Source organism: Schistocerca nitens, chromosome 3 (assembly GCF_023898315.1).
Source record: "Schistocerca nitens isolate TAMUIC-IGC-003100 chromosome 3, iqSchNite1.1, whole genome shotgun sequence".
Classification (NCBI taxonomy): domain Eukaryota; kingdom Metazoa; phylum Arthropoda; class Insecta; order Orthoptera; family Acrididae; genus Schistocerca; species Schistocerca nitens.
Window position 1 is genome coordinate 49,323,875 of NC_064616.1, and position 142,139 is coordinate 49,466,013.

Consider the following 142,139-nt stretch of genomic DNA (forward strand, 5'->3'; position numbering starts at 1 on the left):
GCAACATGCCTCTCAGAAGACCACTAATTAGTAAAAAGCATTCGAAATCGCTAAAGAATTATATGTCATGAGTTTGATACATGCAGAAGCTGGCTTTATAAGGAACAGACTCATCATCTCTTTCCGAAACGTCTGCGGCGAATCGGTTTCAGTCGGCGAAAACACTGTCGAGGATGGCAAAAAAGAAACTTAGTAGGTCTATCAGCGAAAATTATGAAGAAAGAAACGTGTTTAACTGAGACGACACTGCTCTTTTCTTCAAAGGTTTATTCAATAAGCTACCGCTCTTAAAAGATGAAAAGTGTTACGGAAGAAAAATTTCGAATGTGCGCCAGTATGATAGATGAATAGGATAAGTCGCTATAGGCAAGGATGCTAGAGCTACATGCTTTAAGGGGATCGACTTCAGTAAATCGAACATGAAGTGCTATTTTAACCGTCGTTCCTGGATGACAAGGGCGGTCGGTAATGACTGAACGGTTGCTGGAATTCGATCGAAAAATGAGAAGCCAAAATAGCAAAGCGGTCTTGTTTTTCGACAGTGCAATGTCACTCTAAGGAATGTGAAACTTGGCTATTTGCCGCTGGTCACTTCTCCACGCGACCAGCCCCAGAATCAGGGCATCATTCACAGTTTTTATGTTTTGTAGGGGGAAAAAAAGCTGAAACGTATTTTGTCTCGAATGGACAATCTTGAAACTGTAAACGAACATGCGAAATCTAAGTGTGTTGGACGCAACTCTGAGGACATCATCTGCCTTTACCCAAGTCTCTTAAAGTCAGCAGCTACTTCAGAGACGCTGTATTTATTTGAAATAATGGTCTAGCTCCAGACATCAATGACAGTGCTCCGGAATATGTCAACGAATGTGATTTCTTGATTTACTACGAGTGACAGATGGATCTGAGGATTATGTCCCAGCAGGCCCCTCTTTCCCACTGAGCAGTCTGGGCATGTGGCCAGGGCCCCGTGATCGGTTGGGGCCCCCTAGTTGCTGCCAGATCGCCAAATTATAGCCGATATTTATTATCAAAAAAACAAATTTCTTTCGAAAAATCGAATGATAGTGACTGAGTGCAATACCTACTTGATTATTACACTACTGGCCATTTAAATTTGCTACACCAAGAAGAAATACAGATGATAAACGGGTATTCATTGGACAAATATATTATTCTAGAACTGACATGTGATTACATTTTCACGCAATTTGGGTGTATAGATCCTGATAAATCAGTACACAGAACAACCACCTATGGCCGCAATAACGGCCTTCATACGCCTGGGCATTGAGTCAAACAGAGTGTGGATGGTGTGTACGGGTACAGCTGCCCATGCGGCTTCAACACGATACCACAGTTCATCAACAGTAGTTAATGGCGTATTGAGACGAGCCAGTTGCACGGCCACGATTGACCAGAAGTTTTCAGTTGGTGAGAGATCTGGAGAATGTGCTGGACAGGGCAGCAGTCGAACATTTTCTGTATCCAGAAAGGCCCGTACAGGACCTGCAACATGCGGTCGTAAATTATCCTGCTGAAATGTAGGGTTTCGCAGGGATCGAATGAAGGGTAGAGCCACGGGTCTTAATACGACTGAATATAACGTCCACTGTTCAAAGTGCTGTCAATGCGAACAGGAGGTGACCGAGACGTGTAACCAATGGCACCCCATACCATGACGCCGGGTGATACGCCAGTATGGCGATTACGAATACACGCTTCCAATGTGCGGTCACCGCGATTTCGCCAAACACGGATGCGACCATCATGATGCTGTAAACAGAACCTGGATTCATCCGTAAAAATGACGTTTTGCCAGTTGTGCACACAGGTTCGTCGTTGAGTACAGCATCGCAGGTGCCCTGTCTGTGATGCAGCGTCAAGGGTAACCGCAGCCATGGTCTCCGAGCTGATATTCCATGCTGCTGCAAACGTCGTCGAACTGTTCGTGCAGATGGTTGTTGTCTTGCAAACGTCCCCATCTGTTGACTCATGGATCGAGACGTGGCAGCACGATCCGTTACAGCCATGCGGATAAGATGCCTGTCATCTCGACTGCTAGTGATACGAGGCCGTTGGGATCCAGCACGGCGTTCCGGATTACCCTCCTGAACCCACCGATTCCATATTCTGCTAACAGTCATTGGATCTCGACCAACGCGAACAGCAATGTCGTGATACGATAAACCGCAATCGCGATAGGCTACAATCCGACCTTTATCAAAGTCGGAAACGTGATGGTACGCATTTCTCCTCCTTACACGAGGCATCACAACAACGTTTCACCAGGCAACGCCGGTCAACTGCTGTTTGTGTATGAGAAATCGGTTGGAAACTTTCCTCATGTCAACACGTTATAGGTGTCGCCACCAGCGCCAACCTTGTGTGAATGCTCTGTAAAGCTAATCATTTGCTTACCACAGCATCTTCTTCCTGTCGGTTAAATTTCGCGTCTGTAGCACGTCATCTTCGTGGTGTAGCAATTTTAATGGCCAGTAGTGTAGCTTTGCGAAGTACACAGTTCTGCACGGAACGAATAGCGACGTAAAATTAAACGTGACCGACCGACTAAAATTAACCGACTCGACGATCGGGAATTCCCCTGTAGTTGTCTGCGGTGCTGTGACGTTTGTTTTGTTTTCAGTTGTTACTCACCGTTATCTGAGGTATTCTTTGATTAAATCGCCCTTTGCCTGTTTAGTTTTTTTGTTAGCGACTGTATTCGGTGTAAAAATAAATACTGAATTATAATATAAAATATCGAAACGGTCATATCCTAGCGGAACTGCAAAAAAGCAGCACAACAGAGGGAAGTAATTGAAAAGTTACCAAAATTTGCAGCATATTTTATTACTACTACCGGAGCAACTTCTGCAAGTAGCAATCAAATAATAAATCTTTCCCATTATGAGTCGTGTCGATCACAAATTCCGGGAATTTCTGAATTTTCGAATTTTCATGTTCTATACCAGTTTCAGATTTCTACCAATTTAAGGAAAGAGATTGAATCAAAAAGCGGCCGTTCCTGTGACAAAAATGCAAAAGCTTCGGTGGCTACACCGACACCAACAACTGTGTCAATTGGACCCAGAAGAAATATCACACGATCCCGTTGATTATTTTCATGAAAATTTTGTAGAAAGAGATCGTGAAATTTTGATTCGTAAGGGAGCTGCACATATTCAAATTAAAATACTGACTTTTCCAAGGCATCCAGAACCTACAAAGATGGTAATAAATCAGTAACTAGGTATTTCAACAAAGCATTATTTATTCGCAAATTAAAGAATAATTAAAGCGTCGAGAGAAAATGGTTGCTGTACTCGCCTTCCAAAAACTCTGTATTTGGTGTTTCATGCTGCTTATTTAACCCTTGTGATGTAAATCTATGCTCTCCGAGTGGATGTAATGATTGGAAGCACATTAATCACATAATGTTAACACATGAAAATAGCCCACCACATAGGCAGTCCATGATGATTTATCTGGCACAAAGTACAGCAAATGGTAGAATAGGTGAAGACTATCTCAACATCAAGAAGAAGTTGATTACTGGAGAAATGTACTTCAACAGATTGTAGCTGTTGTAAAATTTTTGGCATCAATAGGGCTCCCATTTCGCTGTGACAATGAAATCCTAGGATCTCCCAACAATGGAAATTGTTTGTGATGTATGGAATTATTGAGTGAACTCGATCCGTTTCTTGCATGTCACTCACAAAAATTTGAGAATCCTGGAAAAGGTAACACTTCTTATTAATCAGCAAATATCTGTAATGAGTTTATTTACGTAATGGAAAAACAGGTCCTAAAAAAATTATAAATGAAGTTAAATTAGCAAACTATTTTTCCGTTAGCGTTGACAGTACACCCGATCTGTCTCATGTTGACCAGCTAACATTTCTAATTCGATACGTGATAGACCATGTTCCTGTTGAAAGGTACCTGAGATTTGTACCTATTAAATACCATAAATTTAAGTATTTAGTGGAGACCATCTTGAATTTTTTAGAGAATCATGATATTCCCATAAAAGATTGCAGAGAACAAAGTTACGACAACGATTCAAATATCTCGGGGAAGTATACTGGTCTACAAGCAAGAATCAAGGAGAAATGTGAATTTGCCGAATTTGTAGCATGTGCGGGACATTCACTAAACTTGGTATGTGTCCAAACTGCTGGGTGTGTATCAGAGGCAACAAAGTTTTTTAAAATGGTTCAGAAAGCGTACAACTTTTTGTCTAGCTCTACCCACCGATGGAATATATTGACAGAAAATTTAGGTTAAAAAAAAAGTTGTTAAGACTCTTTCACAAACCAGATGGGCAGCCCAAGCTGGTGCAGTAAGCGCCTTGCGTGAAGGTCCTAAACAAATTATATAAAATTTGATGTCCATCGCAGAAGATAAAGAACAGGCAAGAGAAACTAGAGATGAAGCCTTTAGTCTGTCCAGAAAAATGGGAAAGCTAGAATTTATTATACTAACGGAAATTTAGAACTTCATGTTGGAAGTAATTTGTTCTCCTCACTTTATGATTTTATCATGAACCTCAGGAATAAATCTGATGAATTCGAATTTCCCTCCAAAGAAAGAAACCGGGAATCTGATAACAAGGCCCTGCCTCAAAGAACAAAACGTAGAAGATCACGCCATTTTTTTTTTTATGGCCCTGCACCGTCAGTCCAACTGAATGGAAAAGAGAAATTAAAAGTAGAAATCTTTCTTTCCATATTGATACCCTGAGCGTTCGTCTATAACAGAGGTTAAGTTCGTATGAGAACATTACTTAACGTTTTGGTTTATTTTTTCGCCTGAAAACTCTGAATTCCGAAGAGCTGAGACAAAGTTATAAAGAATTTGCTGAAATTCATTTTTAAGACGTTAACAAGCAAGAGCTGAAAATGGAATGTCTGCATTTAACAGAATACTTGAAAACTGTTTACAGTAAAAATGGGGGAACTAATAGTGTATTGGAAATATATCACCTTTTGAAAGAAAACAAAGTTGAAGACACATTTCCGAATGTAGAAATCGCATTGAGAATCTTTTGAAAGATGATGGTAACCAACTGCAGAACGGAACGCTCGTTCTCCAAATTGAAAAGAATAAAAAATGGATTAAGAAGTACAATGCTTGAAGAGAGATTAACCAGTTTATCGCAGATGTCCATAGAATGTGATCTGCTCAAAACTATAGATTTTGAAGAAGTGATTAACGATTGTGTCCATCTCAAATCTAGAAAGGTAGGCTACCTCTTCAATCAACATAGGTTTTTAAGCACTAACCTGTGAATGCTAAAAGATTTACTTTTGTCGATTATATTATCTATTCATTTAATATGACTTTAAAGAAATGAAAATATCTAGAACCTCGCTTATGTACTTTTTTTTGTCTATTCTAACAAAATAGTGCTCTGTCAAGGTCATAGGTGCCCCATTCTAGTAATATGTCCAAGGCCTCCAATAGGTTGAAGACGGTCCCGTGTCACAATCGTCGACGGACTGTTCACTGTACAGAGATGATGTGTCAACACATATGAGTGAATTCGATCATCTTCGGACAAAATGATCATGGTAATGACAAAAGCGCTAAATAGCAGTACCTTCGCTTAAAAGTAAAATAGCTACTGAAGAGGCGAGGAAGCTATAGCATTGCTTTTTAAGAAAGACAGATGAAAATCGATCAGTTTAGCGTCTGAACTTGAAACACACATTGAAAAGACAATTATAAAAAACTTCAAGATTCAGAAAAAAGATAGGTGATTACTTTGAACAGTCGGGGTCTGGTCACCTTCTGAAATTGATACTGCATTTTTAATCTAGCAATTTAATAAAAAAAATACCTTGCTACATGCAATGAACATTCTTTTTTTGAACTATGTGTTTAAGGATACTTTCGGATATTCGAAAGCATTCACCAAATGTGTTTGGTTCCCTGAATGTTGAAAAAATACGCTGCATTAAAATAAAATAAAATTATGTTCCGAAGGTACTGCAGCATGTCGATCCTGTTGTGTAACATCCAACAGATTTTTTTCTGGTTAAAGGACACTTCTTATAATGGAGATTAATTTTTGTCTTTGAGGCACCCGTAATTGGGACGTTTTACTGAATTTGTAAATCACACCTCTGTACGTTCGGTCAGTTATTTCTTTCACGGGGTTTCTTCATAAACGGCAATAAAAACTGAAGATATGTACTTAACGCCGAGAGATATTTGCGAGACCTTATCAACAACTGAAGTGTTTTGCCGATGTTAGATGAGAATGAAGTGCTATTAAGCAGGTACTGTTTGAAATAACAGTGGGCTGCTTGGATTTCTCCCACTACACGAGATATCCTTGTTTCTTGGTTTCAAGTAGCTGGAAGGAAGGTCGACGTCAGCAGTTAATATTTAAACTACAGGATGGCAATGTGTTCAGTCATTCGTTCGCCGTTGGCGCCGCGTTTGATCCCGAAGATTTTCGGACAGCTGATCGGCAGGGTCGACAACTTTGACGTAGTGCAGTGAGTGGACTAAATACACTACAATTATTTACGAAAACTGAGATAGAATACTTCCTGTAAAACTTTGAAAGATGAATTATTGTTAGACATTTCATTGTTTTAAACGCGGAGAGAAGAAACATATTTTAAAGATTGCTTAATATTTTACGGAGTCACTAAGGTTTTCATTGTGGGCCGACTTGTACAAGTGTGTTGTCTGCAGAATGAGAAGTAAGCCCGTATTCTTGCGTTGTGTTTACGAAGCGTCTGTGCTTGAATCCTTGAAATTTAATTTATGAAGAATCGATGCTCCGACACGACAGCTTCGTCGGGCTAATTTTAACACATGGATGCCAGGGTGAATCTGGTACATAACGCTTGTAATTTTGTGTATATATAATAATGAGAAATGTGCATGAAACGATCGAGCCAGATACAGTCCATTGACTGTTCTGTGCGAGTATAAAATAGCAGTACAGAGTTCAGTTATAAAAAAAGGTAGTCGCAGAAAGAACCTTTCCATTCTCGGGTGGTATTAACCAGACAAGCGCTATCGCCTCGAGTGACTTACTGTTTCAACAGTTCCTTAAAATCGAAATAAATATACGTACGTGCCTCACATTTGGCTGCATGTATGCCATAGAAGTATTAGTTGCACGTACTTGCAAATGTACAGGAACAGTAACAGTCGCAGCATGCATCATAAGTAGCTTTTTTAACTGCCGGTATCAGACATTCAGTGCGAAGTCGCAATAAACTCCAAAACACAAAATATTATTGAAAATATAGGTGGAAGAATATAATATACTATAATATAATATCAAGTATCTAGTTCGAGGTATATTTCACCGAGTTGTACACTCATTTCCACAGCCCAGTTTGCATATGTATGCAGTGCTTTAGTAAATAATATTAGTGCTTTAAAAATTTGTAGATTTCAGATTGTTTATATAACTATAAGTAACTCGTAGTAATTTGGAGCAGCGTTCATTTACAAAAAGTTTATTTCAGGCTGTACGAAAAACAAATTGGGATGGTGTGCTGTAAATATTAGTATTAATAGTGACGCCTTCCACAGAATTACAGTATTAGATTGCACAAAATGATAAGTGAAACTATTCGCCGTATTTTCGAATGCAGATTATTGATTTAGTCTTCACACTTCAGTGAAAATGCTTCAGAAATTTGGATAGCTTCAAATCCCTTTTTCAGTAAGATTTTGTAGTAAGAATAATGAACATTAAATAGTAGTTAGTACATCCTGGAACCAGAAGTGTCTGTTTCGTAGCAAAATTAAATTAATATTTCCATGGCGTACCACACCAACCTGTCTCTCCATAAAAGTTGAACCTGTACATTTATCATTTCATTATTAGCCTACATAAATTTGCATTAGTTGACATTTATTTCATGTTGATATTTGAGTGGCAGTAGCGTATGAAATAAGCTGGGATAGTCTCGAGCACTGAATTTATATGTTCTGAATTAGTTACACATTTAGTGCAGTTGTTTCATGCAGGATAATTGTAAACACTGACATACTGCTATTGACAGGATGAACAGCTTCATTGTAGAACATCCTGCATACCCCTGATTTATTTATAAAAATAACTCCTTATTGTAAAGGATACAAGTTGGTAACATTTTGGACTGTATTAAAATAGCTAACGTTTTTTAGCCTGCTGATAAGTAGTGTTTTTTCGTCCTTTCAGAGGCTATAGAAAGAACTTCGAATTCAGTGTGATTCCAAATCTTTCATTCTGAGGTACATGTTGTTCTCTCTGTTAGCTGGACTGATTTTCATTTTTTATTCTTTCACAAGTTGTTACTGTAAAATAGAGCTTCTGTAAAGTTTGGAAGGTACTGGCAGAAGTAAAGCTGTGAGGACGGGTTGTGAGTCGTGCTTGGGTAGCTCAGTTGGTAGAGCACTTGCCCGCGAAAGGCAAAGGTCCCGAGTTCGAGTCTCGGTCCGGCACACAGTTTTAATCTGCCAGGAAGTTTCAGTATAAAATGCGGTTTTGGCTGTTTTCTGCATTGCCTTAAGGAAAGCAGTATTACATAATTGATTATGATATTTAGAAATGAGGCTACTATGAAAAAAATACATCCTATTACAGGGTCAAAATTAATGGGATCTGTCAAGCACATATGGGAAAACATACATTTTTTCTCTAACACAAGGGACAGTTAAAACCAGAGATCCTGTAACCCTCATATGGTGCAATCCACTGCTTGGGTGGCCACATTCTGTATGGAACAAACATATAAATTCAAAAGACAGCCAAACAATGCTTACAATTTTGGCAGCATACCCACTTCGCTCTCATATGAAGATGCAGCCAATCAGTCAGGAAATGAGGATGCTATAACCAAAACCAACACTAAGGAATAAGTCAGTCTATTTCATTTTGGATGAAACTCCATTCACAGCATAGAGGAAGGCCTGGAAGAAGTTCACAAAAGATTACAGGCACATGTGAGTGTTATCCTCCCAGCTAGATAGTATCATTTGCAAATGAAGAAAAGGTTAGTGAGGAAGATGAGCACATGCGCACTGTTGAAAATTGTCTGCAAGAATATCCATCAAGTTAGGGCAGTTGTTCTCATTAATGTTGTCTTGTGAGACTCCGTGGAAAATTAAAACTGTGCTGGACTGGGACGCTAACACAGAACCTTTGCCGATTGCAGGCAATTGGTTGCAAGAGGCAAGGGTTCCAGTTTTAATGTGGCAGGAAGTTTCATGCCACTCCACTGCAGAGGGAAAATTCTAAAGTTTTGTCTAGTGTTGATGTAAGGAATCATAGTACTGGTCATAATTGTGCCCAAGGAATTTAGTTCTCAGTATCTGTTACATGTTGTTCTTTCAGGACTATTGTGCTATTTTTTATTATTTTTTTCTCTCCACAGGATGCAAAACTTATTAGGTTTTTCAGGATGGTTTGAAGATTGCTAAACTAATTCCTACTGGTCATTAGTGAGTCTGACCCAGACACTCAGCTTTTACAGTTTATTTTCCACGATGTAACTGATAAGAGGTCATTTTATCTGTTTAATAACTATGAGATAAAGATGAATATTAGATTGGCTTTGACCAGTGTCCTAGAAAACAGGCAACAAACAGTATAAACAATATGGTAACTATAATGCGACATCAGTAGTGTGTTTTTTGGCTAAACTGCAGATCAGACAGTCACCTTTCAGTCTAACTAGGACTCAGACAAAGCTGCACGCCACTCTGTCACCACAACCAGATTTTTATTTTTTTTTTATTTTACTTTCACATTCATTGGCTTCACCAAGTAAGAATGAAAATGTAAACATGCACACCAAAATGTGATGTGACAGCAGCCATTAACATTACATCTCTTATCAAAGCCAATGACTCGTATCAAATATACCTCTTGACCCTAACTATATATCAGCACGTGTGTTGATTGTCTTGTTCTGTATTCTGTGTAATGGTTGAATTTCCAAAAATTATTACATATAAGTGAATCTTGTGTATGTTTATAGTAACACAAGCAGAGAGGTACATTCCTAAAGCTTCATTTTTTTTATCATATCCTTTTGAGAGTGTATGGTAATGAGTGGTGTAGCAATGATTTTCTTTCTTGGAGTTTGATCTTTTGTAATTGTTTGTAGGTCTTTGTATTGACTTGGTCACAAAACTATTAAATAATATCCATATTCAAGAAAACTTGTGGATTGCCTCAATATTAAGAGTAACAAAAAGACAATTTGATTATGCATTGATAGTTTCATTTACACAGTCATTAGTGTTCAGATGTGGAATGTACGTATCTGAATAGCAGTGGTGGTAGGTCTCAAAACTACAGTTATTGTCATTTTGTATTTTTATCAGGAGCACTGGCATTTAAATATCCATCAGGATATCCTGATTCAGTCTTTCTGTGGTGTCCCCAAATCTTTTCTCAAAACTCTTCTTGAATGCCAGATCTAATTTCTTGCTTCATTATTGTCAAACTGAACCACTGCTTCATCTCTGTTAGTAGGTTGTTAAAACTGTGTGCATTTTCTTGTGTTGTATAAGTTGAAGGTGGTTGGGGAGAAAAGAAAGGAAAGGGAAGGCACTACTGGTGTCAGCTACATCGGGACTATATGCAGAATAATCTTGGCACGCTACCCAGACAACCCAAATTCCCGCATAGCGCCACCTGCCCGCGATTCCTGTCTGTGTCCTCTATGCTCGCTAATTTTAGATTCCTACAGGAGGTTGAACGTAATTGTGCATCTGCACTGAAGGTGGTGGATTCATTGTCCATTGAAACGAATCAATTGTATGAATGTGTGAGGTCTGTTCTTTAGGACATGTCTGAAAGAACAGAAACCGTGCACAATCCGCAGCTGTGATACATATTATGTAAATTAAAGGCAGAAGGGGAGAAAGGAAAGAAAAGAGAGTAAACTACTGACATCAGCTGCATGGTAACTGCATGCAGAATCAGTGGCAACAAGTGAAAATGTGTGCCATGATTCGAATCTGGGGTCTCCTGCTTATTAGGCAGTTGCATTAACCTCTGCATCACCCAGACACAGACACAGAGTTTATCGCAATAGCATGGGTTATCTCAGCATGCCACCTGGCTGACCCACATTCCCACCTAGTGCCATAGTTCTACTATGTATGCAGGAGAGCTTCTTTGAAGTTTAAATGGTAGGAGGGAGATACTGGCAGAAGTAAACTTATTTTGAATAAAAGAATGATTGACTACAGAGAGATCAGGTTTATAGAGAATACCAGTTATCCATGCAAAATGAATGATGTTACCTTTAAAATAGATTTGGGGGAGAATGTGCACCTTATGTTCTTCTTAAAAAAGAATTATGTGCCTAGTTTCGTTTTATTGGTATTGCCATTCAACCTGTAGAAGCTATCTATCAAAATGTGTAAGTGATTTTGCTGCACTCTGTGCATATATTTCTATAATTATGACAGATTTTGGTTCCATCAAACCACCTTATGAGTATGTCGGCTACAAGAGTAACCCATCAAATTCTATACAAATTTCCATGTTACATCATAGAACCTAAAAATGATCATAATTATAGAAATATGCAGACTCTAGATGGACAAAAAAAAATTGAAATATATTGAGAAAACGTAATAATATGGTGTCATAGATACACCGAAACACCCATTTATTTAAAACACATACTGGAGAAATTTATTATGTAAGAACTTCGCTTACGTAAGTGTCAAAAATCTTTGTTAAATATCTTTCCATTTCTCACATTTGTGTTGATGTTACCATAGAATGTCACAATAGATGCAGATTAGTGTCAGTGATACTGATAACATGGATGTCTGACATTGTAGGTTCTAATCATTGACGTATTGTATTCATTACAGTCAAAATACTGTGTTTATTGAATCGCCCTAAGGGACTCGGCATTCATTTTCTGAGTTCAGGCTTATCGATCCCAGGGTTCCTGAGCTGGGAACTGGTAAGCGCCACTAGTCCTCTATCACTGTAAGCTCCAGGCATGCTTCAGCAAGCACTGTGTATCAGAGGGAGCAGGGACCTTGGCTTGACCGTCAGGATCACAAGGATGGTAAAAACCTCTATTAAAAAAAAAAAAAAAACCTCAATCTCAGCATGAGCTGTGAGCTGATGAGATGCATGGCTGCTGAGGTGGATCAGTTGTTAGTGGGCAACCTTTGCTGCACTTCAGTTGTGTAAGGCTTCCTGAGGCACTCGGGGCTCTGTCTGAAGGGTCCCTTATTTCCCTAGCTGCTCATGGGACTGATATGGAACCAGCCATTAGTAGGTAGTAATACCCAAACAAATAAGAGAGCTCATGTAGCCAGTCCTCCAGGAGTAAAATCTAAAACTTTTGCGTCTTTTAACAGAACACACGCTGCCAGTCAGAATGTATTTTTAATTGTAAAAAGCAAAGAGGGCAGCTTCGAGAAAGTTTTGCCTTTCTACATTCAAAAAGGGTTAAAAGGCATGGCTGGCAGTTTAGAATCCATTAAATGAATGTGTAATGGGATACTATTGGTGGAAACATCTAGTTCTCAACAAGTTAAGAACCTACAGAAAGCACAATGGCCGGCCGGGGTGGCCGAGCGGTTCTAGCCGCTATAGTCTGGAACCATGCGACCGCTATGGTCACAGGTTTGAATCCTGCCTCGGGCATGGATGTGTGTGATGTCCTTAGGTTAGTTAGGTTTAAGTAGTTCTAAGTTCTAGGGGACTGATGACCTCAGAAGTTAAGTCCCATAGTGCTCAGAGCCATTTGAACCCAAAGCGCAATGCCTTGGGGAATATCCCATCAGTACTGAGCTGCACATCAAGTTGAGTTACAGCAAAGTTGCTGTGATGTGCAGGAACCTAGTGGGCATTCGGAAGGAGGAATTGAAAGGTGACTGGGCCCCCACAGGTATAGTTGATGAGCAAAATATCATGAAGAGGGTGGATGGGAAGAGCACATTAGGTTGGGGACATAAGGCCTCATGCTTAGGCGAATCTAATGGAAGATACAAGAGCTTAAGACCACACGAAGTGAACCCCTATATAATGAGGCCAAAAAAATGTGTAAAGCCATGTTGCCACCAACATTCGCTACCTCCTTTGCTTCAGTTGTTAAACAGCCAGCGCAGAAAGGTGATGCTGCTACACAAATGGAGGTTGCTAGTTTCAGCTCTAGTACCTGTGTTTGTCCACAAACTTGTGCTGCTGCAGTCATTTTGAAGCCTGTCCGACTGCCCAGAACTTCAGAAAAAGTCATGGTTACCAACATTGTGAGCTCCCTGCCCCTCCAAAAGTTCAGTCCGGTACATCATCTAGTGCTGCCACAACTACAGCACTGTTGTGGCTCCAAAGCCTACCTAGGGCAAAAAATCAAAGGCAAAACATCCACCACAGATGAAATTGGGGAAAAAAAACAGCCCAATGATGTCGACTTCATCCTCTCTGGCGTTTCTCTTGATTTTTCTGTAGAGGCGATAGGCCTTAATGTTGGACTGGGGCAGTCATCTCACCTCAAGTCTGAGCCTCCACCAATTGTGAGCTCCTCTCCGCAGCAGAAAGTCAGGATGAAAGTAGTATGCGTGTGATACATGGTTCCCATCATACAGTGAGTGGAATGTTAATGGGTTCAGGACCATGTGGAGGAACTGAAACTGCTTGCACAGGAATGCCCCCATGCTTGTGTTTGCAGAAAACACTTCCTAAAGTGCCTGATGCTCCCATCCTAAGTGGCTATACACTCTGTTGCGAGGTTGACCTGTGCGGGGAAAGGGCCAACGGAGAGGTCACTTTGTTTGTCAATAATGTGCACCACTCCACTGCTCTCCCCGTAGGTACTGACCTGCAAGCTGTTGCAGTTGCAGTTTATGTCTGTCAGAGGATCACAGTTTGTTCACTGTGTTTACATCCACATGATGTGATTGACTCTGAGGCTCTAACTGGTCTTACGGAACAACTCCGCTGATCATTTTCTCCTACTGGGAGATGTCAATGCCCATCATATACTGTGGGGTTTAATCTCTGCTTGCCCTTGGGGTCAGGTTTGGAGAGCATCATGACATCTCGTGAGCTGTGCATTCTCAACACAAGCACTCCCACTCATTTCTGTGCTGCTACTGGGTCATTCTCTGACATCGGTATCTCTTTCTGCTCTCCAGCCCTCGCAGACTCTGTTCAGTGAGAAGTCATTGACGACCTTCATTCCATTGACCACTTCCCACTCTGCATTCACTTACTGGATGGAGGACTGCTCGAATGGAAGCCACCAAAATTGATGGTCAGCAGGGCTAACTGGACACTTTTCACTAAGCTGGCTGTGTTTGAGCCCCACAATAGCGTCCAGGAACGGGTGGCTCACATCACATGAGTGATCCATTTTGCCAGTGACTTGTCTACCCCAAACTCCTCAGATCATCTTGGGAGACAACCTGCACCTTGGTGGACAGGTGAGTGCCATTCAGCAATCCAGCATACTGATATGACTCATCGACAATTTAAATACTGCCTGACAGGAGACAACCTCAACAGCCTTTTGAGTTACGAGGGCCAAGGCTTTATGTGTAATTAAGGAGAGCAAGAAAAGGTCGTGGCAAGCGTTCTTGGACTCTAGCAACCATTCCGCTTGTTCTGCAAAAGTTTGGAAAGCCTTCTGGAGGATTTCTGGTAGACACAGCCGTTTGCCAGTGGCAGCAGTACTGAAGCAAGGGTGTGTCCAAACACCACCTGGAGGCATCACACAGATGCTGGCAGAGCCTTTTGTGAAAACTACTGCCAATGCAAGCCAGGATCTGGCATTTAGTCACCACTGTGTGACTGTAGAGACAGGAAAGTTGAACTTCCGATCCAATAATTCTGAGTCTTACTATTACCGTTTCCCCATGTGGAGCTGGAATCGACTCTGTCTGAGACTCATGATACTGCACCCGCTCACTACCAAACCCGGTACTGCATGCTTCAACATTTGCCAGCAGTGTCAAAGGAAATCCTCCTTGAATGTTTTAATTTGATATGGAGGTCAGGTCACTTCCCCAACTCATGGAGAGAAGAGATTTCGATATCTCTCCTCAAACCAGGACAGGATCGAACATATCCCAGTAGTTATTGGAGTATCGCCTTAACAATCTGTGTAAGAAAGACCCTGGAGCGAATGGTTAACCATTGTCTGGTCTGGTTGCCAGGCAGCTCCTTATCCGTGTGTGTGTGTGTTTGTTTTTTCATTTTCATCATTCTCATTGTATTTTTAATTTACCTGCCTTGTGTATGAGGGACACTGTTCTACATTCTAGAACCTGTACATTTTTGGGTCTCATTTTGGACTCCAAATTGCTGTGGCTGCCACACCTGAGAGACCTGAAAGCCAGAAACCTGAAGGCACTGAACGTCATAAAGTGCCTTAACCACAGGTCTTGGGGAGTGGACAAGGTGTGTCTGCCCCAGTTTTATAGGACTTTCATGCATTCATGGCTAGACTATGGATGCACAGTGTATGGATTGCCAAAGCCTTCTTATTTGAGGATCATGCTGTCCACCATGATGGAATGCTCATACGACCAGCTCCGTACCTAGTCCCTGTGCTGAGGATTGTGAACCACCACTTACAATTCAGTGGCACTTCCTCATTCCCCCCCCCCCCCCCCCCCGCCCTCTGGACAGCATGTGAGCATGTGCTGGAGTCACTTGAAGTGGAGCAAGTACAACTTAAAATCCAGGGTTTTAACTGTCTGCCATCCTGGTTGCTGCAGAGGCCCAGAGCTGTTTTAGATTTAGTGCAGTACAGGAGAGATTGCACTCCTACTTCTCTTTTTAGTGTGACATTTTCTGACATTTTATATGAGTGCCACAGCTATGTAGCTGTCTTTATGGATGGGTCTAAACAGGGGGACTATGTTGGTCGCTCTGTTGTTTTGCTGGATTGTGTCCTCAAGGTCCGACTGCCTCAAGACTTAACTGTCTTCGGCACAGAATTATATGTGATCTTGTGGGCACTGGAACAGGTGAGACGTTCTTCCAGCGCTGAATTTCTTGTCTGTTCTGATTCTATGAGTGCCCTACACTCTCTACATTATTTGTACTCAGCAGATAAAGTCATCCAGGTTGCCTTCCTCCAACTACTATGACTTGGGAAGGAGGTGTCTTTCTGCTGGGTACCAGGGCACATTGGTATTGTGGGGAAGAACAGGACAGATCTAGCAGCCAAGGAGGCTTGTCGTGGTCTCAGTTATTTCAGTGTGCTATCCCCCCTGCATGCTGTAGCCTCATTGAGATCCAGAGCCTTTTGTTGGTGGGAGGATGAGCAGAGCAAGTGACAGACTCCATCTAGTAAAACCCACAATGTTACCATGGCCCATGGCATACCTCCTTCCAGCCACATCAGTGTGACAAGGTCCTCCTTACCCATCTTCGCATAGGCCGCAGCCCTATGACGCATGGCTTCATACAGATCAGTGAGCACCACAGTTTTTTGGACCATGGTGGATTTGCCGACGGATCTGCCGTCTATTTCAAGTAATGTACAAATGAGTTTGGTTTGAGTTTTAAAGTTTTATGAGTTGTCCAACATTTTTCCCAAGATTTTAGGGAGATGGTTTTAAGTGTTAACAGGGTGATTGGCTAACCCATGTTTTTTGTAAGTGGTCAGCGACTGACATTTCCCTGTGCCTTCCTTTTAGCTCCTTTGTCATTTTACTAATGTTTTAATCTCATGTAAAGCTACTTTTACTCTTTCTCCATTGTTTTAGCACACGTGAGGTAGAGTGACTGTGTGGTCAATTTGAGAGCATAAGTGTGCAACAATTTTAGAGATTTTGTCCGTATTTATTTGTTTTAAGGAGTGTAGGGGCACTGATACCTTGCCGTTGAGTGGCCATAAGCTCCAAAAAAAAAAAAAAAAAAAAAAAAAAAACCACACACACACACACACACACACACACACACACACACACACACTGAAACTGAGTCTGCCTCTGAAGTTATCTGGATGTGCATGTAGGTGAACTCAAGTTAGTTATTATCGGTTGTTTTTACTGGCCACGTGCTTTTGGTGTGACAGTTTGAGTCATTCAAAGAAAGTCTGCTCTCAGCAGTTGGAGCCAATTTTAACCTGATGAGTATAGACTGGGTCATCTGTGGATTTGTTGCAGGTGGTACTGACAAGCAGTCTTGTGAAGTACTTTGAAAAACAGTTTTCCAAAAACTGTCTTGAGCAGCTAGTATGACAGCCCATACACACTGTAAATATTTTAGACCTTGCCACTTCAGGCAGGCCTGACCTTATTGATGGTGTCAGTATAGAGAATGGGATTAGTGATCCTGATATCATAGCGATGATGGTTACTAAAGTTAATAAGCATCCCACTTAGAAAAGTAATGGACACGATGTAGTTCCAGTATGATGGACATACAGGAATTATGAGCAAAGTTTAAACAGATTGTAAATAGTGCCCTGGAGAAGTATGTCCTGTGGATTAAGGACAGAAAAGACCCACTGCAGTTTAATGACAAAATTTGGAAATTGCTGGGTAAGCAGAGACTGTTGCACTCTTGGTTAAAAAAAAACACACACGAATGATAGGCCAAAGTTAGTAGAAATTCATGTGGCTGTAAATAGATCAATGGGAGGAGCATACAACAATACCACCATCATACCATAGCAAAAGATTTTTCCAGATAACCCGAGGAAATTCTTGTTGTAGATAAATCGCAAAGTTGGTTGAAGGCTTCTATTCAGTTACTTGTTGACCAGTCTGGTGGGCACGGGAAGACAGAGAAAGGAAAGTCTAAGCTTGAAATCTCTCATATAAGAAGTCACTCGTGTGGGATGACCATACAAACGTACCATCATTTGATCGTTATACAAACTATCATATGGAGGAAATAGTAATATGCTTCTGTGATGTAAAGAAGCAACTGAAAAAGTTGAAAACAAATAAATCACCAGGTTTTGGCTGGAATCCCAGTTTGGTTTTACAGAGTGTACCCTACAGCATTGGCCCTTTACTTAACTTTATTGTGAATCTCTCATGCAGTGCAAAGTCCCAAGCAACTCTAAATTAGCACAGGTAACTTCTTTGTATAAGAAGGGTAGAAGAACGGACCTGAAAAATTACAAATCAATATTCTTAACATCCTTTTGCTGTAGAATTCTTGAGCATATTCTGAGTCTGAATATTGTCCGCGAATCGGCACAGATTTAGAAAGCGTCACGTGTACGAAACTTAGCTTGCCCTTTTCTCACATGTTATCCTTTGAACTATGGATGAAGGGCAACAGGCAGATTCCATACTCTTAGATTCATGGAAACCATTTGACACAGTGCCCCTCTGCAGACAGTTACCAAAGGTACGACAATACAGAATAGAGTACCAGATATTTGAGTGGCTCAAAGACTTCTTAAACAATAGAACACATTATGTTGCCTTGACAGCAAGTAGTTCATCAGAGAGAAGGGTTTTGTCAGGTGTGTCCTATGTAAGTGTGATAGGACCACTCTTATTCTCTAAATACATAAATGATCTGACAGTCAGAATGAGCAGCACTCTTCTGCAGTTGGCTGATGATGCTGTGGTGTATGCAAAGTTGTCATCATTGAGTGACTGTAGGAGGATACAAGATGACTTAGACAAAATTTGTGGCTGGTGTGATGAATGGCAGTTTGCTCTAAATGTAGAAGTTAATGTAATGACTAGGAAAAGCATTGCCATCTTGTTAGAATACAGCATTAGAAGTGTACCGCCTAACACAGTCGCATCAATTAATTATCTAGGTGTAATGTTGCAATGGTATATGAATTGGAATGACCACATAAAGACGCTAGTAGGGAAGGCTAATGGTTGACTTTGTTTTATTGGGGGATTTTAGGGAAGCATGGTTCATCTATAGATAATACCACAGGTAGAACACTAGTGTGACCTATTCTTGAGTACTGCTCGAGTGTTTGGGATCCCCACCGGGTCAGATTAAAGAAAGACATTAAAGCTGTTCAGAGGTGGGCTGCTAGATTAGTTACCTGTGGGTTGGATCAACATGTGAGTATTACGGTTGCTTCATGAAATCAAGTGGAAATCCCTGGAGGGAAGACTACGTCCTTTTCACAGAACACTTATGTGAAAATTTAGAGAACTGACATCTGAAGCTGACTGCATAACAATTCTACAGCTGCCGATGCATTTTGTGTAAGGACTGTGAAGGTAAGATAAGAGAAATTAGGGTTCTTACAGGGACATATAGATAGTTTTTTTCCCTCTCTCTCCTTGCTAGTGGAACAGGAAAGGAAATGACTAGTAGTTGTACAAGGTACCCACCACCACACACCATAGGGGGCTTGTGGAATATGTATGTATGAGATTCATTCAAATGAAACCTGGTCAGTGCATCTACCTTTGCCTTACACATAAGGTGGCACCACATAACTGTGGGTACATGGCACCATCAATTGATAGAGAGATTGATGCATGCACACCATTTGATGTTGCATAGTGCCAATGTGGTTTCACGCCAAAGGAAAGGTGGTCACACAAGTTATTGTCCACCACTGAACATACAGGCGAGTAAGCAGGAACAACGAGGAGTGATTCGATTTTTGGCGGCGGGGGGAGTTGGAGGCCGTGAAGTGTATTGACGGATGAAGGCTGCGTACAGTGAGTACAGACTGAGTTGTTCAAGTGTTGTGGAATGGCGCAAATGATTCCTTGAGGGGCACTAGTCACTGGAAGATGATGCTTGTCCTGGACTGGCTCATCTTGTCATCACACCAGAAATGGTTGCGGAAGTGAATGCTTTAGTCTTGGATAACCGCAGAATTACTGTGGATGAGATCCATCGGTTACTGGGTATTAGTGTCAGCACTGCCCACACCATAATGCATCAACACTTGAACTTTCGAAAAATCTGTGCGCAGTGAGTTCTCCACCGACTGACTGCCGAACAGCAAAATAAAATGGTGCTGTCTTTGAGTCATCTGCAATTTTATCATGAGGAGGAATAAATCTTTCTGTCACCATTTTGAACCGGAAAGCAAGCATCAGAGCAAGTAGTGGAAACGTGACTTCACCCCTCCAAAGAAATCAAAGGCCGTGCACACCAGTTCTGATAAGGACATGATGTCCTTTTTTTTTTTTTTTACCACAAGACCCACTGCTTTTCAAGTTCCTCGACTGGGGAACCACCATCAATGCCCAGCGTTATCAAGCCACATTACAGAACCTTAGATGAGCCATCGACTCAAAATGCCAAGGCATGTTTTCCAATGGCGTTATCCTCCTGCATAGGACGACATTGCAGCGGTTTCGGTGGGAAACACTGGAACATCCACCGTACAGTCCCAACCTTTCACTGTGTGACTTTCGTGTGTTTGGATGGCTAAAAAAAAAGCTATTTGCGGACATGGAGTCACAACAGATAACAAAGTGTGTGACTGGCTCCGGGCCTGGATCCGACAGCAGCCTACTAACTTCTTCAAGGATGGAGTTGACCGGCTAGTGTTGCAATGGGATAAATGTGCCAACAGTTTTGGTGACTATTTTTGAGTATGTGTACTGTGTATAACTACATTTTTGAGTTAATAAAATCATTACAGCTGCTTTACACTAGGGACTGGGTTTCATTTAAATGCCCCTTATAGATGTAAGTTATTATGTCCAAGTGCAGAGGTTTTCTGTTGCAAATAAATGACAGATAATGTTGGGTTGTTAAAAATGGAATTATGAAACAAGTAAGTGGAATGTTGTAAAAAGTAAAAATAGACCTTAGAAACTAGAATTGTTAGGGAACTGATGTTGTATTGAATGTGAGAACTATTTTAAGAAAAGATACTGCTCTGTATTAGGTTGAAAAGAAATAAGCAATCTTTGAGATTTCTGGTCTCACATTTATTACAAACAGTGTCTTCTTGTCTTTTCTTTGTATTTTATGTTCTTTACTGAATATTATGTGGTAACTAAATATTTCTTCTTCCTCCTCCTCATCCTCTTTTACTGCTGCTGCTGCTGCTGCTGCTACTACTACTACTACTACTACTACTACTACTACTACTAATGATGATGATGATGATGATGATGATGATATTTTTGCTATAATTATAATTGGTGTTCTTTTACAGTTAGCTGACAGCATGCATGGGCCTGGACAGAATGAAGACAACAGTAAATATCCAAAGAGAAGTAATTCATCTGGTTCCAGTAGCCGAAGCTTGCCTCCACAAAATGCTACAGAGACTACAACATTGTCACCAGGAACTCAGCAGACATACTTCTCAGAAGAAAAAATTACAATACCAGATATAGATGGTGTAAGTTACTTTTGTTGAAGATGGCATATATATTACCCTTTTCCTTTATTTACATATGAATAATACTTTTACAAAATAATACAGTTGAGTGTGTTAAATTTAATTTAGTTTTTTTTTTTTTTTTAAGTTAAAATATTTGTACAGATTCTTAAGTGGACTCCTGATATTAGTAAATGCAAATGTAAACACCACTCATGGATTAGGCTGTAAGTGTGTTCCAGCCAGCCAACTGCTGTCTACAGGGCAGAATGACGAGTGATCTAGTACTTGTATTTATTTGACTGTATAATAATATGTACTGTGAAGTACAAAAATAAAATTTAGCCACGTATTCATTGAAACATTGGACTTGCATTCAATGTATTATTATTATTATTATTTTACTGTTAGGCCATTACAGTGATAGTCATAGTTAATTTTGTATTTTATATTACAATTAGTGCTGAAAACCAGCAGACAGTATATGGAAATATGATGTGCTTGGTACAAGTGGAAAGAAAGAAAATTGTAGCTGTTTGTGAACTGATACATTAAAGTAATTACATACTGCCTGTTGACTTCTGTCTCAGGTTCTTCAGTTGACATTTGTTTGACAATTTTTCTGACACTTCGTCAGCCATCCGTGCTGGTGAAACATCAGAAAAATTGAAACTTCCTGGCAGATTAAAACTGTGTGGTTTCACACAGTTTTAATCTGCCAGGAAGTTTCATATCAGCGCACACTCCGCTGCAGAGTGAAAATCTCATTCTGGAATCAGAAAAATTGTTGAACTAACTTTGGCCAAAGAACCTGAGACAAGAGCCAATAGGTAACATGTCAACAAGTAGGTACAAAAGCCAGAACAATTTTGTACGTTCATGTAATGTCACTCCGACTTCTTTTCAGGTTAATTTTTTATTTATTTGTGCAGTGTTTCACAGAAGCCTCTTGTTCGGATGGCACAAATATTTGATATGTAAAATTCAGAGACAAATAAAGTTCATTGTTTGTTATACTTTCTGTGTGAGGGAATAGTGAGGAGTTCACAGGCTTGCAGTGAAATGCTCCTTTTTTTTAGGTAAAAATTTACTTTCCAATGTAGTTCAGTCTAGGTTAGTGCATGTTATCCAACCTTCTTCCAGTGAATAGATTCCACCTCAGAAATGCGTTCATTTAAGATCTTAAAAATACCCAGCTGTGGCTGCCATAACCTTTGACTATCACAAATTTCTTTAGATGTCTGAATAGGTGGCAGCATGAGGGTACCAAATCTGGTTAACAGGACGAATGTTCTAAAATTATGTAGTTCACATTCTTTGGTTTTCATGCTGCGAAGGCACTTTTACATGCCATATTTGTATCTTCTGAAACTTTAATTTTTCATCTAGTCTGTCCAGAAGATTTTCATCGTATTCATTATCTATTGTTTTACAGTTTTTGGTGTAAACAATAGGAAGAGTCTCTTTGCATCCCAGAAAAAACGAACTGCCTGTAACCTTTACAGCAGACCAAATGAAATTTGTCTTCTTTGGTGTGGGGCCACCAGCTTTCATCCACTGCTTTGATCACTATTTTGTTTATGGTGCAAAGTGGGTAACCAGTGTCGCAGCCACAATATCAAACCTGCACACAAAATCAGTTTGATTCTTTTTAAAACAGTTCAGACATTGGCCGGCCGAAGTGGCCGTGCGGTTAAAGGCGCTGCAGTCTGGAACCGCAAGACCGCTACGGTCGCAGGTTCGAATCCTGCCTCGGGCATGGATGTTTGTGATGTCCTTAGGTTAGTTGGGTTTAACTAGTTCTAAGTTCTAGGGGACTAATGACCTCAGCAGTTGAGTCCCATAGTGCTCAGAGCCATTTGAACCAAGTTCAGACATTGCTGACATATTTGTTTTCACATTTTCTTTTAGTTAGCTTTCAAACTATGAGGCACCTATCTGGTGTAAAGCTTTCTCATAGTTAATTGTTAATGTAATAAAAACTGTGCTCTTTCTGATATGCTTAGTGTGTCTGCTATTTCATACAGATTCATTTGCCAGTTTTCCAATACCAAGTTGTGTCTATTCTCAGTGTTGGAAATATGTGGTTGCAATTCACGAATGCCTTTCACATGATCATCTTCAGGAGAAGTACAGCCATATTTTAACCAAGCTCCCCACTACATCACTATTGAAAATGAAAGAACATACTCTTCATAGGCGTTAAACAATTCTGTATGAATTATTATATGTGATAAATCATCCAAAACAAAGAATTGTATAATGAAAAACACATGGTATTCCAGTTTATCAATTTGAACAAAATCTACCGTATATGACTACTTCAAACAATTATATAAGCAAAACTATTCTGTAGATAAAGTTGACACATAACTAAAGTTATTGTGCTACATTTTGCCAATGTTAATAAAGAAATATTAACATGCCAACTTCTCCTTGTCCTCATAAATATGCTAAGATGAACTTGGAACAATTCCAATTTTCTGTTGTGTGGTTGAACTTGGGTGTAGCTGTCGGTATACATTTTTTTCCTTCTGTGGTGTCCATTAAAAATAAAAGCCAAGTATTTACTTCTGTGAGAAGGTTTTGTAAATGGAAGGATTGATTTAAAAAGTTCAGAAATGTGAATTTATCTCCAGTGCTCCAATATATTTTCAAGTCATATGATGCTCCTGTGGGTAACACTTGCCAATTTATCATTCGCATTATTAAGTCTTTAGTGTATTTTCAGTGAAAGTGTTGAGAGAGCTTTATCAGAAGATCACCCATGATGATATTATCACTTAAGAAAATTAAGTTTTGATAGTGCAGAAATGGTGTAGACTCGAAAATTGCAGAAGACACCTGTGTGTGTATGAGCAGAGAAACATAATCTCATAACTCGATCTGTTTATTATTTTTGTATTTAATACTTAAAAGAAAATAGTTCATTTTGTGTTTCCATAGTCGCATCAGCTCAACGGTAGCAGTAATGTTTTGATTTTATTCTGTAGCACTTTTGAGATCTTCGATGTCTTAAGAACTTCAGTGATGAGAAATATTCGTATCCTACTTTTCAGGGTTCCTGGTTTAGTTTCAGAAAACTATGGGCTTGTACTGGCCCTGGATTTCTCATGAGCATTGCATATTTGGATCCTGGAAATATTGAATCGGACTTGCAATCTGGAAGTGTTGCACAGTATAAAGTAAGGATGGATCATCTTATCATTCTTCATTATCAATTGTTGTCTACATTTGCACTCTGAAAATCACTACACTTTATGGGGTAGATAGATAATATCATACCAGTATTGGTTTCAACTTTTCCTATTTTTTATATTTGCACATTTCAAAAACACATAAATTTTAGTGCAGGGTCATTCATAAGGACCTATAGGAATTCAGAAGACAAGTGCACAAAAACTGCAAGAAATACAGAAAATTGGACATATCAGTTGATAGAGCATCGTTTCAACTTTTGATCCATAATACATGCTGTGGCTTAGTTGTTGCACTAGTAGGCAGATGTGACGGAACATGTAGATAAATCATTCACTCTGTATTGTTGCATTGAATTAGTTAACGGCTGCAGATATCTACATCTACATCCATACTCCGCAAGTCACCTGACGATGTGTGGCGGAGGGCACCATGAGTACCTCTGTCGGTTTTCCCTTCTATTCCAGTCTCGTAGTGTTCGTGGAAAGAAAGATTGTCGGTATGCCTCTGTGTGGGCTCTAATCTGTCTGATTTTATCCTCATGGTTTCTTCGTGAGATATACGTAGGAGGGAGCAATATACTGCTTGACTCCTAGGTGAAAGTATGTTCTCGAAACTTCAACAAAAGCCCGTACCGAGCTACTGAGCATCTCTCTTGCAGAGTCTTCCACTGGAATTTATCTTTCATCTCCATAACGCATTCGCGATTACTACATGATCCTGTAACAAAGCATGCTGCTCTCCGTTGGATCTTTTCTATCTCTTCTATGAACCCTATCTGGTACGGATCCCACACTGGTGAGCAGTATTCAAGCAGTGGGCGAACAAGTGTACTGTAATCTACTTCCTTTGTTTTCGGAATACATTTCCTCAGGATGCTTCCATATGAATCTCGGTCTGGCATCTGCTTTACCGATGATTAATTTTATATGGTTGTTCCATTTTAAATCACTCCTAATGCCTACTCCCAGATAATTTATGGAATTAACTGCTTCCAGTTACTGACCTGCTATATTGTAGCTAAATGATACAGGATCTTTCTTTCTATGTATTCGTAGCACATTATACTTGTCTACATTGAGATTCAATTGCCATTCCCTGCACCGTGAGTCAATTCGCTGCAGATCCTCCTGCATTTCAGTACAATTTTCCATTGTTACAACATTTCTATATACTACAGCATCATCTGCAAAAAGATAGGCAACCTGATAAACTGTTTTCCTACGTGGGATACATTGCGCCTTCCTGCAGCAGCAACTTTAATGAATTTCACACATGTATTAACAGTGCCATGTCACTAATGGTGCCCATATTGAGTACTTGTAATGCGAGTTAAAATCTTGGAGAGATGCTCTATATACTGATATGTGTTCATTCTCTGTAGTTTTTTTGGCAGTTGCCTTCTGAAACTCCAGAAGTACTCATGAATAATCCTGTATATTGTTCATAACAACAATGGAAATTCCTGGGTGGAAGGGAAGGCAACCACTCACCTATAGCTGGCTCATGTGTGGCACATAGAAACTTGCAATAGGAAACTATGTATACCAGCTTCCAAGCTCTTGCTCTAGTAGAAGCATGTCACATACACAACCGCACAAGCACCCAAATGCACATACCCATGGCCACATTGAATCTCACTGTGGAAACAGGCATGTTCATTTGGGTGCCTGTGTTGTGTGCATGAATGTTTGTGCTTCTACTAGAGAAAGAACAAGAGCTCTAGAACAAGTATAAACAGTTTTGTGTTGCATGTTTCTATGTGCCACACATCAGTGGGCTGTAGGTTGTTGTTTGCCTTTCCTTTATTTCCTGTACTTTATTCTATTGTCGAGGTCCACGTAACTTTGGCATGACAGTATAATAAGCTACAATTATACTTTTAGAGATGAAATGTGAAGCATTCATATCATGGGAATTGATATGAATTACTAAAGCAAGCTAAAGTACAAGCTTATACCTGACAAGTATTGATCCTTATGTGGACTTCTTTTCATTACTGTTAGCCATGTCCAGTTGTTTTATGAATTATTTGGAGATAAGCATTAATTTAATGTAATATTTAGAATATTTGTTATTTATTTTATTTTAGTAAAAGAAATAAAATTAGTGATTAATATGTGACCATTTTTAAGTGAAATGAGAGCAAGTTGAGTGTAATATAATCAGTTAATTATTACAATTAGGGGCAAATTAGTTATGTGGGCTTAGATCTGTATAATTATACAGGATGGTCAGAAACAGTCTGAAAAGCCTGTAAGGGTGTTGCAGGGCAAGTTTTTCTGAGAAATAATTGTTAAGAAAAAAAATTGATACATTGTGCCATTTCTGAGTTAAAAGCTGCCATCCAGATATAGTTAGTGTCAGTTGTTCTTAAAGCATAAATGATGTCTGGAACCGCGAGACCGCTACGGTCGCAGGTTCGAATCCTGCCTCGGGCATGGATGTGTGTGATGTCCTTAGGTTAGTTAGGTTTAACTAGTTCTAAGTTCTAGGGGACTAATGACCTCAGCAGTTGAGTCCCATAGTGCTCAGAGCCATTTGAACCATTTGCATAAATGATAGCGCACAAAACTGCTCAGCCTTTGACTCGGGTTCAATCCTTATTACCATGCCAAGTCCAATATTTGTATCAATCTCTTCTTTGGTTTTAGGAAACCAAATGAAGAATACATTTGGTGACACTCTCTAACATGACACTTGAATTTGCATGAGTAACAGTTTGATTGGCTAACTTCAATGCTAATTAACTTGGAAACAGTGCAACATAGTGAACTTTTTCCTTAACAATTATTTCTCAGCACAACATGACCTGCAACATCCTTACAAGCTTTTCAGTCTGTTTCTGACCACCCTGTATATTATGATTACAAATAAAGAAAAAGGTCATACCTTTTGTCAGTGAGCACTTGAAATTAATTGTGATGTGATGTTACCTTTTGTCAGTGGGTGCCTGAAATTAATTGTGATGTTATGTTAGGCAAGAAACGGTGCAATATACAAAAATAATATTGATTATACAATATGGAGAAAAGCTGGAAATTGTAGAGCAACAACAGATGATCCCAACTTTGTCCAATGTAGATTAGCTTCCAGGAAAGTATATATGTAACACGTACCATCTTTCCACAGTTCCTACCAGCTTTATTCTATATATTATTTCAGAAGAGATGGAAACAAGACATCGCTTGTCAAAATGCTCTAGCTGCACTTACACTTTTAATGTTAAAATGTGCAACTGTTTGAACACTATAAAATTTCAATACTGGTTATAATAATATGTTGACTTATCAAGTTGGAAAGAACCCCCTATGCAAACTGAGCATAACTCAGAAGCTTCCAGTTCAGAATTAGATGTATTCATAGATGAGCTACATTGGCAGCCACAGATACAAAAACTTATGATTTTAAACATATTTTGATGTTTATGCAAAAGGTGTCAGGAATATGTTCACAATGAATGAAGAGGACACTTATCGGATATTACTGTGATATACCTGACTAAGAGAAAAATATACTCCTCATTTTTGAAAACTTTGAAAATTCTTATATGTTTTTCATGAATTTGCACCTAAAATAACAGAACTAACTTGTCTCCCTGATATTTCAGTATGGAGAAGACAAATTAAAAAGTAAATGTAAAGATTTGTATTCATGGAACATATATTGTGTTCACATATTATTGCTGTTTTGGAGACAGAACAGTTCCTCTGTAGAACTCAACACAGATTTTAAAAGCACTAGTTTTATAAAATGCAGCATGCTCGTTTTATTTACAATATTGAGAAACCTGTAGATAATGGAATCCAAATTGATGCTGTATTCCTTGACTTTGGAAAAGCCAGAGATACAGTTCCATGCAGTTGCCAAGTAAACAAAATATTTTAACTTAGAATATGTTCAAGAATACTGCAACAAGCTGTTGTTAATGGCATTGGTCTGTAATTTTGTGGGTCCATTCTTTTACCGTTCTTATATACAGGAGTCTTTTTCAATACTTTTATTGAAACAAATGTATAGCTAGATTGGAGGCTCCCTATCCAATAGAACCCAGTATGGTGTTCTTAATGGGGAAACCATGTGAGAATCAAAAGTAGCATGTGATATATCTAAAGGAACTGTGCTAGGAAATTGGTATTAAATGTTGGACAACTTGCTTGCTGATAGTGCCTAATGCCAAGACTGGCAACTGATCATCAGTAGAAACACTTTCTTTACAGACACATATTAATAGATGATAGTATTTAATATCACTAATGTAACATCAAAATTATCTGACTGAACAGTTGTTTTAATTAGAATAAACTATTTCTGGGATTGTAACATGAGGGAGGCTATTGAAATAGAAAATGACAACACTCTACACAGGAACAGTGGTATGCAGCACCAGTATGGTGGAGTAAAGCAGTTATGGGCCAAGTTTAAGCTGATCGTAAACTGCGCTCTGGAGAAGAATGTACTGAATAAGTGGATTAAGGACAGAAAGACTCACCATGATTTAATAACAAAATTCAGAAAATAGTGAAAAAGTAGGGACTCTTGCACTCTTGGTTCTGGTTCAAAAAAGAATGTGAAAATGGCAAGAAGCAAAAATTAGTAGGAACTGGTGTGTATGCAAAAAGATCAGTGTGTGAAAAATAGAACTCCCAGCATCATACCATAGCAGAACATCCTGCTGAGAACCTGTGAAAATTCTAATGTGCCAGTAGAAGGAACTGAAAGAAAGTTGAAATTTTAAATTTCGTTTTTAAGAACTCATTTACACGGGAGGATTGTACAAACATACCGTTGCTTGCCCATTGCATAGACTCCCTTATAGAGGACATAGTAATACACATCCCTGGAAAAGAGTTGAAAACAATTAAGATGCCAGGTTGGGATGGAATCCCAATTCGGGTTTACAGAGAGTACTCTGTCATTAGCCCCTTACTTAGCGTGCATTTATCATGAATCTCGCACCCAGTGCAAAGTCCCAAGTGACTGGAAACTAGCATAGGTGACTCCTGTATATAAGAACGGTAAAAGAATGGACCCACAAAATTACAGACCAATGCCATTAACAACAGCTTGTTGCAGTATTCTTGAACATATTCTAAGTTAAAATATAATAAATTTCCTTGAGCCAGAAAAGCTTCTGTCAAAAAATTGATATGGATTTAGAACTCAGTTTACCCTTTTCTCTCATGATATCCTGCAAAGCATTTATGAAGGACAACAGGCAGATTCTGTGTTCCTCAATATCCAGAAAGCAGTTGACACAGTGTCACACTGCAGACTATTAACACATTGTGTGTGGACATGAGGTTACTCATGGTTTGCATGCCCTCCATTACAAATGGATCTCGAGATAACTTGTGTATTGTACACACTGTCTGTAGGTGCATTCTGTTGTGATATATTTTAACTGCATTGTCTATTTAGGTGTTTATATCAGTAGTCAGTGTAGCAAACTTGATTGCCTTCCTGTACCTTAAGCTTAGTTAGCGTTTTGATTATATTTTGATATTTCAAATAGTTGCTGGTTTCTTCTTGAAGTTCCTCCTGCTTTTAGAGATGGCCCTGTTCAGAAGGCTGAAGAAAATGAATGAATCTGAAATACTTTCAGAGATTTTGATGATGATTATTCAGGTGAAGGAAAATCCATATGATTGGGAAGGATTTGCGTTTGTTGACAGTAACCTTGTGTGTGAATAGTGGGAAGTAAGATGCCAGGGTGACCAATTAACCAGTAGTAGCTTGAATTATACAATTGTTTCAAGAAGTGTGTTTCCTTTCTGCTCTGAAGATAAAGTCCTGAAAGCTTCGCAGCTACTATTAGTTTTTATATGCCCATCTGTCATTCAAATGCCTGGTCTTAAAGACAGGGGGTGACCTGACCTCTTTCATACCTAAAAATACCTATTATGACTGCAGAATATGCATTTTTTTAAAAATGATGATAGGGGACAGTGGTCACTGATCATATGAAAAAGGCACTTGGAGGGTGGTTCATGTTGTTTCTTAGCTGTCAGTGTTATTTCCCCTCTGGGTGCAAGATAACTGTAACAAAAATCACATTATTTTCAAAGCCTGAAGACCTGTAACCCATTAAATATTTTTCAAATGCATATTTCTTTTTCAGTACTTCACATGTCTTCAATATTTACAAAGTTTACTCTTGTTACAGCTATTATGGGTGTTAATGTCAGCTACTGTGCTTGGTCTGGTAATGCAGAGGCTCTCAGCACGTCTTGGTGTTGTCACTGGCCTTCACCTAGCAGAAATGTGCTATCGCCAGTATAGAAAATTGCCTCGAATATTTTTGTGGATAATGGTAGAAGTTGCCATTATTGGTTCAGATATGCAAGAAGTTATTGGTACAGCCATAGCCATATATCTTTTGTCAAATAGGGTGTAAGTATAAAAAGTTAAACACATAAACATGTTAAACTCAAATACTATGGTCTTTATTTTACTTTTTAGATACATGTTAGCGAACTGATATAATCATTGTTTGTGTGTAATTTGTTCAATGGTCACTCTCATTAAATCATTTATTTCATTCTAAATCCAATATTAAAATGAATAGTATAATTTCTTGAGCCATTGTCATCGCTAGATGGGGTTGTAATGACTTATAATTAGACAGTGAGAGTATATTATGATTTGTGGTATCTCAGCTTAGTTAAGGATTACAAGGGAGCTCTAGGAGGAGCCATAAAGTTGTATTAAGGCAAGATCAAAATGGAATCGGGATGCTATTGTATTCCACTGTCGAAGTATTCAGGCAACTGGATGTAACAATATCCGTGTGCACTATAGACAAAATTATTGAACTATCAGTGATAATGCGTGTGGCTATTAATTAGTTTTGACATGTACTGTTTTGTATTAACATTGTTAGCTGTCCATTATTTTCTTAGTACTCAAGGAAACTTAGTCAGTGCTCGTATTGTTCCTAAAGTGAATCCAGTAGTTCCATTACTTTTAAGTGGAAAAGACATTTTCCTGCCATGTGTTGCTTATCTATAATTTAAGGCAGTGCTTGCATAAATGCAGCTATGATATGCACATGATGGTGATGGTGATTTATGATGGCGTCTTTCAAAGTAAGTAAAACATATATGGCAAGGTTAAACAAAGGCAAGATAATAAGAATAAAAAATCTGAATAGAGTTGAGAGATGGCAATAAAAGAATTGGTGGTACCAAGGTCTCGTTCTGTAATTTTGAACAGATTATTCATGTTTAAGGCCTTTAATTCTTTTCTGTACTTTGTTAGTTATATTTATTGGTAACAGATTAGTAGTGGCTGTATGATTCTGTACAGATGTAGAGGGACTAGGCCCTGTTTGCCAATGCCTAAAAGCAACTTTGAATACAACTGACAAGCTACAGACTGCTTCACGGAGTTGAGGAAGCCTGGGATGTCAGGTGTGACACTTCATATGCATCGGTCCTGTTTCCTTTGAAGTGCATAAACTTGCCTGCTCGAGTGCACAGTGACTGTGTCTAGCTCATGGGTCTTTGTGTAGATGGTACATTTGAATACACACCTGTCTCTGTATAACTTAGAGTATGAGGTGTCTGTTGCTGAAGAGATGTTTGAGCCAGCTTGAGTCACCTCATATAATGTGACAGGTTTATATTTTTGGGAACTCATAGCAAGTGCAGAGGGAAGAATTATTGTTGGTTATTGGGAACACCATTCTTAGATATGTAATGGAAGTCCCTCAGGAGCACAGCAGTCATGAAGTGTGTTTTATTGGGAGGAAGGTTTCCACCAGAGTTGGAGAAGAGGCTATATTGGCCACTATACAGTGCACAAGGTATGGTCATTTGCGAGTCATGGTTTATGTCAGCCCTGGTGACTCCTCTAACTTTGGTTCAGATGCCATCTTCAGTTCCTTTTGTTGGCTGACTGAAATGGTGGAAGCACAACGTGCCATTTGTAGCGTTGTTCCCAGAACTGACTGGAGTCCTGTGATTTGGTGTACAGTGAGATGTTGAAACCAGAAGTACTGCTAATTCAGTAATACATCTGGATGTAGACTCACTGACATGTGCTGTCAGGCAGAAAACTAATGGGTTCCCCTGAACATGTCAGATGTGTACTACATACAGACAGGTAGCATATATGTTTGATCTGTAAAGATATCCTTGCAGATCAGACTGAGAAAATGTAAACCTGGTATTGGTTATCTGTTTGAGTATTCATCCATTTTCATTTATAGTAATAGCAATAATTTCTACAAATTGCTTGGAAGGCCAAGCTGGATGAATCAAAGAATTATTAGCAACAAAATCTTTCAAAAAGACTGTATGATGAAGATGAATTTATTCTCACAAGAAACTGTCACACGTAATGAGCTAAATACCAGTTTAAAACATGAGATAGTCTGGCTAGAGATGTGCATGCAAGGTGATCCAAAAATAACTTGTTTTATTGGCTACCAGTGTCAAAAATCAAAGTAGCATTTCTGGGTAAGTTTGGAGAAAGCAATTTTAATTTCTTTATCATGTTATACTAATAGGATGAGATCTCGGCAGCAATTACCTGTTAACTAAGCATCTAGATCAGATCAGTGTGGTTATCAGTATCACATCAAAATAACCTGTGTTTTGTGCCAGCTGTTTGGTCCCTTTAATCAGAAACTTTATTTGTGACTGCTTGCCACATCTAACTCAAATTTATTGCTTACTAAAGTTATTTTATATTGAGATATTCTGTGTGTCAAACAGAGCATATCAATTCAATGGAAGGTGACAACAGATATATAGAAAACTTTGTTGGAGTAGTGCTGCAAGGTGGCACAGAGGTGCAGTGTGACCACACCAGATGAGGCTGGTAATATGTGTGTGTAAGGAAGGCACATACAGGAAGATGTGGACTGACAAATATAGAGAGAAAAAAAAACAGATTTAGAAGATGAGACGGTGATAAAGAATAGACAGCATGAGGCATAGTATGGAAGGGAATCAAGTGATATTATAAATACGGTAATGGAAAATCCTTCCTGGTATATAAATAACTTGAGGAGTAAAGGTAAACATTAACCAAATAGTTGAGATGCCGAGTCATTAGTGGGGACATAGATGAGACAGAGAATGTTGCTACCTGTTGGAGGAATCCTCCTTCAGAGCAATAGAGTACACACACACACACACGTATGTGTTTGGATTTCGTTTGTGACCAAAACAGAGCTCACTGGTGTAGTATTCCTATCTGGTGTACCTGCTGCTTGTCCCTCCCAGCTGTCAGCCTTTATTTCCTAACCAACCCACTCACTCCCTGCCAACTGTCTGCTGTTGCCCACGTCACGACACAATCCCTGACCGCAATGCAGCTGCTGTGCCAGCGCAATATAGTTAGTACATTGCATCCGAACTGGTGTGTTTTGTACTCTATAGCTATGAAGAAAGCTTCATCCAAAAGCTAGCATCATTATCAGTCTTGTGTATCTGATTAGTTGTTGTCTGTACTCCTTAAATTATTTATATTCCACAAAGGACTATCCATTATCGTATGTAAGCTAGGCTACAGTAATGATACCTTATTTCATCAGACCTGTTTCTTTTTGTTGCATTCACTTAGTTTATTTCGGTTGGAAAATCATTTTGCTATTACTTATTTTTTATTTGTACATCAGCACCCCTTATAGTCTACTCCAGAATGGAATTTACACACTGGTTTGCTCTATTACTTTTTCAGAAACAACTTTCCTGCTTTCACTGTGTTAGAAACTGAAAAAGCTATATTGTTTCTTCAATCACTTTTAGTTTTTGCCATTTACTGAATTCAGCTACTTAGTAGAGTACCTATTTATTTTTGCTTTTCTTGTGCTAAACAGAGCAAACTTTTTTATTTTACTTTATTTTATTTGCAGAGTCCCACTTTATGTGGGTGTTCTAATAACAGTTGTTGACACATTTACTTTTTTGCTGCTCGACAAGTATGGACTTCGCAAACTAGAGATGCTCTTTGGTTTTTTAATTTCTGTTATGGCTGTTACCTTTGGTTATGAGGTAAGATACCAAATTCATTTGTTTTATGCTTGTGCACAACATGTTTGTAAATATTTTTTTGTCTTTACTGTCTTTTTTTATGTTGTGGAAAGAGCAACAACAGAAGTATTTTGGTATTTGTTATGAATGGCAATGAAATGTGGATCTTGAAGTTGTCTTCTCCACTGTAACTCCATCTCCCCCCCCTCCCCCCCCCCCTTACACTCTCTTAATACTCTTTCAAAACCTTCCACTGATCGAAAGTCCTCACTACACTCACACTCTAAAATCAGTCACTAATATTGCTGTTTCATGTTGTCTATTTCTGGTGGATACCACAATCTTGATAAATTTGAAAAATGACGCAGTGAAAATGATGATGTTCTTTACAATAATTGTATGTGCCATCAATTTGAAACTTTATCGGTATCACTGAATACAGTTATACAGACAACAAGCAATGAAGTGTGTATTATAATTATGTTCGTAATATCTCCCTACTGGTCCCACATAAGCCACAAATTACCAAAAACTTGCATTTTTGCTGACCTGTAATAGCCTAGTTGACATACTTGATATTTATAACAGAAAAATCTCCACTGTTATCAAATTGCATTACATTCTTTTATTTACATTTCTTATTGAATCATGGATCATGTACAATCTCTTTGTTTAACTCGAACTAACTATATATTCAAAATAAAGTCATCTTTAATGAAAAAGGGAAAGAAGGCGGTGTGTATCCTGTGAAAGCTGCAGGAATGTTCAAATTTGTTGAACATTGGTCTTGTAACTGGAATCTGTATGGTCAGGTAGTGCCTTTGATGTATATTTCATTGTTCTAGTGCAAGGAAGTGCCCACTTCTATCAAATCGGAGAAAAGTTTTGCGATAGCAAATTCCAAGCGATTTCTCCCTGTGTTACAGTCAACAATTCCTAGTCTGTTTTGTATATGAAGTGATAGTACAGAGTTACTTTAATTATACCTCACAAGTATTTGTATTCTCTTCCACATAAGTTTGTTTTATTGAGTAGGCAATTAAAACAATATTACAAATATCTGTCTCACATATAAGCAGTGATTGAGGATTTATTGCAAAGACATGACCAACAGGTTCTGGAAAAGTAAAGATGACTTCTTTGTTAAATTTTGACTTTTGAACTTTTTCTCTCGGCACTTTGTATTAAATATGAATTGTATGCTGCCCTCTTAATCAGTGTTTTCATCTCTTTCCTGTATCATAATAATTAATTAATAATATGATCCTGGAAAGTCTTCACTGGAATACAAACTCTGGGAGGAGTAAAGGTAACCACTCACCATATGTTTCAGGTATGGAGTGGCAGAAAAGCACATAAATAAGAGTGAATTCATAGTTAAGCTTTCTGACAATGTTCTTCTTCAGACCTATCAGGCAACAACAACAACAAACACACACACACACACACACACACACACACACACACACACACTACAAATTCATTGAAACATTTTCTTGGTGCTCTGAGGTACCACTTTCTCAGGCTTACGTGAGCAGCCAAAAGTTAAATCATTGCATTACACTGCCTGACAAAAAAAGTGATGCACCTAAAAGACACAGTCAGATGTCAGTGTAACTTTGTATGCATACATACCGTGAGCAGGTGGAATGGCCAGTGGCAGCAGGTGATCATGTGCTAATGTGCTACAGCACACTGGGAGTATCACACTAAAATTATACCAGTCCTCTTTGAATGTGAGCTGCAAATTGTACTAAAATAATGCCACTTCTCTCTGAATGTGTGATGGTATGCAAACGAAATTGATGAAAACATGTTTTGTAGCACTCTCTCCACGATAACTAGAAACCAGTAACCAGTGTCAGCTGGTGACATGACGGTCAGCCATGCTATGATCAACTCTGAGAAGGCACACAGCTGTAATGCTTTTATCTTAATGCGAGTTGTGTAAAGTGTTATTTATACCTGGCAGTGTATGCAGACAATGTAGTGCTTTTCCATGTTAGTTTTACAGGTACTTGACAATGACAAGTAGTTGAAATTAGCTAATCACATGATTAACTACAAATCACATTACAGCCTACTACGAACCATGTTTTAACACCATCTTTCCCTTTCGACTTACAAGGGTACTAATTTTATATAATTTGATAAATGTATATCAAAAGTATATAAAATTAGTATCCTTGGAAGTCGAAAGGGGAAGATGGTGTTAAAACAGTGAATATATAAGGAAATGTAATATGAAACTGTTCTCTGTAGATGATCTGCTAAAGACTCCATTTTCTGGTATATCTATGGAGGATAAACTGTGACTTAAAGAGTTATTAGATCTTCTACAAATGTATACAGGGTGTCCCATTTATCTTGACCACCCTAAATAACTGTTTGTCCAGATGCAAATTACAAAATGTTTCAAGCTAATGTTCTTTAGCCATCAGGGGGATCAGCATGATTGCCTTTGTTGTAGCTTTGTTTTTTACAAAGATATGAACAGCGGTATGACTTTTTCAAATGGCACCCTATATTTTTTATTTGGTAATTCATTTCCTCTCCTAAAGACCTATTCAAAAATGTATCACTGTGTACCCTTCACTGAAACACAACGTTATTAATTACATAACACAACATTGACGTGATGATCCCAGCACTTAGTGCAGGGACTCGGGGTAATGGAAGACATCCAAGTGCTGACATTGACAGAGGACAAATGTAAACATAAGTAGAATGCACACCTGTCATTCTGTCACATCAACCATCGTCAGTTGAAGAGTTGTGCGAGTAGAATGTACACCAACGAAGAGAAGGTAGAAATACTACTCATCTATGGGGAATATAAGTTAGCAGAACAGTAATTGCAATACTGTTTTCTTATGTACGGGTACATTTAGTACAGTAGTTTAGTCCTTTTAAATACTGTTGTGTAGAGTAGGCAGTTGTTGAAGGTAGGCGAAATGCTACGCAGGCAGCGGAACTGTACGGAGAGCGATATCCTGACAAGAACCCACCTTCTCGACAGATGTTTTCTCATCTTGTTGTGACGCTTCAGGAAACAGGAAGTTTCAGCCCACGAGAATGCAGTCATCATAGCACTCACACAGACGAAGCTGCCGAAGGTACTGTTCTCGCTTCCGTTGCTATGAATCCACATGCGAGCACACAACAGTTTGAACACAAGATTGGCATTCCTAATACCATTGTAAATCGTATTCTTACACATCACCGGTTCCATCCTTACCATGTACACCTACATCAAGAATTGAATGGGAATGATTTACAGAATCGTGTACAGTTCTGTCAGTGGGCACAGCAGCAAATCCTCACCAACCCGAACTACTTCTCCAATGTTCTATTTACTGATGAATGTTCCTTCTCGAACAAAGGACAGGTAAATACAAGGAACATGCATTATTGGTCCAGTGACAAACCACGATGGCTTAGACATGTCAATGGAAAGTTAACGTCTGGTGTGGGATGCTTGGCACTACAATTATTGGCCCTTATTTCATCAATAGTAGTCTAAATGGCACAACGTATGCCAACTTCCTCAGACGAATTCTTCTTCCTCTCCTGGATGAAGTGCTGCTAAGAACCAGAATGCTTATGTGATATCAACATGATGGATGTCCAGCACATAATGCCGTGCGTGCGTGTCATGTTCTGAACCAGAGGTATCCTGCCAGATGGATTGGTCGCGGAGGAACAGTTACTTGACCTGCTAGGTCTCCTGATTTAAATCCTCTGGACTTTTTTCTTTGGGGATGCATTAAAGACGTTGTCCATCACGATATTCCGACAACTCCACAGGACATGCAGGAACATATCATGGTTGCTTTTGATTCTCTCCAGCAGGCAACACTGGAAGCAGTAAATAATTCTTTCATTCAATGAGTGCACCAGTGTATCGGTGTCCAGGGTCACCACTTGGAGCACCTTTGAATGTTCTACTCCTGAGCAATGGTACAGGAGAGTCAAAGTCAATTTTGTGTTATGTTTTTACTTGGTTTTTGTTTGTTTTCTGGCAGCTTCATCAAATGGACGAGTTTGTGATCCTGGACTCAAAGTCAGTGTTGTGTTATGTAATTAATAATGTCGTGTTTCAGTGAATGGTAGTCCGCCCCCGGTAGCTGAGTGGTCAGCACGACAGAATGTCAATCCTAAGGGCCCGGGTTTGATTCCCGGCTGGGTCGGAGATTTTCTACGCTCAGGGACTGGGTGTTGTGTTGTCCTAATCATCATCATTTCATCCCCATCAACGCACAAGTCGCCAAAGTGGTGTCAAATAGAAAGACTTGCACCCGGCAAACGGTCTACCCAGCAGGAGGCCCTAGTCACACGACATTTATTAGTGAATGGTACACTGTGATACATTTTGAATAGGACTTTAGGAGAGGAAATGAATTACCAAATAAAAAATACAGTGTGCCATTTAAAAAAGTCATACCGATGTTCATGTCTTTATAAAAAAACAAAGATACAACGAAGGCAATCATGCTAATTGATGTCCCCCTGATGGCTAAAGAACATTTGTTTGAAACATTTTGCAATTTGCATCTGGACAAACAGTTATTTAGGGTGGTCAAGATAAATGGGACACCCTGTATATGGCAACAGGAGGGCTAGAATATTTCATCTGAGGGGAAAAGGTAAAATGCACTCTAAAGATCTGTATGAGGGATATTTGAGTAGCAGTCCACGTATTGTTGTGGTAGCCCCATGGTCAAGCACACAGACTTGCAATTCATCAGCTCAGGTCCAATTCCCACTGTTAAGTCACTTTTTATTCTGTTCCTAACAATGTTAAACAATTGATTATAAAATTTATATATTTGTAAATAGTTCAGTTCATATAGCTATATTTAGTTACAATTATTACCCTTGTAAATCTGAATGTTATAGGTGGTGGTAAAAAAGTGCTTTTCATGTTTGTTTTTCGGGAACAGTGATGCATGGGCACAGGGGCAGTGAGAGATCTAGGTCATATAAATGCATTACTAAAAAAACCATAGCTGAAATCTGAAACATGTAAACAGCATATTGAATCTTAGTGCATTAGGTAAAGCTAATGTCACAACGGTATTAAGTGTCACCCACCGTGACAACGTAGTGAAACACAATCTATTTATTTTTGTAATATTGTACCCCAATTGTAAAATTCTACGTGAGCCGTCACTGGGAATGGCAACCAGGGAGCATTAGTGTTGTTACCAGGCCTGGTAGAGTATATGAGGGGCATGAATTGTTGAGTGATCACTTTGAAGGATACTGAGAAGCCATGTTCTCTTGTGAGACAGAGCTATCATCACCTGACAGACTTTGGAAGGGGCCTCATTGTGTGTCTCCATTTAGCCAGCTGGTCGAATCGTGCAATATCCAGATTTGTGGGGCATTTGGATGTGACAGTGACCTGATGTTGGACTACATGGGAATGTGAGGGCAGGCATACTTGTCACTTGTCATAACCCCTTCCAACTTGCATTTGCCATCCGAGAAAAAGTAATGGACTCCCTGCAACATTCTGTGTTATTCCATACCATAGGTCGGAGACTAGTAGCTGTCAGACTAGAGATTACCATCCCATGTGTAGGCAGCTGTTAACACAAACAGCTGCATTTGAAATGGTGCTGTGACTGGGAAACATGGACTGCTGTTGACTGGTGTCACATTCTGTTCAGCGATGAATCGCAGTTCTGCACTACCTCGCGTAACCATCACTGGCAAGTATGGTGGTAACCATGGCAGAGGTCCCATTCCTCTAATTTTTTGGAGAGACACAGTGTTGTTACTCTTGGTGACTTGATGTGGGGAGCCGTTGGGTATGACTTCAGGTCACAGCTGGTAGTGATTGAGGGAACTCCAATGGTACCATGGACATGTACTCATGCGCTACCTCTCATGCAAGTGTCATGCTGCCATTTTTCCCATCTCTGTCTCTATAGAACATGTTTGGGACAATCTTGAATGTTAACACCAGCCGATTGCTAGTATCCAGGATATTAAGGACCAGTTACAACAGTTGTGGATCAGCTCTTCTCAAGAGAGCATACAACAGTTTCTTCCCCTTATTGGAAGCTTTCCATATTGTCTTAATGCTTTTCAGGTCAAGTTTCTGGATCCAAACACATTTACTGATATCACATCATTACCTCATCCTCTAAAACAGAGGAAAGAAATCACCATAATCCAGCACATATCATGAAATTCAGTGTCTTAACATTTGTTTGTAATCACTATTTTCTGAACAAAGATAAATGCTTTCACGTTCTCATCACAGCTCACTACAGTTTAAACTCTTTTTTTTTAGCTGATTGTGTACTTGTGATATATCTCATATAGTTTTTTGTAACTGATTATGTAGTTTAACTGTGCTGCCTCTTAGAACTACATATATATATTGCTAAGCACAGTACAGTGCCTGGCGGAAATACTTCTTACCGATATGGGCGATTTTCTGCCATGTCTGATTCATGTTTGGAGTGAAGAGAGAATTACTAACTATATGTACACTCCTGAGTTTCTTTCCTCTTATTCTCATGATCTCTATGTGAGATATGTGATGGAGGCAGCAGGTATCACACATTAAACTTTGTTTCCATATAATTGACTTACAAAGTTGACTTACAGATCAGGGTAAGACGAGGACATAATACCTCCAGTAAGGGTAAGCCTAGTTAATCACACTCTTCCTCAAAACAAACATCAGGTTGAAGATTAATTTATTTTACTTTTTATGCATTTAAAACAAATATAGACTATCACTGCAGCATTCGTGAACAGGTAGCATTTATTGCTTTGGAAAACGATAAATATGATTATGTTATGTTTGTAAATTAGTAAAAATTTGAATGTATTCTGAGTACCAATATTTTGTATAGATGCTTTTAATTGTTTCATAATTCCTGTATGCTTAGGCAACTGTATGAAGATGATGAAATTCAGCAGGTGTATCATTATATGATTTGACAGAATGTTGAAAAACTTTTGTTCAACTAGAACACACATTTATTGTTTTACTATGTATGTAGGAAAACAGTATTGATTTATGTGTTGTTGTTGATATCCCTTTGTGCTTGTAATGGTGGCTTTTTGTTTTAGTATGTTGTTGTGGCACCTGATCAAGGGGAAGTTGTGAAAGGTCTGTTTTTTCCATGGTGCTCAAACTGTGACAGCACAGCATTACTCCAAGCAGTTGGGATTGTTGGAGCAGTCATTATGCCACATAACCTGTACCTGCATTCAGCATTAGTCAAGGTTTGTTTGAATTGTGTATAACACTTGATAGTGCACTTTTAAAATGACTGATTTGTTATTTCTATAAATGTTACTTAAAATGACTGTATAATTAAGTAGTGTTTTTAAACATTTAAGTAGCAGAAATAGTATTTTCATTGTTGTTCATTTTTTAGTCTCGAGAAGTCGACCGAAGGAAGCCAGAGAAAGTCCGTGAAGCAAATAAATACTTCTTCATCGAAGCTTGCATTGCATTGTTTGTGAGTTTCATCATCAACATTTTTGTGGTTTCAGTATTTGCAAAAGGATTGTATATGAAAACGAATGAAGCTGTGGTAAGTTATGTAGTTACAAGTGCATGAATTGAACTTAGTGTTTAAATATACCTGCAAGAGAGTATTATACATAAATATTGTGTGTGTGTGTGTATGTACACTCCTGGAAATGGAAAAAAGAACACATTGACACCGGTGTGTCAGACCCACCATACTTGCTCCGGACACTGCGAGAGGGCTGTACAAGCAATGATCACACGCACGGCACAGCGGACACACCAGGAACCGCGGTGTTGGCCGTCGAATGGCGCTAGCTGCGCAGCATTTGTGCACCGCCGCCGTCAGTGTCAGCCAGTTTGCCGTGGCATACGGAGCTCCATCGCAGTCTTTAACACTGGTAGCATGCCGCGACAGCGTGGACGTGAACCGTATGTGCAGTTGATGGACTTTGAGCGAGGGCGTATAGTGGGCATCCGGGAGGCCGGGTGGACGTACCGCCGAATTGCTCAGCACGTGGGGCGTGAGGTCTCCACAGTACATCGATGTTGTCGCCAGTGGTCGGCGGAAGGTGCACGTGCCCGTCGACCTGGGACCGGACCGCAGCGACGCACGGATGCACGCCAAGACCGTAGCATCCTACGCAGTGCCGTAGGGGACCGCACCGCCACTTCCCAGCAAATTAGGGACACTGTTGCTCCTGGGGTATCGGCGAGGACCATTCGCAACCGTCTCCATGAAGCTGGGCTATGGTCCCGCACACCGTTAGGCCGTCTTCCGCTCACGCCCCAACATCGTGCAGCCCGCCTCCAGTGGTGAATGGAGGGACGAATGGAGACGTGTCGTCTTCAGCGATGAGAGTCGCTTCTGCCTTGGTGCCAATGATGGTCGTGTGTGTGTTTGGCGCCGTGCAGGTGAGCGCCACAATCAGGACTGCATACGACCGAGGCACACAGGGCCAATACCCGGCATCATGGTGTGGGGAGCGATCTCCTACACTGGCCGTACACCACTGGTGACCGTCGAGGGGACACTGAATAGTGCACGGTACATCCAAACCGTCATCGAACCCATCGTTCTACCATTCCTAGACCGGCAAGGGAACTTGCTGTTCCAACAGGACAATGCACGTCCGCATGTATCCCGTGCCACCCAACGTGCTCTAGAAGGTGTAAGTCAACTACCCTGGCCAGCAAGATCTCCGGATCTGTCCCCCATTGAGCATGTTTGGGACTGGATGAAGCGTCGTCTCACGCGGTCTGCACGTCCAGCACGAACGCTGGTCCAACTGAGGCGCCAGGTGGAAATGGCATGGCAAGCCGTTCCACAGGACTACATCCAGCATCTCTACGATCGTCTCCATGGGAGAATAGCAGCCTGCATTGCTGCGAAAGGTGGATATACACTGTACTAGTGCTGACATTGTGCATGCTCTGTTGCCTGTGTCTATGTGCCTGTGGTTCTGTCAGTGTGATCATGTGATGTATCTGACCCCAGGAATGTGTCAATAAAGTTTCCCCTTCCTGGGACAATGAATTCACGGTGTTCTTATTTCAATTTCCAGGAGTGTATATTTTGAGCTATTTAATAACTTTGGATCATGATGAAAAATCAGATATCAGTAAGAAATAGTCCCTAAATGAATAAATAAATCAAATAAAATCATTGTTTTGTGCCTTCATCAATTTCTTCTGCTGGACTGTGAGAATTCTGGTTTGCGTAGAAAATGACAGCCTGTTACATGCTCATAGGATCTGTGTAGTATTGCCTTGAAAGATTCACACTTACAAATATTTTGTGTTGTTATGCCCTGTGTTCTAAAGGTTGTGTGTGTGTGTGTGTGTGTGTGTGTGTGTGTCCACTAGTAAATAAACACCCATGAGTCGTTTGCAGGAGCTACTTCTGCAAGTTCTTTCATGAGGAAATACCCCTAAAAAGTCAGCTTTTACAAGTTTCATCAACTTGCTCAAGTAGCCACTACAGGTTAGTGGAAACAGTTTCTTGCATCTTGCTGCAAAAACTTACTGAACTTGCCAGTTGCTGGAAGTTATTAGCAACTTTGCAGAAGTTTTTTTATGTTTAATACTGGTACGAAAATGTCAGGGTCGAAAAGGAGAATGTGCAGAGAGGGATGGGTCAAAACAAATGTTCCATTGGGACCCCTAAACATATTTAATTGGCCACCACAGTCAAGGAAGCACAAAATGAATTAACCTATTACTTTATAAATACTTTGGGGGTAAAGGGGACCACACACCTAAAAGCATAGGTATTGAGTCACAAAAAAGACCGAAATCTTGCTAGCTTTCAGAATAAATCCCTTCTTGAGCTAGAGTAAAAATACTCACACACAAACACAACCCCCCCCCCCCTCTCCACACACACCAGCATGCATGCCTGCCTGTATCCCCAGTGCTGACTGGGTGCACAGTGCCAAGAATGCAGTTTGGCATTGGACTGGGGTGGATGGGTAGAGGGAGAGAGAGGCAGCAAGAGTGGTTGGGTGGCGTGAGTAGCTGGAGGCTCAGAGGGAGGCAGCAAGTTTGCTCACTCGGAATGTAGGAGGGAGAGGTGACAGGTGAATGGGCTTGGCACGTGTAGCATGGGTGCCAGAGCTTGATGGAAAGCAGCACATGATTAAGGTGACATAGATAAGTGAATTGTGAGGGGGTAATAGGACAGAGGAAGGGGATGCTGTTGTCTGGAGGTTGTGGGGTCAGTCAGTTAATGGAAATTGAGGCCAGGATTGTTCCAGGAGTAAAGGATGTGTTGCAGGATAACTCCCATTTGCGTACTTCAGAAAAACTAGTGGTGGAGAGAGGAATCCAGATGGTCTGGGTTGTGAAGCAGCCATTGAAATCAAGCATGTTGGGCTTAGCTGCATGATCTTCCACTAAGTAGTCTGTTTTGCTGTGTCCACAGTTTGGTGGTGGCTGTTCATTTTGGTTGCCACATCGACATAAAAAAGCCGTGCAGCGATTGCAGCAGAGTTGGTGTATGACATGGCTGATTTCGCAGGTGGATATCCTCTGATGGGGGTAGGATAAGCCTGCGATAGGACTGGAGTAAGAAGTTCTGGGTGGGTGGATTGGGCAGGACTTACATCTATGTCTTCCACAGGTATATGATCCCTGCAACCAAGCATTGGGAGGAAGAGTGGTATAGGGATGGACTAGTATGTTGTGTAGGTTGGATGGGCAATGGAACACCACTTCAGGAGGGGTGGGAAGAATCTTGTGTAGGATGCCCTCATTTCAGGGCATGATGATAGTCTTCGTGAAGGATATGGTTCAGTTTTCCAGTCCAGATGATACTGGTTGATCAGGTGGCACTCCTTTGTAGTTGATTCTTGGGGGTGGTGGGTGGATTAGGGGTGTGTGAGGATATGGCATAGGAAGTCTGTTTGTGGACTAGGTTTGGGGGGGGGGGGGGGGGGGGGAAGGAGTGTGTCTTTGAAGACCCTAATGAGACTTCCTGCGTACTGGGCAAAGGAGGAGTTCTCATCACTGTCAAAATGCAGGTATTGTTGGTGGTAAGTGAGTTTAAGGGTGTTCCATTACCTACACAACATCCTTGTTCATTGCTATGCCATTCCCACTCACAACCCCTTGTTTCAGGGATCATATCCTTGTGGAAGACGCAGATGTAAGACTTGCCAAATACACCCACCCAGCACTTCCTACCCCAGTCCTGTCACAGGCGTATCCTATCTCATCAGAGGCCAGACCACCTGTGAAACAAGCCATGTCATATACATTACTCTATTGCAATAACTGCACTGTTGAAAATCTGGGATGGAATAATGACAATATTATGACAAGGATAGATGGCTACTCACCGTATAGCGAAGATGCTGAGTCACAGATAAGGACAACAGAAAGACTGTCAAACTAGTAAGCTTTCAGCCAACCCCAAATATATATTGTGTTAAATTGGTGCAGGTACCCAGAATAATCTCTGACAACCCTCAGAATACAACAGTTTTCATGACTTTTCCACAGTGGAAAACGCAGCAAAAACTTGCACACACTGCACAATGCAATTAAACGGTCACTTTTTCGAAACCTTTTTTAATGTTCTCTCATTGTAATGAAGATTGAAATTTGGCTCAAAGGTGCCTATGACCTTCCTTTATAATGGTGCAAAAGTGTGGCACCTTTCATCACCATTAGGTATGGCATTGCTTTGAACAGAAAAGTGTTGACACGTGCGAAAGAAAACTGGAGCCCAGAATTTGATGTGAGGTGTAAGGTGAGTTAACGATGCCACAATGGCACCAAATGTCATAATTCTGCTCATTTCCAGTGGCAGCTGTGGGTGTGTCACACAATGGGAAGGACATCACACTCCCCTCCCTTTTACCCACATTTCACCCTCTCTCTTGATCCCCCTGTGATGGAGGTCAGAACTGCAATGCCCAATGTTGAAATCACAGGATTTTACATGGCCGAAGAAGACATTTCAGATAGACTGCTGCTCACAATTGACATGAAAAGTTCTCAGGGGGTGGCATAGAGTGTGTCAATGAAACCACCACTTTCTTTAGGGACTTGATACCCACACATTTTGCAGTCAAAAATGACAGTCCACTGTGCGATGAGCAACAGGATGACATTCTTGACAACATTTGATACTGCTGACACCCCCCCCACTATGCGCTCTCTTTTGACATACTCATGGGGTGGAGGGTACATGTGTAACATTGCCCGTTGCCACGTATGTTAATGAAACAGCAAAGGGTCCCTCTGAGATCCCCACCCCCACCAGCCCTGTTTGGCAACAGCCTTGGTGCCACCAATGCACCTTTGTTGATCTTAGAAAACGGCCCTGTACAGTGAGAGTCAGTCACTGATTCCCAGGTGGCAGTGTGATAGGCAATCATTTCAACACATCTTAGCTGAGCTGCAATACATTACTAAACTAGTGCCTGCTGGTCACATGCAAAATCTGATGGTGTCAAAAGGGATGCCTGCCATGCCAGTGCATAGGAATCAGTGAATGGCTCTTCTATATAGGGACATTTTAAAGTGCCCAATAAAGGTGCACAGGTAGCACCGAGGGTGTTGCCATACTGGGGGATCCTAGAGTGACCCTTTGCCATTTTATTCTTGCATGTATCAGTATCACACTCCTCTTTGATCATGCCACAAGAGGGCTTGGAACAGGAGGGTTAAAAAAAGCATAAACAGCCTTTGCTGCTTTGGATCAAATTCAAATTTTGTGAAATCATTTTGAACGGTCCCTAGTGCTTCCACTCTATACACCAGAGCAAAAATTTTGTCGTCATGCTAGACTCCCAAGGGGGCCGATCACATTCAGTAGTGTTGCAGGCCCACAATGTCCTTAGATGAGGATTGTATCATCCAGGGTATGTCAGCAGTGTTAAAGGTTGCCAAGGATATCGCCCTATTGCTTATCTCACTGTGGAATGTGTGGGAATCGATCCCCTAAGGGAAGGGGTGGTTTCACTATACCCTTTTTGCCAACCTCTGAGGCCTTTTTGTATTGATTCTGAGCGACAGTGTGTGAAATGTTTATCTCGGCCACCTGTAAGGAAACTGTGTGGTTTCAACACTGAGTGTTACAGTTGTGAGCTCCATCACAGAGGCCTCAAGATAAGTGTTGAAATATGGGAAAGAGGGGTTTAATGACTTTCCCGTTGTCTGATACGTCCACGGTGGCCTCAAGCAGAATTGTCACGAAATTTGGTACCAATGTGACATCGTTAACCCACCTCACACATCACAGGGTTCGAAGCATCTCCAAACATAAGTGTTATGTCACATGGTGCCACACTTTTTCACCATTACAGAGGAAGCGTGTAGGCAACTTAAGAGCTGAATTTCAAACGCCTCCATCTCAGTGGGAGATAATTACAGGGTTTCGAAAAAGTGACCTTCAGTTACATTGAATGGTGTATATAGTTCACTTAGTTGATTCTGTGCTGCTGTGTTCCACTTATGATGTTTTCTTTCTGTTTTATTGTTACTCAGTGGAATCCTATGTTTATTATTGTTTCTTGATTTCAGTTATAGTAGGTTAATTTAGATAATTAGCTTAATAACGTCCTCTGTTATGTAGTTGAAAATGTAACAAGAACCTGGTTGTTGGCAGGTTCTCAGTCTATTTAGTTGCTGTAGGGACTGTAGAGAATCTGTTTATGCTGAGAGGATCGTTGTGGTTTATTCACAGTAGAAAACAGTGTAACATGAGAAGAGATTCAGATTTCTAATTTCGGTTGCAAAAGCTGTGAAGAAAATGGTGTGACAGATGAAACACTGCTGATGCAACATTTTCCACCCATAAACACTGATGCTGATGATGACCTTCCAGATCAGAGACTGAGTGTCTCTTTAATCTGTAAGTGGTGTTCAAATCGTGGGTCATTTTATTCAAATCAGAAGGTGAATGTGGAGTTTGTCACCAGGCCAATTCCAGACACTTTAGACAAATAAAATCTATTCTTTGAAATTTTCCTCTTCTGTTGTATAATGAGCATGCAATAGAGTTGGCCATAGCTCTAGGCACTGTTTACATAGCTGACTGGTTTGTAGGGCACTTAGGATGAAACTAGCATGCAGATATATAAGTGGTACATTATTAATAGTAAGCAACAGAGGCACTCAGTGTACTCCGGATGATACGTTACAGGAAAATAGTGTCTGTCAGCTACTTTAATAATCCTGAGAGCCCTTCCAAAAACATATTACTTCTTTGAACACACACATCCTTTTCAGAGATTGTGAAATTTTTTGAGCAATTGTTCTCCCTGAGTAGCATCTATGAATTGTCTAGAAAGGGGAATATCAGAGAGCTGTAAGTCATGCAGAGACTGTAACTTAGCTCCCAGTGTAAGTAGCAGTTGCTGAACATAAACCAGTGAGTGCAGTGGAGCAACATTCTGCATTACTGAGTCTGTAACAGATACCAAACAGGAATTTATTGAGTGCAGGTACAATGCATCGACACACAGTCCGATTCATGCTGAATTCTCATGAGCAGTCAAAGGAAAAGGACTATTTGGAAACAAATTCATGACCAAAACAAAGAGCCAAAGCTGATAAATAACAATCTGATAATTACCCTGCTATTGCCCAACTTGCTTTTGTTGTCACTGTAGTGGACTGTCAAGGCAGCCAGTCCACAGTGAAGCAGCCGAAAGGGCACGCGTCAACCCACGCCGTCCGGCGCTAAGTCTGGAACAGGATACGTGATGAATGTGATAAAGAAAAGAACGTAGCTACTAGAACACTTAACTTTTATATCGTCCTTTGGTATACAGCATTCTTGACGATACAAGTGAGACTCTTTAGATTCATGAAGTAACTAATGGCGCCTTGCTAGGTCGCAGCCATTAACCCAGCTGAAGGCTATTCTATCTGCTCGGCAAATGAGCGAAAGGCTTCGTCAGTGTAGTCGCTAGCAAAGTCGTCGTACAACTGGGGCGAGTGCTAGTCAGTCTCTCGAGACCTGCCGTGTGGTGGCGCTCGATCTGCGATCCTGACAGTGGCGACACGCGGGTCCGACATGTACTAATGGACCGCGGCCGATTTAAGCTACCACCTAGCAAGTGTGGTGTCTGGCGGTGACACCACAGTCACCAGTAGACAGTTGATGGCATGTTACTGTTGGCATCATGACTGTCTATAGCTCACTGTGTTGCTGACATTGTAGAATGTAGCAGACCACAAACTCTGCTCATAAAACTTACTTAAGGCAGTTACTAGAAGCACAAGGTGTTACAACTGCTTGTCTCAATCTTCCAATATAATTTATGGACTCCATATTGATGTCACTGTCTGACTGAAATTCTTTTGTGAACCCTCATTGCCAGTTTTGTAAAGCCCTCATCGCTACTGCTGTGGAGGCCAAGTTGCCACTGATGTTGCGGTAGGCTGAGTCTGTGAAACGTCTTCTGGTGCAGTACACCACTAAGACAATTTCTCCCTACCACTACTATACAGCTATGTGCAGGGTCAGGTAACAGGATAGGAGAACAAAGGTACCCACAACACTCCAACAAATTAGTAACAAAGTCACACAAATGAGTTGAAAAGGTTTACTTATCTTTGTGACTAGTTGAATGATTAAGTCTGCAACACTGCATATAATATAACACAAAAAGGCCCTGAATGGCTAAGTGCAAATAATCGTAGGCAAACTTCATGGTACTCAGCAAATGCAGTTTACAACAACTGTCTGTTCACTTCTAAGAGTTCACTAAACAATGTTCCGTGTCTAAGCTGGCACTGGATGATGATCTATAACCAAGTGGGTGAGAACTGCTCTTCTATCTTCCGAGTAGGTTTCTGTCCGTTGTTGTCCGGTCATTGGCGGATTGTACTTAACTTGCAATTGGCTGAGGCGAAGTCGATATCTTCATCCTCAGTGCTGCCCGTGGTGATGGTGGAACTCGTGCAAATAGCGAGTCTCTATGGCAGGCACCAGCTTGTATCTTTGCGCCTGTGGTGCTTTTGTCCTGGCTGTGTCTTGTTCAGATGACACAGTAAATTCAGATATCTGTGTTTCTGATTAGTGGAAATTTGAAAGAAAGAAATTTACAAAATGTTAGAAATATTTAAATGAGACTGTACAGTATTTCTGTATTTACTTTGTGTTCAATACTGACCTTTAGTATTTTTTCACACTATCAGCAATAATGTTAGTATATTTTGTAACCTTGACTCCAAGTTTTTATATACCAAAATTGTTCATATATTGTGCCACTTTCTCAACTACTTAACAGTTGCCTCTTTTACATTTTACTGTCTGCAGAAGTCATTCCATCTGGGTGCTCCTTCAGTTTTAAAAACTTGTGAAAGTCATATGGAATATCATCCGGCATTTGTTTTGATAGCACAATGAAGTTTTTGTAAGTCCTGTGCTAGATATTGGTATTAATGTTGTGTCCTTAAGCGAAAACTTTAATGAGACATTTTATCCCACAAAGCAAGGCCATGATCATCTATATATAGTTAAAGCTTTAAAGTATCCTCCTCCTAAATGGGGTGCATATTCTGCCAGAGATTCATTTGTATTTCTGTAATTCTATCAGTGCAAAATCATCTTTGTCAAAGGTATTGGTCAATTGAAACATTTTTTAAGTGAATATCTAAGACTGTGGGCCAACGGATAAGCTTTTCTTGTTACCACATTTCTTTTAGAACTTAATGCGGTTTAAGTTTGTAAAAATTATTTTATTTATCACAATTTTTCTGACATTTATCTTGTGGCTTGTGCTCCTAATCACTGATAGACATGGAAACACACATCATCATTGTCTAAATTTCTTATTTAATTTGCTGCTAGTATAACAACAATAAACTTTTTTCCTCCAGTGCTTTGCTTTATAAATACTCATTTTGATTATTCCATTAACTGCCATTTTCTTTTCTTTACAGTATGATCAGTGTGTGTCGAGCAACAATATACATTACGATGTTTTTCCGGTAAGTTGACTTAAATTATTTCTTATTTGCAATTTATATACCAAAGTTAACAGTAAATGTAACCTGTTTTTAAGACCTAAACTGTTGATTTGTATAAAATGCCTATATCTCATGATAAAAATTCATTTCTTGTAACAAATAAGAACAAACTGTGAGTTTTCAAGCATTTATATATCATCAGTTCAATATACAGGGTGGAACACGGTACATTACAGATTTGGGAATGAAATTAAAAAAAATGAACACTTATAAACTTATTTTTATTTTCCCCATATTGGACAATAATGGAAGTTTCTAATTACATGGTTTAAACAGTAGATCTGGCAAATGTCTGCCTTCACAATCTGCACACTGCGCCAGTTTTGTTTTCTGAAATTCTCATGCACTCTTTCAAGCATGTCTTCTGGTATTCTTTCAATTTCAGCCTTTGACTTCAGGTAAACCCAAAGAAAAAAATCGCACAGGGCTCAGTCCGTGATTGTGCGGCCCAGTTGAGATCCCCCATCCGAGAGATAAGCCTTCCAGAAAACGTTTGCAGTGGAGGGGTATCTGGTGAATTTGCCTGGGGTTTCTGTTACTCCAGTACTGCATATTCTGTTTGTTTACACACCCACTGAGGTGAAAATGTGCCTCATCAGAAGAGAACACATTTGCGTCATGGGGTATGGTTGCAAGCACATCTTCATAAGATGTTCGTCGTGTTACATAATCCATTACAGACAATTTCTGGATCGCGCACATTTTATACGGGTGAAAATTCAGTTCATTATGAAGAATCCGGAGAGAACACAACTGAACAACAATTGAATACAAACCTCCCGTCAGTCACTATAAGCCATGTCCACCCTCCCCCTATTCAGCCAACAGTGTCACCAAAATGTGAATTCTAAAAAAGCAATTTACCGCTCCGCCCTGTACTTTGTAAAATTTCCACGTATGCCATAGAAACATGGCCTACGCAAAAGCAAACAGGACTCATATTTTATTTGTCATTTATCTTGTCAGCCATTTAATGTTTAATGATTGGTGGAGCATATATAACATTGCTAAGCCATCCTGTTGTGCTAGTTGCTATGGCTTGTACTTTAGCCAGTTAGAATTCACATATTGGGTGGGATCTGTTGACTTGATAAACAGAAGGGCTCCTCCATAAGATGTAGTACGTAGGTATTCAGCTTGTTGCTTACTGAACTGTCACTTACATTGTTTTCACTGTCTTGATCATCACATGTATCATTATAAGAATAAAGGGAAGGTCCTAACAGTAAAAGCATACAAGTTTCTCAACTGTGTAGTCTCATAGGGTAATATTCTGTGGCTGTTCTTGTTTCTTATATGTATTAATGACCTAACATAGCCACTAAACTCAGTCAGTGAACTCCGCTGAGGATATATTACCTACTACCTGGGAATGTGTTGAACAATAAGGAGAACATTGGCCTGATCATTTAATGTCTTATAATTAATAAATTTTCATTAAATAAGGATGAGATGGTAGTGATAAGTTCTTTGTAAACTATAACCACCCTCAGATGGACATAAACCTAGAACCACTGTCTAAATACGGGTGGGGTCTCTGAGACCCGCTCCAGATTTTTATCCAGAATGTCCTGTTGCTCCGTACTTTCCATGTCCTAGTTGGTGCCTTCAGTAGTTCCCCCCCCCCCCCCCCCCCCCCCCCATATCCAGGAGAACGGGGTCCCGCAGGGCACTGTATTAAGTGTATCACTATTTTTAGTGGCCATTAACGGTCTAGCAGCAGCTATAGGGCCGTCCTTCTCACGCTCTCTGTATGCAGATGACTTCTGCATTTGGTACTGCTCCACTAGTACAGGTGTTGCTGAGCGGCGCCTACAGGGAGCCATCCACTAGGCGCAGTCATGGGCTCTCGGCCACGACTTCCAGTTGTCGGCTGCTAAGTCATGTGTCATGCACTTCTGTCAGCGTTGTACCATTCATCTGGAACCAGAACTTTACCTTCACGATGATCCACTCACTGTAGTTGAGACATATCGATTCTTAGGACTGGTTTTTGACACCCGACTGACTTGGCTACGTCACCTTCGTCAGCTTAAGCAGAAGTGCTGGCAGCACATCGATGCCCTCTGCTGCCTCGGCAACACCAACTGGGATGCAGATCACTCTACTCTGCTGCAGCTCTACAAAGCCCTTGTTCAATCCTGCCTTGACTATGGGAGTCTGGTTCATAGTTCGGCGGCACCCTCAGTGTTGCGTATACTCGGCCCAGTGCACCACTGTGGCGTTCGCTTGGTGACGGGAGCTTTTATAACCAGTCCGGTGACCAGTGTCCTGGTGGGGGCTGGAGTCCCTCCATTGCAGATCCGATGTGCAAAACTGCTTGCCAGTTACATTGCACGTTCTCCTGAGCATCCAAATTACCGCCTTCTTTTTCCACCCGCAACAGTTCATCTCCCACATCAGCGGCCCATATCAGGGCTCACGATTGTGGTTTGCATGCAGTCGCTTCTGTCTGAACTGGAGTCCTTCCCTTTACCACCTCCCATCCAGGTCCGTCCACATACACCTCCATAGTGTACACCTAGGCCGCAGATTCATCTGGATGTTTCGCATGACCCTAAGGAGTCAGTTACTCCTGCCACTCTCCGCTGTCACTTCCTCTCGATTCTTGACATGTTCCGGGGTTCTGAAGTGGTTTACACTGATGGCTCGATGGCTGATGGTCATGTTGACTTCACCTACGTCCACAGAGGCCATTTTGAACAGCATTCCTTGCCTGATGGCTGCAGTGTATTCACTGCAGAGCTGATGGGCATCTCTCTCGCACTTCATGCCCTGGGGAATTGTTTCTTTTGTATACTGGCTCCTTGAGCAGCTTACAAGATATCCACCAGTGCTACCCTCGCCATCATTTGGTAACGTCCATCCAGGAATCCATCCATGCCTTGGAATGGTCCGGTCATTCAGTGGTGTTAGTGTGGACCCCCAGGACATGTCGGCATCCCAAACAGGCTACGCGGAAACCGCTTCTGGAATTGGGCATCTCTGAACCTGACTAGGGTTCTGACTTATGCCGTAGGGTTTTTAGGCTTTGGGAGTCGGAATGGCATAACAGTACACACAACAAACTGCGTGTCATTAAGGAGACTACGAATGTGTGGAAGACTTCCATGTGGGCTTCTCGCAGGGAATCAGTTGTCCTCTGCCAGCTCCGCATTGGCCACACTTGGGTGGCCCACGGTTACCTCCTGCACTGTGAAGACCCGTCTGAGTGTCGGTGCGGTGCCCGATTGACAGTGGCCCATATTCTGGTGCACTGTCTCACTTTGACGGCCCAGTGATGAAATCTTGGGTTACCGGACTTGTTTCCGCTAATTTTACCTGACGACACTTCATCGGCTGATTTACTTTTAAGTTTTATTCGTGAGGGTGGGTTTTATCATTTGATCTAAGTTTTACCACATGTCCTTTGTCCCTCTGTGTCCTCCAACCTAGTGCTTCTAGGCTGCAGGTTTTAATGTGTTGCAGAGTGGCTGGCTTCTTCTTTTTATTCTCATGGTCAGCCAGCCATGGTAATCTTCTTTGTTGTTTTAATCTCTTCATCCCATTTTTTCCATTTCTATGGTTTTCTTGTCCCCTTTTGTCCATTTACATGTTTGTCGCCCTTCATCATTCTTGTGATTTTTCCTTTCATTCCGTTTTGAGTTGTCAGTCTTGTTTGTTTTATTCTCACACTTGTGGCATTGTTTTATTCAGAACAAGGAACTGATGACCTCGTAGTTTGGTCCCTTTCTCCCTCTTTTAATCCAACCAACCACTGTCTAAATTTGAAACATCTGATAAAAATAAATATCTAGGCATTGTGATTGATGAACATCTTACGTGGCAGTGTGTACCAGCTACATCTGGAAAAAGATTAGTTGCAACAGTTACTTGTTATAACCCCTCCTCCTGTCCTATAAAAATCTACTATGGACTAATCCATACAAATTATCAATTATGGGATTGAAATTTGGGATGCGGCACAGTCTACATAGATAGGATATTCAGGCTTCAAAACAGAGTTGTTAAAATAACTGCTGATATAAGTAGATGTCAATCCAGTAGGGACTGTTTCATCAAGTATAATTTACTGTGTGTGTACTCTTTGTATGTTCTTAAAGCAATTAGTATGGTAAAAGAGAATGTAGAAAGAGCATAATGTATACACACATCCATTATTACAATACACATACTGGAGAAGATTGAATAATAAGAGATACAATGCTACAGCTCACAGCCCACTTGCTTGTGGAAGACAATTCTGTATCAATTCTGCTGGAAGACAGTTCTATAACATGTTGCCAATTGGTATAAAGGAACTCCAAGTAAACTTCTTTATGGGCATTTTCAAACAGTAGTTCATTAATAGATGTTTATACTCACTTAAAGCTTTCTGAACTCCATTATCTCTGTTACTATTTTTCTGTATTTTCAGTTGCAGTATATCAGTGGTGATAAATATTTATACAAAGTATCTAATGTGCTGATTTTTGTAGATCTTACTTGTATTTATGATGTGATATCATTAATGAAAGTGTATGAAAAATGACGATATTCAAGACCGTAAAGTTATTATCGACAAATAAAGATTATCATCACTTTCTTAAAAAAAAAAAAAGACGGGGTAAATTCTGTCAGCTTATACTTTTGTATGTACAGTCTATAACTGATTAGATAATATTTGCACTTGTGGGCTTCATTTCACAAACTTGCATACAGTGTCATCTACCTGTGCAAGTACAGTGCTGGTATGAAGACCGATAGTAAAACAGTGAGCTACAAAAGAGCTCTGTTATGGGATTATAATACTACTATATGCATCATAGTGTGACAGCAAACAAAACTGTGGTCAAATGGCTAAAAGGGTGGGTAAGAAGTTTTGGTCCTTTTATCAATTGCCATCTCTTTAATTTGCCACATAATGATCCTTATGTCTTGCATCACTATGTTGCAGCATAATTTACTTCCCTGTTTTAATCTGTTTTGCTGTTTAAATTTGACATTTTGTTTTATTGATAAGTTTTTTTGCTTTTTTTTCAGTAGAACAACACTCAATTGGTAGATGCTGATATTTATAAAGCTGGAGTCTTCTTGGGGTGTTATTTTGGCATAGCAACAATGTATATATGGGCAGTTGGCATTTTAGCAGCTGGGCAGTCGAGTACTATGACTGGAACATATGCAGGACAGTTTGCAATGGAGGTATATCTTGCTACATTTTTATAAATTTAATATTTTTGTTTAACACAGCTGCATTAACTTTAATAATTTTCTTCAGGTTTTATTGTGTTCACAGTGACATCATAATGAAACACTTTTAAAATGTATGAGGTGCAAAATTGGAATCTGATTTACATGTAGCAAATAATTTTCATTCGACTGGTACTGAACATAGAACTGAATTACTTTGCTATTGCTGCAATCTCATTATCAAAATTTAGCAAAAAAGTGACAGACTGAAAAGAATATATGTGCAAAATCATCCAACAATTTGAATATGTAATATACACTTTTAATCACCTGTTTAGGTAAATAATGCACTGGACTTCCAGTTTACCTAAATACAATGTTACACTCAGGACAAAAACAAAACAATGTCTCCACCTTTTGGACAAATGACTTGTAAGTTTATTCCCTAGTGTAAGAAAAAGATAGTGGTGTAATATCAGGTGGGGCATAAAATGCACAAGGGAATACTGAAAAGTAATGCCTCTGAATTTTTACGTGAAAAATCTTAAAGCTTTTTAAGTAAAAAAAAAAGTCAATGATATTCTGCTCCATGCATGGACAAACTGTTTGAAGATGAAACTAGATTACAGCACGGTATTTCTTACGCATCGACATAGTTAAGTTGCACACTGCCCTGTTATATGCTACATATTGGAGCCCTCTTGTGGAAGAGGGCTAAAAAATATGTAGACATTATGAATAAAGACATAGATGTTAATAATGTTCATCTTATTTGAAAAGCTTTAAGAGTTTTCACATACAAAACTTGGAGGCATTACTTTTCATCATGCCCTCGTAGAAACCACTATCACTGTTCATGAAGATCAGAAATGGCACTGCCCAAACCCTAAGAGGGATATGTGTAGTAGGAGAAGTAGCTCACTACTGTACTTATGTTGTTACTATCTCATTAGTGTGTGTGTGTGTGTGTGTGTGTGTGTGTGTGTGTGTGTGTGTGTGTGTGTGTGTGAAGTTCAGTTATTGAAAATGATTCATAGAACTTACAGAAAATAAGTATGATTTTCTTTCACAGTTTATTTGTTTTTGAAGGGAAACTGCAGGAACTGCACAATCACCAGGAAATGCACAAATAGGAGTGTACCTTGGTGGAATAACAAACTGGAAATGCAAAGAAAACAGGTATAGAGACTGTTTAATATTGCAAGACATAAAGGACAATGGGCTAAATATCGTGAGGCCCTTGTCAATTACAATCTTGCAATCAGACAAGAAAAGGAGGCATCCTAGAAGGCATTCTGTGAGGAAGTGGAGGGCACAGCTGCACAAGCCAGACTTCACAAGATTCTCACTAGAATACCAACCAATCCAGGAGGGATGTTGAGGAAAGAGGATTGGGAATATACAAAGACAGCACATGAGACACTGGAATTTTTCCTCAAAACTCACTTTCCTCAGTATGCTCTGCCAGACAACACAGACCAGAATGTGACCCCAAAGAGACAACGGTTCACAGGCACTCTAAGAGAGGACTGGGAATCGGCCAAGGACTGTGTGAACTTCAACAAAATCCAGTGGGCGGTGGGAACATTCCAACTGTTAAAGTCACCTGGCCCAGATGGAATTTTTCCAGCCCTCCTGCAACAGGCAGGAGGAAAGCTCATAAAAGTCCTATGCAGGCTATTCAGGGTTAACCTAGCAGTAGGAATCATTCCCAATGCTTGGAGGGCAATGAAGATTGTCTTCATTCCAAATGGCTCTGAGCACTATGGGACTTAACTTCTAGGTCATCAGTCTGTCTTCATTCCAAAGCCAGGGAGACTTGAACATACCATGGCCAAGGATATGAGACCAATAAGTCTGTTCTCCTTCATTCTCAAAACATTGGAAAAACTGGTTAATGTATATGTTGGGGAGAGGAGGCTAAGTAGGGTCCCTCTACACTCGAACCAACATACATACCCACCAGGTAAATCATGTGAGACAGCTCTCCACCAACTCGTTGGGAAGGTGGAAAAAGCACTTCACTTCCAAGAAATAGCTTTCTGATGCATCTTTCTGGATATCAAGGGGGTCTTTAGTAACACGACCTTCAATTCCATAGTATGGGCAGCATACGTGCATGACCTGGGGACCACTATATGTAGGTGGTCCAGGGCCATGCTTAGTGGAAGGAAGGTAGAGGCTATCATGATGAACGAAAAGGTGGTAATTAAGACCACTAGAGGCTGCCCACAAAGAGGAGTTTTGTCTCCTCTATTGTGGAATCTAGCGGTGAACGAACTCATTGAGGAACTAAGTTCTAGGCAATGCTTCTGCCAAGGATACACAGATGACCTTGTCATAGTAATACTTGGCAAATTCACTGACACAGTTAGGAATATGGCACAAGGAGGATTGGACATTGTGCAAAAATGGTGCATTAAAAAGGACCTGAGAGTTTGTCCTAAGAAGACTGTTGTGGCGCCATTTATGAAGAGACATATTCAACACTCAAGTTGGAATCTAAAGCTCTTGGATGAAACTCTACCTGTGAAGGGGATAGTGAAATATCTAGGGGTAACCCGGGATGAGAAGCTAGGAGGGCTTTTGGCAAAAACTAGGACCTAAGCCCCAGGAGTATGCACTGGATATACACCACAGTCGTCAGACCTAGGATTTGCTACAGGGCCGTAGTGTGTTGGAAGAAGGTAGAACAGCAGGTTGCTGCTAAGGAGTTTGCTAAGATGCAGAGTGTGGCCTGCTTAGCCATAACAGGCGGAATTAGCAGAACACCAACTGCTGGAATGGAAGCCATGCTGGATATGCTTCCACTTCACCTTTAGGTCAAGATGGAGGCAGCAACTGGGGCACACAGACTTAAAACTGGGTCTCATTCGGATATCCAAAATCACACACAAACGTAGTGAGTGAGGTAAATATAGGAATGGCTGGGGAAATGCCTGCTGCTATATAATAACTCCCAACTGCTTCGACAAGCCTTACAACATAATAATTGGAAGTAGGGAGCAGTGGGGAAAAAACAGTTTGACACCGTACGGGGGACATAGTTTGGTTCACCAATTGGTCGAAAACAGACCAAGATCCTGGGGCAGGGGTGTACGAGGTTCAGCCAAGACGAGAGGATCATCTCGCTAGGAAAACTGGCCTCTGTATTCCAAGCTGAAATTACTGCAATCAGGGCATGTGTGGAGGAGAATAAGTGTAGGTGCTACAATGACCGTAGCATCTACATCTATTCCGACAGCCAGGCAGCCCTGAAATCATTGGCAGCTCCTGCAACAAGATCTAAGGTTGTTGCAGATTGCCACAGGGCTCTGGTGGAGCTAGGGGGAAGCAATAGGGTAAATCTAGTGTGGGTCCCCTGCCACTCGGGGAACTGTGGCAATGAACAAGCTGATAGATTGGCTAGGATGGGGGCAACAACTCCATTTATTGGACCGGAAACTGTCCTGACAATCACCAAGGCTATGATCAAATTAGAACTACGGAACTGGATTAGGAAACATCACGTAGGATATTGGACCAAGGTCCATAAACAAAAACATGGTAAGGTAATGATTCCCAAGCCATGTTTTAAAAGAAGCTCTGTAATCATGGGCTTGAACAGGAAAGAGGACTGGACTGATGACCGGCCATGAGAATTTCAAAAAACACCTACACACAGTGGGTATAATGGCAGAGGACCCTAAATGTAGGATCTGTGGTGAGGGTGAAGAAACTGCATCACACCTAATCTTCGAATGCATGGCATTGGAGAGTGAAAGATACAGAATCTTCGGGACAACTAGACCTGAAGAAATTGTGTCTAACAAAAAACTGGTAGAGGGACTCCTTGCACTATTTAAGGGCACTGGTTGGCTTTACTAGATATACAGGGAGCGATACTGCACAATAAACCTAGTTTCAGTGGCGGGTCAGACCTAAGCTGTTTTAGCTTCCCTGTTAAAATCAATCAATCGTACTCGGTTTAGATAGAACAGAGTTTGTGATCACTTACCGTATTTACTCGAATCTAAGCCACACCTGAAAAATGAGACTCGAAAACAAGGAAAAAAATTTTTACTGAATCTAAGCCGCACCTGAAATTTGAGACTTGAAATTCAGGGGGGGAGAAAAGTTTTAGACTGCACCTCCAAAACGAAACAAAGGTCTTCCATTGTAACATGAGACACAATTTAGGTCGAATGGATGAAGATACAGCAACAGTAGTTTGGTTCGAGTCGTAAGCTTAACAGTTAAGCTTTACCAAGTAGCCATTGCTATGTGTCAGGCACTCCATCCATATTTATACGGGTACCCTTCCTTTTCCACGTGCTTCATCTGGTTTGAATCGATTGCGTATTTTGCTTTTATCTGATAAGTGCCGTTCTCTTTGTTGTAGGAGTTATATGTCACTCTAAGCTGAAAATGCATTATTGTACTGTGTCGTGCATTGTTTGCCGCATTCTGATAATGAGCACTTACGACCTGTCGCCGCTCATGGCATGGCTTGCTTTTGTGCGCGCTACCGCCGCTTACAATAAAAACAAAGAACGAGAACCAAATAATAGACTGTGTATGATAGATGATGTTCTGAATGAGAGTTTACCAAAAATTTTTCTCCGTTTGAAAATCTTTGCAGGCGCCTCTTCAGTAAATTACATTCTGCACAGAAATTAGTCATCTTGGATTTAAAAATCTTGTCAGTTGCCGTGCTTCATTTCTGACTGTATCACTATTCAGCATAAGTCTACCTTTTCTATTAATTTATTTACTGACGCAGAGGTTTTGGTGCCAGTATTTATCTTTGTGCCTCCACAGCATGCCTGTGTAGCGATACATATATTCGGCGGCAGAAGTTAGTTGTGCCAGCACGTACCAACATTTTTCAGAACTTCCGCTTACTTTGCACTCGATTCTAAGCCGCAGGCAGATTTTTGGATTACAAAAACCAGAAAAAAAGTGCAGCTTAGATTTGAGTAAATATGGTACACTGGCTGTGACACAGGAACTGGGAACCAACAAGTAGTTCCTGTGTTCTGCAACAACGGAGTTCAAAAAGTGAACAGCTAGCCAGAAACAAAGTCCAGAGCATACTGAAAGTTATTGCGAGAAAAAGCAAATATTTCAGGCAGCATTCTGAATCGAAAAATGTAAACCCAGGCAGGGTAAATCACACGTGTATTAAAGGCTTCAGATAATAGCTAGAACTATCAGATGAGTGTGGGGCAACTGTATTTACAGTCCACTTGATTTGTCCGTGGCTGATGCAGTGCCCTCTGCAGGAGCAAACTGCAGCAGTGGCACGAGCCCTGAGTATCTCTGTCCTTTCCTCTGTATCGATACTTGGGCTGTGTAGGGAGTCCGAATCACTGTCCGATACTAAACCCCCTTTCTCTTTAATTGCCACATAGTGATGTAAACGATTCGGCCTGTGTCGATTTAGTTGAGGAAGGGGGCAGACAGAGGCCGGAGTTCCCACCAAAGTCTCCCACGGTGTTTCGTCATATGATCCAGGTTGGATGTCAGCGCTGTCTGTGGAATTGCTGGCTAATTAATGCTTTCTGTTATGCTACTTGGTCCTACCTGCAGGGGAGTAGTGTCAGCCGTGGTTGGGATAGGGTCAACACTTCAGCCTCCGTGGGTAAATCAGTTTTGCCCAGGTTGAATGTCACTGAAAAATGGGCCGAACTAAGTTACTTTTTTAAATTGCAAGAAAGCTATCTTGTAGGCCTCTGACCACATGAATTTAGCTCCTTTTTTAAACAATTGATTAAGCAGTTATGACAGCTGGACAATGTTGGGAATGAATTTCACATAAAAATTAACTTTGCCCAGGAAGAGCTATAGGTTTTTGAGGTTCTTATGAGGTGGTATGCTACTTACTGATTGTGCCCACATGACACTGCATAGTTGTGAGCCCTTGTTTACTTGATATATGTCCTAGATACTTTCCTTTTAGTTCAAAGAAACTACATTTATTAGGGCTACAATGCAGACCGTGGGTTTAAAACCACCCAAACGTCATCTGTAGATTTTGCAGGCTCTGCTTCCATGTTATCCTGGTAATTAGAAGTTCATCTAAATAATTAACACAATTGGAGTACCTTGGATGAGTTGCTCAAGATACCTCTGAAATATTGCTGGAGCTTTTGCAACACAAAATGGCAGTCTGTTATAACAGCACATGCTGAATGACATATTACTGACTAAAAACTGTTTTGTCTGATCATTTGTAGCCAACTGAAAGTAGAAACAGCAAGATCTATCTTGGAAAAATAGTGGCCTCCAGTCAATTTTGCCTACAGTTTCTCAGGCCTGGGAATGGTATACAGATCTACATTAGCCTGAGCATTAATGGTAAACTTAAAATCTATTCCATGAAGTTTCAGGATTACAACCAGGCAATGTCAACTTCCTATCATATCATCTTGGCTGACAAGGCGAGTGTTTTGCACTGGAGGTTGCAAGTTCATGTCACTACCTTTTTACCAAAAATAGGTGGGAAGACTCATGTGCAAAGGCAGTCGCTACATGAGCGATCTCTGTTGAGTTATGCATGCTCTTAAAATACTGCTCCATCTGTGATGTGCAGGCACCTGCATAATGTGGTAAAACGTGCACTTTCTGTCAGAATGCACACTTGCGGAGTTAAAATTCAGATGTCAAAATTAATAAAATAGAATGTCACTAGATGTGTCGTTGGACATAAAATGTCTCCTTTCTGAAGAAATTAAAGAAATCACCCTGTCCCACACCTTATCCAGTTGAAAACCACCATCACGATTAATGAGATTTTGCACTAAACATATTTCTGCTGATTCCTTAATAATTGGATCTCAGAAGGATCTTGTCTAGGCAAAGGTTTCTGTGGCAGATCAATTCGTAGTGTTTTCTGGAGATTCAATGCTCAGTTGTGCATGACCTACTGGGCTGCGAATGCTGAGTGTGGCACTCACGTTCAACGCATCTTTCACACACTGTGCATGTCATCTGACCAATGTAGGCTTTGCCACACTGGTAAGGTATTCTGTAGATTCCAGCCTTCCACAATCCCAGAACATTCTTTGCTGAACTGAGAAGAGCACAAGTCTTTGTATGTGGGTGAAAGATTACTTTTACATGATTTTTTCTTAAGATTCTGCCTTTGACAAAATATTGCTGATGTAAGGGAGGAACACCCTGGACTTAAATCATTCTTTCTTCTCTTGCTCTTGTGGGTGGTCATGTTTCTTCTTCCTTGAAGCTGTGCTGATGTGATGTGGAGACTATCCATTATCTTTGATCTTCAATACTGATTGTAAGTGTTCCAGCTCATATGCAAGTCTGTCTCCATCAGACACAACATGTGCCTAGTGCACCAACATGTGAGGGACCCCCATAGTTTGTGATAGGTAGTGGCAGCTAGACATCTGCAAATACAGGGCTGTATGTGTGGGTGTATGGCAAGCAAATCCAGTAAATCAACCGTAGTGGAGCATAGTATCTCCACAGGCACTCCATGGATTACTCTGCAATGGAAATCTTGGCCTCGATGAAATCCTTGTGTGATTCAATTAATAAGGAATTGATGGAAATTTAAGTTTAGCACAAAATGTCATTAATCATGATGATGGCTTTCGGCTGGATAAGGTGTGGGGCCTGGTGATTTCTTTAATTTCTTCAGAAAGGAAACATTTTATGACCAATGACACATCTGGTGACATTTAATTTTGTCAATTTTGGCACCTGAATTTTAACTCTGCACGTAGGCATTCCAACAGAGAGCACGCATATAATATCACACTACGCATGTGCCTGTACCCCACAGATGGAACAGTATTCGAAGAGGGTGCATAACTCAACAAAGGTTGCTCATGTAGCGGACTGCCTTTGTGCTTGTGTCTTTGCACCTATTTTTGATATAAAGGTAGCGACATGAACTATCAGTCTCCAGTGCAAAACACACATCTGAAGATGGAGTACCCTTTACACCTGGAAAATTATATCAGATTTAAAATCGTCACAAATTGTAACTAATCCATTTGGCTTCTTAACAACCGCCATTGGTGAGATACTGGAAATATTACTCCATTACTTTACAATCTATCTAGTTCTGCTTTCCCTTGATCATGCATGGCAAAAGGCACTGGATATGTTCCATGAAACTTATGCGCTACTGATTGCTTTAAAGATACGTGGACTTGAACCCTGTTGCACAACTTAATGTAAATTCAGACATGTGCTTATATTGCACACATAATATATCAAGTTCTTTGAATGGAATTGTGGTTGAAACTAAGTTCACTTGCTCTTGAATTTGCAAACCAAAAAGCACACAGAGTTTGCTACTAGCAGGGTTAGTCGCTGAGCAACATTTTTATACTTTGTTTAGATGACCATCTGACCACGCAGCAGGATCGACTGTTCATTGTACATCACCACTATGTGCTGAGGGTACTGCAGCTGCGAGGAGTTAATGTATGGGTATATGTCCACATTAATCAGAGACACAGCTACACCTGTGTTGAACTGGTATTTGCCATTGCCCAATTGATTTACAGCTGCAGCATGAGCATGACCTTCTGCATCCTGTCTGCTGCTGCTATTGGCATTAGCAAGATACTGTGGAGCATGCTGCTGTGGGTGGTAGTGGTTGTTGTTGTTGTTGTTGTTGCTTGCTGCCCAAGGCACACATTTGTTAGATGCTCTGGCTTGCAGCATGCAAAACTGGTGATGTCGCGGAATGGGCAGTGATGTTGTCAATGCCTTAAGCTGCAATCTGGACATGGTTTCATCGCATTAACTTTTCTGGGTCTCTGTGATGATGATGTGGAGGAAGCTTTTGTATGAGTTTCTGCTTGCCGTGGGAGACACCAGCAGTGAACAAAGTGTTTCTCTTGATGTGCAACTGCCGACAATGAGGGCAGTGGATCACTTAACTACTGAATACCACTTCACCGCGCTACTGGACAATCAGTGCTCAGTAAATTGGATGTTGACATTAATTGGTTGTAATCAGTTGATCGTAAAACAACTACTAATACCAGAAGTATTGTGAAATGTAGCTTGCATTGATGCTGTTACTTCGTGAACTTTGGCAATTTTTAGTGCGTCACTCTAAAGCTGTTGCACTAACTTCACTGTGAGAAGGTAGATGTATAACATACTCGTGGATTAATTACAATGTGTCCCATTGTTTACAAGAAGAATCACATATGCATGCTAAGCCTTGGAAGTAAACAGCCCATGTTGCATATGATTGCTTACATTACTTAACGCAATGATTAAATATAAGTCTAGTTGCAACTGTGTGGGGTTGGTGATCATAATAGTCAGTCAGTAAACCTCAAACATCAGAAAAGCTCAAACTACTGGGGTTGGAGAGTGAGCATAGTTTTTGCACCATTTCATACAGTTTATTACTAGAGAACAGTAAGAGTGCACTCCCACATTCAGGGTCAGTTATTTGACTTGCCTTGTAGTGAAGAATGAAATGACATAAGCAGACCTCCCAACTCTCATTCGCCTCATTGAAGCAAGTGGAAGGGAGAGGTGGTGGTGATGCTGCTGCATCTGCATCTGCAGACTGTTGTAGACTTTGCAGTAGTTGTAGTAGCAGTTTCTGCTGTTACTGTTGGAATTCCCATTGCTGTTCTTGCTGTTGCTGCTGCATCTGCTGCTCACACAACTTTAGAAATTTGGGCTCTTTGTCTCACACTGAATAGTTACACAGTCAGAAAGTCCTCGTTACCACTTTTCTATCCTACTCTACATAGGCAGAACAGAGTTTACGACCCTTCCCGCTTGTGGTGAGAGAGAGGACGGTGGAACAAACAGGGGGTCGGTGCAGTTGATGATGCTCGAGTTGATGAAGGGAACGGCTATCCAGGAGCGAGATCCGTCAGAGTGTAGCAAAAGCCATCATCAGCATGCACAAACAGTCCAGGGAGTGATCTGAATTGAGAAACGCAAACATGGGCAAGCTCAATCATTCTCCTGTCAATAATGCTTATCAAAGGCTTCAGAGAATAGTGAGAACTGTGGTCAAGTGCGAGGCCACAATATTTATATGCCTCTCACATCAGTGGACAGGGCCACATGACCCACCCACAGTTGCAGAAGCAAGCTGTAGCCATGATATGAACTAGATCTGATTTCCTACATATCGATACTCAGGTTAGGTGGTGAATATGAATTATTGTCAGATATTGAACAATTCTAAAGTCAGTCTGTTTGCTAATTATTCTGTGGTAATCATCTGCGTTATGTTTATTGTTGGGTACTGTGTGGCCTTCAGTGAACATAATTTCTTTTAGAATGTACTTGTGGTATTTAGTATCAGATACCTGATAAAGTATCCTAAACAAGACTGATTTATGCCAAGGTTTGCATTTTTACAAATTACTGTCTCCTGAAACAAAATAAATAAATAAGTAAATAAATAAACAATGAAGTGAAAAGGAGGAGGAGCAGGTTAGTGTTTAACATCCCATTGACAATGAGGCCATTAGAGACGGAGCACAAGCTCGCATTGGGGAAGGACAGGAAAGGAAATCAACCGTTCCCTTTTGAAGGGACCATCCTGATGTTTGCCTTAAGCTATTTAGGGAAATTGTGAAAAACCTGAATCAGGATGGCCGGATGCGGGTTTGAACTGTCGTCCTTCCAAATGCGAGTTCAGTGTGCTAACTACACCTCACTCGGTAATAAAGGGAAAACAAATCTATTAATTACTAATGCATTCCTTGCGATCTCATTCCTATATTGCAGCCGTGGCCAGATTAATTCGCAATGTACTTGCTTTGTGATGCAGGGATTTATTGTGATGAAAGTTACATTTTTGTACTTATTCTTTATGATGTCCTTAATATGTATGGTTTCAGTGATGATCTATGCTCAGAAATTGCTGTTTTATCATTCACTTGTTAATGGTAGTGACTTACTTTCTTTACCAGTCTGATGTGGCTTGTCAGGTTAGAAAAAACTAAATAACTTTGCCTTATGGTGCGTTCTTGAGGTACTCCTGATGTACGTTTCATATAGAATAATTTAACTGAAACCAATCTTCTGTCTTGGAGATGAGAGTCAAACTTTGTGTCATTCATCATAAATTTTAATTGAAAGAAATGAGGATCAAATCTCCCATCGGTTATCCAGATTTAGTTTTTTTAATTTCCTGAAATCACTTCAGAAGATTAGTCATTGGAAAAAATCCACAGTTTATTTATTACCCTGTCGTTGTCCAATCTAAGCTTGTACCCCATCCCTCCAGAATTTGTCATTGGCAGTAAGTTAAAAATTATTAATTGTTCATAAAAGTTGTGAATTTGACCAAAAGATCACTTTGGTTTAGTGTCCTTCATTGTGATTGGGAATTGGTTGGATAATTTAGCTATAAAAATCTGTGAATTATTACTTTTTTACCTAAAGTTTCTTTGGGCAGTCATCAAATTATACACAATAGCGTTTTTAGGGAAAAACTGCAGTTCTTTTATATTTCTTTGTAAGCCCTTGTTCCCAGTTTTATAAAGGCCTTGTTGCTACTGCTGGGGAGGCTGAGTTGCCATTGTTGTTACAGTAGGCCGAGTTGGTCAGTGCGTGAAATGGCTTCTGGTGCAGTACGGCACTAAGACAGTTTCTCCCTGTCCCTATTACACAGCTATGCCCCAGGGCCAGGTAACAGGACAGGAGAACGAAAGTACTACATCGCTCCAACAAATTAGTAACAATGTCACACAAATGAGTCAAAAGCTTTGCTTATCTGTGTGACTAGGCGAATAGAGAAGTCTGCAACACTGCATGTAATATAACACAAAAAAGGCCCTCAATGGCTAAGTGCAAATAATCATAGATAAACTTCACTGTACATAGCAAATGCAATTTCTAAGAGTTCACTAAACGACGTTCCCTAAGTTAGCCCTGGATGACGATCTATAACCAAGTGAGCGAGAGCTGCTCTTCTATCTTCCGAATAGGCTTCAGTCAATTGTCCGGTCATTGCCTTGGCCAATTGCCAGCTGAGTACAGTCCGTCAAAGTTGATATCTTCATCCTCAGCACTGCTCATGGCGCTGATGGAACTCGTGTAAGTGACGAACCTCTGTGGCACTGTCACCAGCTCGCGTCTTTGTGCCTGTGGTGCTTTTGCCTTGGTTGTGTTGTGTTTGGATGACACAGCACTCCTTCCCCCAAACCACCACACGATCTTCACATATGGCCAAGCACAATACCGGCAGTGAGGGGGAAGTGTGGGTGGTGGAACCAGTGTTGGAGTGGTGACTGTTGCTTTAGCCAATGCCAAGTCGCTGCTCACACCCTACATCAGATCTTCAAACTGCGAGGGAATTCCAGCTGAAAAACGACGCAGAAGGTGTGTCTCAGCATCCATTAACAGGGTATCTTCTTGATGGCGTGAATCCGCAGTCGTATGTTACTGACTGGAGGCCCCTCGGTAGACATCTGCCACACCCAGCCCTGGTGGTGTGGCAGGTGACACCGGACATATGCTAATGGATGGTTGTGGTGTCGCATTGGTGTCCATCAGCTCGAGGTCCAGAAACAGCGTCACATGGCCCCACTCTGATGGATGGCGCTCGGGTTGCGTCGACTGGGAAGGCCGTTAATATACGAGAATCGGCAGAACTTTGCAAGTGACAAGGGTGAATTTGATTTAGATGCCACGTCTGCAACCCATCAGGACCTCGAATCTGAAAACATGCGAACCAATTGAATTAGTAATGACGCTGCACTCCCATGACTTCTTTCTGCTATAGCTTCCGTAAAACATGGATTGGCTAATCCAATATGTTGGCTGACTGGAGTCGGTAGGCGCTGCCAGCAGTGGGAATGGAGCAAATGCAAGAGTGTGCAGTGGCGTTGCCCATGCAGCAATTCTGTGGGCGGAGGGCCGTTGCAGGGCTGGGAGTGATAAGTGAACAAGAAGTGAAGCAAGGCTTGTTTGTGTGGATGACGCAAGCAGAGTTTGTCCCTTTGCTGTTTGAACATGTGAACAAAGCATTTAGGGTGGAATGGTGCTGAGGTGAGATGGCATATGCCGTTCACTGTACAGAAATCTTCAAAATTTGCAGAGACAAATTTTGGTCCGTTGTCCATGATTAACCTTCGATGCAGAATGTGGACCGAAGTACTTGAAAAGTGGAGTGAGATATTGTCGATGACAAGGGAATAACAAAGGTGAATTTACTATGTGCATCAACAACTACTATGTGTTCCAATAAGGGCCACCAAAGTCTACATGCACACTCTGCCAAAGCGCCTCTGCCTTGGGCCACAAAAAAGCATTGTGGAGGGGCAGCCTGATGTTTCGCACACACTTGACACCGTTGAGACATCCTTTCTATTTGCGCGTCCATGCCTAACCATGTGCAATGTCTCCAAGCTAATTGTTTTGTGTGGACAACACCCCAACGAACTTGATTCAGTAAGCTGAGTACTTGTCTTTGAAGCACTTTCAATATCACCACACGTGAATGCCCTCACTCTGTGTGAAGCAAAATGACACCATGAACAACAGAAGCATCATGTCAGATGTGCAAAGTATCGATGAACAATGTGGCTAACAATGTGCTTGATAGAAGATGGCCATCCGGTATGAATGTAGCGGAGCAAAATTTGCAAATCGGGATTGGAAGAAGTGGCTTGTGCTACTTTGCGATAATCCAAGGGAAACTGCTTGACATTGTCAGTTTCTTGTGCATCAGTTTGAAAACATGCTGCTTCGGAAGTGTTGAAGTCAGCATCAGATACCGTAGGTAGATGTGAGAGAGCATCTGCATTCACATGCTTAGAAGTGGCCCAATAAATGATCTTGTACTGGTAGTGGGAGAAAAGAAGAGCCCAACATTACAATTTCTGAGCAGTACAAATAGGAATCAGTTTGGCTGGATTGAAGAGTGACAGAAAAGGCTTATGGTCCGTGACCGAATAGAATTTCCGACCATATAAGTCCTGGTGAAATTTAGTCACTCCAAAAATGATGGCAAGAGCTTCCTTTTCTATTTGGGAATAATTCTGCTGAGCTTTGTTCAGAAGCTTGGAAGTGAAGGCAATAGGTCTGTCTGACTAACCAGTCTGGTGTGACAAAACAGCAGCAATTCCATAGGTTGATGCGTCCATGGCCAAAATGAAAGCAGCATTGCTCAGTGATCGATGCTTGGTTCAATTTCTGAAAGCCTGTGTCACAATCTTTGGACCAAACGAAAGGAACATTTTTGCATTGAAGGCGATGCAAGGGAGCTGCTATATGAGCTGCGTTGGGGATGAGGTGAATGTAGTAACTGAGCTTCCCTAAGACAGATTGCAATTATTTGACATTCTGAGGTGGTCTGAGATCACACATTGCTTGAAAATGTGCCTGTGTCAGATGAACACCTTGAGAACTGATAACATGACCTAAATATTCTGCACAGTGGTTAGACACTGGACTCGCATTCGGGAGGGCGACGGTTCAATCCCGCGTCCGGCCATCCTGATTTAGGTTTTCTGCGATTTCCCTAAATCACTCCAGGCAAATGCCGGGATGGTTCCTCTGAAAGGGCACGGCCGACTTCCTTCCCCATCCTTCCCTAATCCTATGAGACCAATGACCACGCTGTCTGGTCTCCTTCCCCAACCAACCAACCTAAATATTCTATTTCTGTCTGGAAAAAGACACACTTTCCTTTATTACACTTAAGTCCAGCCTCACACAAAACTTGAAATAAAGTGTGCAAGTTGGCAAGACGTTCTTCTGCTGTGCCGCCAGCAACTACTACATTATCCAGGTAATTTGTACATGAAGGTACAGAAGCAGTCAGCTCTTCCAGGTAGCGTTAGAAAATGGCAGCTGCTGATGTGCTACCAAAAGGCAAACGAAGGAAGTTGAAAAGTCGTAAATATGTATTGATGACAAACACATTTGGCAAAGATTCATGTACAGGAATCTGAAGGCAGGCACTGCAAGGGTCAATTTTTAAAAATAGTGACCTGCACCTGAATGATCCATGAGTTCGTCAGGGCAAGGCAATGGATAAGTATCCACAACTGTCTTAGGATTGACAGTGCCTTTTAATCAGCACAGATCCTAATTTTTCCTGATGGTTTGCAAACATAAACTACTGGGGAAAACCACCGACTTGCAGAGATTGGTGCGATAATGCAATTTTCTTGCCAGTGAGCCAGTCTTTTACAACCTGTTCATGAAGTGCAATAGGCAATGCATGTGCTTTGAAAAAGTGTGGTTGTGCATTGTCTTTAAGCGTAACATGCACTACAAAGTTATTGGCCTTACCTATGCCAGGAGCAAACAATTCTTGAAATTCTTCACAGAGCTTAGCAACAGTGTCACTTGAATTGAAATGCCACACATCTAGCACATTGGTCACAATATTTAGTCCAAACAAGTCGAGACCAAAAATATTAACAGTTTGTCTACTTTGTAGCGGTTGAAAGGAAACTGTCTTCTGCAGATTCTGAAACATGACTGCAATGTTAAGTGTTCCTATCACTGGAATGTTCTGGCCATTGTATGCAGTAAGTGTATTTTTGGATTGACACAGTTTTGGTTTGTCTAACAGTTCATAAGTTTCATAGTTTAACAAGGACACTGATGTGCACCTGTTTCTAATTGATTTTTTACTGTATGGCTTGCAAGCACTAAAAGTACATACAATTTAGTAGAGAGACATTGCACAGGGGAACTAGTGTTCTGAATAACTGCACATGATTGTTCTGTGGGAGCAACCTTTTCGGAAATTACAACACGCACGTACATAGCAAAGCACAATTGTTTCACATTGTGACACGGGGACTTTTGTCTTTTTAAGCAAACGCTTTGGACATATACAGTTTGGTGACAGGAGTAGCAATTGGCTTGGCATGACAAGCAATGTTCATGTTTATGTGCTGTATAGCAACGGGAGCAATATTTTGTACCACACTGTTGGTGAGCATAGCATGGAATGTGCTTAAGCTGTCGATGGTTACAGCATTCTGTCCGCGATGCTGTTTGTGTGCCATTAAGTGTGACTGTTAACAGGACCGCATAGCACTAGAGCTACACTACTGGCCATTAAAATTGCTACACCTCAAAGATGACGTGCTACAGATGTGAAATTTAACCGACAGGAAGATGATGCTGTGATATGCAAATGATTAGCTTTTCAGAGCATTCACACAAGGTTGGCGCCGGTGGCAACACCTACAATGTGCTGACATGAGGAAAGTTTCCAACCAATTTCTCATATACAAACAGTAGTTGACTGGCGTTGCCTGGTGAAACGTTGTTGTGATGTCTCGTGTAAGGGGGAGAAATGTGTACCATCATGTTTCCGACTTTGATAAAGGTCCGATTGTAGCTTATCGCGATTGTGGTTTATAGTATTGTGACATTGCTGCTAGCATTGGTCTAGATCCAATGACTGTTAGCAGAATATGGAATCTGTGGGTTCAGGAGGGTAATACGGAACGCCGTGATGGATCCCAACGGCCTCGTATCACTAGCAATCGAGATGACAGGCATCTTATCTGCATGACTGTAACGGATCGTGCAGCCGCGTCTCGATCCCTGGGTCAACAGATGGGTATGTTTGCAAGACAACAACCATTTGCACGGACAGTTCGACGACGTTTGCAGCAGCACGGACTATCAGCTCGGAGACCGTGGCTGCGGTTACCCTTGACGCTGCATCACAGAAAGGAGCGGCTGCAGTGGTGTACTCGACGACGAACCTGGGTGCACGAATGGCAAAACGTCATTTTTTCGGATGAATCCAGGTTCTGTTTACAGCATCATGATGGTCGCATCCGTGTTTGGTGACATCGCGGTGAACGCACATTGGAAGCGTGTATTCGTCATCGCCATACTGGCGTATTACCAGGCGTGATGGTACGGGGTGCCATTGGTTACACGTCTCGGTCACTTGTCGTTCGCATTGACTGCACTTTGAACAGTGGACGTTACATTTCAGATGTGTTACGACCCGTGGCTCTACCCTTCATTCAATCCCTGCGATACCCTACATTTCAGCAGGATAATGCACGATTGCATGTTGCAGGTCCTGTACGGGCCTTTCTGGATACAGAAAATGTTCGACTGCTGCCCTGTCCAGCACATTCTCCAGATCTCTCACCAATTGGAAACGTCCGGTCAACGGTGGCCGAGTAACTGGCTCGTCACAATACGCCAGTCACTACTCTTGATGAACTGTGGTATCGTGTTGAAGCTGCATGGGCAGCTGTACCTGTACACACCATCCAAGCTCTGTTTGACTCAATGCCCAGGCGTTCTGGGTACTGATTTCTCAGGATCTATGCACCCAAATTGTGTGAAAATGTAATCACATGTCAGTTCCAGTACAATATATTTTGTCCAATGAATACCCGTTTATCATCTGCATTTCTTCTCGGTGTAGCAGTTTTAATGGCCAGTAGTGTATTGCCACCCTTCTGTTCTGCAGCACAAATATTACCAGGCCGCTGAAAACTGTCTACAGCAAAATCACAAGAGCCTTGGTAGTCAATGATCTGCAATACCTGCTCAAGAGTAGGACCAGAATATTTCAGAATCTCTTCTCTGGTCCTGTTGTGTGACATATTGTGTGTGATTGCATCCCTGAGCATATAGTCACTGTAAGATTGTCCACATTAACAACAGAACTTGTATTTCCACATTAAGCCTTGTAATTTGTTCACCCACAGACGGTATGTTTGTCCTGGCTGCTTTTTTAAACGAAAAAACTTAAACCAGGCAGCCGCAGTGTTGCTACACTCTTTATAGTATTTATTCGACGAACTGACTAATGTCTCAAAAGCGACGTCTTTAGGCCACGATGTAGGGAAGAGTTTTGTAAGAGTCCTATACACTGATACACCGACAACGGAAGGGAAGTCACCCTGCATCTGCATCACGGTACCTGATATTTGGTGGGCTTATAAGTGGGCCTGAATTGTACAGTATACTCTGTCCAGTCTTCTGTGTTTTTGTCGGATGCACTATACTGCGGCAGGAACTGTGGTGCGGAAGCTGCAGGTACGGCTGTTGACGGACTGCTTACTGTTTGAGCTGCCACTTGATGTGTGACAAATTGTGTCGTGATTTTGGTCAGCTTCTGATGTGACTGCATCTGAAATTGAAGGAATGTATTAAACTCCTGCAGTGATTGTTCATCCGCATTAGGCAATGGTTTGGTAGGAACAGGTATACAGTTGGCAGATTCTGTGGATTTGGAGCTGGAGTCAGGGCAGGCATAGGTTACGGTTGCATCACAGGATAATGAATTATAAATTGTGGTTGGGTATTGGGTGGGGTTGACATTAATTAGACAGTAGCAATGACACAAAAGCAAAAGGCGTGACGTACATGACATTCTCCCACAACTAGAACAAAAAAGTCACAAATGTGCGGTGTTGGATTAGGAGAAACAAGGCAAATAAGAACACTTTAAATTTGAGGCAAAAGTCGTGCCAGCCATTGTCGCTACTGCTTTTGGCTTGGGGAACTGCCACCTCATCACCAGTTTGGGAAGCCCTCATTGCCAGTTTTATAAAGGCCTCGTTGCTACTGCTGGGGAGCCCAGTTGCCACTGTTGTTACAGTAGGCCGGGTTTGTGAGTCCGTGAAATGGGTTCTGGTGCAGTACACTGCTAAGACAATTTCTCCCTGCCACTATTACACAGCTCTGCCGAAAACAATCAGTTATTGACAAAATTATTTAAGTGGATAGATAAAAAATCTACTCGCCAAACTGCGGCAAAATGTACACATAAAAGATGTTGTAGTTGGGAAGCTTTTGGGGCCAGTGGCTCCTTCTTCAGGCAGAAGGGTTGAAGGGGAAGGAAGAAGGGTGAAGGAAAAGGACTGGAGAGGTGGATTTTGGGAAATTTACCCTAAACTGCATGTCAGGGGAGACTTACCGTACGGGATGGGAAGGAAAGACTGACTGTTGGGGACTGTATTGGATGAGATTTGAAAACCTGAGAGCTTAAAGGTGGAAAACAGGGTAATATGCAAGACAGAGATTATTACTGAAACGTCATGTATGAGTTAATAAAAGTGATAGGCGAAGTGCATTCTACATAACAGAGGCAGGAGGGGATTGGTGAAAAATAGATGGGAAAGACAATGAAAGATATAGAAAACTAAAACAGAGTGAAGCAAAGAGTAGTTACAGTTAAGAAATGCTGAGACGAAAGAAATTAATGTAAATTAAGGTCATGTGGATGGTGAGAACCATGGACATGTTGTAGTACTAGTTCCCACCCACAGAGTTCTGAGAAACAAGTGTCTGGGGGAAGAATCCAGATGGCGCCTGTGGTGAAACAGGCACCAAGGTCACGAGTGTCATGTTGTAGAACATGCTCTGCAACAGGAAATTGTGAGATCCCAGTATACACCCTTTGCCTACGCCCATTCATCCTGATTGATAATTGATGTAGAAGGCCGAACAGTCTTTACATGATAGCTGATATGACATGTCATTTCGCAGGTGGCTCTCCCTTTGATAGTATATGTTTTGCCAGTTACAGGGCTGTTATTGGTGGTGGTAGGAGGGTGCATAGGGCAAGTCTTGCAATGGGGATGGTCACAGGGGGATGAGCCATAGGGTGGGGAGATGGGTGCAGAAGGAGCATAGGGTCTTACTAGAATATTGTGGAGATTGGGAGGGCGACGGAAAGCTATTCAAGGTGTGGTGGGCAAAATTTCAGAGAGGATGGATCTCACCTCAGGGCATGGCCCTGTCAAAGTAGCTGGTTAACACATTTCAGACCAGGATAATACTGAGTCATCAATAGTGTGCTCTGTGGAGGGATCAGCAGTACCAAGATTGGATGTGATGGCATGGGAAATCTGCTTTTTAATTAGGCTGGTGAGGCAATTATGTGTAATGAAGGCTGAGGTGAAAATGGTAGTGTATTGCTCTAAAGAGTCTGCATCTGAACAAATACATTCGCTATGGTTGCCAAGGCTGTATGGGAGGCAACGTTTGATGCCCCAGCAGACAAAGGATCTACCACTGTAGTACTTAGCCATAACAAGTATGTTAGTGAAGGTCTACGTCAGCTGTCTGACAGCTCTTTATACAGAATCTGCCATCAAGATCCCATCCCTGTGATTCACACTGACCTGCAGTCCCTCCTTAAAACCTCAGGCCCTCAAAAGAACTAACACTAAAATCCATAGAACTTCTCACCACACCCAAACTACACACCCCCACGTTACCTTCTTCTTAAGATCCACAAACCCAATCATCCTGGTCGTCCCATAGTTCCTGGCATCAAAGCACCCACTGAATGTATATCTGCCTCAGTTGATCAACACCTGCAACCCATAGTACAAAGACTCCCCTTTTACATAAAGATACCAACCATTTCTTAGATCATCTGAAATCTGTACCCGTCCCACTCCCACCACGCACTTTGCTTGTCACAATTGATGCCACCTCCCATTATACCAACATCCCCTACCTACATGGTCTGTCTGCTGCTGAACATTTCCTTAGTCAGTGCCCACCTGATTCCAAACCTATGACATCCTACCTACTCACCTTAATCAACTTTATACTTACCAACAACTACTTCACCTTTGAGGGGCAGACATTTATGCAAATCAGGGGTACGGCCATGGGAACCAGGATGGCTCCTTCCTAAGCCAACCTTTTCATGGTTCACTTGGAGGAGGCTTTCCTGGGATCTGTAAGTCTTCAGCCCCTGGTTTGGTTTAGATACATTGATGACATCTTTACCATATGGACTCATGGTGAGACTGACCTGCTAAAATTCCTGGAATCTCTGAATACCTTCTCCCAATTAAATTTCTCATAGTCCTATTGTAAATCCCATGGCACTTTCCTTGATGTTGACCTCATCCTCACCAAAGGCCAGCTACACACTGTTGTCTACATTAAACCTACCAACAAACAACAGTGCTTACATTTTGACAGTTGCCATCCTATCTAAGTCAAACGTTCCCTGCCATACAGCCTTGGCATCCGAGCCAAACATATTGGTTCAGATGCAGACTCTTTAAAGCAATACACTACCATTTTCATCTCAGCCTTCACTGTACGTAAGTACCCCACCAGCCTAATTAAAAAGCTGATTTCCCAGGTCATCACATCCAATCCTGGTATTGCTGATCCCTCCATAAAACAGCTTTGGAGCACACCACTGGTACTCAGCATTATCCTGGTCTGGAATGTGTTAATCAGCCACCCCAACAGGCCATTACTTCCTAAAATCATGCCCTGGAATGAGATCCATTCTGTCTGAAATTTTGCCCACCACACCTTGAATAGCTTTTCATTGCCCTCCCAGTCTCCACAATATTCTTGTCAGACCCTATGCTCTTTCTGCATCCATCTCCCTACCCTGTGGCTCCTAACCCCGTGACTGTCCCCGCTGCAAGACTTGCCCTATGCACCCTCCTACCACCACCTATACCGGCTATTATGTAAACACTGTTCAGCCTTCTACATCAATTTTCAGCTAGGATGAATGGGCATAGGCAGAGGGTGTATACTGGCAACTCGCAATACCCTGTTGTAGAGCATGCTCTGAAACACGAAATTCGTGACCTCGGCACCTGTTTGACCACAGGCGCCATCTGGATTCTTCCCCCAGACACCTGTTTCTTAGAACTCTGCAGGTGGGAACTAACACTACAACATGTCCTTGGTTCTCGCCACCCACATGGCCTTAATTTATGTTAATTTCTTCCGTCTCAGCATTTCTACACTGTTACTCTTTGCTTCACTTTTTTTAGTTTTCCGCATCCTCCATTCTTTCCCATCTATTTTTCACTGCTCCCCTCCCAATGCACTTAGTCTATCACTTATATTAACTAGTGCATGGTGTTTTAGTTGTGATCTCTGTCTTGCATATTACCTTATGTTCTCAGATTTTCAAATCTCATCCAGTGCAGTCCCCAACAGTAAGTGTTTCCTTCTCATTCTGTACGGTATGTCTCCCCTGACCCGTGGTTCTGGGTGACTTTCCCGAAATCTTCCCCTTTTCCTAGACCTCTCCAGTTCTTTTCCTTCACCCTTCCTCCTTCCACTTCAACCCTTCTGCCTGAAGAAGGAGCCACTGGCTCCGAAAGCTTCCCAATTATAACAGTCTTTTACGCGTGTGTTCTTCCGCAACTTGGTGAGTAGATTTTTTATCTATCCAATTAAATAAAAATTACATAAAAGGTTTACTTACCTTTGTGACTTGTCGAAAAATTAAATCTGCAACACAATAATGCCCTCAATGGCTGAATGCAAATAATCATAGGTGAACTTCACGGTACACATCAAATGCAATTTACAACAACTGTCTGTTCACTTCTAAGAGTTCACTAAACAATGTTCCCTGTCTAAGCCAGCCCCAGATGATGATCTATATCAAAGTGGGTGAGAGCTGCTCTTCTATCTTCCGAGTAGGCTTCTGTCCGTTGTCGTCCGGTTGTTGGCGGACTGTACGCGGCCAGCAATTGGCCGAGGCGAAGTCGATATATTTATCCTTTGTGGCGCTGGTGGAACGTCTCTATGGCACTGGCACTGGCACCAGCTCATGTCTTTGTGCCTGTGGTGCTTTCGCCCTGGCTGTGTCTTGTTAGGATGACTCAGCACATTTACCACTGGCTTTGCTGTAATTGAAAGCAGTCAGTGATTCAGACGCTGGACAAGCATACAAGAGGAGGGCTGTCCAAATCCCTGTCCAGCTATCCACATTTAGGTTTTCCATGTTTTCCCTAGATTGCTTAAGATAAATGCCAGGATGTTTCCTACCAAATGACATTACCAATTTGCTTCGTCAACCTGGCTTGTGCTTTGTACCGAATGAAATTTTCGTCGACTTTTGCACTATTTGTGATGATACTGTTGATGAACTATATTATGTAAAAAGCAAGTGAGAGATATTATGTAAAAAGCAAGTGAGAGAAGTCTGGACTAAATTTAAATCACATTTTGCACAATCTAGTATTTAAAAGTTAAACATCATGCTTTGAGGTGGCTGTTGGAGTACAGATGGACTTAGTTTTCAGTAATATTTAAATCTGTTGTGTGTCTGTATCATATGTATAAGCATAAAGCTTTTTTTTCATTGGTTTGCTTGATTGTAAGCCATGCCATGCCATGCCATGCCATGCCAGTAGTTTTCTTGATTGGAGGAATATCTAACCCATTTTCATTTACAAAGAATAGTGAGAAAATTGAAACAATCAAAGCGCAACTAGAATATAATGGTATCACCATTCCTCACATCACTGTTTTTGAGTTAACGTTGTGTGAACCCAGCAGTTATTTCTGGTTTTCTATGTTCTTTGTGGATACTAGTGTAAATATATGATAATCTCCAAGCATAGGTGTTATATCTATTATTTTATCATAAATGTCAAACAATAGACAAAAAGTTAATATTAACTCTAATTTTTATTTCAGGGATTCCTGAATCTACAGTGGTCAAGGTGGAAACGAATCCTCTTCACAAGGACAATTGCCATTGTCCCAACATTCTTTGTAGCATTTTACAGTGAAATAAATGAACTATCTGGCATGAATGACTTGTTAAATGCTATAATGAGTCTACAATTACCATTTGCTACTATACCAACAATAGCATTTACGAGCAGTCAAAAAATTATGGGTGAATTTCAAAACGGAATGTAAGTATTAAAGCCAGTTGCATTAAATTATCGGTTAGTTGCAAAATGCATAATAGACAATGTCAAAGAATTTTTCATGATTCCTTATATTTTGCATCCATAATTGCCTGTATAACTGGCTGCTTTTTTGCACTTCAAGGTTCCTGTTTCTGTTGTGACGATTTGCAGTAAGTGTTAAAAAATTACTTCCTATGTGAAGGAATGAAATTGAATGTGTTGTTGTGCTGGTTGATGGTATGATAGTCCACATGAAACATATTCTATTTCATATGTCATCCAAATCATTCATAGTGGATAAAGAAATATACAACCACTGCGTGACAGTACTAGGTGACATTATATAGTATGATGATTGTCTTCCAGTTTGTAACCCCAGTTTCAGAGCCCTGTGACCAGCAAATTCATTTTGGTTTGGCATAACTGCAAATCTATAATTAAAGAAAATGTTCCATTGTTTCCAGTTCAACTATTGTATGCCTCAAAAACAGAGAAATAATATTATGTGTGACAAATTAGTAGTGATACCTCAGTCAGGCATTTTGACAGTTAAAATTCTGGAATTACTGTGACAAACTAACCAGTGCCTACTTGTTGAAACCAAATAGATCGGTATGTTACTACTTGCATTATAAAATGTAGTAACTGAATGGTTAGGAGTGAGCAACTCATGAAACAGATATCATAATGGAGTTGGGTGTTTGAGAACAGGCAGTTGTGAACAGTTGCACTGACAGTAATGTAGTTCATAGTCTCTTGTACACGTACCATATTATTTATCCAAGTAACATTTATTTGCAGCATTCTACTTGGAAATAAATTTTGTGAAACTGTACGGAATTTATTTTCTTGATCTTGTGAAATTAACAAAATCTCGCTATTGGTAAAATATGATATGCCTATTTCATCAACTGAGTCCTAAGCTCACTTTATTATTTTGTGCTTTGCCTCCTGTATTTTTGTTTATAACTCTGAGGAAAAACAATTATGAAACTTTGTGATAATTTTTAACAGCTTTCTCAACCCATTAGTGTTCTACTGGTCCCTCACCTCCCAGCAGTTTTGATTGTTCTACTTTGACTGTTTGTAATTGTTATTCATCCTTCATACTCTTATACATTTTATTTAGCATTGTGACTGTTGTGTTTTGTTTGAATGATAGTTCATAAATTTTAGTACTGTTTCGTCAGTTTTATTCCTGAATATATTACAGTGAAAAGGATTTAACATGAAAACACTTAACATGAAGATTGGTTAACGCGAAATACCGGTAATACTGTTGTCCCGGTAAAATACTAAGTAATTTCATGCTTTTTCCATCTAACATGAAACAAAAATCTAACATTAAAAGCTTTTGCTTCTCAGATGAACAAATAAATCTACTATGTGCAGCCCTGATGTCACTCAGATTTATTAACAAATTTATTATCCCCCCCCCCTTTTTTTAAAAATAGACTAAACAAAGTAAACCATGCTTGCATCTGTTGCTATGTTATTGCTTGTCTTTGGATTCTGCCAGTTTCAAAACACGTCAGTCAGTTTTCATATTTGGCACTGTTTTTTTTTTAATATACAGGCTCTGTAATTGTTTACATGCAATGGCAGAGGAAACTGTATGAAAATAGGCAGTTTTTATGCTTCAAATAAGGATGGAGTGGCTTAAAGCAGTTTAGGGAAAACTGATGGAAAACTGAAATCTGAAGAGACGCAGGAACGTTACTAGTCGAATGTATGATGAACAAACAAGCTTGGATAGTGGCCGCTGTGCTCACTGATTGGATTCTCAATTTAGAAAAGTGATTTTCATAAGAAAAACTGTTGATTGTTGATAATTGTGTGGCACATCCCAAAATTAAATTAACACCATAAGTGTTTCAGAACCATGTGATGAAGGCATTATACAAAATGTGAAATTACATTTTCTAAGAAGCTGCTCCATAAATATCTACCAGCAATCAAAGCAAAAAAAAAAAAAAGATCTCTGTCTGATTATTGATGATGTGATATACATCTAGTATTCTGTAAAGAATTTTATGGAACCATAAACAATTGAAAATTGATTTCACTTTATGGGATTCTCTAATGTGTCACATTCTATGTCACCTCAAGAATCAGCAGATATTGAAACTGAAGTGACATTTAATTAAATGTTTGGAAAAGTTTCTACAATATCCCTGGATGAATTTGTTGCAGTTGAGAATGATGTATGTACAATGCCAAACATGACAGCCATTTTGGAGTGTGTTCAGATCGCAAAAGGTCACATCAATGTAGGTGGTGGTGGTGAATTTGTATTTGACAATGAAACCTACATTGCAGGTCCAGTCCCCACTACACCAGAAATGCAGATCATCATGAAAAGTATGCACAGCTGTTGCGATGACATTCAAATGGTGAAATTAATAAAACAATGGACGATACTGAACAATTTGCCAAAAATTTTATGCTGAAATGGACACTGCAAAAGAAAAAAATATGTAGTCACTAGAGAAAATTATAGCAGGAAATTGAGTTATTGTACTGTAATAAAATTTGACAAGAGGAAATTGTATGGCTCTTGTTTTCCTCAGGCATTGCTTAGCAAAAAATTGTTGTAATGGGAAAAATAATTTTTGCCATCTTAATTTCATGTTAAATGTTTTTCTGCTGTACATCACTTTTGTCTACTAATGAGATTGTGGTGTCACTTTCAATAGAACTATGATACAATCATTTTGTTCTGCCCTACCTGAATGTTTAATCTGCACTGTGAGGACAACAACCTCTGCTGTTGCACTCATTTGGGTACTATGGGTATTAATGCATCACCATCACTGGTATTTGTATCAGATTATGAGCTTGTGTGGTTTGTAATAGAGGTATTGGTAAATAGATCTGCAGTTTTGTATGACATTACTGCACTAACCATTGCCACAAAACCAATACTTCACCTGCCAGGTATATTCCATATTATGGAAAGATCTGTGGATAAGAATATAGTGTGGGTTTTCCACAATTTATATTCCTTGTTCTGAGATATTCAAAATATTACACTTTTCGTTTTTTTTCTGCTTGTATTTTTCACCTATGACCATTTTGTGGTGATCTTTGTGAAACCTGACATTTGTCTTGTGAAAAAGCTATGTCAGATGTGCACACCTAGGAGTTCTTACATGTTCTACAGATACTTTAATCACAGTGAAGCAACTGTTCGTGTGCCACATCTGGTTTGCTATAAACTGTAATACAATATGACAAAAAATATGAGATCTGTGAAAAGAAAATAACAACTAGTTGAAAGAAATTTGTGCTGGAAGGGGGGAAAAAAAAGATGTTGAAAGTTGTGGCCCAGCTTCATTTCAGAGCAGTAGCAAAACACTTCCATTTTATTAAACTTGTGTTGTATGTGTTCACATCAATTGATCTTCAGTTAATAATGATGACTAGTGGGAAACAGATGGTAACTATACTGTGTATTAGCAGATGTGTTCTGGCTGTAGAACAATGAAAAAATAGCACCTCTTCATGGAGTCAGTTCTAAATAACCACAAATATAAGTATATAATAGACTGTTACTCTCTGCAAAAAATGATAGAAGTTAGGAGGCGGCTTTTGTGTGAATCTAGAATTGATTCAAGTGTGTCAACACAAACACGCTACACTTCTCTTAAAGGATTTTTATGTTCATCAGAACTCCCTTTGCACATATTTGACAATTCCCAAAAGTACATCGAATATGCGTGAACAGTTCAGCTTTAATATTATTTAATGGAGTAACCAAAAGAAAACTTCAGTAAATCTTTTTTGGAAGAAAGATACTCTGTGACCTAGGCAGTGCTTGATTTGTGACAGTACGCACCAGTACACCGTACCAATACCTATGATGAGAAGAAATCAGAACCGCAGATTTTGAGGTGTGGTACAATAGAACTTTTGCTATGGTTGAAGCGATGTAAACCAAATGCTGTATTAACACTTTTAAAATGCTCATAAAAGCATTAAAATAAGGTTTTAGGAAGTCTACCTTTCAAAAACACTCCCTGGAAGGTCATGGTACAAAAACATTTTTTTAAATTTTTTATTTTTATTTATTTATTAATTTTTTTTTTTTTTACAAATGGAGCACTGGATTAGGTATTTTTGACACTAATGGTAATTGTATCAAATGAAGCTTCAATCAAGAAAACTAATTAATTTAAGTTGAGGAAGGTTAGAAAGAAAAAGCAAGTCACTTAGATCCAAAGAGGAGAGAGATCGCCTGTAATGAAGACAAGTGTAGACATAGAAGGCCAGCAGTTCCTTCTTGTAATTTGTTGGGCTGATGGTAGTGTCATTTCTAGACTGAATATGTGTAGAACCAAAACAGTTTTTTAATGTAAATTTACAAAGAAATCATGTGAATTTGCTAGGAGGTGGTGGTGGTGGTGGTGGTGGTTATAGTAGTAGTAGTAGTAGTAGTAGTAGTAGTAGTAATTTATTCATCCAGTCAGCACGAGAACTCATTTGTGCTCTGCCACACACCCAAAGGCGGCTAGTGGAGTACACTATAGTAGACGTGGAATGCTGGGAGATTGTCGGGGGGGAAGATAAAAATTATCCACCTAACAAACCTTTGTTTCTAATTACTACAAAATAAGAAATCATCATCCAATATGTTCCATTTTATGTTATGAGCTCTATGTGTTGTTCTAAAAAGAGAAGTCACAAAAAGAAAGGAAACATTGTGAGGGCCTTGCCAGTCAGTTAAAGAACAGAAAATGTGGAGTGGTGGTTGGGAATAGTCCAAAGATGCAGATCGATCTTTCTATCTGTTAGCACTCTTCCAGTGACATGAGAATTTTTATTTCCTGCTGGCCACAACATCCAAAAAAGTTATGTCTTCAATATCAATATACATCATGCACAAATGTAGTGATAATATTACTATACTTACTAATCAACTGATGCATTATTGCACAGTTGTTACCATATATTCAATAATACACCAAGAAGTTGATGAGTTGTCTGAGGAAGACACAGCTAGGGCAAAAGCACCACAGATACAAAGATGCAAGCTGATACCAGTCCTATAGAGACTCACCACTTACACGAGTTCCATCAGCGCCACGGGCGGTGCTGAGGATGAACATATCGACTTTGCCTCGGCCAACTACCAGCCGAGTACAATCCGCCAATGACTGGACAATCGACAGAAGCCTACGCGGAAGATAGAAGAGCAGCTCTCACCCACTAGGTTATAGATCATTGTCCACGGCTGACTTAGACAGGGAAGGTTGTTTAGTAAACTCCTAGAATTTAACATAAAGTTGTTGTAAATTGCATTTGCTATGGACTGTGAAGTTTACCTATGATAATTTGCATTTAACTACTGAGGGTCCTTTTTGCGTTATATTACATGCAGTGTTGCAGACTGAATCACTCAACAAGTTACAAAGATAAGTAAACCTTTTAACTCATTTGTGTGACTTCATTACTAATTTGTTGGAGTGTTGTAGAACCTTCGTTCTCCTATCCTGTTACCTGACTCTAGGGCATAGCTGTGTATTAGTGGCAGGGAGAAATTATCTTAGCAGTGTACTGCACCAGAAGCTGTTTCCTGAACTCATGGACTTGGCCAACCGAAACGACAGTGGCAATAAGGCCTCCACAGCAGTAGCGACGAGGCCTTTACAAAACTTGTGACGAGAGTTTACAAAAGAAATAATATGCATTAATTATGAACACTGTAATAAAAAAGTAGAACTACTTCAAAACATTTCTGATCTTGTAGAAGGTGTATGCAGTGTAACTTAAGAATATACTGGTCACAGTTGGAGTTGTAATACCTTTTGTGTCTTGTTATTGGGGTTTTAATCAGCAGTAATAGGGAAAAGCAAAGTATATACTTATGATACCATACTCATTCTAGGACTTTCTTCTTTTTAATAAGTTTTTCACCTTGTTTGTGACATTTTGCTGTGTGTATGTGTATCCTAAGAATTTCTTGGGTTATGCTTTGTGTGTCACAACTGTACCCACTATGGAGCTACCAATTTTTTCTAAGGCATTTTTCTGGATATCGACAAAAGTAACAGAAATCCCTTCCCTGTTTCCAAAATGTTGTACCCTTCTTCCTTCTTATACTGCAATAATTCGGCATTTGCTATCTTTTGCTTGTCTACCTTGACTTTCCCCTTCAGGTTTATAAACTTAAGATTTTGGAAAGACAATCATTTATTACTCATTCTGTTGAAATGTGCAGTCTGCTTGGCTACATTTTCATGGCTTTCATTTCCTAAAGTATAGGTTTCCAATTAATTTCTATCTTTGCATTATTTAACAGCATGTGTAACATAAGGAATCCTCTCAACCTAAATGCACTTTTCCAGATTCTTGACAGTAGATGAACAGATATTATATAAGGGGCAGTCAGATGAAAATGAGACAGATGGAAAAAAGTAAAATGTTTCTTATTTCACAAGTAAATTCCATAAGTGTTAGTAAATTTATCCCATTGTCAGATGAGATGGTAAATGCCTCCGTGCAAAAATGTTTTTGGTTGCCTACAGAACCATGATTGTACCCAGGCATGCACCCCTTCATCCGAAGCAAATCAATGGCCACAAATGTCTTTCTTCAGGGCTCCAAAAATATGGAAATTGTGTGGGGGGAGATTGGGATTGTATGGAGGATGTGTAAGGGCGTCCCAGCAGAAATTTTTGCAGCATACTCAAAACAACCTTGGCAAGATGTGGACCCACCCACACATTTTGACTACACTACAGAAGTTTCACTGAGAAGCCCTTACACATCCTCCATATAGTGCCAATCTCCCTCCATGCGATTTTCATATTTTTGGAGCCTCAAAGAAAGACATTCATGGCCATTGACTTGCTTTCTGACAAAGAGGTGCACACCTGGGTACAGTCGTGGTGCCATAAGCAAATGCAAACATTTTTCCATGAAGGCACTGACCATTTTGTCTCACAGTGGGCAATTACTTTCTCCCCCCCATCTAATTTTCATTTGATTGCCCCATAGAGTGAGACTGTGTTCATTGCTGTGATAGAATGAAAAAGCTTCAATGAGACACTTGCGGAATTCTTTAAAATTACTAACTTCTGTGCTCCTTGTACCGGATGTGTGTTTCTGACTAGTGTTGTAGTGAGGGCTTACTTTTTATTGTACATTAAATCACACACACTTTTTATATTAATGTGTAAATGATTATTGTTTGTATAGCATATGATGAAGTTATAAAATAAACATACTATTTCCTTGCATTATAACAGTATATTGGTGAGACAATGTGCACTTGATTTTTATGGAGTTTGTGTATTTTTAATATTTGAATTTACATTTCAACACATTTTGGATGATAAATATATCAGGACACTATATTCTTGTGTTTGATACAGTGTGTGAATCATTCTGACATTTATGTTGCAGTAGCAAAGTTTTACCTGCCATACTAAAATATTTCCATTTTCTCTTTTTCATTTTCAGTGTAATGAATACAATATCCATAGCGTTATCAGTTGTTGTTATCACTATAAACATTTACTTTGTTGTTCATACGACGACAGAATCTGTAACTGGCTGGTACTGGTACATGCTGATATGTATATATGCAGTATTTTACTTGATCATGTGTGTATATTTAATTATGCACATGATGAACAGTATGGCTCCAGGCAAATTTGGTAACACAGTGAGTATTGGTGTGCTTTATAAGTATCTACAAAGTTGTTCAACTTGCTTATGTGGTAATTTGAAATAATCCAAACTAAATTTTTAAAAAAAATATGACTCATTTGCTATTTAACTTTATATCATTTGGTACCTCTCTGTGACAAGTGTCGTATTGTTTCCATTGAAATAACTGCTTTATGACATACTTTTGTATTCTTTAGTGTGACAAGCCTCCCAGTAGTGTCAAATAGAGTGAGGGAACACACAAGACACATTTAATGATTATTGGTCTCTCAGCTGGAATGGTAATCTCAAAAATGCACTTTGTTCTTCTTAAAGGATCAGCTTACATGCCTTCAGTTTAATCTCTCTTTTTTTTCTGTCATTATACTCCTTATTCCTTATTCCTTATCAAGTGTCAACTAAAAATCCCAAGATGAAAGCCAACATGCAATATGTTTTTAATAACTGGTTGCACTTTTTGCAGAGAGCTACCTTTCAGAAAGTGGTGTGGCAAATATAAATGTTTTATGCCAAGGTTGGAGCACATCCACTCTTTAGCTGGTTGGGAGATTTAGAAATTTTGGATTTGATAGTTTTTAAAAACAGAGCATTTCTGAATTGGTCATTTTCTTGCAAAATTTTGCAAAAGCTCCACAAATTTATTGCAGTGTTCGTTGATGGATTTTAGCAAGGGGACTGTCTTTGCTCTAAACATTTTTTGGGGGAGAGGGGGGTGAAACTGTTGATACTAATTTTTCTCATCTGTACTCAGATTGCCTAACTGCCTTCCAAACAAACAGTTCCACAGATCGTCTGTCCCATTGGCTGAGTGGCCAGTGCATCTTACTGCCATGCAGCAGGCCCAGGTTCAATTCCTGGCCAGGTCTGAGATTTTATATGCTCTACGACTGTGTATTATTTTGTCCTCATCATCATTGACATGCATGTTGCCCTTTGTGGCATCAACTGAAGAGACTTGCAACTCAGCAGCTGAACTTCCCCAGGTGGGAACTCCCAGTCATCAATGCCGTACAGTCATTTTTTTTTTTTTTCACTGATACAACCAGCAGAAAAAAAATGTTCTAGGACCCCCTTATCCTACTATAAAATTAGAAGTAGCTGGGTGCTACAGCATTTCAGAACCCCAGGAAATGAGGACACTGACACAGCAGCTAAGGGAACTTGTTAGAGATGTACTGCAGAAACATGTTTTGCCCACTGAAAATCATTTCTTCATTGTTGAACCAGAAGGTATATTTTCTGATGAGGGTAGCTATAAATTTAAGGAAGGACCTGTCCTCTATTTTAGCAAACAGTGAGATGAGTGTGATAATTGTTTGTAATTTTGCCCAGACTCCAGCCTCAGTATTTAGGTTGGAGGTGTTAATGTGTTTTTAATGGTAGATTTAACAATTTTAGTTCAATGATTAGCTAGTATCTACCATATTATTTCAGTGTGTTCCGCAGCAATACATGTAATTTTTTATTTCAGTTTTAAAAGCTTTTGTAGCCTAGGGGGAGGAGTGACTTAGTTATTTAATAACTGTAATGGAAAATTTTAAACTTTTATCATTTTAATCATATTTGTCTCTAAATAATTTAGTATGAGCGCTGAATGTAAAGTGCACAGAAACGTTCATGTATGTATGTATGTATGTATGTATGTGTCCGTTTGTCTATTGCATCTCTCTATCCATCCATATCAACACAAACACTACAGTTCACTTAACATAAACTGATTATTATGTGTGGAAAGAGCAAGAAAGTACTTCAGTCCAGTATTTTCAAGACTGGGAGTATGAGAATCCCCACTTACTGAGCACTAGTCTGCATGTAATAATTATTTGTAGTTTGTCAGTTCTTCTTGCATATATAATGCCCTCTTAATGAAACTATAAAGTAGTGGAAAACCTATAGTGCACCCTGAAATTAATATTTTCTTCTTCTTTTCTCAGTTTATTGCTAGACTGACAGAAGGGCCAGTCCCAGGGGACTTTGGATTAAATGGTGATAAATCGAGGTAAGTCAGTAAATAAAATGTAAATATTATAGCAATTTGGACGTAATGTTTACAGTACATGATCAGAGTATGGTTGTGTAACACACACAGATGGAGAGCTCCTTGATACAGTCCTGATTCATATGGAGTAAATATTGTGATGCCAACGGCATTGCCGCAGTGGTAACACCGGTTCCCATCAGATCACTGAAGTTAAGCACTGTCGGGCTGGGCTAGCACTCGGATGGGTGACCATTTCGTCTGCTGAGTGCTGTTGGCAAGCAGGGTACACTCAGACCTTGCGAGGCAAACTGAGTAGCTACTCAGCTCCAGTCCCGTAAACTGACATACAGCCGGGAGAGCGGTGTGCTGACCACATGCCCCTCCGTATCCGCATCCAGTGACTCCTGTGGGCTGAGGATGACACAGCAGCCGGTCAATACCGTTGGGCCTTCCAAGGCCTGTTCGGACGGAGTTTAGTTTATATATTGACATATCAGGACAGTTTTTGTCATAATGTAATGTCAGCAGTGTGTGAAACACCATGTTTAATGCAAAAGTTTTTTGAGAATGTTGTTTCACTATCAGACACTTTCTTTCTATAAAGAAACACAATGCAAGTAATATTCATCTTTTGTATCTGCAGCTCTTATCTTTCTATCTGTGTTTGCAGTTAAATTGGATGTAGGTTCCACCTTTTTGCAAACACACTGTTTTTTCATTTTACCCAAACATGTTTCGCACCTCTGTGGTGTCATTAGTGGGTTTTTGTTTATTGAAAACTGTAAAAAGTGAACATAATTTAGGTTGTAACTGATCTAACAAAGTGAGTCCTAAAGAAAGTTTTTGTTCATTCTGCTTCTTATTGTGGTTTTACATTGTATGGTTTTGCAGGACCGACTTCAGATTGGTGACTACATTATTTTAACAGAAGATATTGCTTTTATTTTTTTATCATCTTTATGTGGCAGTTGCAAAGTGGTAACCAGTAAATCAATATTTGCCTTAATGGCTGAGGGTGCTAAATGATGACAGCACAGTGGCACTCTTTGTAGAGGTTGCTGGAACGAATGTTTTCCTCCATAAGTTGACCACAAAAAAGAGAAAGGTAGTGCTAACAGGTCCCAATCACACAATTGTGCACTAGTGTGTTGGATTAAATTCTCAAACATCTCTAGTGAGTGAGTTGGCAGAGTAATTAAGACACTGGGCTTGCATTTGAGAGGACAGAGGTTGAAAAGTCTGTCTGACCATCCAGATTTAGGTTTTTCATGGTTTTCTTAAATTGCTTAGAGAAATGCCATGCCAAATGGTTTCTTTGAAAACAACTGGGTCATTTTCCTCCTCCATCCTTGTCTCAATCTTAGCTTCTGCTTCATATCTAATGAACCAATTATCAATGGTATGTTAATCCCTAAGCTTCCTTTCTGTTTTCAAATCTCTTTGGAGTGTCTAATACAGTGACACTATTTTAATTATGTGTTAAGTTCAGTAGTACTCCTGGTACTTTCTAAAGACATAGTCTGTTGCCTAGAATCAGGTTTCTCTCTCTCCTTTCCTTTCATTTTACTTTCATCCATTACCACCTACACATTATGCCAGACAACAGTCATCAGTCATCAGTGCTAAACAGTTAAAAATGTGACACAAACTACACAGATTGTATGCATGAAACACAATCTTTTGAAGTGTCATATAGTTGAAAGTCTTGCTTTAGGCTGTGAACCACAGGGTACTGTTGTAGAAAAGCAGTTCCACTTTCACAGATATGCATTTCACTAATCTTCGCTTCCAGAATTCAGGACAGTTGATAATATTTGTTAGTATCCATATGTGTGTATCATTACTATTTTTCATTGATGAAACATAGTATAAAATGCTTGAACACTATGTTCTGCTGCTTTTATCTTGTGCTTTCTGTGTGTAAGTAATGAAGTGAAGAGCTGTGACAAGTATTTCTCAGTATGATCTGTTTTATGAGCTTGTTTGTTCTTAAAAGACCTGTCAATAAGCATTTCTGTAGCTTCAAAAATATATATAAATCATGTGGAGGGTGAGAATGTTCAATCTTTTTCTTCTTTTTTTCTTATTCTTTGAATTGTGTTTATAACAGTTAAGTAAATAAAATTTATGATTACAGAAGGACAATGCTATAGATAATCAGTTCGATTTAATGTGCATGGCTTTTAATTAATACAGTGCAATGTGTCTCATGTAAAACTGGGTCCAGTTGACGAACAGACTGAAAATTTCCTCTTGTAAAATTTAATAGCATAAATATTAATTTAAACAAAAATTTATGAGTATCTCAAAAAATTGCAAAATATTGCTCATTTGGCCCCCTTCACATCTTTTGATTCTTTTATGTAGCTATTTTGTCCCTCAAATTTCTGTGTAACTGACTAAAAGGAGTACATAACTGTTGTAGGAATTGGGGATTCCTTGTAAAATTCTCTTCAGTGCACCTGCTTACATGTTTTATGGCATACATTTTAAGCATTTTAATATTAGCACGGAGGAAAGTTGCACACAAATTAATGAAGAGTTTTATTTACATATACCTTGGATACCTCATTGGTATATAGACATAGCTGGGCAATGTTAATCAAAGAGTTAACTTTGTTAATCATTAATCTGTCACTAAAATAGTGAACTTCATTGAATGTTGAAGCATTGCATTACATGAGATTCGTTGGAAGTTAAATTTAATTGTTAATCATGAAGTCATAATAGAAAACTTTATGTTGACTGTGTAGTGAAATGAACTAGTGAGGTGTAGTGAAATTAGCTGCTGAATAAAATGTGTTGCCGTCACTTAAATGACAGTGTTTTTGTTGAGGAAGTTTAGGTAGGACATCAAAGATAAATAAACAGTTCAATCATTTAATCATTTAGTTTTATAATTATTTAATTATAAATATTAAATTATGGGGGAATCAAAGTACAGGGAACTGTATAGTATCTGACATAAGATACATATTTCCCTTCATGAACATCAACATGTTAAAGTTTTCATCAGAAAGCAAAGCTTGTTTAGAAGCCAAAATGTTTTTTCCCACAGAAACAAGTCACTTGACTGCAGCAATCAAGGGTATAGAGGCATTACATGTAATAAACTATAGCTCGCATCACACAAGATGGCACTTCTGTGCATAAAGGTGGAGCAGCAAAGGGATGAGAACTGCACATGTGCGGCAGCAGAGAGCGGGCAAACAAAGTCCATGTTGCTGAACTGCATTGTTGTGGACAACAGTCAGGCACATTTGCCTTGGTTACATCATATTATACGTTCAAATCTATGATGGGAATTGTAAATATTAAAATCAATTTCGATCAGTCATCATGAGAAAAATATTAATTCACGTCTTGACGATGTTGCATCCAATGCTCCAAAGATTTAATCCGTATGACATCGGGAGGCGAGAACAGATGACACAGCTTTGTGAAGATGTGAATTTTTCTCAACGTGACAATTGTCTCATGACAAGATCATTGAAACTACTTGCAATAATCATCATTTATTGCAATTTGAGCTGTATTATAAGTAAAAATTTAATACACAACAAAATTAACATCAAACGCAAACTGAAATCATTATATTTGCTTGACAATTGCTTCTACTCAACAGAATTTTTAAAAATGTTTATAAGGTGTGTGTGTGTGTGTGTGTGTGTGTGTGTGTGTGTGTGTGTGTGTGTGTGTGTGTGGAAGTGTTTGGCTGTAGTTAAGTGTAATCACTGCGCATAAAAAAGAATTAGTGGTAGAAAAAACTAATGAAAAGACTATCGTAAACATGGTCAGTAAGTTGTCATATTTTTCACTGTTAACGAGCATTATGAGTGTAAACTAACTCGTTCAGCATTACAGTGAGAGCCCGCATTTATAATCCATTTAACAAGCAAACAATTAACTATCACCCGTGAATAACTCCATGGAATGATGATCAATAACATTGAAAATGATAGATATCTCGACAAGTAACAGTTACTGTCATTTTAGGGCCTTATCCAATTTGTGCCTTGAAAATGGCAGGGGTTTACTTGTGAAAATATCGGACTTTTGACAAATTTATCCAGCTGCATTCTCGCGCGTCATTAGAGTACACAATATGATGGGAGAAGCTTAAATTCTCCTTGGGCAATATGTTGAACATTATAGCCTGCATAATTCAAAGGATAGAAAATCCTAATCAAAAAGGCTATGATATTCTCATTCTTATGTATGCAGCTGATATGTTGTCAAACACATTTTTTAAACTACGAGTCTTTAAAACTAAGAAATATTATTACTTTGTTCCAAAGTCTACATCGTGACACCACCGTCACTTCTATTTGAATCTGTTTCTGAACAACCTGATTGTAAATGTACGATGATAGGTTCAAGGCTTATATCCATCACCACTTCCCTGTCAAATTATTCTTTCTGAAGCCTTTCAACATGACACACAGACAGTGCCCACGCTACAGGTGGGATGTTGTCTATTGCCTCATGCACAAGTGATTCAGTGACTGTTATCTTGAATTTTTTTTTTTTTTTTTTTTTCCCCCCCCCCCACATAGCCTTATCCATTGCCCAAATTAATTCCGCAAGGCTACAGTGACAGTGACATGTGGGTAAACAAAACTGTGAGACCCCATTCACGTGCAAGGAAGTCAAGTTTGTATGTCCTGTCATGTGACTTGTATAAATTAACGAGCTGCAGGAGATCGTCACCAGTCTGGTTTATACTGTGCTTAATATTTTTATTTTTAAGCCAGGGAAAAATATCTGCTTTTCTGGTGTTTATATTTGGTGTTTCCTCTGTAACAATTGAATTATAACTGGCAATGGCCAACTTCGAAGCAAGGCATGACAAGAATTGTTAATCACGTCATGAAAGTGACAGCGTTCATTTCCAAATGGTAGTCACTGCTATTTTTCTTACACGTAACTGCATGTTTACTCTCAGAACCAAAACCAAATGAAGGGTCAGCATGCAGAATAATTATCCGAGAACCTATCCCTATGAAAACTTTAAAACTGCCAGTACCATCACTCATTTTCCAGCAGATCTTCCTGGAATGGTTCTAATTGACCCATGTTTCATCAAGGTAATACACTGTTGAACTACCTCCTCCTCTTGTATTGTGAAGCTTTATAAGGGATGTAGTTCCTGCTGCACCTATGTCACTTCTTTGAACTAAAAACTCTCTTCTTAATATATGAGGAATCAATGTCTTTTAAAATTCTTTGCATTGACAAAACGCTTACCATTGAAGCTAATTTTCTCCTGCATATCAGTAACACATTTTTCTGATGTCGAGCATTCATCATTCACATGGAGCACTTTAAAACATTGTACATAGGACAAATATATTTCACTCATACATCTAACAAATTTCACCCCGCAGTGTCATTTTCATGCAGCTCAATATTTATGATGTTGTACCTCCTGAACTTGTGTTGTCAGAGACTTAATTTTGCAGGTAAATCCAATGTTATATGTGGCGACTGTCTGTAAAGTGTATTGTGAATAGAGTTTGTAGTAAAGACGTAGTAAGGAAATTAAAAGTCTTGCATTTTGCAGTAGTTTTTCACTCATATCAGTGTTTATGATATCATATATCCTGAACTATGTGATGTACAATGATATGTTTTTCTAGGTACATTCAGTGACGTATGTGGATACTGTTTGAAAAATGTGTTGTGTATAGAGTTAGCAGCAATGAAGTAATAAATTCAAGTGTCTTGCATGATACAGTATTTTTCATGCATCTCACTTTGAGCCCTAATTGTTGACTTTTTAGGCAAGCACAGTTCACAATCAAAAAGTGTTTGTTCTCCCGATTTGGATACAAAATGTACACAATCACTTAAATGTGGCCATGGATTTTCATCAGTTGTAGAGCTATAATCAGAGTCCATGATTTAGTTTCTACAGTCAATCCACTAACAAAAAGTAGTATTTAATGTGAACTCTGTAAACAAACAATAATAAACAGCCAACACCTAGTTATTCTCACAAGTACTCGACTGTTTACATCAATCGCGTGCACCCTTTCTAGCATAGCCACACATCAGTATGACCCGAACTTGCTGTAACATGACTTCCGTGGGTGGTGAAGCATCAGTTTTGTCATAAATAGTAGGTACCGAATTAATGAATAATGGACTCGGAGAAAGTTGATGGAAGTTAGAGTGTCCTTTAATGTTTCTTAAAATTAACTGAGAAGTTAATCCATTAATCCATTACTCGAGAAGTTAACTTTGTTAAATAACAACAGTCTTGTGCCCAGCTATGTATATAAATCACCAAGAGATGTGCAGCCACCATTGAAAAGTAGCATCATGTTTGGTCGTACAGAGAACTAAAAAAAATCTGCAGGTGAATCAGAGTATATTATACAGGCTGATTCAGCAGGAGAACTTTTAGACTGGCTTCACATGACTGAAAGAGGGTGGTATATTATATATCAGACCAGTTTGCAAGTAAATTAGTGTTAATTGCAACACCCAAAAACAATGCATCAAATTAATTCAAGTTCAGAAGCTATGTGTAACATAGCACCAACAGTAAGGGAGTGAAATTCCATACGTGATGTTCAGACAAAGCCAGCAACATGCTCCATGTATGACCGGAAAAGTAACTGACACTTCCAGCTCAGTCAGTGACGAGCTATCAGACAATGTGGAAAGCTGAAAGCTAATATGAATCATCATCATCACAATCTAAAAGGACAGCACCAGCATGTGTGTTTGAAGAGTGCAGAATGATAGGTCTCCAGGGAATGAACAACACACTTTGAGATTCTGTCTCGTACAGGGTGTGATTCTACGATAGTAGTGTGTGAGTGGAATCATTAGATAGAAGGTCACTATAGCAGTGAGATATTTGTTGAGATTCAAATTTTACCACCATGTAATATCTTTGTTGCCTATACATGTGGCTATGCGCATGTTTTTGAGTCAGTTGTTAGTAGTTCTGTGCTATTATCAATACAGTGAATCAAGAATAAAGGTGTTCTGTAATTACATGTCATACTTGTATTGTCAAACCACATTCCAACAGGTTATGGGCCCAAGTTAGGCGATCAGCAAAACTGGCATTTTTTGATTAGACAAAAACATACTTCGGGAAGCTTGTAGGATCTGAAGTACTGCCCCTCATTCAGGCAACTCCCTATGGCATATTTCAGCAAGACAATGTCCTGTCATGTAACAAGGCAGTATCAAGCCTTCTTTGAAGAATGGCAGGTTCCACTGTTTCCACAGCCTAGAAATTTACCTGACATGTCACGAGTCGAACGTGGCAGGGATACGGTTGTTGGCAACTTGTTTGCCATCATCTTCAATCAAAAATTATTGATGCTGTGTGAAATAATTTGTAAATTGTGTTGCAGGAGATTCACCAGGCAAATGTGTGGGGCTCTGATTCAATATGATGATGATCAAAGCCTTGGTTGCACCTTACTGAATTTTCGAATATTACATGCAGTTGTGTAAGTCGTACCTTCATGTGTTGTTACACATTTAATCTATGACTTAGGGCTCATTTTGGTTTCATGTATCCTTGGTATTTAGAGCTCTTCTTTTGTTTTATCATTTGTGTGAATTTATTAGAATGGAAAAGACCGCAAAATTTTGGACGTTGTTTCCAAAATAATGAAATCAAGCCAGTAAAGCTCTGATGAATGGGCAGCATTATCATATTAGTAACATAAATTTACTGGATCACTTGTCAGAAAATGTTAAATGTAATATACGAAGTTTGTTATGGACTTCTGACAGTAAATTATGCCCACAATTTCAAGCTTCAGAGAAGAGTTTGAAATGGCTGGTCTTATTTAAATTGCAGCGAAGCCAATATGCAGTATTTTTCTTCAGGTCGCTAAAGTCACAAAAGGTATGGTGCCTTATGTTAGACAAAATATCCAACCACCAAAGCAGATTTGGTAGAGCTATTCTCAAAACCTTGAATCGAACATGAAATCATCACTAGTTTAGCATAACGAATGTTACAGATTTGTACAGCTACATATAATAGCTAGCTATTTTCCCTAAGTGTTAAGAAATGGTGGTTACATATTCCCAGTAAATTCACAACAGACTGCTTTCATCAACAGCAAACCATTAAGGTTGTTAAGAGTACTTGTGCATCTATAGACAGCCAGTAAAGCTCTGATGAATGGGCAGCATTATCATATTAGTAACATAAATTTACTGGATCACTTGTCAGAAAATGTTAAAGGTAATATACGAAGTTTGTTATGGACTTCTGACAATAAATTATGCCCACAATTTCAAGCTTCAGAGAAGAGTTTGAACTCAGATGTTCATCTCTTGAGCACTGATTAAGTGCAAATAGTTCATGTTAAGTCAAAAGCACAGCTGCAGCTGTGTGCTTATTTATTTTAAAAAGCATGACCTGTTTTGTAACTTTAGCTACATCATCAAGTGAAGTCAGTTACACGATACTGGAGTATAATTGATATTAAACATCTCCCCCAAACCTAGAATTTTGCTCCATCCTAAAAATCATGTCACAGCCCACAATGCACTAATGCCAGTAGCTGGAACTATGTACTAGTGGATCAGAAAAGTGGAGTGCAGGGCAGTGCCGTGGCTGAACATGAACTGAGTTTTGATATATTGATCTGATAGTTATTTATCTCTTTTGTCATGCGGATGATGTTGAAGTGAGCCTAACTGCATCTGCACAAGATTCAGCAACCACCTGTAGTACGCAAACAAAGTGACTTGCCATCCACATGTGTCACATATCTGGCACTTCTGTGAGTTTTCGAGTATCCTGCATCTGCGTTACAGTGATTACATGACAGTAATATTTATTTCAAGGCTAACCAAGTTCACCTCAAAGATGACTATGGGAATGGAATTTGCCTGTGTTTTGGGAACTGTGTTTAAATATCCACTTGTGCAATGATTGGAACCTGGGAATGTAAAGGATGTATTCCTAGACTTGAACTGTGGACTCAATAAGTGCATAGTATTCAGGACAAATCAACAACAGCCCGACATATGTTACATATAAATCTGCATAGATATTTCCAGCACACACAATTCTTTTTCCTTTTGTTTAAGAATTTGACATTGGACATATATGTGTTACAGTAGGTTATATTCCTGAAATTGGCATTCAACAATTAGGCCAAACAGCCATTTACTGTGTTTTATCATTATCAATATTACTCACTAAGTACACAAAAGGACAACATAAACACTGTACAAATTTTTATTTATTTACTTATTTTACCCAAATATGACAGTTAGTATTGAAACGATTTGAGTGTCTGAAAATTGCCGTGTCTTGAAACACATTCAAACCAGCAATCTCCATCTTACTGCCTTTGTCCGATCTCTACATCTACATCTGTACCCTGAAAACCACTGTGTAGTGCATAGCAGAGGGCACATCCCATTGTGCAAGTTATTAGGATTTTTCCCTGTTCCATTCAGGTACTGAGTTTGGGAAGATGATTTTTTAAATGCCTCTGTGTGTACTGTAATTAATCTAATCTTGTTCTCACAATCCTTATGTGAGTGATAAGTAGGAGGTTGTAGTATATTCCTAGAATCATAGTTTTGTAAGTAGGCTTTCTTGAGATAGTTTATGTCCATCTTCAAGAGTCCGCCAATTCAGGTTCTTTAGCATCTCTGTGACATTCTCCCACAATTCAAATATTCATGTTGTGCTTATATATATATATATATATATATATATATATATATATATATATATATATATATATATATATATATATATATATATCCTGTTAGTCCTGTGTGGTATGGATTTGACACATTTGAGCCAAATATTCCAGAATGGGTTGCATGAATTATTTGTAAGCAGTCTCCTTTGTAGACCAATGGCATTTTCCCAGTATTCAGCCAATAAACCAAAGTCTATCACCTGCTTTACCCATGACTGAGTCTATGCGATCATTACGTTTTGTATCCCTACAAAGTATTACATCTGGGTATTTGTAAGTGTCGGCCAATTCCAACGGTGACTCATTGATATTATGGTCCTGGGATACAACATTTCTTTCATTTTGTGAAGTGCGCAGTTTTACATTCCTGAATATTTAATGCAAGTTGCCAATTTTTGCACCACTTTGCAATCTTATCAAGATCTGACTGAATACTTGTGCAGCGTCTGTGAGGCAATGCTTCACTGTAGATAATGTGTCATCTGCAGACAGTCTTAGGTTACTATTAAAGTCTGCAAGGTCATTAATATACAACATGAACAGCAAGGGCCCCAACACATTTTCCTGTGGCGCACCCAATGTTATGTTCTACATCTGATGTTGACTCTCCATTTAAGATAAGACACTGCATTGTCCCCACCAAAAAATCCTCAGTCCAACCACATATTTCACTTTATACCCAGATGATTGTACTCTTGACAATAAATGCAGATGTGGTACACAGTGAAATGCATTTTGGAAATCAAGAAATACTGCATCTAACTAACTTCCTTGATCGTGTCACGTGAGAAAAGTGCGAGTTGTGTTTCACTTGATCTATGTTTTTGGAATCCTTGGTGGCTGGCATTGAGGAGGTCATTCTGTTCAAGATACCTCATTATGTTTGAGCTCAGAATATGTTCTAAGACCCTACAACAAATTGATGTCACGGATATTGGTCAGTAGTTTGGTGGACCACTTGTACTACCCTTCTTGTAGACAGGTGTGACCTGATGTTTTTCCCAAGAACTGGGCACAGTTTTTTGTTCAAGAGATGTATGGTAGATTATAGTTAGAAGAGGAGCTAATTCAGCCAAAAATTCAGCATAGAATCTTACAGGGATTCCATTGGGCCCTGGAGCTTTGTTCAATTTTAACAATTTCACCTGTTTCTCAACACCACTGACACTAATACTTATTTCATTGATCTTTCGAGTGGTATGAGGATTAAATTGGGGCAATTCTCTTGGGTTTTCTTTTGTAAAGGAACAAGTGAATACAGAGTTAAGCATTTCAGCTTTTGCTTTGCTAACCCCAATTTCAGTTCCTGTCTCATTTGCTAGGGACTGAACACTAACTTTGGTGCCACTAACAGCCTTTACATATGACCAGAAGTTTTGTGAAATATCATTTGACAATATTCTGCTACAGTAGTATTTGAAGGCATCACATGTTGCTGTCTTGACAGCCCTAAATGTTTCATTCAGCATCTCTATCTATCGCCCTATGCTTTATTTTACACCTATTATGCAGTAATCCCTGTTTCTTTACAGTGACTTTATACTATAGAGGTTCCCTCCCATTGTGAACTGTTCTGCTGGATACAGATCTGTCCAGTGCATGGTAAACTATTTTTTTAATCTTGAGCCATACATGCCCCTGCACTGTGCTGAAAGCTTAAAAGTTCCTCATTGAGATATGAAAATACTGCTTTTTTATCTAGTTTACTGAACATATATATATATATATATATATATATCCACTTGATTTAGTTGTCCTTTGTACTTTATAGTCATTGTTGCCACAACTGCATCATGGTCACAGATACCAGCTTCGATGTGGACATCTTCAAAGATTTTGGGTCTATTTGTTGCCATTAGATCTATTTCCGTCATGAATGGGGCTCCAAACTAACTGTTCTAGGTAATTTTCAGAGAATGCATTTAGTAATGTTTCACAGCATGTCTTGTTATGTCCACCACTAAAAAAACTGTAATTTTCGCAGTTGATTGTCGGATGATAAGTCTCCACTGATGATTGAGGAACTTATGTGCAAGTGAACTGAGGTTTTCTTTGAAGTTTTCAATTACATAGGAAGAGGAGTCTGATGGGAGATAGAAGGATCCAGTTGCAATTTTATGCCCATCCCTGACACTGAGCCTCCCCCAGTCGGTCTCACATGCAGCTGCAACTTCTCTCTCAGTGGATTTGAATTTCTCGTCTACAATGGCAAATATGCCGTCTCCATTTCCCATTAACCTATCTTTTCAATAAACACTTAACTTATTCCCAATAATCTCACTGCTATCAATTTCAGGTTTCAACCAGTTTTCTGTGCCTAGTATTATGTGAGCTTCACTGTTTTTTAGGAGTGCTTCAAACTCTAGCACTCTGTTGTGAATGCCTCGGCAGTTAACTACCCCATAGGGGGCATTTTTTGGACCTTACTCTTATACTACTGGGTAACCTACAGGTGATGTTATCTGGACTGGATGGAGAGTTGCCTAATCTACAATCTCCTGTTCCAGGTTGAACTAACAAACTTTTTCTGTTTATTTAGATATATATGTCTCAAAGAATCGGATCTCGGACATATGCCTCATATAGGGGCTAACTGCTGGCATATGGGAACTTTACAGTTCAGCTGTCCATTATTGATTTAAAAATTCAAGCACATTTCTTAAGTACTAGTTCACAAATGTTTATTCAGTGATACACAGACACACGTGGACAAACGCAAATTCGATACAGAATCATCAATTTAAAGGAATGTCTTAGTCCACTTGACCTAAACAACCCGGAGCCACATTGGCTTAAGGGCAGGCCTAAAGAGCAAATGTTTTTGAATAGGTCTTCCTTCAGCCTGACACAACTAGTTCTTCTTCTAATTGAAATATGTTTACTTCCTCCCCAGACATCAGTAAAGGAACAGCAAGCAGAAATCGCATAGTGAACAGTCGGTTGCCGTGGCTCACTGGGCACATTCAGTTCGAGACAGAGTAGTTGCTCTGATTGCAGAAGGCAGCTTTTCAGTTGGAGATGCTAGCAGGAGGTACGGTGTGCCACCTAGTACCACAGAGACATAGACTGAGAACACATCAGGAGGACAGAGAACTTATGTGTAAGAGCCGACAGATTCACTGTCGAGTAGTATGGCAAGACACCAACTTCCTCAGTTGCAGTGACACAGTTCTCTGAAGGCTGAGGACTGGACTGGTCACAGAACTCAGAGAGGAAGTGTGGGAAAATGTAATTTTCACTGACGAGAATACACACACACACACACACACACACACACACACACACACAAAAGAAGAGTTAATCCTTGATGTGGGCAAGAATCGAACCCGGGCCCCAGTGACAAAATCAGCAATGATAACCACAAGTTACTGAATGATCATTCTCTAGTTCATAATTCCACATTCGTTCAGCAGCATCTGTCCAACATGGCATCAACATCATGGACTGGTCCCCACAGGCTTCTGATATGAATCCGATCGGGAATATATGGGCTGCCTATGAAACCGACCACCTACTCTCGTGCTCATTGAGATTCTCTTCTTGAAGCCTGGGAGGAAGTTTCTCTTCTGGCAGGTGCAACTGACTCCTCATAGGGTTAATGCCAAAGACTCACGATTAAAGTCAGAAATAATGAAGGATCCTGTACAAAATATTGGAGCACTGAAAACAGTTTACTTTTTCTTCACTTGTTCTTTTCCTTAATTTCCTGTCAGCGATGGCCAGTGAAAGATCACATCGTGACAGTATGGTATTCAACTACACATAATAAAATATGAGTTAGTTTTCCTATAAGTCACCTTTTTAACTGAAATTAGTTACTTTTAAATATGTTTTTTAAACATTACATTTAAAATTCTTCTTATATTTATCCACCTGTAATTTCCCCTCCCATCTCTTTCTCTCACTCATACAAGCTGTGGGCTGATCTTGGTAGGCACGCTATGCCTCCATTTGTACACTAAGGTGAAAAAGTCGTGGGATAATGATACGACTTAAACAGATGGTGGTAGTATCGCGTACGCGAGGAATAAAAGGGCAGTGCATTGGCGAAGCTTCATGTGAAATGGTTTCCGACATGAATACGGTTGCACAAAGGGATTTAACAGACTTTAAATGCAGAATGGTAGTTGGAGCTACACGCATGGAACATTCCATTTTGGAAATCATTAGGGAGGTCAATATTCCAAAATCCACAGCGTCAAGAATGTATCAAGAATACCAGACAATGCAGTGACCGACTGCATTCCCTTAACAACTGAGAGCAGCATTGTTTGCAAAGATTTGTCAATGCTAACAGAGAACCAACACTGAATGAAATAACCACAAAAATCAATGTGGGACATGTGATGGATATATATATGTTAGGACAGTGTGGCCAAATTTGGCCTTAATGGGCTATGGCAGCAGACAACCAGCGCAAGTGCCTTTGCTAACAGCACGAAATCACCTGCAGTGCCTCTCTTGGGTTCGTGACCTTACCAGTCGGGCCCTAGATGACTGGAAAACTGTGGACTCGTCAGATGAGTCCCAATTGCAGTTGGTCAGAGCTGATGGTAGGGTTCGAGTGTGTTGCAGACCCCATGAAGCAGTGGGCCCAAGTTGTCAGCAAGTTACTGTGCAAGCTGGTGGTGGCTCCATACTGATGTGGGCTGTGTTTACGTGGAATGGACTGAGTCTTGTGGTCCAACTGAACCAATGGTTACATTCAGCTACCTGGAGACTATTTTCAGTCATTCATGACTTCATGTTTCCAAACATTGACGGAATTTTTATGGATGGACAATGCTCCATGTCATTGGGCCGCAATTGTTTGCAATTGGTTTGAAGAACATTCTGGACAATTTGAGCGAATGACTTGGCCACCCAGATTGCCTGACAAGAATCCAATCGAATATTTATGGGACAGAATCAAGAGGTCAGTTTGTGCACAAAATCTTGCACTGGCAACACTTTCGCAGTTATTCATGGCTATAGAGGCAACACGGGTCAATATTTCTTCAGGGGAAAGGCCAGCCATTTTGTTACTCTGAGGCTCGATTTCATAATTTCGGTAAACAATGTCCGAAATTTTGCTGGCTTTTTCATTCTAGTGAATTCGTAAAAACAATAAAACAAAAGAAATGAAAATATGTAGCTTTGAACTCCACACATTCAGCTTACCACTCCAATATTCTAACTATTATGCCACAAGACACAGGCATAATGAAAGTCTCCTTGAATACTCTATTCAACACACTCATGGGAGGTAATTTTGTGGCTTTTATCTTCATTCTGAAACTGTGAAGTTATTTCAATTTACTAAAGATGAATATGAGCAATTTTAGAAAGAGAAGTGTGTTAGTGAAACTGGTTCTTCATTCTTAAACACGAACAATAGATAGTGATCCCTTGTAAGTGCATTCTTACGCATTTTATAACCTCTGTGCCTCATATTTGTTGGTATCCAGATGCTGCTGTTGCAATTCAAACATTCAGTCAAGTTCATAATCTGCATCATAAAGTAAGCAATCCTTAGCACATGGGGCATAGGTCAATACAGAATGAGCATTGGATATCTCACATTTCATGAATCAATAACCCACTTTCTCTGTATGACATCATGCCCTGCCCCAGTTTTTGTGCTGTTAGTGCCAAATGATAGTATTTTTATGCCATTATGTCTACAGTAGCCCAGCTGTTGAGTGTACATGCGCCATACGTTGTTATGTCTGCCCCATGTTGACTGACTTCAATCAGCATGTCAGTAACAAATCTACTTATGTCATTAACAACAGCTGATGACCATATTACCATCAAGAGTAAGTCCTGCAACAACGATATTTTAACCTGCACCTCTGGCATAATATAACATCAAATCTTGTAAATATGTGGATGTTAACAAATGGCAGATCTTGAGTGTACATTCTGTAATCTCATATCATGTTTTTATCAGTACATTGTTTTATGCTTTTGTAGATGCTCGGATATGGCACATGTCAAAACTACAATAGTGAAATAAGAACAGTAACATCTAAAAGCAGATATGATGTCATTAAAAAATTGTAGCAGCTGTTGACCCATGTAAAAAGAAATTAGTACTACTGCAGTAGTTTGCAGGGTTGTCACTACAGAAAGCTATTAACTCAAGAACATCTGCTGTAAGTGAAACATTGGGAGTTGAGCTTTTTGGAAAGTGATTTGAATGATGAAATTATGCCAGATTTTTGCAAAATATATAGCATCTGATAACCACCATTCTATAACAGTGAAGATATCACTGGAAATGATTGCTGTATTTTCAGTCATAAAGTGAGTGTTAACCTATATTGATGACCTTCAAATGAGAAATTATGAATAGTAATTTCAAATGGACCAGTTTTGCCTGAGACACATGCTTAATATCTAAATCTGGCAGTTCTTTATTGTAAATTCACGAAAATTTTATTTCATTTCTATATTAATAAGATTCATTTCTTACTAACTTTTACTTTATTCTTTCTTTTAGTACTGCTGAAGCATCTGAATAATTAAAATATTATCTTGACAACTTGTGGTGAACTGAAAGGTTATGCACAAGTCTGCAGCTCACATCAAATTTTCATCGTGTGCTGTCCACTCTTTCCAGTCTTCATCTCGTACAACTTTTTTAATATGTGATGTGGCCGTAAATGTAATGCAGTGTTTTCGTCTCACCAATGTAAGTTACGTTTGAAGAGAACATCTGATGAATATATAAATTTTTTCCCACATCTGTGTGTGTGTGTGTGTGTGTGTGTGTGTGTGTGTGTGTGTGTTATCATTTGGATAATTTGTCAGTCCTGTCTTTACTGGCCTGAGTGTAGATGTGTGATGCTGCAGAAAGGAAGACAGGAAAATTAGATATTAGATTGGTTTTGACAATATCCAGAAGAGTACACAAATTGATTACAGAATTTTAGTACTCTCAGATGAATACAAATGAAAACACTACAATAGTGGTATGACCCAGAATAACACTTTCACTGTTTGTGTAGAGGCAATAAGAATGGGAAAGCCTAAGAAGCGCATGTAAAAGAAATAGTGCATATAAATGAAATACTAATTTATTAACTGTAACATAAGGAAAATGGACTCGAGAAAACTATTAAGTTGTGAGACGCTATTGCTGGACAGTACTTACCTTTGTTCCTGTTACACTGAATGAAATGCTGATTCCCCCCCACCCCACCCCATCATGGCGTGGTTGCTGACACTCGTGTTCTGTGAATTCACATGACTGGAAAGATGAAACCATGTTTCATTACTCATGATGTTATGGAAAGAGTCTAACAAACCATCATTAAAACCATCATTGATGTTATTCAAAGCAATGCTCAGTAATCTACACATTTCTGACTGTCATTGTCCCATAATTGCTGCAAACCCATCATATGATATGGCAACTCCTCCTGCTTACATGTGCCTGTTGGGCCAGTTTATGTGTAGACTTCTTTGGGCTCTGAATAATTCCTCAGCAAATGTCTGCAATAAATTTTGGTGTGCAAACTGAAGGAATTCTTTGTCATTTTACCTTTGGCACAGATCCATAGGTGCATCAGTTTTCATGGAACCTTTATTGCCGTCTTTGCTGCTAGTCCTTTATCCAGTTATTTGACCCAAAAATTTTGCGAGTTTCCTTAATTGATCTTGCTTTCACGTATGCTTCCACAATTTCAATTCTTTCTTGCATCAAGAAAGGCATTGTGCTGACCACAAAAAGAAATGTCTAACTTCACTGATGAAATAAACAGAAATGCTGACAGAAGAATGCTAACAATTGATTTCTGCATAAAACTGGCATTGTTGTAGCTGTTTCCTCTATTTAAGAAGTCAAAATATTGAATTCACATTCAAAGGATAGGTGGGCTACTTCTAACTGTGCCACCCATTAGATCCTGACCTAAAATTCGTTGTCTGATATCTGCTCAGAGGGTAAGTTCCCCTCACCTAAAAATATGTGATTTGCCATCTTTACATATTTTGAAATGTAGACTCTATTTTTGCCAAAATTCACATTTATTTTGGACAAAATTTGCATCATATTTGGCAAAATTCACATTTATTTTTGACAAAATTTGAATCATTTTTGGCAAAATTAACATCAAAACATAGTTCATTTGTAAATGATTAGACATACTACAAATTTAACTAGTTGTCACACTAAGTGACCTTGAGATGAAGCCTTAGTACTTTGAAATTGACTGTTAAAATAATGGTGATTGGGGAACTTTTTGATTGGAATGTTTGCTTTTGTAAAAACTTTGTTTTTTCTGATATGGTCGTCACTTGTTTTCATTATTTGACTCTGTTTAAGCTTTTGACGACTGATTGTTTCTGTTGAGAAGCATCAGCATTTTTCCACCTGTGAACAGAGTGCTTCTCTGATTTGCAGTGTTTCTCAACATTATTTTTATTTTCCCACATATTTGATAGTTACAAAATCTGCAGAATATTGATTGTGACCTCTCGTAACCATGCAACCCCTAGTTGATGGCTTGCAGCTTATGTATGTAGATGTAGATGATAATGGAGGTAGAACCAACAAGGTACTCTGCACAGAAGTAGAACTGAAAATAACTCTGTTCATGTGTTTGGCAGATACTTGCAGCATGGTCAAAATACATTGACAGGTTTGATTTTCTGTTCTGTTCAGTGCAGAGTGCAGACACTACAAACTGGCAGTTGGCTGCAAGCATAAACAAACTAGAATTATTCATGACCACCAAAGGAGAGAGGAGCATTGTGGGTAAATGAGTCATGCCTCCCTCTCGCAGCACAATTGGAATACACATGTGTTGCGTGATCTGTGTTTCTGCAAAAAGCAGAACTGACACACAGTTGTAGGGATCGCTGATCGCTTCTGGTGTCATGAGGGTCATAATCAAACACTATGTTGCTCAGTATTAGTTTCTTCACTCATTTCAAAATAAGAAAAGAACACAACACAGAGCATTCAGTAATGGCTACCATGCAACTGCTTCGAGGTTGGTAGTGTTGTAAACAAGGTGTTTCAGACCGAATTGGTACCGGTATTTGATACAACCACAGTTCAAAACACCCTCCACCAAGATCTCTCTGCATACACCCATTAGATATTTTTTATGGGAATGTGTTAACAGCCTCAAAACACATCCAGAACAGACAGTTTTCAGCACTAGATGCTAGTACAACTGGTGCTTCTTTTAAAAACCTGTCATATGTCTGTCTACCTAAACAGCATTGTGAACATGTTGCACAAGTGTTTGAACAGTCTATAATCTGCCAGTATGTCACTGATCCTGAATATTTCTGAGCTTGCATTCAGTAGGTAATATACATGCCAAGCAACTAACAGTACTGTGTCTGACAATGCTTCCTTCATACTCAGTTTTCAACTACTCTCATTCTCAAGACACAAGGAGGCTATATTGCTGTTGTTAAGCACAAGGAGTAGTTTGACATTGCTTTGGCACAACAACATGTAATAACAGATTGTATTAAATTCAAATACAATTGGAAAAGGCGTTTATCTTCTTCGTGAAATCACAAAAGTTGTACAAGAAACATATGTTTCTAAAAAAAAAACAACAAAAAAGTACAAAAACTTTGATAAACCATTCTGTGCAAATTGTACTATCCACCCAGGCACTATTTTGTGTAAATAATAGACATCGCAGACATATTAATGTGTTTGAAACAACATGATGTCTTACTTTTACCAATGACAAGCAAAGGCAGTCGGTGACTAACAGCTGCGTTAGTACCAGCTAAAGTAGTAATACAGTCTTTGCTTATTTTAGAATCAGCTGCTGCTAATTCATGACAAAAAGCAAGAGCTTTTCTTGGCAGAGCTTTCGAATTGAGTCCCATTTCTTCAACATTGTAAACATTTTCGGGAGCATAATCTTCCCTCAGTAGATCCCTTAGTTTGATTTTGAAGGAAGCAGTTGCCGAAGATTCAGTTGACAGTTTTTCTCCGTGTTTGTGAAGCTAATTAACACTGTGTTCTGAGTTAGTGTTTTAACCAGTCTTTACTTGCTTTAATATTTGATGACTCTCCAAGATTTTCATTAAATTGAATTGCCTTCCCACATAGAGTGGGACCAAAGATACGTTCTCCTTGTGATCTGTTTTGTGTAAATCACATGTAAACAGCATCATCTAGGTCTGTGTTCATGATGAACTTCATAGTTTTACGACTTGTCGATGCGGTGGACTGAAGCTTAGATATAAAATCTTTGATGCACATCTTTTATTTTTTTTATATCCGTAGTTGTCGATGTACCAAACTTGTGTTCAGTAGACAACTTGGTTGCAGATACACCTTCCTCTAACCTTTTATTAATCTCAGATTTATATCTCATAGAAAGGACAACATATTTACATTTAGGCATTTTATATTGCAAGTGTACTTTACATGGCAAAGTTGATACAAATGAACATAAGAGAGTGCAAATGGTTACCATTGTAGCGACTCAGCATGGGCGGACGGTGAGGGAGGGGGAGGGGGAGAGGAAGGGCAAGATCATAGTGGCGGGCGGCACACTCAAGTGAGTAACAGTTTGGGTATGTGTCATTTGCTTGACCGATGTTTGGATAATTGATGCTCTACTATATTAAATGGAGTTAACACCCTCATTTGTGAGTAATTGGTCATCATTGTCAGAAATACCATTTAATACTTGCCTCCTGTTATGTTGGGGTTTAGAAATGATAAACACCATTGCTGTTTTCAGTAAGAAAGTTAATATTAAAATCACTCAAAATTATAGTAGCTTTTGCTGTAGAGAAAGCACAAGTTAGAAGAGATGGTAATAGTCCTAAGAAATTTCACAATTTCCATGCAAAAGACCAGTGTTGTGAGCACTGTGATGGCTATATTTGCATTTACTGCAACCCGAGGGACTTCAAAGTACAGTATTGCAGTGTGCAATGTGTGTGTAACTGCATTGATGTATGTTCTATATTATTTCCGGCGTGCATTATAGCATCGTCATCTACACCCACATGATTACTCTGCAATTCACAATTAAATGCTTGGCAGAGAGTTCATTGAACCACTTTCAAGCTATTTCCTTACCATTCTACTCTCAAACTGTGCATGGGAAAAACAAACAATTAAATCTTTCCATGCGAGCTCTGACTTCTCTTATTTTATTATGATGATTGATTCTCCGAATGGAGGTGGGCACCAACTACGTATTCGTCATTCAGAGGAGAAAATTGGTGATTGAAATTTTATGAGATCATCTTTCTGCAATGAGAAATGCCTTTGTTTTAATGATTGCCACCCCAACTCACATATCATATCCATGGCACACTCTCCCCTATTTCATGATAATACAAAATGAGCTGCCCTTCATTGAACTTTGTCAATGCCCATATTGCGCTACAGTAGCCCAGAAGAAGATGGACAAGCATAGTGTAGGTAGTCCCTTTAGTAGACCCTGTTGTATTTTCTAAGTGTTGTGCCAATAAATCAATCTTGTCTTCCCCACAACATTATCTATGTGACTATTCAAATTTAAGTATCCACAATTGAAATCCCTAAGTATATACTTGAATTCAGAGCCTTTAGATTTGTATGATTTATTGTGTAACTGAAATTTAGTGGATTCCTTTTAGTACTCATGTGGGTGACTTTGCCTTTTCATTACGTACAGACAGTTGCCTCTTTTTTGCACCCTACAGATATCTTGTCGAAATCATTTTGCAATTGGTTTTGATCATCTGATGACTTTGCAAGACAGTAAATGACAGCAGCATCTGCAAACAGTCTAAGAGGGCTGCCCAGATTGTCTCCTAAATTTACTGAATCCATGTTGACTATTTGTCAATAAACCATGTTATTTGAGGAAATTCATAATATTTAAAAAGTTCTACTGGAAATCAACATTAGTGATATGGGCTGTAATTCAGTGGATTTACCGAGCGAGGTGGCGCAGTGGTTAGCACACTGGATTTGCATTCGGGAGGACGACGGTTCAATCCCACTTCCGGCCATGCTGATTTAGGTTTTCCGTGATTTCCCTAAATCACTCCAGGCAAATGTCGGGATGGTTCCTTTGAAAGGGCACGGCCAACTTCCTTCCCTGTCCTTCCCTAAGCCGATGAGACTGATGACCTCGCTGTCTGGTCTCCTCCCCCAAACAATCCAATCCAATCCAATCCAATCAGTGGATTACTCCTGTTTACTTTCTTGGGCATTCATGTGTTGTGTGCAACTTAGTTGTTAGGTACGGATCTTTCGGTGAGCAGCAATTGTACGTGATTTTTAAATATGGAGCTATTGCATCAGAATACTCTGAAAGTAACCTCACTGATGTACAATCTGGACAGGAGGTTTGTCCATACATTTTCTACTGTAATGCAATGTTAGACTGTAGCCGTGCAGTTTTAGAGTGTTTATTCATTTTTTCATATGGTGTTCTGTGAGACCAATTTTGAACACCAACTAAGAGACCCCTTGTCACTAACATTTCTTGCCAGTTGATTTAATTTTCTTCCGAGGCTCTGAATTTTCTGACAAAAAAAAACAAAACAAAAAAAAAAAAAAACATTGGAACTTGGTAAGAGTCATCTTGTCCTTATTGCTCTTCTGTTTGCTGAAACTATGAAATTCCTTGGGCTCATGCTTGATACGAAATTTTCTTGGTCCTCCCACATGTCTTGCTTGGCTACCAGCTGCACGCAGCCCCTCAATGGTTTACGTGTTATAGGTGGTACTTCCTGGGGAGCAGATCGGACCTCCCTCCTCAATTTGTGCCGATCCCTTGCCCGTTCGAAACTAGAGTATGGGTGTTTTGTTTATGCACCTGCACATCCATCCATCTTATGCTGTCTAAATACCATCCACTATTGTGGAGTCCGTTTTTCCACTGGCACCTTTTCCACTAGTCCAGTTGAAAGTCTCTATGCAGAAGCTGCCAAATTACCTTTGTCATACCGGTGTTATGTTATACTCAACTGATATGCATGCCATTTGTCTGCCATGCTCGGTCACCCATCCTATGCCTCTTTCTCCGATGACTTTGACTGCCAGTATGGGGCGCATCCCTCTTCTCTGTTATCTCCTGGAGTTTGCTTTCGGCTGTCGCTCCAGCAACTTAACTTCATCCTACCTGCCACTTTCCTGATGGGTGTGAACCCTTTGCTACCTTAGCGTCATGCAGCAGCCCGTGTTCACCTTGGACTTCATTCACTTCCTACTCCAGATTCGATCTATTGCTGTAAGTTTCGCATCATCTCTCACAGCTTGGCAATAGTACCTTTGTGTACACTGATGGCTCCCAGACTGACCATGGTGTCGGGTGTTCCTTTGTCATTGGTACTGATGATTTTCAGTATCGGCTTAGAGAACACTGCTCAGTATTTACAGCAGAGCTCTTCGCGCGGTCTCTAGCCATGCAATACGTCCAGCAACACAGGCTTTCCAATTGTGTCATCTGCTCTTATTCTGTCAGAGGCTCTGTGTGCTGTACATGGTCCATGCCTTAGTTCAATGTGTCCAAGAAAGCTTCCACTTGCTCACTCTTGAGGGAGCTGCTGTGATATATATGTGGGTTCCTGGTCACATCGGTCTGGCGGGAAATGAGGCTGCTGACACTGCTGCCAAGGCTGCAGTCTTCCTATCTCAGCCCACTAGTTTTTCCATTCTTTCTGATGGTCTCTGGGTTTGTCATCTGTCAGCAGGTGGTCTCACTTTGGCATCACCACTGGTCTTCCCTTCATGGGAACAAGCTCCAGGGAATTAAACCTCTCCCAGCAGCTTGGCCAACCTCCTCTCGCCGCAAGGAGATCATTTTAGCTAAGTTGTGTGTTGGCCACTACCGTTTTAGCCATAGCCATTTGTTAAGTGGTGATCCCCCATTTGACCAGTTACGTTCTCATTTATGTTTGCCATGTGAGTTATTGGCCGTTCAATGAACAACATGTGGGCTGTCGATCGCGTTCTACTTTTTATAGGTCATGGCAGTGTGGTGAAGGACATTTAATCTTTAGTTCGGAATCTTCTTGTCTCTACGGCACTTTTTATGGACCTTTCTTCAAGAGGAAGTCCTTGCTCTTAGCTCTCTTTCCTTACATCGGCTGGGCTTAACGTGTAATTGTTTTTAACTCCTCTTTCATATTAGTGTTCTAAGGTTCTGACAAGGGTGCACATGACAGTTGTTTTTTCACTCTGAAACAAAGTGAAAGAAAACAAACAAAACAAAACTTGATAAGAGTTGGTGAACTTGCTTACCTTCTGGTGTATTACTTTCCATTATTGATATGAAGCCTTAATGAAAAATTTTTAAGTGAAGTAGCTTTATTTGCCCTCTGTCTCATCATTAAACAGTGATGTGCTTCTGCTGCTATCATTGTTGGTGCTGCTGTTACTGCTCCTACAGCTGTTCATGGTGCTACTACTTTTGGTGGTGGTGGTGGTGGTGGTGGTGGTGGTGGTGGCGGTGGCGCTAGTACTACTACTACTACTACTACTACTGTTTCTGGTGCTCTATTGTTATTGGTATTATTTCTGCACCACTGATATTTGTTGTAAAGGTTGTGTTAATATGTTCATCCTTTCAGTTTGCTGTGTTGTTACTCCTATAGTAGAACTATTTGTTTTGTGTTGTTGCTCCTGTTGTAGAACTATTTGCTTTATGAAATTCCTGCATTGCATTCACAGTGTTGTTCTATGCTTGCCTTCAGAAGAATACTCCACTGCAATGGCTGGTAGTGCCACACTGTCAGTTTGGTTGCTGATCATATCCAACAATTCAGATTTTTTATTTTTTTATTTTTTAATCTGGAGTGTCTTGCCCCTTTAAATCAGATGCATGACATGTATAGCTGCATCTCTCAAGAAAATCTACACTAAAATAGCTTATATTTGGATGAGCTTTTGAAACCTTAAGGAATTGTGTGTTAAGTTTGTTACTTTTAATATTTAAGTAGGGATGGGGTCATGCCTATGGTGTATTCTGATTACCATAATACTTTGTTTTTCAGCTGTGTTCAGAGCACTATTTGGGATGTTGACAGCATTATTGCTTATTCATTTCTGTACACATCATTCATATCTCCCAGTAAAAAAATGTTATGTACTGCTCCCTGTTATAGTGCACTTAATGGTCATTCCAACCAACATCACTAGCTTGAAATTTATTGTTGATGCTATACACAAACAGTATACGGCATTTTTTACAAACTACTTGTCAGAGATTGCATCTGCTTATTTGCAGGAAAAACTCCTGCTCCTACACAGTGAACTAATTTTGTACCAATAATCTTGGAGTCCATTACTGGTCTACCTCACTGACAATGTTTGGCATACAAAGGAAATGTCAGCACACAAATAGACAAAAAGTACATAGAAAACCTCACAGTTTAATCAGAAAGCATTCTCACATAGGAAAACAGAAACGAAACAAGTGAGGTACACATTGGTCTGACAAGAGAGCTAGTCAGTAATCAAATCAAAAACATAATACCACAGATGAAAGGAAACACAGGAAACCAAAACAATACAGTTTCCATAACCCCGACAAAACTTAAAAAGGAACTATAGGAACACAACACCATCATCACAAGGGCCGATAAAGGAAACAGAGTGGTTCTCGTGAATAAAGTGAACAATAAGACACAAGAGTTCATCCCAAAAAATAAAATTGCAAAACTAAAATCATATCCAACTGACAGACTCCAAACGAAGTTGAGAAAAACTCTAAAAGACATTGAAAATACACTAAAAAACTATGAAAAAAGGATACTGCTGCAGACAAATCCCAGTGCACCATCCCACCAAAGCTGCACAAGAAAGACCTCCCTGTCAGAGTCATTGTGAATTATAGAAATGGTCTCACTTACCCACTTGAAAGTACATGTTGAAACTCTTATCAGAAAACTATAAATTACAAGAGGATAAACACTAAGAAACATCACACAATTGATTCATTGCATAAAAGACATACAGGTTCCAGACACAGCAACCTCCTTTAATTCAATGTAGGGAATATGTATTCCAATATACCACTAACTGACGCAATAAACATTAGAGAACAAAATCCTAAGACAGAGAGTACACTTCCAGATGAATACACCAAAGAAACAGTGAGGTTGCTACAGCTAATAACAGAACGGAACTATTTCCAGTTCACTAATGAATTCTGTTAAAAAAGTGAAGGATTCCTAATGGGATCCACAGTGTCTGGAACCATAGCAAACATATTTATGTACCATTTAGCATGGATTATATTTAACAAAATAGTGTCAAATAAGTACAATGTCTTACTCTGGATTAGATGTATGGATGACATCTCTTGCCTTATATATGAACCAAGCAATAAAGCTCACCAGTTGCACACAGACGTAATTCTGTTCATGAAAAGCTACATTTTTCAATAGACAAAGAGCAAAATAGGTAATTAAATTTCCAGGACCCCGCCATAAAGATTCAAAACAACAAGCACACATTTGACATATAGTAGAAACCTACAACAGACACAATTATTCATAAGACATCACAACACTCAGTTCTCAAAAGCAAGACAGCACTTAGATTCACACTTCACAGACTAAACACAATAGCATTAGGTACAGACAATTACCAAAAAGAAATGAATACCTTAATGCAAATAGCCACAAACAACGGGTACAAAGAAAACTTTGTAAAAAAGCTGAACAGTAAAATCAAGAAACACAAAAGAACAAATGCCCAGCTGTCACCAACATAAGGACAGAATCACAAACAAACACAGAAAATACGAGAACATGAAAAAACACAAAGTCAGGAAGAAACAGAAAATAAAAGACGGTACACAATGACATACAACCACAGACAGACACACAGAGTATCTAATATTTTCAAAAAACAAGGCATAAAAATAGCCCACCAAATCAACAGCGCAAGTCAAAAATGCTTCCCAGAAACAATAGGAAAGACTGATCTATATCAGTAACCAGGAATATACCAACTGAAATGCAATACATGTGACAGAAGATACATATGTCAAACCAGGAGGACATCTGCCACAAGATACAAAGAAGCTGTAAGTGTATGAAGGTATAGCACTAATCATTCAACTTTTGCAGAATACTTACACCAACACTAACATAAAATTGCCACCAGAGACACAGGCATGGAAATCATAAGGATAAACAACAAATATACCCTCCTCACCTTACAAGAAAACTACCACATTAAAAAAACCATAACAGAAAGTAAACAACTCATAAATGACCAGACCAATCTGGCAAACCATGCACTCTTTAAACTAATTGACTACTTAACAGAACATTAAATATACACTAACCCCCTGCCAGTCTCCTCACACATCGCTGCTAAACATACAGGACATTTTCACTAATTTACACTAGTGCATGCCGCCCCCCCCCCCCACACACACACACGAATTAAATAATAAATAAATGTAGTTTCACAGGATGGCAGTGCCCACAATCTACATGAAAACAAATGAACATACATAAGGACTGTAATACTGTCCAGAGCGAGAAACACAGGTAACTTCAGTTCGATTTTCAAATGATGCCATGTGTATATGTGAAATGAAGTCATTTGACATCAACTGCTGCTAACAAGTAGGGAAGAAGCAGTGGTTTGGAGAATATGTAAAGCAACACTGTAAGTAATTTGAACGTCAACTTTTTATACGAAACACCGTTTTTAACCTGAAACAACCAAAAATGTACAAACATATGTATCCAATTTGCAAAATAACCATAGAAGATGCTTTATAAATAAAAGTGAAATTTGTCTGGCGTAAAATTCTCTTTAATTAAATTGCAGTAAGCCTAAGATGGAAAAACCAACAGCAACTGATTTTTACAGCTGCTGCAAAAGATGCAATGCGAACAAACATATTTCGTAGATTTATTTCAGTAAGTAGTTGCAAACACATTTTTATATGACAAACAATTTGAAACTGTATTTTTGCTTTCAGAAGCCTCTCATCATTTTCCATCCAAGATGGTCAACAAGCAGTGAGCACAGTTGTTACTTCTAATATGTATAGTTAAATTATGGACTTCTGTTATTATATTAGATTTTACTGAAACTGTACATGTGTTTAATCTGTCTAGATGTTTCCTTGTACATTATATCAGCAAAATATTTTTAAAAAGTACTTAAGAGGCACAGCAGAAAAGTAATGTAGCAGTCTTTATAAAAGCTATACATATTAATTATGTACCATTCAGAGTTATGTTGCAACGTTTGGAAAATTTTCCTGCACAGTAGTCATGCCGGAACTCTGCATTCTGTTCACATTCAACTGGTCTTATACATAGTACCAAAATAGTGACTGTAATAGTGAATGGTCAGTTTAAGGACGGAAAACATAGTGATCTGCTCAGCCATATTTGTAAATTGAGTTTGAGAAAAAGGGGATGGGAGTGACTTGGGAAGGAGGAGAACCTATGAGTTGCACTGTGTATCCAAAATTAAGTTACAGAGTGCACTGTTTAACAACATATTTTGCATCACTCTAGTTAGTGCAGTTTTTTGCAACTTGTAATTAGCTAGCTCTATATTGAATATTTGAAGCACTTCATACTTCCAATATGTAAAGTTCTGTGAGGAATTTTTTATGTGGTGTGCCAAAATTGTATCTACAAATCTGGGATAGTTGGAAAGTTGAAAGACAGTTGTAAGGATGGCTGTCATAAAACAAGTGGGAGTTCCTTTTGTTTTACATTTCCTCCCTTTTGCGAGTTCTTTTTATTTTCTTTTTTTTCCCACATGGTAGACTGACTGAAAGCCAGTCCCTACTTATTCCCTGAGGTGTGTCATTGTGCATTTTCATTGGTTTTTAATGTGCAAGATTTTCCAAAAACTGGTGACATATTAAGCAGTTTTATTGGCATTGGGAAAGGTATTTGTCCATCTCAGCTGTCATATTACACGCAAAAATTTTATTACTCAGTGCCATTTGAATTTTTTTTTCTTGTGCTGTTATAACACAGCATAATAAAGCACTTTTTAAAAACATTATGGAACTTCATTCATGTCAAAAAAGAAGTATGATTCACTCTGCAGCTCAGTGAAATCTTGGCAGCTAGTCTACCCTTGTTGTTTTTCACATTTCTTATGTAAATGCATAACTCATTATATTTTTTACCAGTTTACCCACCATCAATTATTTTTACTGTCTCACTTTCTCTTGAAAATAATTTAGAAATTTCTTGGTTTTATTTTCTGTCAAATGGGTATTCGTGGCACTTATCTATTAAACTTGTAACTGTAGGAATAGTGTATATTCTGAGAATCCACATCTACAGTTACTTTCCTGCTTGCTATCTGAAGTTGGACAGTATCTTAACAAAGATGCTGTACTAAATGTCACACTAAGAAGAAACACATTTGTTGTGAATTTTTCAACACTTAGCATTAGACATGTTGCCAGAGCTTTTTTGTAGTCTGTTTCATTAAAGTATTTGCATTGCTTGAAGAAATACAGCAACCAACAAATTATAGCTTTATTTTATGCAAGGATGCCTTTTTTTGGCTTTCACCCATCTTCAACTTGTGTATTACATTTATATCTTCATAAACATAATGTTTCTTTATCAACTGAATTTTAAATTTCTGCAGCTGCCTTGTGCAAAATAACAATTTGTTTAGCTACCACATTTCTTGAATTTTCTATTTAAAGTTAATTGATAATTAGGTGTACTCATTTTTATTCTGTAATTTGTGGCTCCTTTCTCCCCCTTCATGTGAATGGCACAATAAAATTGTCTGGTTGCTGTACTTCAAGTAGTGAAATCCACAGCCATGGAGCTCAGTTACTATTAACATGGATAAATGAGTGTCTTTGAGCTTTCTTGAGTCTCTGATAGATAATTTTAGTTTCTTTAGAACATAGTGATGTATTTCATTTTATGTAAACAAATTGCTGCATCTCTGTCCCTCTCCCCCTCTCTCCCCCCCCCCTCTCTCTCTCTCTCTCTCTCTCTCTCTCTCTCCCTCTCTCGCTCCCTCCCTCCCTCCCCACCTCCTTTTCTCTGCACCCTGCTGCCCCCCTTTATATTGTTTCAACAATATAAAAACACATTGTTAAGATCTGTTCATGGGTAGAAACCCCTAATAGATCTGAAGTTACGATTTTTGAAGACTTTCTCCATGCAACAAATGGAAGCTGCAGACAACTAACGTAACATTTTTCTTGTTTTGTATCTGAAACATTTGAGAATTAATTGTAATATGATGTCGTATTATTAGTTTTCCAAAATATGCTGTGTAGTTCACAGATAAAGAAAGACTATTCCACCACTAGGGTTGTAACAAAAAAATATGTACATATTCCAGATCTGTTCATAGGTAGAAACCTCTAATAGATCTGAAAAATACTGCTGTGCTGCAGATTCTTTATTTTTATAGTACACCATTTGATATCTTCATAAATAGATTGAGTCCTAAATAAATGAAAGATGTCTGTTGTTTATTGCCCATCTAGATGCTGGAACATTAGTGGGCAAATAGACACTTCATTGTGATTGCTTAGTAGAGACTGATATGTAATTGTATTCTGTCTAGTATGTTGTTTGTTAGTTGTATACATTTCATGTAGACTGAGTGTTATTCACTCGCATGCTAATAAAGTATTTCTTCACTCAATTAATCAATGTTAATATAAGTTGTTGACTGTTGTTTTGTTCATAATTAAAGAACTGTTAAAGATACAGAATGTAACATCTGTTTATACTGTTTTGTAATGTGACAGGTATGACATAGGTGGTTGTTCACTGTCTCTGTCATTTTTGACAACTGTGGCAAAAATCTTGCCAGAATATGAATTTTAACTGTAATTTTGGATAACCTGTTGGTACAGAAAAAAATATTGACAAATAATCACCATGCTACAAATGACAGCACATCTGAAAAAAATAGTGTTTATTATGCATACAATTTTATGTTAAATCTCTGTAACTGATTTTAAAAAATATATTTTCATTTTATTATTAGGAGTATTTTTACCACATTGTATACCTGCTATTTATTTAAAGACATGCCTGTAATTACTGTTTCAAAGGAATAGTGGATGCATTTCAGTTTCTATATTTGAATATCTCTCTCTCTCTCGGCACACACAAAATTGAATTAAATAAGGCTGCTGTGTTGGAGAAAGTGTGACAGTTACAGTTGAGCTAAAGATGGGATATGCAATGTCAGCACATTTAACTGCAGCCAGACCATAGGTGCCAGACATGGGTGGGCGGTGGGGGGCTTCATCTCAGATGTAATGCAGATACTGGGCTTCTCATACTACAATCAGAGAAAACTGGAAGAGGGGGGGGGGGGGGGAGGGAGGAAAAAAAATGCTGTCGGCAACAGTGTGTCAATGACACAGTTTGTAACACCAAACAGAATGGTCACAGGGCAACAGATCACTCGCAAATTCACTTCTGGATGACAATTGGTGAGCATATATACCATTCAGATTAACCTCCTTGCAGTATGGTACAGAAGTCTCTGCCGCATCCATGTACCTGAACTAATGTTTGATGGACATGTTGGTACATGCAAGTGGCAGAGTAAGAGCACATAAAGAAACAACTTGAGGAAATGCCACCAGCTTACCAGCATGACACTCGTCAGGCAGATTGTGGAAGTGTTTCAGTGTGGGAAATGTTAACATGCAATGAAATGAGGCACCTGATATCTTATCCACTGTCTATCACTGGTAAATATTATTGGAGCTTTCTGTGTATCTGTGTACAGCACCCAACAGACAATTTGTAACTTCAGAAAGACCATCCACCCCTTCATTGCTCCTTAACTTTGTCAGAATCAATTGATGAACACTCCACAAACATGAAGACTTGTGAGGTCTCCCAGATCACATGATATATATTTGTTTGGCCGTATAAATATTGTTTTCAGTGCATATATCGTACACAAGATATTGGACAAAAAATCTCTCTGCCAGTTGGTTTTACAACCTGCAAATATATGTCATTTAAAGTTTTATAACAAATTGGATCCATATAATGAATAGTTACAAATTTCAGCGTAGCTTGTACATGAATTGCTTATTTCTATAATTAAAAGTATGAATTACATGTTTTAATACATTAGATACTGAGATATTGAATAGAAGCTACATTGCAGTATGTGTGATGATTTTTAAATGTATGTAGTTCTGAAAGATATTTTGTCTGGATAATCTGTTGTATAGTTTTTGTTCCTGCATGATATACATCTTTTTGGCACAATGTAGTGTTGCGGTGACTATAACATGTATGTCACTGTTTGAAATGGTACTATAATTGTGAGTAGTTTTGTTTTGAGTAAAAGTGTTTTCATTTCTCATACTTTTTTTGACATGTACTTACAATATGTAAATGCACGGAAGGGGTAATATTTTTAGATCATCTGCAGCTTGTTTCTTTTCTAATTATTACAGTTGCCTATCATTCCCTGAAAGCTGTTATGGTCTGCTGTGCATTTTCTCAGAAAATGATCATTCCTCAGCAATGAATGTACATAAGCAAAGTATACAGTACTAATTGTTTCAACATTAGGGTTGTTGCAAAGATTTCTTACTACATACCTCATTTCTGCTGGCTTTGAATTTAGTGGTGTGATATAAGAACTCCATTTAAGGTTTTCTTGAATATGAATCCCAAGAAATTAATGTTTAGTGATAGGTTTAAAGTTTTGGTTATCCATACAGCAGATGCAGTGAGATCTTTGTTATTCCCTTCGATCATTGTCGTCTGCAAATAATACTGGCTCTGAATCCCTAACTTATAATAGGAAATCATTTGTGTGTTTGAAAAACCTGGTCAAAAATTAGCCCAGTGGAACACCATGCCTTAGTACGCATGGTTCTGAAGGGTGTATCTGGAATTCATATCTTTCTGTTACCTGAGAGTTATATTTCAAATACAATTTAATCCACTTGTTTGGGATGCCTTGCAAATAATATTGTTCAAGATTTTTCAGGAGCACAGAATAATCAGTCACATCAAATGCTCTTGTTAGGTCTAAGAAGAGATTTTTGTGTGTCCACTGTATTTAAGACGTGGTTTATCAGGTTGAAAGTAGTAGTTAGTGCTGTGGCTTGAAGCATGTTGGCATCCAGAATTATTATTTTTGTCAAAGAATGCGTTCAGTCATGAAAGTAAAATTTTTTCAAATACCCCGACAGTAGATACTTGCAAATGAAACCACACTGGGTGTAGTTTCTTACAGGTGCTGCCTCTCTCAAGACAATTAACCTCTTTTTCACTTTTGCACAGTAGAAACTTCATTTCTTGATCTAGAACTTCAAACTGCCAGAATTTTGCTAATTATTCTCTTAAAATTTGTATCGATATTTTTCCAATTGATGTGCTATGCCTTTGACTGGGTGTCGGGAACTTGACACAAGGGAGCATAGGATATTGGAGATGAATGCTGACTTAATTCATATTGGCAGCCCACTGAAAAAGTCAGCCAAATAAGCCCTCAAAAATAATTATGTATACCTCTTTTATGAGAAGTATTGAAACAGACAATTTTTTTTATTTTTGTGGTGTGGGACCCTAGGCTGCAGAATTGCTACCGTACTTGTGGTGACACAACTGGTAAGTTTTATCCCTAACGTAATTTTTAATAAAACTTTCACTCTCAGAAAATGAGTAACAAACTATCGTTATTAGTTGTACCTCACTAGTAACCTACAAAGAAGAGCCACTAGTCTATGCTTAACTACCTCAAAAGTATTTCGTGCTTCTTAAAGTGGCAAATCATGCCCACTGTATTTTGGCTTTCAAAATTAATATACTGGAAACAAGTGTTTTTACTTTATTTTCTGGGACATCCATGAAATATTCTCAAGCATATGATTTCCTCTGAATGGGAGGATGGACTATGAGGAGATCCACAATAAATAGGGTCCACAGGAAGCTGAGTGGAAGCCGCACAGAACAGGAGCTGCTGGAGGCAGTTTGTAAGGTTGGTATATGATCCACGACGTCGAGGTCCATGATTGCTTCCATCAGTACGCACTACACATATTGAGTTTAATACAGCTCACTTCTACTCTCACCAAATGAATGATGAAGCTCGAATGAAACTGACAAATTTTGTTTGGCTTTACACTTACACTATTTGCTGTAAAAAAATTATGTGGCCTGCTGCTGTATCCCCCTGCAAATTATGATCTTAAGTATTCAGAATCAGTTGGAGGAGTAATAACAGGCTCTCGCTCTACAGAACTGACAATATAGGCCCAGTGAACTTCCTACAGTGAGAGAAAAAAAAAAAAATTGTATTCTGCTTTGGAGTCCACTGTTGTTATGAGGGCAATAACCATTTGTTTAATCATACATTGAACCTCCATTTTAATTAATGATGTGAATTTTAAAAGCAATGTCGTATCAGTACTATAATTCCTAGAGTCACAGCAGCATTGTTATTCCCATTTATTTCTAATCAGTTACCCACAGTGTCTTGTTTTAAAAGGCATTTAACGAAGTGATAACGCCTATGCCATTTTTTTTTTCTTTACCGAGAAGGGTGGTATTGTAGTTCTGGCATTGTACTCTTGTCCATGTGGAACAAAGATCAAGACCTATTTCAACAACCCTGATGTCGATTTTTCCCTAATAACAAAAGCAATCTTGTCCACTTCCATCTCTATATGCTGTCTTCTCACTGGCAAATATGGATCCACACTGAATTTCTTAGAACCTCCCAGATTCTACCACACCACCACCAATAACTAACTAGCTATAAATTGTCTCTGAAATAATGCTTATGTAAATACTATCTGATGAGCCTGCAGTAGCACTGAAGTTGGAAGATACAATAAATCCATTTATACCAGTGTCTTTAAACTGGTGAAAATGAATATTGTTGAGATTTTTTCAGAACTGCCTCAATCCTACAGTGTCACAAACCCAGTGATTAGCTGCACATAGTCTACAATATAACGTTGTTGTTACTGTCCACCATGCTATGAAGAGCCTAAAGTATCTTGAGAGATTGCTAACAACAGTGTAACATGACTTGTTGCAGTTTCTTCCCAAAACATTATCCACTGACACTGCTGCTGTATTTTGCATCATGCATGGGTAACATCAATTCCACTGAGTGATTGGACACTATCCAACACAACATTATTTACATTTACTTACCAATATCAATTTTCTTTTCTTTTTTTTAAGTAGTCACTATTCTGGCAAGTTAATACACAGGATTATTCATAAGTATCTCTGGGTTTTCTTATGGCAACCGGAGGCAGCAATAAGAAATACATGTCTGTAGAGAATCTACCCAAGCTATGAGTACACTTTATAGGTGCCCAGTGCACCTTCTCATTGCGTGTGACAAATTACAGTATGGTGTACTGACTTGCTGCATGCATCCCATTTTACATATTATATCAGTGACTGTATTTATCTGTTCCAAATCATGTGGCATTGGAAGCAATAGCCACGTTCTCTCATGTAACCTTAAATAAAAGCGCATTGAAATTGTCAGTTGACTGCACAAATATATATATATATATATATATATATATATATATATATATATATATATATATATATATATATATATATATATATATATATATGATGGGAGGCACTTACAACCCACTGACGTACATGTTAAACATTTAGATGATAACAGCTATTTCAAGGAAAGTGAGAGGGAGCACCATTGTGTTGCAAAATGAAGTCATTAGCATCTTCATATAAATGGGGAATAGGCAATTATAGCAACATGTCCAAGTGGTTCTTTCACAGAGAAAGATGATCCATAGTCTGTGGAAGATTACATACCACTAAATTCATTCTCTTCAGAAGAATTGTGAATTAATGTGTTCAGCAACGACTCTCTCTCTCTCTCTCTCTCTCTCTCTCTCTCTCTCTCTCTCACACACACACACTTCCCTCCCTGCCCCCCCCCCCCCTCCCTCCCAACAAACACATAACAACAATGAACTTGTGCCTTTTTTCCCCATTGAGGAACACATGCAAAACAGATTGCCTCTAGCCACCACTGAAAAACTGTGCAAAAGTGAAAAAGAAGTTAAACGTCTTACAAGAGGCAGCACCTGTAACAACTACACCCAGTTGGGTTTCATTTGCACAGAACTGTCTAGGCTAATTTACAGGGTGGTCAGAAATAGTCTTAAAATCTTGAAAGGATGTTGCAGGGTAGATTGAGCTTAAAAATAATTGTTAAGAAAAAATCTATGCATAGTGCCGTTTCTGAGTTTATTAGGATTGAAGTTAACCAATCAGACTGCTGTGTGCACAAATTCGAGTGGCCTGCCAGAGGCAGTGTCGCCAAACGTGTTCATTTGGTTTCCTCAAACTGATCACGACAGCAATACAAAAATTGGACATGGGATGGCAGTACAGATTGAACCCGAGTCAAAGGCTGAGAAGTCTCATGCACCATCATCTACACTGAAACATTTAAATTTTTACTACAAGTTATGATTGTTAATCATCAACAGGTGACAGGTGCCTAAGAGCTTTCAGAGTGCTTTGGTACCCGTGAAAGGAGGCCGCCCGGCTAGCTGCACGGTCTTATACACTGCTTCCCGAGCGGGAAGGCATGCCGGTCTCCGGCATGAATCTGCCCAGCGGATTGGTGTCGAGGTCCGGTGTGCCGGCCAGCCTGTGGATGGTTTTTAAGGCACTTTTCCATCTACCTCGGTGAATGTGGGCTGGTTCGCCTTATTCCGCCTCAGTTGCACTGTGACAGTGATTTCTGCACAAACACGGTTTCCAAGCATACACCATAATTATTCTACCATGCAAACATTTAGGGTTACACTTGGCTGGTATGAGATTTTCCCAGGGGGGGGGGGGGGGAGGAGGGGGGGTTTGGTCCCATTGTGGTGTACTCTGAGTGAGGATTTCACTTTTGGGAATATGAAACAGTCAACTGGTGCCAAGTCAGTGCTGTAAGGGGCCATGGGATATTCACGATGCCATTTATCATATAATCAGTGGCCTTGGAGCAGGTGTAATTTCCAGTTACTGGTGATGGTTGGCTCACTCACCTCTACTTTTGGTCATGCATCAAGGCCTTCGGGATGTGTTTAGCACAGATTTTTCATATCACCAAATCTTCAGTGATAATGGTGTGCATTGTCATCTTGTCAATGCCAACTGAACTTGCAACCAAGTGCGCACTTCACCGATTGTCTGAATTCAGCACTTCATGCACACGTTGCACATTGTCATCGGTTCCTGATTTCAATGGCCATCCAGTGTAGGCCTCGTCCTCCACACTATCTCAGCTATCTTTGAAGGGCTTGTGCCACATTAACATTTCAGTGTGTAATATCCTTGAACATTTGGTAAATCACGACCAATGTCTCCGTACCCCATTTCCTCAGACTAACACAAAATTTGATTTTGTACCGCTATTCAACCGTTTGCCGCATTCGCACTTGCACAGAGTGCCTTGACAGGATTCCAATAAAAACGTGATCTCGCCTGAACGAACTCGCACGTCGACTGCCACTTGGTACATGTTGAAGATCACAACCCATACTATCAAGCATGTGCAGTGGAAGCGCATTGCGACATACAGTCACTTCAGGAAAAAATTGTTCCCAACACTTTTTGTACACAGTCTGTATGTACAGGTAAGTGGTATGAACTGCACCAGGCATATCTGTCTTATTGGATGGACAATGGCTGCTAAAAGAGCTACATGAGGCTTTGTATGTCTTAACTTTTGGAGTGATCCTTGTATAATGGTGGAAACAAAGCTCTACACCATATGATAAACAGTTTATTTATGTTTTTCATTAATGAAACTGTGACACCATAACGGACATTATTTTGTGACACCCCTTAAACTGCAATAAGCCTTCCTTATATCATAGAATCAAATAAAAAGAGGAATTTTATATTTTTCTAAAGCATTATATTTGAGAAAATTTCAAAATAAGTGGACAATATTCTGGTTCAGTATGCCATCGATGACAAGTTCATTAAGTGACAGCTGGAGGATACTGATGGACGTATTGCAGTGAGACAACTGCACTTGTACTGAGCGAGGTGGTGCAGTGGTTAGCACACTAGACTCGCATTTGGGAGGACGATGGTTCAAATCTGCATCAGGCGCTCCTGATTTAGGTTTTCGGTGATTTCCCTAAATTACTTTAGGCGATTGCCGAGATGGTTTCTTTGAAAGGGTACAGCTGATTTCCCTCCCCATGCATCCCTCATCAGATGGGACTGATGACATCGCTGTTTGGTCCCCTCTCCCCAAATCAACCAACCAACTGTACATTTCTAATATGTGCAGTGCTTGTCAAGGTAGCTGTTACAATCCAGTGACAGATCGTTGTCTTGTTAGGCTGTTAACTCAGAAGTCTCATGAAGGAACGACACGACTTTTAGACTTTACCCTCTGCAACTTTCCAGATATAGCAGCTGCTATTGGATTGGAGATCAGGAACAGAAGTCAATGACAGAACGATCCACTAAAAGCGTCAGAAATATTTTCATGGCTGAAGTAATCACTAGAAGCTAGTAATCAATAATAAATGCAGAAAGTCATATAGTACAGTGCAAACAACTGTTGTTTGTCTGTTGAGTAGTGGAAGGAGGTTATGTGGAGTGATTAGCCACAATACATGATGTGGCATCAGATTAGCTTGTGTGTAACTCAGACATGCCTGAAAAACAGTATTTCACAACATGTGATGATAGTGAAATTCAGTGAAGGTGGTGTGATGGTCTGAGACGCTTCTCCAATTTTGGGTTTTAAATATTAGCTCTTGTCAATACAACTGAATTCAGGCATTTATGAAAACATTTTAGACAAGGATCACTGTGGAAATAGTTTAGAATTGATGTTCTCTGTCTTAAGATGATAACTGTCCTGTCCTGAAATAAGAAACACCGCATTATGGTTCGAAGAAAATCAAGTGTATTTGATAGACGACCCTGCTAAAAGCTCCATTCTGCTAATAACTAGTTCCCACAAGCCTGAAAGAATGCAAACAATGCAGCCCCAGTGTATTAAAACTTACTGGAACCCTTCCATACAAATTAAACTCTTATAAGACAAGGGAAAGGGAATCCAACACTATCGGTTGAGATTAAGAATGCATTTGCCTCTGACAGCGAAAACGATCTTTTATTTCTTTTTATTGAACCACAACAAACAGAATTCACACAACAACAAGAAATTTAAGACTACTTTTGCAGCCAAAGGCAAATTTATTCCTAATCTCTCTCTCTCTCTCTCTCTCTCTCTCTCTCTCTCTCTCTCTCTATCTCTACATGTAGGAGTAATTTTAACACACAACAGATGCACACTTCTAATTACATGTGTCCCGAATCTGAATGCTATTAGTTGTGTTCACATGCTGATCATAAATGAGGTACTGGTACTAAAAATTCACTGTTCCTTCCTTTGTAGCTACGATTTCAGTGAGGTTGTAGATGCCCAACTTATATTACTCTTCTGGCACATCACTGTCACTAAGTTTCCTCATGACAACATCCAACCACATTATACTCAGTGTGTACACATTTTCACTGCCTCATTGGAGGGTGTCACAGACTGTACACGTTGTGACACTGTTCAGCTTCCATGAGCAAATGGTGTCCCATTTCATATTTTGGGTTATGAATTTTGGGACTGTGCCATCGAAAGGATTTAATACAATTAAAAACAATTGAATACTGTATTTTTTGCTACATGAATATGTAGATAAAGGAAGACAATGTGGGTATAGGGCTGTATATTATTTTTTAATTTAAACATTATCATAATCTTTTCATGTTCAGAGTTACTTTTTCTTTTTTATTGAGGGTACCATGACATTTAAAAACTTACAATTGACCATAAGCAGAACAAGGAAGCGATATATATACTTCATCAATTTAGTGACTGGAAGCTCTACTTCATAGCTTACAGTCAGTACTAATGAAACATGCAGTTGGTTCATAGCAACAGCCCCCCCCCCCCCCCCAAACACAAATAAAATGCATTAAAAATTCTTGGAGTACTTGTACCACATCATTTGTTCTTCCGTGGTCTCCCAGCAATATTCTGAACTCTGTACTGGAGTCTTCGTCCTAATAAGAAGCATCATAGTAAAATTGTAGCATCAGGGTGGAAGGCTAATAAGGAAGGAAGGAAACTTAGAGTTTAATGTCCTGTCAAAGACAAGATCATTAAGAGAGAGAGAGAGAGAGAGAGAGAGAGAGCACAATCTCAGATTAGGAAACGGTGAGGGAGGAAATCAGTCGTGCTCAACTGATATTATATAAGGCGAAACTAGGTGAAGACAACATGACAAAGCAGCTATGTTTGGAACTTGTAAGATGGTCTGAAAGCTTAGATAAATACCACTCTCAATAATGGTTACTTCATAAACACCTTTTCAGACAATAATGAATAATATGTACAACAGACTTTTGAGTACTGCAGAGAATTCAAAACAAAAAGTAATAGAGTGAAAAATATTTCAGTTAAAAAATTATCAAAACACAAAAATTGCTCACCAGTCAAGTAGCAATAACAGAGTAACATCAGCTAATCTCTGCCATTTATCTAAATATATTATACATCTGTGACAATGTATATAACATTAGTAGCATTTTCAGACCCCAACAATACTTTCTACTTTTACCAATATCTTAAATACCACTCTAATTACCTGATTCTTAGCTGCAGATGCAGAATGTGTAAACTGAAGACACAGAAGTGACATAGAATACAAGGTGCATCCAGAAACAAAAACAACGTAGTTACATGAAAAACATCATTGGCAACAGGTACAGCAATGTTCGAGCTATTTTTACACACAGTCACCAAATGAACTGAGATACTTGTCATATCGTGGGATGAACTTTTGTTTCCTGTGTTGTAGAAGTCTGCTGCCTGTGATTGGAACTAGCACGACAGTTGTCTTCGTCACTGTCAAAATACTGGCCAGAGGACAGGAATTTCTTGATGTGCAATAAAAGATGGAAAACACTGGGAGCAAGATCAGGATTGTATGCTGGATGATCAAAACAGCTCCTCCAAATCATTTCGTTTTGTGCTCGGGTGCCAGGTTTTGCTGCACCCACCTGGCACACAATTTCTTGAACAGCAGGTGCTTAGTGACAATTTCATACAAGTATCATGATATCTGCGGACAATGGCTGCTGAGCTGTGTAATCGTGAAACGACAGTTCTCTAGGATGCGCGGCTGCAGCAGCTTAACCAGGTGATCATTGATGAGGGACAGTCTCCCACTGCACTCTTCATCATGAACCCTTTGACGACCTTCAGAAAAAAGCTTACACCACCGATGCGCCATCTGTTTACTCATGATGTCTGCCCATAGACCTGACAACGAATTTCGATGGGCACTATGTTTTGTGAATTAAGGAACCTTATCACTGACTGAACCTTGCATGCACTGGGAGAATGAATAAGACCCCATTTCGGGGCACTACTGCTATGGTACTGGAAACCAGGCAGGACCTGTTTGGCCAGCATTTGATTGTCACGTCATAGATGTGTTCCGCATGTGCAATTTTCCTGGATAAATACACCTGCTTTAAAGGAAACAACATTGGGTAACTTACTTTCTGGATGCGCCTTGTATTACAGGTAAAACTACCACTCCATGAGTGTATGCTCAATGTACAACCAAATTATGGCAACACCTCTGTAAACAAAGCAATTAGCGCATGCCTGTATGGAGGCACTCTAGTCTGAGGTAGCCATTTCGATCTTGGTGGCAGAAGAAATTTTCATCACTAGTATTTGGGTGCCAAGGGAGAGGATAGGTGACAGTGTAAAGTTCCTGATCACCAGACTTTGCACCGATGTCTTGGATTACATTTCAAACATCTTCACAGCATCTCAAGAAGTAAGCCCATGTGACACCGTTTATGATAAAAAGTTTGTGGTACGAGGCCATTATGCTCAGCTGATCCCTTTGGTGCTATACGATAGGATTTAGGCTATATGCTGGCACTGGATTTAGCTCTCTCCCTTCTGTCATTATAATACAGCATAAATACAATATAAACATGACCTCACACTGTATACTCACCTATTACAGTTACATACATTAAACCCTTTAATGCCGGCAATGGCCTCTTCGTGTAGCCTCACAATGAACAAAATTGTTCGCGTGAGTGAGTTCTAAAGTGAGTGGATCTGGACTTCGGACCACCACTGGCTATGTTAAAAGTATGTGTATCTATTGCTAGTTGTGTTTTCACTTACAAATTAATGCATATTATCAATTTTCACATAAAATGTAGAATAAATTTTGCGTAATGAAAGCAAGTACATATTACTAGTTCTCCACTCTGAAAAGGAACATGTTGGCTCCCTCAACAATAAAAAAATGCTTTTTCATATTATGTGATCAGTGGTGTTGAGTCACTATTTTTCTTTTTTGTGTTGCTACAGGTTTTCAATTGTTTCTACACTTCTGTACAATCTATTGTAGCTATAACTTAATGAACAATAAACTGTCCAGCAACAAGAAAAAATAACAAATGTTACTAGGACTGATTATTTCGATAAACATGTTTATATTACCTCACTCTAAACACATTGTAGTAATAATAATAATAATTATTATTATTATTATTATTATTATTGTTATTATTATTTGACTGACTGGATCAAACTTCATAATTCTTTGTGTACAACACTCGCAGTAGCATTTTATTTGTCTCGTTGTTCCACTATATGATAGGTCTCATGCCTAAAAAGGTTTAGATACTACCAGGGTTTTAGTGATTACATAGCAACTATTTGCAACATCCAGAGTAGAGCAGAGCTGTGTGTGTGTGTGTGTGTGTGTGTGTGGGTGTGGGTGTGTGTGGGTGTGGGTGTGTGTGGGTGGGTGTGTGTGGGTGGGTGTGTGTGGGTGTGTGTGTGTGTGTGTGTGTGTGTGTGTGGGGAGTCCAAACTAGAGGTATACACAATCAAATACTTACAATGAAAGACGAGGACATTTTATTTTATTGGGTAAATATGCAGCACTGAGTCATATGACGCACGTACACAAATGTTCACTGTGCACTATGGATAGGAGAGTTAAAATCTGTAACACGTGTTCAGCAGCGTGAAGCAGAGAATGGAACATGGATTCTCCCACACGTATATCCATTTATCTGTGGGACAGAACTCTTTGAGAAATGGGAGTTTGATTTCAAATGTTGGAAAACATATAACACATATGAATGAAGAGACCAGAGAATGTGTACATGAAACCTTCGCTAGAAGCCCACATAATTTCATTAGACAAGCCAGTAGGGAACTGGCCGGTCCCCGTTCGATTGTGCACGACACTGCGCACAATTGTACCTGGTCCCCAACTTTTGCTCACATTAAGCCTGAGGATTACCACAGACAGTGTGATTTTACTGTTGAAATATTGCACCATATAGACGAAAACAATGACTACCTTAACGTAGTGCAGTTCAGTGATGAATCTACCTTCCACATCTGTGGCAAAGTTAACTGACATAACTGTAAAAAATGGGGAAATGAGAGTCCAGGAAAAACGACATTACAAAATGGACACACCAAAAGTTAATACATGTTGGATTTACATAAACATGGTGTGACTGGTCCATTTTTATTATGGAGTCTAAGAGTGATATGGGACACCCATCCTCCATCCTGATATTTTGGCGAACTATGCAGTTCCATAGATGCCTACCAGTGTCACTTTCCAGCACGATGGTGGCCCACTCCAGTATCATGCGGATGTTACCACATTTCTCCACAAGACATATCCTGAGCATTGGATCAGAAGGGGGAGGGGGAGGGGGGGGTCTCACTGCCTGGACCCCTCTATCTCCCGATCTGACTTCCTGCATTTTAGTGCCGGGGGGGGGGGGGTGTGTTTATCAAGGATATTGTTTACAATAAAAAGATTCGAGATCTAGTAGATGTGAAACAGCAAATCTACACCACCGGTGACCACAACACCTGTCATACTAACGAATATATAGTGAGACGTGCAGTACCGTTTCAACATCTTCCAAGCTACAAATGGTGCCCACTTTAAACTATACCAATGCATATAAAATTTTTGAGCTCCTATTTACAAATGTTGGACAAATAGTTATAAACCTTAATAGGTACTGAAATATAAACAAATATTTTTATATACCTCTAGCCTTGACTCCCATTAGATCATAACGAGTATGCGATAAACTATGCAGATGTAGTGAGATAATATACTTTGTACTGTTGCCTATAATAGTGTTACATGCAACTATGTATATGGCTGCAAGTCACTTTCACTCTGTTCTTTGACACTTATTTGTCAAGGAATATAAGTCAGGTGGCACCTAAATCACTTGTCAAACTTGATATGGGAGATAAAAGTGACAGGCACTTTGTGTTATTACTAATCAACATTTCATTTCATATACAACATTTTTTCAGAAATAATAGAGTTTTTTGGAAATGCTGATGGCCTTACTCTCAAAATTTAAGGGTTTCATTTTGTAGACCATGTATAAATATCACAAGTACAGCAAAACTGCCAGTGTTTATTACTTATGGAAGCTTGTAAAATGAGATGCTCCAGTGAAACTGGATATATTAAACACAGTATAGCAAAGAACAAAGCTAATAATACTTTTTGTCATATTTTGTCATCTGATCACAAATCACACAGAAATACCATGTTCAAATATTCATTTTCCAGCAGTAATTTTTCATGTAAGTAAAGAACTCTCATAAGTATGTCAAAGCCCTAACAAGCAAAATTTAAGCTTTATGCAAAAGTTAAAGTGCTGTAGTTATGCATCACAATTTATATTTACCTATCTATCTCTATCAGCCTGCACAATTTTCAGTAGGAATAAAACGGATGGGCACTCTCTCTCTCTCTCTCTCTCTCTCTCTCTCTCTCTCTCTCTCTCACACACACACACACACACACACACACACACACACACACACACACACACACACACACGATCATTGATTTGGAAGTCACATGAAGGAGACAAAGAACAGATTTATCAAACAGAGAAGAGTAAGTGATGTAACAGGCAGAAATAGGAGAAAAAGTAAAGTAACACTTTGGGAAACAAAGTTTCCAATGAGTCACATATCTATATTACTGCAATCCATTCTTTGTATTGAAATCAATGGATCGCATCAGTTATGTACAATTTTGTCGTGTTCTGTTACCTTATTTAATTCAAAGAAATGGTATTAAATGCATTACACCAATTCATTTGAAAAGAGGTTTCCACTAAATATTTGTCATTGTAAGAACTGCTGGAAGCTTTTACAATTATTTTATTTATTGTAATGATATATACTGAAAATAGCAATTCTGGTATTCTAGCAAAATGGAATTACTGTAGCAGATCTCTCTGATACAAGGTATCAACATGCTTTTGGCTTAATGTTGTACTAAAAAGCTTGCTCTGTATGTACCAAATGAACCAGGTAAGTCTGGATGGTATTATGTTTATTAGCATACAATTACTTGTAAATTAACCTGGTGTAGTTTATAGAGCATACTCGTAAACCTCTTGTGCTGACCCAACAAATCCACCAGAAAGCACACAGCCTTCCTTCTTGAAGAATATGTTTCCATAAGAGAGAAGACAGGTCACCCCAAACCCTTATAGTTAACTTTAGTCAATCAATTTCCTTTCTGTGGATAAGATGAGCATGGTTTTTCCATTTTTATCATCTTGACTGGTCATTCCCATGGGTTAACAGCACGAATCTATGTGATTCCTTGTTGATGTTATACTACAAAAATAATGGGGACCACTGTTTCCTTACATGAGTATCTTTATAACATGATATCACACCCATATAAACAGTAATTTCATTATCTGACCAACCTCACTTCCCAAGGAAATGTCTGATGTTACATTTGTTACTAAAGAAAGTATTATACCAAATACCAAAGTAAACAAAAAATATATGTAAATCTACAAAAACCTGCACTAGCGAAACATGAAAACAAAGTAATTTGTTTAGATTTTTGAAGTACTTTTTATTGGGCTCCAAGATTTACAACAATCAAGAGCAGTTGAGCAGAGAGTGTAAATCACTTTTGTTTTACATTATGCACACAATTTTGAACGCAGATGACAGAATGACACGAACATTCAGAAAGGTTTGCTTAGAGGTTACCCTCCAAAGCATTTACAAACATTTATGCCTGAAACCTGTACTGTTTTTAAACGTTTTACGCCAATGTGAGGAAACTTTCTTTGCAACATTTCATATAACCATAATAATTTTTATCATTCATTCATTTCAATTTTCCAAATAAACACAATCCTTTGTCTTCTCAAATGCAGTAATAATTTCTCAGAGCAATATTTATATTGTGGTACAAAAATATTCTTAGCTGTTGCAAACAGGCAACTTTTTTTTTCTTCCAGAAAACTGCAGAGAAAGATTTTTGAAATACCACATTCACACTTTTGAATGGTATAATTTGAAAAATCATCCCTCTTAATGTTCTGCCAATTAATAAACAAAAATAGACTTGTACTATTTATCTGATTCATAAAATATCACTTATGTTTTTAACTAACAAAACATTTTATCTTGAGAACAATCAAATGAACAAGAATATCACCATCTGTTTTTATTCTGCTGTTAGAAGTGCTAGTCACTGCACACATCACCTTCTGTCATTTGATGACAGTACCTCATAGTTTCGAACATCTGCACAAAATCTCTAGTTTCCAGCAAGTTGTTATGCCAATTCTTACAGGTAAAGCAGGAAACAGTTTCTCTACAACACAACACAAATCTGAATAGGAATTTACCACAGAAACACTACTAACGCCCAGTTAAAACACCAATATCAATGATCCACATATATATGTGCAAATTACAGAGAAATTCACATTTTCAGTGACAGGAATCATATAGTAAAACATCAAAATTCACATTAAATTACTTCAATTTTACATATAGCTACTATGACATCAAAACAACTTAGCAGATTTGCTTTAAGTACATACACAGTTTAACAGTAATGACTTCACATGATACTGTGTGAAGCTGTATCTTCTCAAATGTAATACACAACATCGATATGATTATTCAATAGCCATATATGCTCCACATTTAAAATATTTTAAACAAAATTTAGAGTAGACTGATTTCTGCAGCCATAAGCAGATGCAACCAGTGTAATCTTATCAGACTTTTTAACAGAACGGGAATCACACTAATATTCTTTACCATTTCTTCCTGTTTTACAGTAAAAGGAACATCTGAAGCCACATTCTCATGTCAGTATGTTAAATAGTTTAAAAGTTTATTGTCACAGTTTTGGCACTGTTGCACAATGTCGGGATTACTGAAGATTTATTAAGGGACTCAGAAAATATTTAAGTCACGGTTACATGGAACTCCTTATCAACTGTAGTTCCTAAAAATTACTGTAAAACGGCTGATGGCAAGTTAATACTCATTCAAAAGGCATTACATAATTTAGCGACACATCAATTGCTGCTGCTAAGGCTGCTACCTTTCACACATACAAAATATTCAAAATGTTATCAAAAGTTGTGCTTACAAAATAAGATGCCTCATTAAAAATATAACTAATGATCTGTATTATGCCAAAGCTTCCATTATACGGGGACCATACGCTGTCATGATTCAAACTGTGAGTACACAAGGTAAATTTGTTTACATACAAAATATTTCCATTACTGCCAGCCTTTACCTGCACATAATTTTGGTTTTAAAGTGCTGCCGTGTGTGTGTGTGTGTGTGTGTGTGTGTGTGTGAGAGAGAGAGAGAGAGAGAGAGAGAGAGAGAGAGAGAGAGAGAGAGAGAGAGAGAGAGAGCAAGGGGATCAAGGGGAAGTTGGGTGTAATAACTAGCATTTAAACCAAACATCTCGCAGGTTCTTTAAAGAATTTCCTCATTTCATTTCATGTAGCAATGAACTCAGTTACAATCTCGGTTCTCCATCTCGAAATGTTGCTTTTTGTCCTTTCAAATTATTTAGTGTATTAATCAGATCGTTTACCAGCATCCCCTCACCCATTTCTTAGGAATTAGTTACTGTATTGCATTCATATGAGAAACAGTGATGATGCAAGATAACTAACAAAAGGAAAGGAACACAGAGAACCTGCTGTTTACTGTCACTTCCTAGCCTTTAGCACTTTTTTTCCCACACCTTATTTAGTAATCAATTGAAACGGAAGCCAAAAATAAATAATTTTTCTCCAGTGCCAGCCCCTCTTTTACAACAGTGCATTTCCCAGCCACAGATTCCTCATGCTGACCAACCTTTCATTGTCCATTCTCTCAAACTCTCTCCACTTGATTTATTCAATTTTTTACAGCACCATATGTAAAACATTTCACATGCCCAGTATTTCCATTAAACAAAATCTTGCATCTTCTTTCCTTCAAACCATTATTTCCATCTACTAATTCATTTAATAATTCAATTTTTTTCTGCACCCATAGCTCTCAATTCCTTACAAAAAATAATTCAGTTTACAAACTTTAACCAGAATTCCTGTTCTCTTTTAATCTCCTCAACTTTATGATATTTAAAAAAATCTTATGGTTCTTTTTAAATTAAGATAAGTCCACAAGGTTTTAAACAAAATAATTCACTGAATATGAAAGTGTGTTATCTTCCAAAGCATTATTCTGTTCTTAAAAAATCTGTGTTCAGGACATGTTTTGCTTTGAAACAGAGGTCTCATAAATCTCAAACACACTTGTTTGTTTGTATCTGCTACACAGTTACCACACAAGAGATAGCAACTATTGCCCTATTTCATTAATGAAGCACCCAGAAAAGATGTAATTTAAGTTAACAGTCACCAAAATCCTAAACAGTGTCAAAATTACCCACAAAATATATTAGCACTCTTTTCTTTTTTTTTTTCCAATGAAATTACAAATTAAAACAAACTTCTTTGCAACATCATTGTAACTGGAACATGAAAGATGTAATGGCAAAAGATTTACAGATGTGTTTTCACAGCATGGCATGGTTCAAAATAATTATTTATTACACAAAGTCCTACTTGGTTTCTGTCAAAGTAATCTTCCTACCACTACCAAAAGAAACACAACTCAAGGACAAGGAAACATAAGAAACTCTTGCCAATTCCAAGGAAACTGAGCAACTATGCAGTGTGAGAACTTAGCTCTTTCAAAGAACAATCAACACATACTGTTTTATTTACAAAAATCAACTAAAAATGTGTGGCAGCTTTCAACAACAATACTTACTTGCTTAACAAGCTGGCAGGAAAATTTTAATGCACGGAGGAGGGCAGCCTGACGACAGGAATCACAACAGAACAAGGGGTAACTTTGTTCATTTTCCTTAATCATCCGCTCACCCAACCACACAGTCATAGGAGGGATGCATTAGTTACCATATTTGCAATTCCAACATCTACATTGCAGATGTCCACTGAGATAACACACATTGTCTACAGTCATCAGTAGGTAATACTCAAAATTATTTTGAAATGAATTGTACCAGCAATTTTAAAATAATATTACATGGGTTATGTTTATGAGCTATGTGCTGGAACTATTTAATTGAATATAAGCAATCACAAATCAATCTTTAAACCTAAGCATAAATTAAAAGGTTTGTACTTCATTTAATAGTTCGGTGTTTTAAAGTGAACTTATCAAACTGGTTTGCTGTACATACATATTCTGTAGCTCTTGAGGGGGAAAAGGGGTCTCCCTGATGAATAAAGATAAAAAAAATCAGGCACAAGCACACACACGCACGCACACGGCTGGGAGAAGAAGGCATATGTAGACAATGTGGAAAATTGAAAGAAAGAAAGGAAGGAAGTGGAAAATGTGGACTCATATGTCATTAATCTTCAAACAAACATTCCCAAAAAACAGTTTCACATACACAAGATGATTTGACATTACAACAGTATAAACTATAATTAAGTAATACTGAAACTAAAATGTCTCAATCTTTATGGCTGTTCAACAGCATAAACTGAGCTCAGGAGTGGCAAATACACAGCAAACTTATTTTGAAGTGTAGATCACTGAAACTAAAACTGTTCCTAGTTTTTTCACATACAAAGTAAAATACTGATGAAAATATGTTCTGTACTTTTGTTTGTTATGGATATGCACATAATATGAATTTCATCACAATTATAAATACAGTATAATGGAGGTAGGTGCTGCAAAGTACCAACACAAATTTGAGAACAAAAACAAAATTAAGCTGTCACCTATTGAAATGAATTTGTTTGAAATAGTTTTCTGGGATTACAATAAAGCTGTAATCTTGAGACTAAAAATACATATAAATATTCACACTGTATCTCTCATAGAGGATATTTAAAAGTATATATGATTAACTGTAGCTCTTTCTCATGTCTTAAATGTGATAGAGGAAAGTCAAATAATTTCTACATTAACGCGCACATCTCTCTAAATCCAACTTGGCCTGAAATATTTTAAAGTCATGAGTATTAACAGCAAATTTACACAACATTCACATGAGGCACTGATAATAAACAAGCAAAATTTCATCACATTACAATCAAGGTAATGAAAATTTGACGAGATTGAACCCAATGAAGTAATACACAACTTAAAGTCCAGGAATTTTTTGATATGTGTTTGTTTAGAAACACATGTAAATAAAATTTCAATGCACACAAAAATCATTACCAGGTTGCACAACATTAATAAAGCATTGTGAGAATTGCAGTTTGTCAAAAGTAAATCATTTATGTAAACTAAGATACTACATTTGAGGAATTTGTTGCCAACAGCACCTATACTTAAGGAAACACAAACCAGTTTGAGTATCTGAGCTAGTTTTCAATATTAATCACCGATCTTGTTTGAAACTACCCAGCAGATTAAAACAGTGTCGGATTGGGACTGAAACATGGAACCTTGCCTTACAAAAGCAATGCTTTCCTTGAATGAGTTATCCAAGTCTGACACACAATCTGTCCTCACAGGGTACACTCTCCTGCCGGGTGAAAGATTCAGTCACTCACTCTTGTTTGTGTTTAACAAAAAGTCAGTTTACATTACACACTCAATGGCACTTGGGAACACAATAATGTAGCAAACACACAAGTAGGAGAGCATATTTATATTTAACATTTTAGACTAGCTGCAATTCCAAAAAAAGACGACATCACTGTGAATATCTATTGCACCATTTTTCAACTTTACGAGATACACTTCAGCAATTTCTGGTTAACAGTTTTCAATATTTGATCTTCCCGTGGTTGCAATAATGTCGGTTACCAGTAAGGGTGATGTTCTGTTCCATTTAATTACTATAGTATCTATTTGCTATTCCATTGGTGACAGCATTACTGTACTTACACCTGAGCTGGAAATCAGTTTTACACATTTTTTCCTTCATTTATTCTGGGCTTCACAATGTTATATGCCGATTTATTTTTCCACTATCACCCATAATTACCATTTATGCTTCTGTTGTCATTGTTACTATTATTTTTATGTTTCTATCACATCAGTTCTTTTAGTTTATACAGGTCTAGTCTCACCTGATGAAAATACTTTTTGACATCAAGACACATTTCTCACCAATGCAGATCACACAAGGGTGGAGGGGAGGGGAGGGGAGGGGAGGGGTGACAGTGGAATACCCACAATGACATGCATGATCTCTATGCTATATTTGCAGACGCTATAATCACACAAGCATGAATCTTCACTTTTTAACTTCCACAACATTGAGATTATGAACCAACAAGAAACTGTATCTTAGTCAATACCCTCAATGTGTTATGTGTGAACATATTTTCAAACTGAACACTCATCATTTCATATAGATTAATCTACATACATCAAAAACTGGGACATACACAAAAGAATGGGAAACCGGTAGAGGAAGGAAGTCAACTGGACAGTTTAAGAGATATAACAACAGTAAAAAAAATACATTCAGATGTAATGTACACAAAAAACCACAATGCCCAAGCACAATAATGAGGAAGTATGAGACATGCACAAAGATTTCACAGCTTGTATAAGTCAACAGTCACTTCAGACACTTCTCTGCTGATGAACTATGTCGCCTTCTACCCACCTCTACAAAAAATGTTTTCCTCTCAATGGATGTCTTTACACATAAATCTCTACACATATATAACACGGATGGGTTCAAAATCGCCAGAAAAACTTATGGCACAAATAACTTTTGCAAGATTATCTGCAGGAAAAATTACATGTACCCCTCCCCAACCTGCATAAAATGAACAAAGAATAGGTTATTGACTTTTCTCTCCATAAAAAAATTGACAACTCTGAAAAACAGTTTTCATTTCCCTATTGGACAACAAAGGTCTGTTGCATTACATCTGATACCAAGAACAGATTTTCCGAAAAGTTTTCAATAAAATTAAGCAAAAATGCAGATTTCTGGAGCAGTTTCAGATAATTTTTGAATCATATCGAATCTACCAGAATTTACAGATTGTTCTGCATCTCATTCCATCATGAAAAAATTAATATCATTTTGAAACATCTATAATGTAATGAGAGCAAGAACATATATGTACATGGATGATTTTAACTTACACTATATTTGTTTGAGGATCATGCTTAATATCGAGGGGGGATGTGTGAGGAAAAAGGGGGAGGGAG

The 142,139-nt window shown here is 39.2% G+C and overlaps 1 protein-coding gene and 1 pseudogene across 1 annotated transcript; both read left to right on the forward strand.

The window, feature by feature from the left end:
• The first annotated feature begins 6,720 nt into the window (after window positions 1–6,720).
• On the forward strand, window positions 6,721–120,499 carry LOC126247997 (protein Malvolio). Its single transcript, XM_049948579.1, has 13 exons — window positions 6,721–6,858; window positions 21,081–21,269; window positions 24,308–24,433; window positions 30,613–30,839; window positions 34,312–34,450; window positions 41,525–41,680; window positions 41,836–41,994; window positions 51,333–51,380; window positions 56,445–56,603; window positions 79,974–80,197; window positions 87,659–87,863; window positions 89,803–89,867; window positions 117,478–120,499. Exons 1-13 carry the CDS (start codon window positions 6,838–6,840, stop codon window positions 117,551–117,553), a joined length of 1,794 nt encoding a protein of 597 aa, XP_049804536.1. The 5' UTR covers window positions 6,721–6,837; the 3' UTR covers window positions 117,554–120,499.
• On the forward strand, window positions 90,009–90,126 carry LOC126250119 (5S ribosomal RNA; annotated as a pseudogene).
• Window positions 120,500–142,139: the final 21,640 nt, after the last annotated feature.

What these genes read in the sequence shown, in the direction of transcription:
- LOC126247997 (XM_049948579.1), top strand. Translation starts at nt 6,838, where the DNA reads ATGGATGCCAGGGTGAATCTG. An exon ending in CAATACCAGATATAGATGGT is followed by an intron (nt 21,270 to 24,307) that starts GTAAGTTACTTT and finishes CCTACTTTTCAG; the next exon opens with GGTTCCTGGTTTAGTTTCAG. An exon ending in GAAGTGTTGCACAGTATAAA is followed by an intron (nt 24,434 to 30,612) that starts GTAAGGATGGAT and finishes CTCTTGTTACAG; the next exon opens with CTATTATGGGTGTTAATGTC.